General features: G+C 40.5%; 3 protein-coding genes, 1 long non-coding RNA gene and 11 other non-coding genes across 15 annotated transcripts; 6 read left to right on the forward strand and 9 right to left on the reverse strand.

The window, feature by feature from the left end:
- Positions 1-3,661: 3,661 nt before the first annotated feature.
- trnak-uuu (transfer RNA lysine (anticodon UUU)) lies at positions 3,662-3,734 on the forward strand. The gene has a single exon. It is a non-coding gene; the product is annotated as a tRNA-Lys (tRNA).
- Positions 3,735-5,405: 1,671 nt separating this feature from the next.
- trnaa-agc (transfer RNA alanine (anticodon AGC)) lies at positions 5,406-5,478 on the forward strand. The gene has a single exon. It is a non-coding gene; the product is annotated as a tRNA-Ala (tRNA).
- Positions 5,479-5,754: 276 nt separating this feature from the next.
- LOC134305991 (aurora kinase-like) lies at positions 5,755-11,524 on the forward strand. The gene is made up of 18 exons (XM_062990256.1): positions 5,755-5,760; positions 5,857-5,991; positions 6,664-6,878; positions 7,166-7,217; positions 7,423-7,520; positions 7,753-7,988; positions 8,187-8,267; positions 8,423-8,521; positions 8,648-8,710; positions 8,846-8,940; positions 9,134-9,184; positions 9,363-9,735; positions 9,833-10,009; positions 10,120-10,232; positions 10,473-10,506; positions 10,985-11,082; positions 11,188-11,307; positions 11,415-11,524. Exons 1-14 carry the CDS (start codon positions 5,755-5,757, stop codon positions 10,224-10,226), a joined length of 1,788 nt encoding a protein of 595 aa, XP_062846326.1. The 3' UTR covers positions 10,227-10,232; positions 10,473-10,506; positions 10,985-11,082; positions 11,188-11,307; positions 11,415-11,524.
- A 6,003-nt stretch (positions 11,525-17,527) lies between these two features.
- trnal-cag (transfer RNA leucine (anticodon CAG)) lies at positions 17,528-17,610 on the forward strand. Its single transcript has one exon. It is a non-coding gene; the product is annotated as a tRNA-Leu (tRNA).
- An 8,651-nt stretch (positions 17,611-26,261) lies between these two features.
- On the reverse strand, positions 26,262-26,334 carry trnaa-agc (transfer RNA alanine (anticodon AGC)). Its single transcript has one exon. It is a non-coding gene; the product is annotated as a tRNA-Ala (tRNA).
- A 3,938-nt stretch (positions 26,335-30,272) lies between these two features.
- trnaa-agc (transfer RNA alanine (anticodon AGC)) lies at positions 30,273-30,345 on the forward strand. Its single transcript has one exon. It is a non-coding gene; the product is annotated as a tRNA-Ala (tRNA).
- Positions 30,346-35,336: 4,991 nt separating this feature from the next.
- Positions 35,337-35,418, forward strand: trnaf-aaa (transfer RNA phenylalanine (anticodon AAA)). The gene has a single exon. It is a non-coding gene; the product is annotated as a tRNA-Phe (tRNA).
- A 1,614-nt stretch (positions 35,419-37,032) lies between these two features.
- On the reverse strand, positions 37,033-37,105 carry trnar-acg (transfer RNA arginine (anticodon ACG)). The gene has a single exon. It is a non-coding gene; the product is annotated as a tRNA-Arg (tRNA).
- An 11,196-nt stretch (positions 37,106-48,301) lies between these two features.
- Positions 48,302-48,374, reverse strand: trnaa-agc (transfer RNA alanine (anticodon AGC)). Its single transcript has one exon. It is a non-coding gene; the product is annotated as a tRNA-Ala (tRNA).
- An 8,835-nt stretch (positions 48,375-57,209) lies between these two features.
- Positions 57,210-57,281, reverse strand: trnah-gug (transfer RNA histidin (anticodon GUG)). The gene has a single exon. It is a non-coding gene; the product is annotated as a tRNA-His (tRNA).
- A 193-nt stretch (positions 57,282-57,474) lies between these two features.
- trnar-acg (transfer RNA arginine (anticodon ACG)) lies at positions 57,475-57,547 on the reverse strand. The gene has a single exon. It is a non-coding gene; the product is annotated as a tRNA-Arg (tRNA).
- Positions 57,548-62,968: 5,421 nt separating this feature from the next.
- Positions 62,969-63,040, reverse strand: trnah-gug (transfer RNA histidin (anticodon GUG)). The gene has a single exon. It is a non-coding gene; the product is annotated as a tRNA-His (tRNA).
- Positions 63,041-63,261: 221 nt separating this feature from the next.
- LOC134305988 (aurora kinase C-like) lies at positions 63,262-66,734 on the reverse strand. The gene is made up of 5 exons (XM_062990254.1): positions 66,401-66,734; positions 66,265-66,303; positions 65,686-65,701; positions 64,849-65,206; positions 63,262-63,345 (listed from the first exon to the last, which is right to left on the reverse strand). The coding sequence occupies exons 1-5, from the start codon at positions 66,732-66,734 to the stop codon at positions 63,262-63,264; spliced, it is 831 nt and encodes a 276-aa protein (XP_062846324.1).
- An 18,428-nt stretch (positions 66,735-85,162) lies between these two features.
- On the reverse strand, positions 85,163-91,109 carry LOC134305989 (protein NYNRIN-like). Its single transcript, XM_062990255.1, has 4 exons — positions 87,449-91,109; positions 86,931-86,946; positions 86,070-86,261; positions 85,163-85,277 (listed from the first exon to the last, which is right to left on the reverse strand). The coding sequence occupies exons 1-4, from the start codon at positions 91,107-91,109 to the stop codon at positions 85,163-85,165; spliced, it is 3,984 nt and encodes a 1,327-aa protein (XP_062846325.1).
- An 11,759-nt stretch (positions 91,110-102,868) lies between these two features.
- LOC134305990 (uncharacterized) lies at positions 102,869-103,380 on the reverse strand. Its single transcript, XR_010008879.1, has 3 exons — positions 103,342-103,380; positions 103,069-103,177; positions 102,869-102,954 (listed from the first exon to the last, which is right to left on the reverse strand). It is a non-coding gene; the product is annotated as an uncharacterized LOC134305990 (long non-coding RNA).
- Positions 103,381-103,402: the final 22 nt, after the last annotated feature.

Raw genomic sequence — 103,402 nt, forward strand, 5'->3', positions numbered from 1 at the left:
ACATTATTTTTTTGCTAGTTACAACTTTCAGTTCAATTTTATTTTGTGTTTGTATGATTTGTGTAAATCCTATTTATTTAAAATATCCTCCAGGCCACCCAAGAAGGACGGGTCCCTGCTGAGTCTGGTTCCTATCAAGGTTTCTTCCTGAGTTTTTCCCTGCCACAGTCGCCCTCGGCTTGCTCAATAGGGGTTTTTGGTCTGTTGGTCCTGGATTTTGTAAAGTTGCTTTGAGACAATGTTCATTGTAAAAAGCGCTATATAAATAAATTTGACTTTACATGTGTCTGAGATCTCTAACTCAAGCACCGTTTATGCAATCCATTTGAGTACTACTGTACTTCATAGAGTACATCCTGAGCTTTTTATTAATGTCACATTTGTGGGTGTGTGGCAAGCAGCTCATGAACTTTCTTTTAAAAATGGCTGCCATGTCATATTTCACGTTTTATGGAAATAAGCAAAGTAAGAGATCAGTTTTGTTCAATATGAGTCGTAACTTCAGTTTATAAAGATTACAGAAATGTACAGCAATTTTAACCCTTTCTAAACAAAACACTTATCCAATGTCCCTTGTTGTGGCCAGCAGGACTAACTGCCCCCTGTTTTAGCCTATTTCTATACAAGGAAGCAGAGAGCTGAGTGAGTAAGGCAGAAAATATTTTATTACAAATTTATGCAGGAAATTCAGGTGGTGGTGTGTTAGTGTGTGTTGTGCTGGAATGACTGGATAAGACACAGCAGCGCTGCTGGACTGAGAATAGTCCACCAACCAAAAACATCCAGCCATCAGCACCCAGTGGGAAGCGTCCTATGACCACTGATGAAGGTCTAGAAGATGATCAACTCAAACAGCAGCGATAGATGAGTGATCGTTTCGGACTTTACATCTACAAGGTGGACCAACTAGGTAGGAGTGTCTAATAGAGTGGACAGTGAGTGGACACGGTATTTAAAAACTCCAGCAACGCTGCTGTGTCAGATCCACTCATGCCAGCACAACACACACTAACACACCACCACCATGTCAGTGTCACTGCAGTGCTGAGAATGATCCACCATCCAAATAATACCTGCTCTGTGGTGGTCCTGTCAATAATTGTAGAACTACAAAGTGCTTCTATATGGTAAGTGGAGCTGATAAAATAGACAGTGAGTGTAGAAACAAGGAGGTGGTTTTAATGTTATGGTTGATTAGTGTAAACTCACACACTGCTGTTTGTGCTTGCATGACTGTAGGACGCGTTTTCAGTGCATTACCGTAATATCCATAAAATGTGTTCTTGAGTTTTCAGTGCAGAAAAGTTTGTGTAGAGACTGCAGCAGCGGATACTGTGTTTGTTTAGATTTTATAGTCATACTTTATTAACAAGTTTAAGGTAAGTTTATTAAAATAAACGTTTTTTGTATATTAGCTTCTGGATATTTTCGGATGCTACGGACAAAACTGTGTTGTACTGCTATGATGATACGACTATGTTCCAAACCCTTTTAGACTCTTCCACCACCGTTAGCGCTTCTCTCAGTTAGTTCAGCTCATTAAATATATTATCCACAGTATCGCTTACTTTTACAAACCCAATTGCAAAAATGTTTAGACAGAAGAGAAAATGTCAATGTAAATAGACAGTAGTTTGTAAAAGATGTTATTTATATTCTAGCATACAAACATACATCGCTCCAAAATATGAATGAACGCTTCAGCCAGGGTTGCCAGATTGCGCATTTTAAAGGCCGTCAAAATGCATGGAAAACCGCCCAAACATACTCACGAAAAACAGCCGATAATCAGCGCTTAAACAATATTAAACCAGTTAAACATGATCTACTACTGCTGATATCTCACAAATCAGTGATTATAAATTATGAATGGCATTTGAAATAATGAATGGCATTTGAAATAATAAAAAACTAAGACTAAGAAGTCTTAAGAAGTGTTTCAGGGTTTTTTGTGTTCTTGCTAGAACTGTTTCTACTTGAAGAACTCTTTAGTATAATTCAAGGTTCTTTGCTAACTCAATTTGATTTTTATGGATTTTTTTCTCTTGCCACATATAAATGCACATAACATTTAAGGACTGGAAAACAATCGTGCAATTGATACAGTAAAAAAGGTGAAAGAAAGGAATCTGTTCGTAATCTACCTGCAAAATTCTCCTCCTGAGATGTTTTTTTTTGTGTGTGTAAGCAGCAACATACTTCACCTAAAACTTGATATAATCGCCTTCAAGAGTGCCGAAACAGAAATAAAAATATTTTATATTAATTGAAGTTCTACAGGACAACGTATGTTAAAGTTTGTAATTTAAGTCACATTCTTGTGAGGATTAAAGCAGGTTGCAGAGCCCGAATAGCTCAGTCGGTAGAGCATCAGACTTTTAATATGAGGATCCAGGGTTCAAGTCCCTGTTCGAGTGAGTTGCTTCTTACTGCATTAGGTAAGCGGTAATTTCCAGCATTTAACCAGCCACAGCGAAGAACTGTTGGAGTAGCGACTAATCTTAACACATCAGATACACGACCATTCTTTTGTTACAGTAAGCTTGCAAGCAGAGCAACAAGTCAGTATTTAAGGGCTTCCTTTCTTACAACATTTCTTCTGCTAAACCAGACTTCTACTACATGCTTTGTTTAGAATGATGAAGAATGGAATGTTTACAATAGAAGCACTTCTGTAAGTCGCTCTGGACGAGAGCGTCTGCTAAATGCAGAAAATGTTAGAAGTGGAAATTGAACCCACGCCTCCAGGGGAGACTGCAAACTAAACACAGCACCTTAGATCACTCAACCATCCTGACCTGCTTGCAAAGGTCTAATACCAATCCCACAACACCCCCACGTGGACTAAGCTTTGGATGAACTGTTGTATCTTTTCATATTATTATGTATGGTAGAGGGTTAAAGATGTAAATTTGTATAAAGCATGAGCTGTCAGAAGTGAGATTCAAACCCACGCCTCAATGAGAGACTGTGACCTGAACGCAGCACCTTAGACCGCATCCTGACTAGCTTGGGTACCGTTGACACCACATCATATATCAATAGAAAGGGAGCCCCATATGAGCACTCCAACTGACCAAATAATGTTTTTGGGTGGACCATTCTTAGCACTGTAACGGCACTAGCATGTTAGGGTGTGTTTTTTTTCTGGTATGAATGTATTAGGTACAGCCTTCTTGTTGGGTTTTTAACTGACTGGATTATGTGTTAATAACTCAAACCCTGTTTGTGCTGGTTGTAGGCTATTCAATCGACCACTAGATGTAGTGTAGTGTGTATTCATGTTTCCTTAATTTCGTTGTGTTCTCCCTTAATGTAATTGCGTTCCACCTTAAAGAATTTGTGTTGTCTCTTAATATATTCGCGTTTTTCCTTATTGTTGTTGTGTTGTCAGCTTTTGTTTGTTTTGTAAATGTTATTGTGTTTTAACTCAGCGGGCCACCGTAATATAGATGGCATAATATGAATACAGTTAGAAAGTAAAACGATGTCGCATGCTGACCTGTGTGGAATACAACTAATGTATGTAGTACTAAGAAGTGTTTCTTAAGGGTTTTTTTGGTGTTCTTGCTGGAACTGTTCTACAGGACAACGTATGTTAAAGTTTGTTTAGTTAGTTAATTCAAGTCACATCCTTGTGAGGGTTAAAGCAACTTGCAGAGCCCGGGTAGCTCAGTCGGTAGAGCATCAGACTTTTAATCTGAGGGTCCAGGGTTCAAGTCCCTGTTTGGGCGAGTTGTTTATTACTGCATTAGGTGAGCGGTAATGTCCCGTACTACATGGTTTAATTAGAAAGTTGAAGAATTTGTACTTTGTGAGATGTTATTAAGTGAAATACCATGTACTTGATAAGCTTGAAATAATAGCACTCTGTGTGTGTAACATGTTCTCCACACCAACTAGTTGTTTCAAACAGACTGTAGTAAATAGAGGACAGTTTAAATCTATATTTATGTGTAGCGTAATAATGCACTGTTTTAGATATTAATACCCACATATATTTTTTTGCCTTAAAGACTCACTTAAATCCTGATCATAATTTTTGAAGCTGCGATTCATTAAGCGATGCCGCAACGAGTTTCATATTACATGATACCCTTAAATAATCATAATGTATCTGCACTGGAGAATGCAGGCATCGATCCCGCTACCTCTCACATGCTAAGCGAGCGCTCTACCATTTGAGCTAATTCCCCTTACGATGCACCTTTGTTCTCATTTTGAAGGTTGTGATATTACTTTAAACTTACCTTTTCTTTTTCATGTAATTACTGATATTTTACTGGATCTCTGCTGATATCTTGTGGGCCATATTGACTAATCAGTGAAAATTTATGTTTCCTTGTATAATAAAACCATTATGCTTATTTAGCTTTAATTAGCTTTAATTATTAAACAGTTAATAAGATAGTGATGGTGAAACTAAAAACCTGTTATTACCATCACTAAGTGTCTTTACCATCACAAGAAGTTATGTGTTGGTAATGACATGTTGAGGTAATGACAGTTTTTACTTAGTGAAAAAAGTAAACAGCTAGCATACAATGTACTTTACATACATTTAAATAATGTGAACATTTCAATTGTAAAATACTGCTGTAACAATGTAAATAGACGCTGAATAAACATACTTCATGATCAGAATGAATACATGTTTAAATTTCTCACATTTTCAGATATCAAAGCCTGGGTCCTGGCATCCATGTGGATGTTACTTTGACACATACCACCTACCTCAGCATTGTTGCAGACCATATACACCCTTTCATGAAAACTGTATTCCCTGATGGCTGTGTCCTTTAATGAAGTAAATTTGTATAAAGTATGACCTGTCAGAAGTGGTATTCAAACCCACGTCTCCAGGGTAGACTGCGACCTGAACGCAGCGCCTTAGACCGCTCGGCCATCCTGACCTGCTCGCAAGGGTCTAATGCCAATTTCTCACAACACCCCACGTGCATCAGGGTTCAAGTCCCTGTTTGGGCGAGTTGTTTCTTACTGCATTAGATAAGCGGTAATGTCCTGTACTACATGGTTTATTTAGAAAGTTAAAGAATTTGTACTTTGTGAGATGTTTCTAAGTGAAATAGCATGTACCTGATCAGCTTGAAATAATAGCACACTGTATGTGTAACATGTTCTCCACACCAACTAGTTGTAAGCCCAGCTGTTTCAAACAGACTGTAGTAAATAGAGGACAGTTTAAATCTATATTTATGTGCAGCCTAATAATGCCTAATTAATACCCACATATTTTATGTTGAATTACATGCATCATAATTTTAGTTCTTGCTTCACAGAGCCGCTTTGTTATTGCACTGCACTATTTTGGCCCTTACATAATGCAGCATCAACGCTCTGTAGTACATTACAATTTACAAAGGGTAAAGGGGGGTCCTTCATCAGGGGAATTAGCTCAAATGGTAGAGTGCTCGCTTAGCATGCGAGAGGTAGTGGGATCGATGCCCACATTCTCCAGGTTTTAAAATTATGTAGAGAAACAGATGGACTACAGTCAGTAATTGTAGAACTACAAAGTGCTTCAATATGGTAAGCGGAGCTGATAAAATGGACAGTGAGTCTAGAAACAAAGAGGTTGTTTTAATGTTATGTTCTAACCTGACACTTTAAAATTAATATAAAAAATGGTTTGTAGTAGGTGAGAAACATTGATGTGTTTGTATAAAAATGGTTTGATATAAATTTATCAAAAGACAATGAAGACTTCAGGGCAGCTATCTATATGTATCCAAGATGGCGGTGAGTGCACAGCGCGAGGCTCAGCGTCTCGCCAGGCTTTGCTCTTTAGTTGTTATTAATCTAGTGTTGTTCAGTTTTTGCCCTCTGTACTGCCAGGCAAAAACGGGGTCTCTCTTCCATCTCTCACTGAAACCTCTTCAACAAACGCTGCATCCACAAAGCTCTCAGCGCTGTGGAGGATCCGTCACATCCATCGTGTGGATGCTTTACTTTCCTGCCGTCTGGGAGAAGGTACCGCAGCATCCGCACGAACACGACTAGCAGCAGCTTCATACCACAAGCCGAGTCCTGAACTCAGGTCTACAGACTCAACTGTAACAAAAAGTCATTGATCTGCCAATCTAGAGTATCTGATGATTAGGTGTAGACCGTCTGATCACCTTTCATTGTTCCAGGTGTGTGTGCCACTCAGCAAACGTGTGAAAACAAAGAGAGTTAAAGTGTGGCCAGACGGAGCCATCTCCTCTCTACCGCTTTCATAACATTGATTGGGGCATTTAAAAAAGTTAAAAAGTGTTTCTTCAGCAGCTGTTTTCTACCATTCATTATTTATTCTTTGACTAAAAATGATTCATGTAAATGTATTTGATACACATGTTGTGTAAGGTTACAGTAATTATCACTAACAGCACAAATAAAAGAAATAATTAACACAGTAAAATCAAAGAGAGACATTTTTCATAAATTAGGTGTGTGTGTGTGTGGGGGGGGGGGTTAAAAATCATTTGAGTAAAATAATTAAAAATAAACAAATGGTGAAATTTAAATGTACACCATCACCTGCAGCACTGAGACCTTCTGCCTTTGTGACATCATTGTGATGACACTGAGTGTTCTGTTAGAGCTCAGTTCAGTTGAACCTTCAGTGTTTGTACATCATTTCTCATGATGGCTGCTGAACAGGAGAGACGTGCTACCGACCGTCCTTCTCTAATGCGACGCTTTTTGTGTAGTCTATGTCTGTGCTGGCCGTTCGGTCGAGTTCGTTCTCAGACGTCTTTTCAGGATGTCTGTGGTGGCGAGACCGAACCGGAGGGCAGCGTGGACGCAGAGAACCAGATAGTTATGGAGGGATACTTGTTCAGGAGGGCCAGTAATGTCTTTAAAACATGGAACAGGTCTGTAGAGAGCTAGAACACACGATGAGCAATCATTTAGGTAGAAATGAATGGCAAATTAAACACCTCTAATCATCATAGCAATCGTTTCCTAAATATTGTACATTTAACTGACTCTGACTGATCAACGGCGTGTTAAATCAGAATACACAACGATTCAACACGATGATTTAATATGAAGCTCATTTATATCACTGTATTAGTTACAAGTGAAACCCTGCAGAATTTCAGTACTATGCAGTTGTTTTATTTCTATGATTCCTTTTGTTTCTGTTTCTTTCCTTCAGGCGCTGGTTCCTGATTCAGAACAACCACCTTATGTACAAGAAGAAATCCGGGGTTAGTCACGTGTCCTTTGTCTAAAGTAAAATCAGTAGCAATAGTGGCTTACATCAAAATCAACATAAAAAGGAGAAACTGTTCCTGAACAATCAGTTTTAAAGACTCGTTTGCTAAAGTTTGAGTTGCTTTGCTTGTGCTTTGATTTAAAACTGAAATATTAGAGGTAAAGAAATGTTTGAGAAACCTTTTGTGCCCCCAGCAGAATATCATGGTGGTCATAGCTGATTTACGCCTGTGCACGGCCAAACACTACAAGAGCATTGGACGCCGTTGCTGCTTCCAGGTGGTTTCACCTACAAAGTAAGTCCAGTGTACCATCAGGCATGAAAATTAATTTGATTTCTTTATTCATGACACGCTGAAGGGCGTGGCTGTGCAACTGTTCTGCTAAAGAAAGATGAGGAATATAAAAAGGAACATTTTACTCTCTTTATAATAGAAATGACATGAAAACCGGAGTGGAATAAGCACTCTGTTGTGCTGTAGATTCGTGCCATGTTCAGGGTGTGTGTGTGTGTGTGTGTGTGTGTAGGATCTGGGTATTGCAGGCCGATTCAGAGGAGAATAGAGAGGCTTGGATCATAACCATTCAGAACATGGTTGCTAACACCGATGGTGACAGAACAGACGACTCCATCACTTCCCAATCAAATGAGGTGGTGGATTTGAGCCCAAAACAGGAAGGATCCAGTAGCTCCTCTGAATCACGAGGATCCCAACACACAGAGAGAGACTCGCTACGTCCACGATCCGCTTCTGGAACCTCAGGTGGGTTTGAAACACCAGTCTAACAAGAACACTCGATTCCATCAAGTATAAAGCAAACCAGTTTAAAATGGCCAAAATCAACATTTGAATGGATGCAGACACATTCCATTTCCACTCTCCTACTCTTTCTGATTGATATCTGCTCCATTCCAAACCTCGTACCTTTGACCATCCACTTCTGACCTTGCCTCTGTACAGCTGAGCTTAGTCTTGGTGAAATTGTGCTGGAATCGGCTGCTGTGTTGGATTCCCTCTCTGATGCTTCTCTAGCGAGCAGTGGTAAGTACACACTACAGCAAGTCGACTAGAAAACCATTTTTTTATTCAGAGCTAAATTTACTAGGTGAAAGGTTTTGAGTGAATGAGTGCAGTGATTTAGAAAAGAATCCAGTTGATGTAAAACGCTGATACTAACACAAAACACGTCTTTTAAGTCGAGAGCATTGACGGTACAGTTGGAGGGACCTCACACATCGAAGATAGCCCGGAGGAACTGAGCACCAGCACTTCCTGCAGCAACTTCATCCACACAGGTCAGCCAGAACTTTACTGAACCATTCAGTGATATTGTAAACTGGTAAGATTTAATGATAAAACATTTGTAACGTATGACTCTGTAAAGCTCTGTACACTTATTGTACTTCTGATGTGTTAAACAGCTGGTGAGAAGAGCACGACTACAGGAAAGCACTCTGTCCAGAGAGGCAGCGCTCCTTCCAAAGGTCTGTCCAGCCTCACACCTTTCATAGAACAAATATTTTCTAGAGCTTAAATCATGCTGCTCGTGAGTTTTGTATTGAGTTTTTTACTTTTACTGAGGAGTTTCTATCAGATTAACAACACGTCCTGTTTTACAGAGTGCTTCGATAGCCTGTACGGAGTCGGAAAGCTTCTGGGCAAAGGAGGCTGCGGTTCTGTGTTTGCAGGACTTCGTAAGGCCGATGGAAAACAGGTGAGATATTTACTCGGCTCTGCTCAGTGACACGAGAATTGTCGATCATTACAAAGCTGCTTTGATCTTAAGATCCACATTGACTACGCATGTCATCAAACTTGTAGTTAAAACGCGAACGGCTCTTTTGGTTACTGTTGGCCCGTAATATTCGTTCCTGATTTTAATGGTTTTGTTTTGCATGTTTTAATAGGTTGCTATTAAGATTGTGCTGAAGAGTGGCTGTGACAGATTCATCACCATTGTAAGTAACATTTGTTTCACTTGTGAAATATTGCAAAGATGCAACAGCCATATATAAAAAAAACCTTATCTTATAAACATGATGCATTAAAATGCAAAATAGCATCAAATGTAACCGCCACTCTGCCTACTGACTACCGATTCCAACCCCATGCTAACCATGTCTGCTCAAATGTAAGCCTGGTGAGAAGAACGGTCTCCCTGTAGAGGTGGCGTTGATGCTGATGGTGTCCGAGCCACCTTGCTGCGAACACGTCCTGGAGCTCCTGGAATGGTTCGACATGCCCGAGTGCTACGTCTTGATCCTGGAGCGACCCGCCCGCTGCATGGACCTCTTCGAATACCGCAGGAACGGCTCACTTCCCGAACGTCTGGCTCAGGTCATCATGTGGCAGGTGGTTCTCGCCGCCCGTCATTGCCGTGATCGCGGGGTTCTCCATCGGGATATCAAGGAGCAGAACCTTCTGGTCAGTTTCGACACGTTAGAGGTCAAGCTCATAGACTTTGGCTGTGGGGACTTGCTCAAGTCGACCCCCTACAGACGTTTTGCAGGTAATTGTACCTCGGAGGTCAGTAGCTATGAAACACAGATGACAGCGATCGCATAGGAAAGCCGTGTGTGTGAACCGTTTCTCGCACTTTTATTCAGGCACCATACTATACGCCCCACCTGAATGGATCGAGGAAGGTAGGTATCATGGTTGCGCTGCAACGGTGTGGAGCCTGGGCGTCCTTTTGTTTGTTTTAGTGTGTGGAGAGCTGCCATTCTGGAATGAGAGGGAGATTGCTGCTGGACATCTGATCTTCAAAGCTGGTGTGTCTAAGGGTAAGAAAATGCAGAAGCATAAGAAGCATGTCTCTTATAGTTTTTTTTTTAAAGTGATGTTAAATAGTTTCTATTACAATATTGTAACGACCCGATCACTGCACGCACAGCCTGCCGTCATCTGATAAGACGCTGCCTGGCCAAGGATCCGAATGAGCGACCCAGCCTCGAGATGATGCTGGAGCACAACTGGTTTTCAGAGATCCTTAGGAACTAAGTCCAGGTCAGTCAGAACACATAAGGATAGACCTAAATGGATTTAGCTAAGAGTCTGTGTTAGCATATAGGCCAGATCACATGTTGCAATGAATCATCGTTGCATTTTGCTAATAACATCAAAGACACTAGGTTAGTAATTGGTGTGTAAAGAACTTTTAACCAAATACAATCATACATTTTTTTATAGCTATAACAACAATTCCTCATGTCAAACTGTTTTTTTTCCCTTTTCTTTACTCTACAGGCACCTGTATGGGTTTGTAGCAGACGGATCATGGGTGAGCATATCGGAGACTAAGCAATGACTAAATGTGTATGAACAAAACCGTCCACTGTTTGCTTTCATGTAATGTCAGGGACAGTGATAGCTCAGTGGTTAAGGTACTGGACTAGTAAACAGAAGGTTGCCGGTTCAAGCCCCGCCACCACCAAGTTGCCACTGTTGGGTCCCTGAGCAAGGCCCTTAACCCTCAATTGCTCATTGTGTAAGTCGCTTTGGATAAAAGCGTCTGCTAAATGCTGAAAATGTAAATGTAATGTCAAAGTAATCTGAGAGCATGAACACCAGAAAACACAACAGGAGTGATTTGGAGATCAGAAACATTTTGTGGATCAGCTTGACGAGTCAGTCGACTGAATAATACTGAAGTTTTTCAAGCTGCTTTTCATCTGTTTCCCCCCTCAGATAATTATTAGCTTAACATCCCCTTAACACATGATGGAAATCAATCTCACATTATGTTTTCACCACCACAGCACAGGTCTGCTACAAGAACACATCCAGAGGTTTTTAGCTGAGGTTCAGATCACCTCCATTCCTCAACACTGTGTACATACCACGCCAGATCAGAAAGGTGAGTGCTGGGAGAAAGTGGTTTAGGCAGTTAGGACTTTAACATAATTTAAACATCAATGATTGATATGGGTGTGTGTGTGTGTTCTGGGTAATTGCCTTATAGAAAGCCCCATCAATGAACAAGTCTAACCTACTGGAAGAAGCAACCAGATCAGATTTGGGCCTAAGCACCTTGATACCTGGCAGAAGATGAAATGACTTTGAGTCACCACAACAATCTATGGTGGGTGTCTGGGAATGGATCCTGCAGACTTTTAACACATGTGTATTGTGCCTTGATTGAAGTTGATGGTAATTTAACGGTCAGTACATTGTTTTGCGTCTTTACAGATCAACGACCACGTCTGTCGTCCAGAAAGCACTTTGACCTTCTCTGTGGTGGTGTATGAGACGAGAGATGAAACAAAACCAATAAAATATTGAATAAAACTGTGTTTGTACTGGTGTGTGTATTTTCTTTACCTACTTTATGACTTGCACAACACAGGAGAGCACATTTTATAAAGAATTGATGCAGAAATGTAGATGAATCCTAAACAAGTTTGGAATGACCTTTTCCTGCAGCTGTAGTTTTGTACAGCTGAGAACGTATGGATATAAAAAATGATCAAAATGACCCTTTACAATTAGACACATTTTGCCCAGCAACATTCCAGAAAACCAGACTTCACTCACTAAATCACTAAAGTACTTTATTTAAACCAGAGGGTCTAATGTCATGTAACAAAAAGCTTTTTCAAAACTGATTTCGTTCAGTAAAACATGTTACATATGACATGTTCTGACATTTCAACAACAAATGTTTAAAACACAACATAAAGGCACTGATCCCATAAACTGTAGTCCAGTGGTCATCAACAGGAACACTTCCATGTTTTTAATAGAAGACTGTGCAACTCCCCAGCACATCACTGTTGTTTAGAACTGGCACTACTTATGTCTGTCCAAAGATCTCTCATGGTTCTGTACAGGCTAAACAACAGAAACAGAAATGAACAAGCAACTCATCACATAAGTGATAAAATATTATAAACTGAAATCTTTATCAATGAATAATGAAAATATTGAAAAAAAAATAATTCAAGTTAAATCAAGGAAAGTAAGGTGTGACTCATTTGAGAGTCGTTGCCCCACCCTGCCAGGTGTGAATTGGGGTTAAACTGACTAGGAGGGACATGCTTTATAGGTGGCTGACCAATTGGTGTGAAGTCCCTGGGATAAAGCAGGTTGTGTCTAAAGGTGTTGCTGGGTCTGAAAAAGTCATTTTGACACTCGCTCTGGCTGCACGCTTTCTGTCTGCTCTCCGCTTGCTTTTAGTTTTTAGTTATTTTAGTCATTTTTTATCTTTTATTTCTAAAATATAGAGCTCAATCAGCAGACACCGACAATTGATCGGCTGGAATGGCACAGAATTACAGAAATACATTACAGAAATACATTAAACTAGACATTTAGTTAACGGAGTTTTCCACTAGCCGTCAGACTAAACTCGGGCACAGTTATCAGGACTACCATGGCTCCTATCACTACAGCGGGTTTTTCGTGCTGCTCCAACTGCTACAGACTCCTACAGAAAATTGCTGTGCTGGAGACAAAAATGCTCACAATCCTACCTGGAACGGATAGGAGAAATAGTTTCAGATCACTCGAGGGTGAGTCAAAATCTAACACAGAACAACCAGCTAAACTAAGGCTAGACAGCTTAACAGACTTCCCGAAGCTTGACAGAAGTCAATCAAAACAGGGGAACAGAAACGAGCCATGTGAGAGAATAAGTCGGTGGCACAAACTTGGAGCGAAACCAAAAGCACAAAAGCAGCAGGTGGCTGTCTTAATGTCTTCCACGCCAGACTGTTCATCATGGGCTCGGAAAGCTAAAACTATTCCAAAAGCTAGCACAATTGCACCCCGTGGGAAAATAGCAGGGTCGCAACAAAAACCGATCCCTTTGCTGAATTGTTTTGAACCGCTCAGCTGACTGCTCAGAAGTTCATCAGTGGGCCTCTCCCAGCCCGAGGATCTAATATTATTTTCACGGCTACTCAACCTCAACACGTGGCTAAGCAGAACCTGCAGTTTGAAAGGTATGGATTATATTGACAATTTTAATCTATTCTGGGGGCGCAGAGAATTTTTTTACCCAGATGGCACCCACCTAAGCAAGACTGGAGTGAAGGCACTAAAGGACAACCTCCATTTTGCTCTTCGCCACCCATCTGCTTCTTGGACTGACTCGACACAATACGTGCATCCTCAACCTCCCTCACCTGCCTTCAACCATGAAGGATCATCAACACATACAATCCCCATCACTGGAGAACACAGCTCAGGCTGAGTTTCTGACTCTTGACGAAAGCTATTACGACCTTCATCATCAGGCAGTGACACAGCAGTCAACAGCAGAGACATCACAGTCATCCTCCAACTTCTCTCTCTCAACAACATCACCTCCACATATGGATTTCACAGAGAAAATGGAGAAACTGGTGTGTGTTGGGACTAAATTCTCACACTCCATCTCAGCCAGTCCACAGGTTTCACCCAAAAAGCCCAGGGCACCAACCAGTCTAACCTCTTACCTGTACCACGACAACCTCGGGCTGCCCCAGGGGCTCCTGTGGTTCCTTTAAAGCTAGCTCTGCTTAATATTAGATCTCTAGCCAACAAATCATTTTTAGTGAATGACATAATTCTATCTTACAGTTTAGATTTTCTGTTTCTAACTGAAACATGGTTAGCAGAAGGCAGCAGTGCCACTGTTCTTAATGAAACAGCACCAGCAAACTTCAGTTCTATGAATGTGTGTCGAAGTGGTAGGAAAGGTGATAAGGCCTTATTTAAAGATGTATTCCAGTGCAAAGAGACTGTGCTTGGTAATTTTATGTCTTTTGAATACCTCTGTTTTATTTTGAAGGGTACTCCCAAAATTTTATTTTTAACCATTTATAAAACTCCAAGGTACTCTGCACATTTTATAGATGAATTTACTGAACTACTGTCAGTTATCTCCACTGAGTACAGCTTTTTCATCATAACTGGGGATTGTAACATCCACTTAGATAATAACAAGGACAATAACACCAAAGAACTTCTTGGACTTTTTGACACGTTTGGTCTATTGCAACATGTGAAAGGGCCTACACATACTCGAGGGCACACTCTGGATCTAGTTATTACTAAAGGTCTTATCATTTCTTCTGTTATGGTCAATGACTTAGCCCTCTCTGATCATTTTTGTGTCTTCTTTGAAATGCTGATCACTTCAGATGCTCAAACTAGCACTGTTTCTGTTAAGAAAAGGTGCATAAATGAAAGTACTAGTTCTCAGTTTATGGAGGCCATAGCTATATCACCAACTTTAATTGCAGAGTCAGTTGATGAACTCCTGGATAACTTTAACGTGAAAATATTGACTGTCATGGATGTGGTTGCCCCGGTAAAAGTCATGAAAACGTTGAGCAAACAGAAAGCACCATGGCGTAACACAATGATGGTAATAGCTCTGAAAAGAGAATGCAGGAGAGCTGAACGTAAGTGGAGGAAAACTAAACTTCAAATCCACTATGATCTCTATAAGCAAAGCCTTTGTAGTTTTAACTCGGAGTTAGGCAGGGCTAGACAGCTGCACTTCTCTAAGATCATCAACAGGAACATCAACAACACCCGCACTCTATTCAACGTGGTCGACAAGCTTACAAATCCTCCAAAACAGATCACACCAGAACTTCTGTCCACAGAGAAATGTAATGAATTTGCTCATTTCTTCTGTGAAAAAATAAAAACTATTAGACTGACCATCAACGCCACTCAGTCAAACGATGAAACCATGCCGCCCCTACAGACACCTAGAAATAACATGACTATTATGTCACAATTTAATACAATAGACCAAAAAACTCTGGAGAAAATAGTTCAGCTGTTCGGTTACCTTATGCCTTTTTTTTTGTCTCTCTAACTCCTTACTTACGTTGCACATTCTCTGTACCCCAGATCCAACAATGCAGGTCTTGTCAAGGTGACAAAGACTTGTCAGAGCGGAAAGAAGTGGCTGATGCTGGCACCAGCCGACACTGAGCCTTGCAGTTTCCCATATGGTCTATCAGTCAGTATTCCTGTTTTTTACCCAGGCGGCCTGGGTTCGACTTCCGGTATGGGAATTGGACTTGAGCAAAACTTTGCCTATTACTTCTTCGGCGCCTTGTTGCTGTAGCTCAAGCACATTGTTCTGTTGGAACTATGACTGCAGTCTATCGGGGGCAGCCGATGTGAGCCACCAGTGGCAGACTGCTGGTAAGCCGTGATCGTATAGTGGTTAGTACTCCGCGTTGTGGCCGCAGCAACCCCGGTTCGGATCCGAATCACGGCACTGTCCTTTTGTATGCCGTGCTTCGAAGGTTTCTATTCTCTCCTCAGTCAAGAGACAGAAATGGGGCTGGAGCTTCAGGAAAGTCCTGTTGGAAGTATGACTGCAGTCTATCAGGAAGCAATCGACGTGAGCCACCAGTGGCAGACCGCTGGGAAGCCGTGATCGTATAGTGGTTAGTACTCTGTGTTGTGGCCGCAGCAACCCCGGTTCGAATACGGGTCACGGCACTGTCTTTTTGTATGCCGTCCTTCGAAGGTTTCTATTCTCTCTCTTTTTTTGTCTCTCTAACTCCTTGTGTATGGTTCTCTGTACCCCAGATCCAACAATGCAGGTGACAAAGACTTGGCAGAGCGGAATGAAGTGGCTGATTCTGGTTCCCATATGGTCTAGCGGTCAGTATTAGTTCCTCGGCGCCTTGTTGCTGTAGCTCAAGCAGCTTGCAGTTCAAATCTTAGGCCATGTGGGGGTGTTGAGGAAAATTGGCATTGGTAATGTGCAAGCAAGTCAGGATGGCCAAGCAGTCGTTCAGCTCGCAGTCTCCCCTGGAGCCGTGGGTTAGAATCCCCCTTCTGACAGCTCATGCTTTATACCTTCAAAATGGGATCAAAAATGCTAATGCACATAAGGTATTACAGTTACATATAATCACAAACACCCCCTCCCCCCACCACCACCACCATCAAAAAGAAAATCCTTCAGCAGCACTGCAACAAGAACAGGACAATCTCCTACAAGTTCAACAAAATCAAAGAGAATGCACTTCATAAAAGACCTCATCCCAGAATATGGCTGCATGTTGGCGCTGTTGGCTGACTGAGACTTTTTGAACTGCACTAAACAGTTGGTATATCCTGCACTATTTTGGCACTTACATAAAGCAGCATCAACCCTTAAATCCGTCTGTCAGTGGTACAAAGACAGTTATTATTTTTTTCAGTACGTCCTAAATGCTGGGATGAACGTTTTAAATAAACGTCTCTGATGGTTTAAAAGCAACGCATGATATACCGTACTTGTACTCGGTTGGGAAAAAATGGTATCGATGCATCCCTAATCTCAAGTACAAATTCTTCAACTCTCTAAATAAACCATGTAGTACGGGACATTACCGCTTACCTAATGCAGTAAGGAAGAACTCGCCCGAACAGGGACTTGAACTCTTGAACCTCAGATTAAAAGTCTGATGCTCTACCGAATTAGCTATCTGGGCCCTACAATCTGTTCTTTTCCTCACAAGGATGTGAGATCAATTACAAACTTTAACATACGTTGTCCTGTAAAACTTTAATTAATATAAAACGTTTTTATTTCTGTTTCGGCTCTCTTGAACGCGATTGTATAAAGTTTTAGGTGAAGTATGTTGCTGCTTACACACACAAAGAAAAACATCTCTGGAGGAGAATTTTGCAGGTAGATTACAAACAGATTCCTTTCTTCCACCTTTCTACCTTTTTTCCTGTATCAATTGCACGATGGTTTTAAAGTCATTAAAATGTTATGTGCATTTATATGTGGCAAAATAAAAAAATCCATAAAAATCAAATTGAGTTAGCAAAGAATCTTAAATTATACTAAATGGTTCTTCAAGTAGAAACAGTTCTACCAAGAACACCTAAAAGAACCCTTAAGAAACACTTCTTAGCGCTACATACATCAGTTGTATTCCACACAGGTCAGCATGCGATGAAACTTTGCTCGAAACAGACATCGTTTTACTTTCTAACTGTATTCATATTATTCACAAACAGGGTTTGAGTTCTTAATGAATAATTATTAATCTTAATAAATAATCCAGTCAGTTAAAAACCCAACAAGAAGGCTGTACCTAATACACTCAGACTAGAGAAAACACACCCTAACATGCTAGTGCTGTTACAGTGCTAAGAATGGTCCACCCAAAAACATTATTTGGTCAGTTGGAGATCTCATATGGGGCTCCCTTTCTATTGATATATGGTTTACAGCCTAGTGACAAAGTGTACAGTGCAGCGGATGGGTTACAGTCAGTACATTTACAAAACATAATAATGTGAAAAGATTAAGTAGTTCATGCAAATATTATTCCATGTGTGGCGAGGTCAGGATGGCCGAGTGGTCTAAGGCGCTGCGTTCAGGTCGCAGTCTCCCCTGGAGGCGTGGGTTCGAATCCCACTTCTGACAGTTCATGATTTATACAAATCTACTTCTTTAGAGGACACAGCCATCAGGGAATACAGTTTTCATCAAAGGGTGTACATGGTCTGCAACAATGCTGAGGTAGGTGGTACGTGTCAAAGTAACATCCACATGGATGCCAGGACCCAGGCTTTTGATCACTGAAAATGTGAGAAATTGAATCATGTATTCTTCCTGATCTTGTTCTGTTTATTGTTGCAGCTCTGCTGGAGGGTTATTTTTTTGGTGTTTGTGGTGGTGGTGGTGGTGGTGGTGGGGTCTTTGTTCCTATTTTGGTTTATTTAGTATATGATGTACTTTACATCCATTTAAATATGTACTTAAATACTTAAATATCCATTTAATCCACAAGTATGGATATTCAGCGTCCATTTACATTGTTACAGCAGTATTTTACGACAAAAATTGAAATGTTCACATTATTTAAATGGATGTAAAGTACATCATATACTAAACAAACCAAAATGGGAACAAAGACCCCACCACCACCACCACAAACACCAAGAAAAATAACCCTCCAGCAGAGCTGCAACAAGAACAGGACAATCTCCTACAGGTCCAACAAAATCAAAGAAAAAATGCACTTCATGTGATGGTTTAAAAACAACGCATAATACAGAAAACAGTACGTGAGCTTAAACACGTTGCACCCTCACTTTATAATGCAGCATCAACACTCTGTTAGTACATTACAATTTACAAATTCTAAAGGAAGGTTCTGTGTAAGGGGAATTAGCTCAAATGGTAGAGCATGCTTAGCATGCGAGAGGTAGTGGGATCGCTGCCCACATTCTCCAATGCCGAAACATTATGATCATTTAAAGGCAACACATAATATAAAAGTCGTTGCTCACTGAAACGCTGCATCAAACATTAGGTCAGTCTGTAAGTTTTACAGTGACCTTTTTTGACATGTTTAAATTGACAAATGTAGCGCCCCCTAGCACCCCTGGCTGTATTTGGAAAGCGCTCCCCGACTTCTTTTATTTGTTTAAGAAATCTCTTTCTTTGTGGTAATGTAAGGATTTAAAAGGGCCACTACTTATCAGTACTTACGATTATTTTATATTTAAGCTATACTCTTATTTAAACCGAAAAAACTACTTCACTTCACTTGTATACGTTAATAATACTTAAACAAATTAACTATTTACTCATTTACACAATCATTAATATGCATTTCAAACCCCAATATATTTTACAAAAATGTTATAATACAATAAAAAAAGGGTACCCAAAATTACCGTTGGAGGCCTGATCCAACCTAATAGTCCCAATCAGCACAGATCACGAAGTATATTTGGTCGGTTGTGGTGGAGCTGTCCACGTTCTTTGTTTACATGGATGAAACAGAAAAAATCCACCAGTCTTTTTCCTTTTGATCTTGGATGAAACAATCAGAGTTTATCCGATGCTTTTAATCCACTGTAATCATCACAGTTGCTGAGGAAGCGTACTGCCTTCAATGTCCATGCGCGTAAACTCAAGAGACGAAGTTCACGGCTGATACAGCATAAACAATGTCACTAATTGACTGCAAGATGTTAATATAAGACTCACTGTCCGTTTGTCTTTACGCATCAAGAGAGATAAATCCTAAACAGGTGTTTTACCCGCTTACATGACACTTGTTTCACATCACGCTATTTTCTCCACTTTTTTCTTCTTTTCCACCCACTTTCTCCCGCTCTTTTCCCGACCTGTGAAAGTTCCTGCTGATTGGCTTAAAAATAAATCAAGGGAGGGCTATACATACACTTTACTTTAAACAGCATAAAACAACCAGAACATTATTTACAGAACAAATAAGAACAACTTATTTACGAGTTAAAAATTAACATAAACAAAAATATTAGTAATCCCCAAATTTTATTTGGGTTACACAAACACACAATAATTTATAATTCTCCAATTTTGAAATGTCTCGGAGTTTTATCTGAAACGACTTTTTGTTAAAGTAGCGGTACGTGACTTTTGAATGGTTTTTCATCTGGTGAAACTGCTTCATAAAAGATGAACAGCTGAAACTCACGACATCCCCTTTAAAATGCTGAAAAATGACATCCCCTTTAAAAAGCACGAATGCTGTTTTTTTACTTCAGCTCAGCATTTAATACTGTAATCCCTTCCAAGTTAGTCACTAAACTTGGAGATCTGGGTATTAACACCTCCCTTTGTCACTGGATTATGGACTTTCTTACCAACAGACCTCAGCATGTTAGGTCAGGCCACACCTACTCCATCACCATCTCACTCAATACAGGCGTACCACAGGGCTGTGTGCTGAGCCCATTCCTCTACTCCCTTTTCACCCACGACTGCAGGCCTGTGCATGGATACAACTCCATCATTAAGTTTGCTGACGACACCACGGTGATTGGACTCATCAGTAACAACGATGAGACAGCCTACAGGGAGGAGGTACAGCATCTGGCCACATGGTGTGAGGACAACAATCTGCTCCTCAACAACAACAAAACTAAAGAGCTCATCGTGGACTTCAGGAGGGAAGGAGGAGGCACGCATGACCCCATCCACATAGACGGAATAGCTGTTGAACGTGTCTCCAGCTTCAAGTTTTTGGGGACCCACATTTCGGAGGACCTGTCCTGGACCACCAACACCTCCAGCTTGGCCAAGAAGGCTCACCAGTGCCTCTTCTTCCTGAGGACACTCAGGAAACACCATCTGTCTTCGGCCATCCTGGTGAACTTTTACCAGTGTGCAATAGAAAGTATCCTGACCAGCAGTATCACAGTCTGGTATGGAAACTGCACTGTTGCAAACCGCAAGGCACTGCAACGAGTGGTGAAAACGGCCCAGCGCATCACAGGGACTTCACTTCCACCCATTGAGGACGTCCAGAGGAAACGCTGTCTGCGTCGAGCTCGCAGCATTCTTAAGGACTCCTCCCACCCTGCACACAGACTATTTGCCCTTCTGCCCTCTGGCAGGCGCTTTAGGAGCCTCCGGACAAGGACTACTAGACTGAGGAACAGCTCCCCCCCCCCCCCCCCCCTCCCCACACACACACTACAAACATGATAATTTTTATCCTTTTTCCGCTTTGTATTTCACTGGTACATACCTCATTTGTACATAAATCTCATAAATGCTGTATATATCTGTTTATTATGTTTTTACGTACTCATTCCTTGATCGTGTCCATAGCACCTTAATCACTTTAACCTGCATAGCACCTTAATATTAATATGCACCTTAATATATATATTGTTTTCAGCTACATATCTTGTTTATAGTATAGTTTATAGATCCTGTTAATACCACTGCTATTTACCCACTGTAAATAATGTATATCATAAATACTGTTTATTCTGCACTTTCTGCTTATTGCACTTCTGGTTAGATGCTAAACTGCATTTCGTTGCATTGTACTTGTACATGTGTAATGACAATAAAGTTGAGTCTATCAGTGGTACAAAGACAGTTTTGATTGGGTTTCGATCGTCCTAAAGGCTGCGATAAACAGAGTCTGTGATGGTTTAAAAGCAAGGCATAATACAGAAAAGAGTATGTGAGCTTAAACACGTTGCACCCTCACTTTATAATGCAGCATCAACGCTCTGTTAGTACATTACAATTTACAAAAGGCTAAAGGGGGTTCATCGTAAGGGGAATTAGCTCGAATGGTAGAGTGCTCGCATAGCATGCGAGAGGTAGCTGGATCGATGCTCGCATTCTCCAATGCAGAAGCATTGCAAACTTTTAAGCACATTTTCCCGTGAGCTAAGTAGGGACTTGTAAATAACATTTAGACTTGTAACGCACTGTAGTTAAAAACATGGTCTTCATACTATTTATTTTGTTCTTCTGTCTGTGTAGGGTTTTTACCATGAAGTAAAATCGAGGGAATCTAAATGCATTTATCCATCCAACAATCCATTCATTAGCTTTTAACTATTCATGCAAACGAATGACTTTTTATATTTATATATTGCTCATTGTAGTACTTGTGTCTGCATGGACTTGAACATCACATGACTAAACATTAGGTAGAACTATAGAGACTTATTTACTGTCTTGCCCAAAAACAAACTGGCATAAAGTACTCGACGAGTACAACACACTGAACAATAAAATATAGATGACATACTATAGGCCAGTGAGGTGGCTGCTGCTTCTGGGTGTGTAGTTTCTAAATGATCAAGTCAGCACAGGCACAAGCACTACAAGTATTTATAATAAAGTTTATGTTTAATATTGTGTATATACTGTATACTTTCCCTCCGCCCAGAAATTCCCAGTAAAAAATGACCCACCACAACCCCGTCCAAGATAAAAATGTTTGATGAAAATTAAATTAAATAAAAGAATATGCTGCACTTACACGCACCTGAGATAAATCTACTTTTGGTTTAAAATAGACTGTGCTGGTGTTATGTTGGGTTAGTCTGTAACTGAGCAACAGTGTATGCTACAATGACAACTATAACAATGGTTATCACTGCACACTAAGCTATTCAGTTTTTTGTGATTGTCATTTTAAGATAATACTGAATCAGTCATCAATAAGGTCAGTCAGAACACAGAAAGAACTCATTATGTAAGGGCCAAAATAGTGCAGGATATACCTACTGTTTAGTGCAGTAACAAAACGGCTTTGTAAGGCAAGAACTGAACAAAAAAAAAAAAGCATTTAATTTGACATAAAATATGTGGGTATTAATATGTACAACTCAGTGCATTATTAGGCTGCACATAATTATAGTTTCAAACGGTCCTCTTTTTACTACAGTGTGTTTGAAACGGCTGGGGGTACAATTTGTTGCTGTTGCTGTTTACACACACAAAGAAAAACATCTCAGGAGGAGAATTTTGCAGGTAGATTACAAACAGATTCCTTTCTTTCACCTTTTTCCATTTTTTTTTATATCAACTGCACGATTGTTTTCCAGTCCTTAAATGTTATGTGCATTTATATGTGGCAAGAGAAAAACAAAACCAAAAAAATCAAATTGAGTTAGCAAAGAACCTTGAATTATACTAAAGGGTTCTTCAAGTAAAAACAGTTCTACCAAGAACACAAAAAGAACCCTTTCAAAAAAACATGATTTGGTCAGTTGGAGATCTCATATGGGGCTCCCTTTCGATTGACATATGGTTTACAGCCTAGTGACAAAGTGTACAGTGCAGCAAATGGGTTACAGTCAGTAAATTTATCATACATAATAATGTGAAAAGATTAAGCAGTTTGTACAAATCTTAGTCCGTGTAGGGTGAGGGTGGTGTTGATAATAACTCAGGTAGTTAGGATGGCCGAGCGGTCTAAGGCACTACGATCAGGTCGCAGTCTCCCCTGGAGGCGTGGGTTTAAATACCACTTCTGACAGCTCATGCTTAATACAAATTTACATCTTTAACCCAATAAGATACATAACAAACTGAAAATATATAGTTTCAGTGAGCAATGACGCATTGACTTTGGTATTACGTGATGCCATTAAATGATCACAATGTTTGTACACTGGAGAATGTGGGAATTAATCCCGCTACCTCTCGCATGCTAAGCAAACGCGATACCATTTGAGCTAATTCCCCTTACAAAGGACGCTTTGTAAATTGTAATGTACTAACAGAGTGTTGATGCTGCATTATGTAAGGTCCAAAATAGTGCAGGATACACCAACTGTTTAATGTAGTGCAATTACTACAATTTGTTTGAAACAGTTGGGCATACAACTAGTTGGTGTGGAGAACATGTTACACATGCAGTGTGCTATTATTTCAAGCTGATCAAGTACATGCTATTTCACTTAGAAACATCTCACAAAGTACAAATTCTTTAACTTTCTAAATAAACCATGTAGTACGGGACATTACTGCTCTACCGACTGAGCTATTCGGGCTCTGCAACCTGCTTTAATCCCACAAGGATGTAACATAAATTACAAACTTTAACATACGTTGTCCTGTAAAACTTTCAAGAATTTTAACAATTAATATAAAAAGGTTTTATTGCCAAAAGTATTCACTCGTCTGCCTTCACACGCATATGAACTTGAGTTCACCCTAACACGCTAGTGACGTTACAGTGCTAAGAATGGTCCACCCAAAAAACATGATTTGGTCAGTTGGAGTGCTTATATGGGGCTTTCTTTCCATTGATATATGATTTACAGCCTAGTGACAAAGTGTAGAGTGCAGCAGATGGGTTACAGTCAGTAAATTTACCATACATAATAATGTGAAAAGATTCAGGAGTTTGTACAAATAGTAGTCCGTGTGGGGTGAGGGTGGTATCCGGGGTACTCCAGATAGTCAGGATGGCCGAGCGGTCTAAGGTGCTGCGTTCAGGTCGCAGTCTCTCCTGGAGGCGTGGGTTCGAATCCCACTTCTGACAGCTCATGCTTTATACAAATTTACATCTTTAACCCTCTACCATACATAATAATGTGAAAAGATATAACAGTTAGTACAAATCTTAGTACTAGTTAGTCTTAGTTTTTTATTATTTCAAATGCCATTAATAATTTATAATCACTGATTTGTGAGATATCAGCAGTAGTAGGTCATGTTTAACTGGTTTAATATTGTTTAAGCGCTGATTATCGGCTGTTTTTCGTGAGTATGTTTGGGCGGTTTTCCAAGCATTTTGGCGGACTTTGAGATGCGCAATCTGGCAACTCTGACTGAAGCGTTCATTCATATTTTGGAGCGATGTATGTTTGTATGCTAGAATATAAATAACATCTTTTACAAACTGCTGTCTATTTACATTGACATTTTCTCTTCTGTCTAAACATTTTTGGAATTGGGTTTGTAAAGATAAGGGATACAGTAGATAATATATTTAATGAGCTGAACTAACCGAGAGAAGCGCTAACGGTGTTGGAAGAGTCTAAAAGGGTTTGGAACATAGTCGTATCATCATAGCAGTACAACACAGTTTTGTCCGTAGCATCCGAAAATATCCAGAAGCTAATATACAAAAAACGTTTATTTTAATAAACTTACCTTGTTGAAAAAAGTATGACCTCAATTTCTAAACAAACACAGTATCCGCTGCTGCAGTCTCAACACAAACTTTTCTGCACTGAAATCGCAAGAACACATTTTATGGATATTACGGTAATGCACTGAAAACTCGTCCTACAGTCATGCAAGCACATACAGCAGTGTGTGAGTTTACACTAATCAACCATAACATTAAAACCACCTCCTTGTTTCTACACTCACTGTCTATTTTATCAGCTCCACTTACCATATAGAAGCACTTTGTAGTTCTACAATTATTGACATGACCACTACAGAGCAGGTATTATTTAGGTGGTGGATCATTCTCAGCACTGCAGTGACACTGACATGGTGTTGGTGTGTTAGTGTGTGTTGTGCTGGTATGAGTGGATCAGACACAGCAGCGCTGCTGGAGTTTTTAAATACCGTGCCCACTCACTGTCCACTCTATTAGACACTCCTACCTAGTTGGTCCACCTTGTAGAGATAGTCAGAGACGATCGTTCATCTATTGCTGCTGTTTGAGTTGGTCATCTTCTAGACCTTCATCAGTGGTCATAGGACACTGCCCACAGGGTGCTGTTGGCTGGATGTTTTTGGTTGGTGGACTGTTCTCAGTCCAGCAGTGACAGTGAGGTGTTTAAAAACCTGCAGCGCTGCTATGTCTTATCCACTCATACCAGCACAACACACTAAGACACCACCACCATGTCAGTGTCACTGCAGTGCTGAGAATGATCCACCACCCAAATAATAGCTGCTCTGTAGTGGTCCTGGGAGAGTCCTGACCATTAAAGAACAGCATAAAAGGGGGATAAAAAAGCATGTAGAGAAACAGGTGGATTACAGTCAGTAATTGTAGAACTACAAAGTGCTTCTATATGGTGGAGCTGATAAAATGGACAGTGAGTGTAGAAACAAGGAGGTGGTTTTAATGTTATGGCTGATCGGTGTATACTCACCATGTATGCGTGGCTTTCCTCCGGGTATGAAAACGTGCCAGTAGGTGTAATTGCTGCTCTAAATTGCACCTGTATGTGTGAGTGAGTGGATAAATTAGTGTGTGATGCTTTGCGATGGTTTGACGCGCCCTGTCCAGGGTGTATTTTTGTCTCGAGCCCAGTGTTCGTGACACTGGACCCACGCTTGCCCTGTAATGCTGAATATCAATACAGGCAAATGAAGCGCATTTAAAAAAGCTTTAAAGCATTCTTGAAAAATGATGAGACCAACCTTTTTAAAAAGTAGATCCCGATGACCTGTTGACTGAAATAGTAGATCCCAAGCCACATAAGTGTGGGCACCAGTTTTCCATTGGCTACGTTTTAACAAGACGTACCAAGAATGGCCTGTAGATGGCGCACTGTAGTCGTTTTTAAAAGCAAGCTATGGCCAATTATGCCACCGAACTTAAATATGTACAATACTTTATATTGTATCAATTGTAACAGTATCAAATAATAAAACATTATAAAAAATTATAAGTTTATGCGTTTCTGTCAAAACAAAACAAAAAAGGTATGTAAACAAAACTGTTTGAGCGTAAATAGGGCGTTACTGACATTGTAACATGGACAGACTAGCCTTATGGTTAATGCTGCAACGAATTTTACCGTAATTTCATCTTTTCAGATTGCAAAATGATCATAATGTTTGTGTACTGGAGAATGTGGGCATCGATCCCACAACCTCTCGCATGCTAAGCGAGCACTCTACCATTGGAGCTAATTCCCCTTACACAAAACTTTCCTTTACCCTTTGTAAATTGTAATGTACTAACAGAGTGTTAATGCTGCATTATAAAGTGAGAGTGCAACATGTTTAAGCTCACGTACTCTTTTCTATATTATGCGTTGCTTTTCATTAAAATGTTATGTGCATTTATATATATAAAATAAAAAAATCCATAAAAATCAAATTGAGTTAGCAAAGAACCTTAAATTATACTAAATGGTTCTTCAAGTAGAAACAGTTCTACCAAGAACACCTAAAAGAACCCTTAAGAAACACTTCTTAGTGCTACATACATCAGTTGTATTCCACACAGGTCAGCATGCGATGAAACTTTGCTCGAAACAGACATCGTTTTACTTTCTAACTGTATTCATATTATGTCATCTAGTGGACAATTGAATAGCCTACAACGAGCACAAACAGGGTTTGAGTTCTTAATGAATAATTATTAATCTTAATAAATAATCCAGTCAGTTAAAAACCCAACAAGAAGGCTGTACCTAATACACTCATAGTAGAGAAAACACACCCTAACATGCTAGTGCCGTTACAGTGCTAAGAATGATCCACCCAAAATCATTATTTGGTCAGTTGGAGATCTCATATGGGGCTCCCTTTCTATTGATTTTTGGTTTACAGCCTAGTGACAAAGTGTACAGTGCAGCAGATGGGTTACAGTCAGTACATTTACAATACATGATAATGTGAAAAGATTAAGCAGTTTATGGGTTCGAATCCCACTTCTGACAGCTCATGATTTAAACAAATCTACTTCTTTAGAGGACACAGCCATCAGGGAATACAGCTTTCATCAAAGGGTGAACATGGTCTGCAACAATGCTGAGGTAGGTGGTACGTGTCAAAGTAAATTCCACATGGATGCCAGGACCCAGGCTTTTGATCACTGAGAAACTGAATCATGTATTCATCCTGATCTTGCTCTGTTTATTGTTGCAGCTCTGCTGGAGGGTTATTTTTTTGGTGTTTGTGGTGGTGGTGGTGGTGGGGTCTTTGTTCCCATTTTGGTTTATTTGATGTACTTTACATCCATTTAAATATGTACTTAAATACTTAAATATCCATTTAAGTATGTTTATTCAGCGTCCATTTACATTGTTACAGCAGTATTTTACGACAAAAATGGAAATGTTCACATTAATGAAATTAGGGCTGCACGATATTTCGTTTCAGCATCGTCATCGCGATGTGTGCATGCGCGATAGTCACATCGCAGGACGTGCGATGTTTCTTAATGCAAATGATATCAAATACGTCATGCTACAACTTTTTTGCTGCTTGACACAAAACAAAAATTCACACCGTTCTCATTTTCAATGACGGCTCACACCCGCCTTGTGTACTGAGCAGCAGCCAGTCAGAGGACTCATAAGATCCGGGTTCATTGAGATTTCGGACTCGTGATTCCTGATTCAGTACAAAGATTCGAATCATTAACCCGGTTGATTCAGGAACCGCCCAGCTCTAGTATTGAACAGTCTAAGCTGCAGCATTTCTCTCCCATTGATAAAAATACGGAACAAAGCGCATCCCGTATCAGTTCAATACGGAACGCGACATTCAGTTTTCAAATACGGAACGATTCCGTATTTTACGGGACGGTTGGCAACCCTAGCGCTAACATGTCAATATAACATCTCGATTCGTGTACAGAAAACGGTTACATTTGCTGACAAGCCCATACTTGCTAATAAAAACACTTGTTTAAAATCAATAATTATTTATTTACGTTTGAAAATAACTTTGTCCGCTCCGTCAGCCATGTTTATTTTTCTGTGAGAGAAGAGATATTGAAGCTTTCTTAGTTTAATGCTCAGTTTCAACCAAGTACAAAGATGTAGCTGGTCATAATCTTTTGTAACCCTTGTAGGCACCACCCTTTTTCACAGATGAGCCCCTTATTTAGAGTAAGATACATGCATTATTAATATTATTAGCAATGTGGTGAAAATTCCTGCATTTTTTTAATATCGCAATATACAGTATATCGCAGGGGGAAAAAAAATCGCAATGTCAGTTTTTTCCAATATCGTGCAGCCCTAATTGAAATGGATGTAAAGTACATCATTTACTAAATAAACCAAAATGGGAACAAAGACCCCACCACCACCACCACCACCACCACAAACACCAAGAAAATAACCCTCCAGCAGAGCTGCAACAAGAACAGGACAATCTCCTACAGGTCCAACGAAATAAAATAGAAAAATGCACTTCAAAAAAGACCTCACATTGTTCGTCCTAAAGGCTAAGATTAACGTTTTAAATAAACTGAGTCTGTGATGGTTTAAAAACAACGCATAATATAGAAAAGAGTACGTGAGTTTAAACACGTTGCACCCTCACTTTATAATGCAGCATCAACACTCTGTTAGTCAGTGGTGTATAGTAACGAAGTAATAATACTTCGTTACAGTACTTAAGTAGTTTTTTGAAGTACTTGTACTTTACTGGAGTATAAAAACTTTCACTTTTACTCCACTACATCTTCTAAAGAAATTGTGTACTTTTACTCCGTTACATTCGCTGTATGTAAATTCGTTACTCGTTACTACAAAATGAAAGTTAAATGATGTGAGATGTGTGACAGACTGCACGCTGGTTTGGTGAATCTGCGCTTGTGAGTTAAACACATTAATGCGCATGTGCAAACGTTCTCTAAAAGCTATCAGAGTTTTCTAGATGTGCGTCGTTCACCCAAAGACCCGCAAATATGGAGATTTCAGAAGCTCCAACACACTGATGTAAGTTAACAATGATTAACAAAGTAAAGCTGAAGCATCAGCGTTTTTTTTTTCATATTATTAGCATTAACATTGTTCAGATATCTACCTACCACTTTCACCGATTACATTCGAACCACAAATAAAACGTTTCATAAATCATTACATTTGTTTGGAATTCATTGACTGCAAAACTCATGAAGACACGTCCATTATTTTTAAAAACTCACCTACGGACAAATATTTCCTCAGATAATTTCTGTATTAGACAGGCGGAGGAGAGATTCATGGTGCTGAGGAACATGCAGCACGTCTTTAACCTTTAATGCTCTCAACAAGAACTCAACTTATCCAACTTATTATTCATGATTTTTCAGCTGTTGGCTTCAAGTTAGAAATGGTGTTTTCTTAAAGTAAGAATACCAATATTTTTTTTGTTCAACACATGCCATTCAGTGAGTAGATACAGCCCAAAAAAGATGATTTAAATACAGCTTATTTTACTCAAATATTTTGATTTAAAATAATGGTTGAACAGATCATTAAAGGGATAAAAGTGCCACACGTTGTTAAACTCTCTTGAGTTTTGCTTTAAATTAATTATGCCAAAATTATTTTTTTGTTATTGAAATATACTACCCAAATAAAAAAATGGGACAGTATAGAAAATGCAAATAAAATAGATGCAGTGTTTCTTATATTTACATCGACTCACATTCTAAAAACGTTGGAACAGGAACATTTAGGGCTAGTAATAAGTTAAAAAACAACTAAATAATGTCATGATTTCAAACAGGTGATGTCAACAGTTGATTATGATCATGAATTGGCACAAATCATGTTCAGATGAAAGGAAGAAAACAGGTTAATTGTTAAGGTGGTTTACAGGCTTAAAAGAACAATCTTTATATTTAAAATGAGCGCTTCAGTTTATACTAACAGCATTTACTTTTACTTCTACTTTTAATACTTAAGTACATTTAATATCAAATTACTTTTGATACTTAAGTACATTAAACATCAGATACTTTTAGACTTTTACTTAAGTAATATTCTAAAAGGTGACTTTTACTTCTATCAAAGTAAATTTCTGGTAAGATACTTGAACTTTTACTCAAGTATGGCCTTCTAGTACTTTATACACCACTGCTGTTAGTACATTACAATTTACAAATCATGAAGGAAGGTTCTGTGTAAGGGGAATTAGCTCCAATGGTAGAGCGCTCGCTTAGCATGCGAGAGGTAGTGGGATCGATGCCCACATTCTCCAATGCTGAAACATTATGATCACTTAAAGGCAACACATAATATGAAAGTCGTTGCTCACTGAAACGCTGCATCAAACATTAGGTCAGTCTGTAAGTTTTACAGTGACAGTTATGCTCTATTTTTACTCAAATCGTTTGGTTTAAAGACCTTTTTTGACTTGTTTAAATTGACAAATATAGCGCCCCCTAGCACACCTGGCTGTATTTGGAAAGCGCTCCCCGACTTCTTTTATTTAAGAAATCTCTTTCTTTGTGGTAATGTAAGGATTTAAAAGGGCCACTACTTATCAGTACTTACGATTATTTTATATTTAAGCTATACTCTTATTTAAACCGAAAAAACTACTTCAATTACCCTATATATATGTGGTACTAACCTGTCACAAAAAAACCTGCGACTAACACCATTTACAGTAGCTGTATTAACATTATCCCTGACTCACATACCAAACTTGTATACGTTAATAATACTTAAACAAATTAACTATTTACTCATTTACACAATCATTAATATGCATTTCAAACCCCAATATATTTTACAAAAATGTCATAATACAGATTCACTCAAATTACCATCAGTAATATTCAAAATATCATCAATCTCTCTTAAGTTAGGTAAATAACTAACTAAAAAATTTTTTAATTACCATTGCAGGCCTGATCCAACCTAATAGTCCCAATCAGCACAGATCACGAAGTATATTTAGTCGGTTGTGGTGGAGCTGTCCACGTTCTTTGTTTACATGGATGAAACAGAAAAAATCCACCAGTCTTTTTCCTTTTGATCTTGGATGAAACAATCAGAGTTAATCCGATGCTTTTAATCCACTGTAATCATCACAGTTGCTGAGGAAGCGTACTGCCTTCAATGTCCATGCGCGTAAACTCAAGAGACGAAGTTCACGGCTGATACAGCATAAACAATGTCACTAATCGACTGCAAGATGTTAATATAAGACTCACTGTCCGTTTGTCTTGACGCATCAAGAGAGATAAATCCTAAACAGGTGTTTTACCTGCTTACATGACACTTGTTTCACATCACGCTATTTTCTCCACTTTTTTCTTCTTTTCCACCCACTTTCTCCCGCTCTTTTCCCGACCTGTGACAGTTCATGCTGATTGGCTTAAAAATAAATCAAGGGAGGGCTATACATACACTTTACTTTAAACAGCATAAAACAACCAGAACATTATTTACAGAACAAATAAGAACAACTTATTTACTAGTTATAAATTAACATAAAATATTAGTAATCCCCAAATTTTAATTGGGCTACACAAACACACAATAACTTATAATTCTCCAATTTTGAAATGTCTCGGAGTTTTATCTAAAACGACTTTTTGTTAAAGTAGCGGTACGTGACTTTTTAATGATTTTTCATCTGGTTAACTGTTTTGTAAAAGATGAAAAGCTTAAACTCACGACATTCCCTTTAAAATGCAGCATCAACCCTTAAGTCAGTCTATCAGTGGTACAAAGACAGTTTTGATTGGGTTTCGATCGTCCTAAAGTCTGCGATAAACGGAGTCTGTGATGGTTTAAAAGCAAGGTATAATACAGAAAAGAGTATGTGAGCTTAAACACGTTGCACCCTCACTTTTTAATGCAGCATCAACGCTCTGATAGTACATTACAATTTACAAAAGGCTAAAGGGGGTTCATCGTAAGGGGAATTAGCTCGAATGGTAGAGCGCTCGTTTAGCATGCGAGAGGTAGCTGGATCGATGCTCGCATTCTCCAATGCAGAATCGTTGCAAACTTTTAAGCACATTTTCCCATGAGCTAAGTAGGGACTTGTAAATAACATTTAGACTTGTAACGCACTGTAGTTAAAAACATGGTCTTCATAATATTTATTTTGTTCTTCTGTCTGTGTAGGGTTTTTACCATAAAGTAAAATCGAGGGAATCTAAATGCATTTATCCATCCAACAATCCATTCATTAGCTTTTAACTATTCATGCAAATGAATGACTTTTTATATTTATATATTGCTCATTGTAGTACTTGTGTCTACATGGACTTGAACATCACATGACTAAACATTAGGTAGAACTATAGAGACTTATTTACTGTCTTTACAAATTGGCATAAAGTACTCGACGAGTACAACACACTGAACAATAAAATATAGATGACATACTATAGGCCAGTGAGGTGGCTGCTGCTTCTGGGTGTGTAGTTTCTAAATGATCAAGTCAGCACAGGCACAAACACTACAAGTATTTATAATAAAGATCATTTTATGTTCAATATTGTGTATATACTGTATCCTTTCCCTCCGCCCAGTAAAAAATGACCCACCACGACCCCGTCCAAGATAAAATGTTTGATGAAAATAAAATAAAATAAAAGAATATGCTGCACTTACAAGCACCTGAGATAAATCTACTTTTGGTTTAAACTAGACTGTGCTGGTGTTATGTTGGGTTAGTCTGTAACTGAGCAACAGTGTATGCTACAATGACAACTATAACAATGGTTATCACTGCACACTAAGCTATTCAGTTTTTTGTGATTGTCATTTTAAGATAATACTGAATCAGTCATCAATAAGAGGTCAGTCAGGACACAGAAAGAACTCATTATGTAAGGGCCAAAATAGTGCAGGATATACCTACTGTTTAGTGCAGTGCAGTAACAAAACAGCTTTGTAAGGCAAGAACTGAACAATTAAAAAAAGCATGTAATTCGACATAGAATATGTGGGTATTAATATGTACAACTCATTGCATTATTAGGCTGCACATAATTATAGTTTAAACGGTCCTCTTTTTACTATAGTGTGTTTGAAACGGCTGGGGGTACAATTAGTTGGTGTGGAGAACATGTTACACATTCACTATGCAATTGTTTCAAGCTGATCACTTAGAAATATCTCACCAAGTATAAATTCTTTAACTTTCTTAACAAACCATGTAGTACGGGACAATGCCGCTTACCCAACACAGTAAGAAACAACTCACCCGAACAGGGACTTGAACCCTGGACACAAAGAAAAACATCTCTGGAGGAGAATTTTGCAGGTAGATTACAAACAGATTCCTTTCTTTCACCTTTTTCCTTTTTTCCTGTATCAATTGCACGATTGTTTTCCAGTCATTAAAATGTTATGTGCATTTATATGTGGCAAGAGAAAAAAAATCCATAAAAATCAAATTGAGTTAGCAAAGAACCTTGAATTATACTAAAGAGTTCTTCAAGTAGAAACAGTTCTACCAAGAACACAAAAAGAACCCTTTCAAAAAACATTATTTGGTCAGTTGGAGTGCTCATATGGGGCTCCCTTTCGATTGATATATGGTTTACAGCCTAGTGACAAAGTGTACAGTGCAGCAAATGGGTTACAGTCAGTAAATTTACCATACATAATAATGTGAAAAGATTAAGCAGTTCATACAAATGGTGGTGTCGATGGTACCCAAGCTAGTCAGGATGAGGTCTAAAACGCTAAGTTCAGGTCACAGTGTCCCATGAGGCGTGGGTTTGAATCCCACTTCTGACTGCTAGTGCTTTATACACATTTATGTCTTTAACCCTCTAACATACAGTACATAATAATGTGAAAAGATTCAGCACTTTGTACAAATCTTTGGCCATGTGGGGGTGTTGTTGGTAATTGGCATTAGGACCTTGCAAGCATGTCAGGATGGCCGAGCAGTCTAAGGTCTAAGGTCTAAGTTCAGGTCGCAGTGTCCCCTGGAGGCGTGGGTTCAAATCCCACTTCTGACATCTCATGCTTTATGCAAGTTTACTTCTTCAGAGGACACAGCCATCAGGGAATACAGTTTGCATGAACTGGGTGTACATGGTCTGCAACAATGCTGAGGTAGGTGGTACGTGTCAAAGTAACATCCACATGGATACCAGGACCCAGGCTTTTGATCTCTAAAAGTGTGAGAAATTTAAACATGTATTCATCCTGATCATAAAGTATGTTTACTCAGCGTCTATTTACATTGTTACAGCAGTATTTTACAACTGAAATGTTCACATTATTTAAATGTATGTAAAGTACATTGTATACTAGCTGTTTACTTTTTTCCTAAGTAAAAACTGTCATTACCTCAACATGTCATTACCAACACATATCTTGTTGTGATGGTAAAAACACTTAGTGATGGTAATTACAGGTTTTTAGTTTCACCATCACTATCTTATTAACTATTTAATAATTAAAGCTAATTAAGGCTAAATAAGCATAATGGTTTTATTATACAAGGAAACATTAATTTTCACTGATTAGTCAATATGGCCCACAATTCTCCTTTACCCTTTGTAAATTGTAATGTACTAACAGATCATTGATGCTGCATTATAAAGTGGGGGTTCAACGTGTTTAAGCTCACGTACTCGCGTTTATCGCAGCCTTTAGGACGAACTGAACCAAATCGTAACTTTGTACCACTGACAGACTGTCTTAAGGGTTGATGCTGCATTATGTAGGGGCCAAAATAGTGCAGGATATACCAACTGTTTAGTGCAGTGCAATAACAAAGCAGCTCTGTGAAGCAAGAACTAAAATTATGATGCATGTAATTCAACATAAAATATGTGGGTATTAATATCTAAAACTCAGTGCATTATTAGGCTGCACATAAATATAGATTTAAATGGTCCTCTATTTACTACAGTCTGTTTAAAACAACTAGATGGTATGGAGAACATGTTACACACACAGAGTGCTATTATTTCAAGCTTATCAAGTACATGCTATTTTACTTAGAAATATCTCACAAAGTACAAATTCTTCATCATTCTAAACAAAGCACGTAGTACGGGACATTACCGCTCACCTAATGCAGTAAGAAACAACTCTCCCGAACGGGGACTTGAACCCTGGACCCTCAGATTAAAAGTCTGATGCTCTACCGACTGAGCTATCACAAGTGTGGCAACAGCACTTGCAACCTCTTTAACTTCTATTGGAAAACGCAGGTAGAAATTGCATACGTAGTTGCTCGTTTCGATCGGCACCTTAACCAGTGGTAGTGTGGCCGAGTGGTCTAAGGTGCTGGATTAAATTTCCAGTCTTTTCGGGGGCGTGGGTTCGAGTCCCACCGCTGCCAACTCATGCTTTTCGTTTTTAAAAGAAAGTTCATGAGCTGCAATCAAATGGATTGCATAAACGGTGCTTGAGTTAGAGATCTCAGACACATGTCAAGTCTTAATTTATTTATATAGCGCTTTTTACAATGAACATTGTCTCAAAGCAACTTCACAAAATCCAGGACCAACAGACTGTGGCAGGGAAAAACTCAGGAAGAAACCTTGAGAGAAACCAGACTCAGCAGGGACCCGTCCTTCTTGGGTGGCTTGAAGGATACTTTAAATTAATAGGATTTACACAAATCATACAAACACAAAATTAAATTGAACTGAAAGTTGTAACTAGCAAAAAAATAATGTAAGTTCTTCATTGTTCAGTCCAGTCTGTGATAAAGTCCGTTTTAAGTTCTGGACATTTTTGGTGCAAACACGCCAGGTGTCCGTCACATCTAGTAGGAGCAGCATTGTTGGCACTGCAGTCTCGACTTGCAGTCTTTAACCTCGAGAGGGTGAACAGGTTTCTGTCAGAGCCACCTCGGGTTAAAACAACAGAAGATGTTGTTACAATGTGAAATCGTTAAGAGTAAAATATCAGAGAGTTTTACAGGTTTAGACTCCAGCACTCTAACAGGTCAACGTGATTGACATGAAATGTGGCCACTGTTTTTGTAAATTTGCAGATTGCCTCCACCTAGCGGAAATTTTAAGAAATGCAATATATTACAGGTTAGAACAGGGGTGGGGAACCTCCGGCCCGTGGGCCGTATACGGCCCCCCCGCTCAATCAAATGTGGCCCGCCATATATTTCCTAGATTTTATTGTCTGGGCTTTATGCAATTAATTAAACTTTAGACGATACAACAGACATAACAAATACGAGTTATGTTGCCACATACCGGTTGCGTGTTGCCACGACATCATTGCCCCCAGATATTCCACAGCTGGTCAAGACCAAACATTCACAACCGTCACATGATAAGGTAAGTCTGAAATCAAATATAAACACTACATACCATCAGCATCATGTATTTATAAAGCCTATATTAATTTGGCTCTATGTTGCGTCATTGTAGTCTGTGGCCCGTGACCAGATATGTAATTATTAATCTGGCCCTCAGTGGGTAGAAGGTTCCCCACCCCTGGGTTAGAACATGACATTAAAACAACCTCTTTGTTTCTAAACTCACTGTCCATTTTATCAGCTCCACTTACCATATTGAAGCACTTTGTAGTTCTACAATTACTGACTGTAGTCCATCTGTTTCTCTACATAATTTTAAAACCTGGAGAACGCAGGCATTGATCTCACTACCTCTCGCATGCTAAGCGAGCACTCTACCATTTGAGCTAATTCCCCGTACAAAGAGCCGAGTAGGCAAATTTTTGCTCAAGTCCAATCATAAAGACCAATTCCAATACCAGGAGTCGAACTCCGCCGCCTGGGTGAAAACCAGGAATCCTGACCGCTAGACCATATGGGAAACTGCAAGGCTCTGCACCGGCTGACACCAGCATCAGCCACTTCTTTTCGCTCTGCCAAGCCTTTGTCACCTTAACAAGACCTGCATTGTTGGATCTGGGGTACAGAGAACCATACACAAGGAGTTAGAGAGAAAAAAAGGCATAAGGTAACCGAGCCAGCCAGGAGTCGAACCTAGAATCTTCTGATCCGTAGTCAGACGCGTTATCCATTGCGCCACTGGCCCCTGCATGAGTGTGGTCATGACCTCCCTGAAGCTCCAGCCCCATTTCTGTCTCTTGACCGAGGAGAGAAGCACGGCATACAAAAAGACAGTGCCATGACCTGGATTCGAAACGGGGTTGCTGCGGCCACAACGCAGAGTACTAACCACTATACAATCAAGCTTCCCAGTGGTCAGCCACTGGTGGCTCATGTTGACTGCTCCTTGATAGACTCCCTCATATACCGGGAGTCGAATGCAGGCCACCTGGCTAAAAGCAGTTTAGAGCCAAGTGTATTATGCTAGCAGGGGCCCCCAAGGGGGATAGGTCTCAACTGAGGTGCCAGACTAAACGTACAGCCCAATGTCGGCAGCAGGACGTTGCGTGATGGAAGCAAATTATCAATCTCTTATCAATCTCGTATTGACAATGGCTACAACACTGATCCAGTGTGGCTCCTCACAGGTACCACATTACTGCGCAGGAGAAAGGCCTGGCAATCTACTTCCGTACTATGCCAAGAAAACTTGATGTAGCGTACAACTAAAGGAATGCGATATAGTGCTGGAAGATGCGCCCCTAGGTCGAAAGGCACTCAACAAGCTACTGGGGAAGAGCCGATGGTCGTCTTGAGTAGGATCAATGCTTATGATGCGCCAGGATCAAAGCCGCAAGGTCGTCTTGGTGCTGATGTCGCTTGGTCGAAAGGGAAGATCAAATTAGATATATCATCAGACTAGGAACTTGGAATGTACGAACCATGAACCAAGGCAAACTCGACATTGTCAAAGCCAAAATGGACAGAACAGGACTTGATTTACTCAGAATTAGTGAACTAAAGTGGACTCAATCCGGACATTTCCAGTCAAACGAACATTGGGTCTACTATTCTGGAAATGATAACCAAAGACGAAATGGCGTTGCCTTTATTCTTAATCGAAGACTGGCCAATACTGTCCTGAAGTACAACACAGTCAGCGATAGAGTCATCTCGATACGACTACAAGGAGCACCAATCCATGTCACAGTCATACAAGTCTACTCACCAACAACAGATGCCAAGGAGGAGGACGTTGAACTATTCTATGAACAAGTTCAAGAGGAAATTGACAGGACGCCAAATCAAGACTTACTCATTATCATGGGAGATTTTAATGCCAAAGTGGGCCATGGCAAACAAGGAACTGTTGTTGGAAAGTTTGGACTTAGCAAACGAAATGAAGCTGGAGAAAGATTAATTGACTTTTGTACAAAAAATCAACTGTCCATCATGAACACTTTCTTTCAACATCACAAAAGGAGACTCTACACATGGACATCACCAAATGGGGCCTATAAGAATCAGATTGACTACATATGTGTTTGCCAAAGATGGAGGTCGTCTATCATTACCGTGAAAACACAGCCAGGAGCTGACTGTGGAACTGACCATGAACTTTTAACATCAAAAATTAGAGTCAAGCTGCACAAACGGACTAGACAACAGGCTGTTCCTAACTTTGACTTGACCAAAATACCTGAAGTTTTCTGGAATAGTCTGCACAACCGGTTCACATATAAAGACTATTGTTACCGAAGAAGCTAGCAAGTCAATAAACAAGAGACAGAAAAGACCCCAGCAGCCGTGGATAACAGAAGAGACTCTAAAGATCATTGAAGAAAGACGAAGGGCAAAGGCAAAAGGTAACAAGCAGGCCAGGGACAACATCAGTAAAAGACTAAAGAGAGCCATTCGAACAGACAAAGAGCTTTATTACCAAAAGATATGTACAGAGACAGAAAGTGAACATCTGAAGGGAAAGACCAGGAAGGTATACCTAAAGATCAAAGAGATACGACGAAAGTTTCAACCAAGAGTGGGCATGCTAAAAGACGCCAATGAGAACTGAGCCAGAACAGATCAAGAAAAGATGGAAAGAGTACACGGAGCACCTCTATAAGAACGACTCAGTGATATGGGAAGAAATGGAGACTGGCAATGATAGAGAGCCAAACATTCTGAAAGATGAAGTCATCGCTGCGATTACACTTCTGTCAAACAACAAAGCGCCTGGATGTGACAATATTCCACTAGAGCTAATAAAGTCTTCTGAAGCAGCAGTTGATGTAATCACATGCCTGTGTCAACAGATATGGACAACTGGTAAATGGCCCAAGGACTGGACAAGATCAGTGTTTATTCCTATTCCGAAGAAGGGAGATGTTACTGACTGTGGAAACTATCGTACTATTGCGCTCATACATCATGCCAGCAAAATACTACTGAAGATCTTACAAAGACGGTTGAAGCCTTTTCCTTTGACAGAGAGCTGCCGGAGGAACAAGCAGGATTCAGGAGGGGCAGAGGTACAAGAGATGTGATTGCTAACATTAGGTGGATAATGGAAAAGGCCAAAGAATACAACAAGGAGATTTATTTTTGCTTCATTGATTACAGTAAAGCCTTTGACTGTGTTGATCACCAGAAACTTTGGATTACCATGAAGGATATGGGTGTGCCGAGCCATCTGATCAGCCTCATTAGGAACCTTTATACCGACCAAGAAGCAACAGTCTGAACAGAACACGGCGACACGGCATGGTTCAAAGTAGACAAGGATGCATCCTGTCGCCATTTCTCTTCAATTTGTACGCAGAAGCCATTTTCAGGAAGGCTGGACTAACTGAAAAAGAAGAAGGAATTAAAATTGCTGGACGAATCATCAACAATCTTAGATATGCAGATGATACAACTCCGATAACAACAAGTGCAGATGGAATGAAGGACTTATTACGGAGCATCAAGCTGGAAAGCTCGAACATGGGGCTGTTACTCAACACAAAGAAGACAAAGACATTGACTACTGCCAGATACGACCGGGACACATTTGAGATGGATGGCGACGAACTGGAAGTTGTAAAGGACTACAACCTACTCGGAGCGTTGATCACTCAAGATGCGGAAATGACACCGGAAATCAGACGGAGAATAGGTATGGGGAAATCAACAATGAAGTCACTGGACAAGGTCTTCAAATCGAGGAACATTTCACAATTGACGAAAATACGCCTTGTACATAGTTTAGTCTTCTCTGTGGTAACGTACGGATGTGAAACCTGGACGATAAAGAAACAAGACAGAAGAAGAATCAACGCCTTCGAAATGTGGTGTTGGAGAAGGATGTTATCAATACCTTGGATCAGAAGAACAAACAAATCAATTTTGGAACAAATCAAGCCAGACATGTCACTTGAATCAAGGATCCCTAAGCTACGACTTGCCTACTTTGGACACATCATACGAAGAGAGCGATCACTGGAGAAGGACATCATGGTCGGAAAAATAGAAGGAACAAGGCGAAGAGGAAGACCAGCAACTCGATGGCTCGACACAATCACAGTAACAGATTCCTACAGATCGTTCATCCATCAAGTCGCCATGGATCGAGATCGAGCCGTAGGCCAATAAAAAAAAAAAAGACCATATGGGAAACAGCAAGGCTCAGCACCAGCTGACGCCATCATCAGCCACTTCTTTCCACTCTGACAAGCCTTTGTCACCTTGACCAGAGCTGCATTGTTGGATCTGGGGTACAGAGAACCATACACAAGGAGTTAGAGAGACAAAAAGGAGGAGAGCATAGAAACCTTCCAAGCATGGCATACAAAAGGACAGTGCCGTGACCCGGATTCGAACCGTGGTTGCTGCGGCCACAACGCAGAGTACTAACCACTATACGATCACGGCTTCCCAGCGGTCAGTCACTGGTGGCTCATGTCGGCTGCTCCCTGATAGACTGCAGTCATAGTTCCAACAGAACAAGACGCTTGAGCAACAGCAACAAGGCGCAGAGGAACTATTAGGCAAAAAATAGTCAAACCCGGGCTGCCTGGGTGAAAACCAGGAATCCTGACCGCTGGACCGTATGGGAAACTGCAAGCACAGCACTGGCAAAGACAAAGAAAGGGAAGCGATTCAGTCCGATTTGAACAACTTTAAACCAACGGTTGCTGTGTCGCGGAGCCTGGGATTAGTTCTGCTGGCAGACAAAGCCATTTGTTCATGAATCAGGGCCTGAACAGAGAAACCGACCGACGTTGAGGTGATTCGGCTCCGGACCCTCCCCTGCAGTTTTCCTTCAGCGGACAGGTACACGTTTTTCAGGTGCTCACAGTGAATTGTTGGCTTCGCTACCCTGTTTAATTTGTTTCTACTAATAATTGATAGTGTAGCACCTACACTTGCTAATAACAGTAACAAAAAGGCACTAACATTTAACTAGGTTCGAACAGCGGTATACTTTGAAATCAAGAGAGGAGTTAAGGTGAAGTTAAACAGCTAACACATTTATTGCCACACAAGCAATGAAATATCACATATAGCGCTGCAAAAAAAACCTTAGAAATAAAGAAATAAATAAGCTCTTACAAATAAGAATTATGTTAAGAGATCTTCAATTCAATACCACTCCTTATATTTAAAGAGGTATAGATTCAAAAATTAAGTTCTAGTCCTTGAATGTGTGTATTAAAGGTATTTTCCTATGGCTGTTTTACCCAGGTAGAGTAAATAGTGTGAGTAGGTTCTTATCTGGTCCTGGGCAAAAACTCTGATATATCCGGAGTCTTCTGTAAACGGTAGGCCACACCGCTTCTACGACCATCAACAGTTTCACAGGGCTGGGCTCGCCATCACAATTCTCCAAGTCTTTCTGTGCGTCTAAGAAAAACCAATCAACACAGATAGTGCAGAACAATGAATGCTCCTATTATTTTATGTTCCCTAAAATTAGATCTCATTAAGTTCTTTTCTTCATTTCAGAACATCTTATAACTGTACAAAAACTAAGGATGCACCTTGACTACAAATGATTAATTAACATTCATACATCACAGCAACATTGACATTTAACATGTAAGGAATTACCATACATCACTTCAGTATTGGTATTTTAGCACTGACTAATGAATTACTACTCTTTTCCAACTTTTTAGCTGTAACATGTGCAATTATCCCTTTAACATGAATTTGAATTGAACCATCACTAAACTCCATTAATATGTACATTATGATAACCAAAATATATTCAATCATAGCACAGTTGTGCTGTAAATAATTAAGATGTATCAATCTAACCAAACTGAATGACTTAACAGAATATGTGCACTGTGCCTTTAAGGCTCCACCACGCTATTAGTAATTCTACTTGCTAACTAGCCATTAGCGATTAGCATAGCTTTACTTTTAAATCATTTCGACAAGCATTAAAGAACATTCTCATAACTCCAATTGGTTTTTTATTCCTTCCATTTCTAATGAAAAGCGTATGAACTCAAAAGAAAGGTGTACTCTTCCTTTACAGTGGCTAGCTAGGCTATCAGAACAAACTCACGGAAGTTTCAAACATTTATTACTTGACAGAAAACCGCCTCCCTCACGTTCATAGCTGGAACTCTGAAAAAAAAACAAAAAAAAAACAGTTTATTAGCTCTAATATATGCTAAAAGTCAATATTTTAAACCATTATGTAGTATTTTGTACCGAATATTGCTCAGCTGGTCTGCAGCAATCTCTCAAGATCTATCAAGCCAAAAAGAGAAAAACTAACGAAGGTAAAGTCTTTTTCTACCACTGCGCCCTATTTTGGGGACGACAAGTAATTACACCTCTTAAATGACTTTTGAGGTTTTAGTAGCTCCATATTTCATATGGGTTACAATAGCATACGCTTCAATCAGGCTCTAAATCTCTTGAATCATACACTAATTTCATGTTATAGTTCGCCTACAGATTTATACTTCTATCATTACCACTTAGTTATGCCACTTACTTATTAACTGTCATTATATGTGTTATGTTTTGTTAATTTAATAAACATTACAACGATTCAAAACTTAGCGCTGTGGTTTTAATTACTTCGGTGAGAAAAATAATCGGCTTTATGTACTTACCCCAACAGAAGGGGACTGATATGTTATGAATTAGGTTTTTTGAAACAATTTAGCCTAACCAAACAACTAAATGTTGGTGGTGCCTCGTGAAGCTATTAATTATAAAACAATAATTAAATGCAAATCTCTCTTTTACGCTACAATAATGACCACTTCCCATACCCATAAAGAGACCAAAAAGCCATGAGGTAACCAAGTCAGCCAGTAGTCGAACCTAGACTGACCTGATTTTTGATGCTGCATTTCAGTGAGCAATGACGCAACGAGTTCATATTCCGTTTTGCCTTCAAGTGTTTCAGCTCATGTACTCTTTTCTATATTATGTGTTGCTTTTAAACCATCACAGACTCAGTTTATTTAAAACGTTCATCTCAGCCTTTAGGACGAACTTTAAAAAACTGTCTTTGTAACACTGACAGACTTAAGTGTTGATGCTGCATTTTAAAAGGGAATGTTGTGAATATCAGCGGTTCATCTTTTACCAAGCAGTTCACTTAATAAACAATCAAAAGGTCACGTAACGATACAAAAAAGTGGTGTTAAAAATACGAGACATTACAAATTTCGAAAATTAAAAGTTATTGCATGTTTGTCAATTTAAAAAAGTCAAACAAAACGATTAATTACAGAGCCTAAATGTCTTTGTAACACGTACAGACTGACCTGATTTTTGATGCTGCGTTTCAGTAAGCAATGATGCAACGAGTTTCATATTACGTGATGCCCTTAAATGATCATAATGTTTCTGCCCTGGAGAATGTGGGCATCGATCCCGCTACCTCTCGCATGCTAAGCGAGCGCCCTACCATTTGAGCTAATTCCCCTGACGAAGAAACCACCTTTACCCTTTGTAATGTACTAACAGAGCAGAGCGTTGATGCTGCATTATGTAAGAGCCAAAATAGTGCAGGATATACCAACTGTTTAGTGCGGTGCAATAACAAAGCAGCTCTGTGAAGCAAGGACTGAAATAATAATGCATGTAATTCAACATAAAATATGTGGGTATTAATATCTAAAACTCTTAGATATTGCATTATTAGCATTATTAGGCTGCACATGAATATAGATTTAAACTGTCCTCTATTTACTACAGTCTGTTTGCAACAGCTGGGCGTACAACTACTTGGGGTGGAGAACATGTTACACATATAGCGTGCTATTATTTCAAGCTGATCAAGTACATGCTATTTCACTTGAAAATATCTCACAAAGTACAAATTCTTCAACTTTCTAAATAAACCATGTAGTACAGAACATCCCTGTTTGGGCAAGTCATTTATTAATGCGTTGTGTAAGCGGTTACACAACGCATTAATAAATGACTTGCCCAAACAGGGACTTGAACCCTGGACCCTGATGCTCTACCGACTGAGCTATCCAGACTCTGCAACCTGCTTTAATCCTCACAAGGATGTGACATAAATTACAAACTTTAACATACGTTGTCCTGTAAAACTTCAATTAATATAAAAATATTTTATTGCCAAAAGTATTTACTCATCTGCCTTCACATGCATATGAACTTGAGTGACTCCCATTCTTAATCCAAAGGGTTTAATATGATGTCGGCCCACCCTTTGCAGCTATAACAGCTTCAACTCTTCTGAAAAGGCGTTCCACTTCTTAGTGCTACATACAGTACATCAGTTGTATTCCACACCGATCAGCATGCAATGAAACTTTCCAACGCAATATTAACTGGATTCATATTATGCCATCTAGTGGACGATTGAATAGCCTACAACAAGCACAAACAGGGTTTGAGTTCTTAATAAATAATGCAGTCAGTTTAAAACCCAACAAGGAGGCTGTACCTAATACACTCATACCAGAGAAAACACACCCTAACATGCTAGTGCTGTTACAGTGCTAAGAATGGTCCACCCAAAAAACATAATTTGATCAGTTGGATCTTAGTCGGTGTGGGCGAAAGTGGTATCTCTGACATCCCAGGAAGAGTCTAAAAGGGTTTGGAACATAGTCGTATCATCATAGCAGTACAACACAGTTTTGTCCGTAGCATCCGAAAATATCCAGAAGCTAATATACAAAAAACGTTTATTTTAATAAACTTACCTTGTTGAAAAAAGTATGACCACAATTTCTAAACAAACACAGTATCCGCTGCTGCAGTCTCTACACAAACTATTCTGCACTGAAATCGCAAGGACACATTTTATGGATATTACGGTAATGCACTGAAAACGCGTCCTACAGTCATGCAAGCACATACAACAGTGTGTGAGTTTACACTAATCAACCATAACATTAAAACCACCTTCTTGTTTCTACACTCACTGTCTATTTTATCAGCTCCACTTACCATATAGGAGCACTTTGTAGTTCTACAATTATTGACATGAGCACCACAGAGCAGGTATTATTTAGGTGGTGGATGATTCTCAGCACTGCAGTGACATGGTAGATATAAAGATATAGACATACTTTATTTGTTATAGACATAGTACAATAAAATTATTTCTTTGCATATCCCAGCTTGTTTGGAAGCTGGGGTCAGAGTGCAGGGTCAGCCATCGTACAGCACCCCTGGAGCAGACAGGGTTAAGGGCAAGGACCCAACAGTGGCTGCATAGCAGAGCCTGGATTTAAACCGCCAATTCTGGGTAATAGCCCAAAGCTCCACCCACTAGGCTACCACTGTGGTGGTGTGTTAGTGTGTGCTGTGCTGGTATAAGTGGATCAGACACAGCAGCGCTGCTGGAGTTTTTAAATACCGTGTCCACTCACTGTCCACTCTATTAGACACTCCTACCTAGTTGGTCCACCTTGTAGATGTAAATTCAGAAACGATCGCTCATCTATTGCTGCTGTTTGAGTTGGTCATCTTCTAGACGTTCATCAGTGGTCATAGGACGCTTCCCACAGGGCACTGTTGGCTGGATGTTTTTGGTTGGTGGACTATTGTCAGTCCAGCAGTAACAGTGTTTAAAAACTCCAGAAGCGCTGCTGTGTGTGTCTTATTGCAGGGGAGACACACACACACCCCACCCATTCACCTATAGGGCAATTCAGTGTCTCCAATTAACCCCAGGAAACCCACGCAGACACTGGAAAAACATGCAAACTCCACACAGAAAGGACACAGAGCGCCCCGCTTGGGGCTTGAACCCAGGACCTTCTTGCTGTGAGGTGACAGTGCGACCCACCAAGCCTCCCCTTAAATCTGACTCTCCTGCATAAATTTGTAATAAAATCTTCTCTGTCTTACTTAGCCTTCTGCTTCCTTGTATAGAAATAGGCTAAATACAGGGGGTAGAAAGTCCTGCTGTCCACTACAAAGGACATTGAATAAAATTGCTGTACATTTTTTAAATCTTTTAAAACTATTTGATTATTAGGAAAAGATTACAAGAAAGATCATGAGCTGCCACACACCCACAAATGTGACATTACTAAAAAGCCCAGGGTGTACTCTATAAAGTACAGTAGTACTCAAATGGATTGCATCAATGGTGCTTGTGTTAGAGATCTCGGACACATGTTCCCACAGGGGACAAAAATGAATTGCTCTGTCTCAGGAGGATATGTTAATTAAAACTCATAATGTCACTCATTACAGTTTAATTTAGAAATACAAGATCTGATAACTGACCTTACAAATTTTGAAGCAGATCTGTGATGGAAATGTTGTGTTTCAATAAACAATAAAAGTTATCAGTAGTGCTGGACAATAATTCGATATCGATATATATCGCGATAGAAAATGTTTCAATAACGGTGATATGATTTTTAAACAAATTCGATCGATATGCATAACGTCAGCGCGCTTTGCCCGTGTTACTTTTTTGCGGAAGCATTTCTGCTCGCAGGTGTTCCCACAGGGACGCAATTCAACAGCGCACCGCAAGCGAGTAGTTCTCCATCAAAACAGTGCAGTAATACACTCAACATAAATGTCAACCACCAACACAATTACAGAAGAAGTAGTACTACTGAGTACTAATAGTACTGAGTACTAATACTACTGAGTACTAATACCAGTTATTACTACTACTTCTTATTAGTTGTGGCGCGCTACGAATAAAAGCACCAACGGGATATTTGCGTTCCACTGTTGCCAGATTGGGCTGTTTTCCTCCTAATTGGGCGGTTTTTTTTCCCAAAAACTATTTAATAGCATTTAAATAACACTTCTATTGAAAAGAGAATATTCAGTTTTAAGAAGCCCCAGCATTGTAGAAGGCTACTAAAAGTAAAGTTAATTTTCAATGCTGATTTGGCTTAATAGTGTTGGTCAGAATGTATCATGTTCTTGAAAGAAAGAACATGATACATGTTTTCCATGCATTCACACTGGCCTGTTCTGGGGTTCAAATAAGTCTCATCAGTACACACAAGTTTGCAATCAAATGAAGTATTGCAAAGGAATATCTTTGAAATTCTGTTAAGGTTATAGGCTATATTTTAGTTTTTCACAGGGAAAATGAGAAAAAATTAAAAGCTTATTATGCTAGGCTTGATGTAATTCTACATGGTACTCACTGCCATAGGTAAACGAGTGAGTGACCAAAACACTACTAGATCAACAGCTACTAGCCACATACAAAAATAAGGTATCAGACAGTTTCTGTGCCACCCCTGTGTGAGCAATGGTCTCAGTTTGGCCACCCCTATGGAAATTGTCCGGCTCCGCCACTGTCCACAGTTGAAAAAGAAGCAGACGAAATAGCTGATAAGAGATGAAGGACTAATTCAGTGGTGTATTCAGCTTGTATTTCTTGCCAGAAACCAGAAAAGAGGTTTGCAGGTACCGCCATCCAATTTTGGTGTTTTTTGCAGTTTTTCTGACATTTGTGTTATTCATATCGATATCGGAATTATATCGTATCGACCGAAATTAGGAGTTATATCGTGATATAAATTTTAGCCATATCGTCCAGCCCTAGTTATCAGGAGCAATTCCTTAGAAGGACACCAAAGGGGTTACCAAAAGTACAGTTGTTATACATCAGGTGTGCCCAATACGTCGATCGCGATCTACCAGTTGTTCGCACAGTGCATACTGGTACATCTCCCCTCATTCTAACAGGTCAGCGTGATTTACATGAAATGTGGCCACTGTTTCTGTAATTTGCGGTTTGCCTCCACCTAGTGGACATTTTGAGAAATGCAATTTATTACAGGTTAGAACATAACATTAAAAAAACCTCTTTGTTTCTAAACTCACTGTTCATTTTATCAGCTCCACTTACCATATAGAAGCACTTTGTAGTTCTACAATTACTGACTGTAGTCCATCTGTTTCTCTACATAAATTTAAAACCTGGAGAATGCGGGCATCGATCCCGCTACCTCTCGCATGCTAAGCGAGCGCTCTACCATTTGAGCTAATTCCCCTGATGAAAGACCCTCCTTTAACCTTTGTAAATTGTAATGTACTAACAGAGCGTTGATGCTGCATTATGAAAGGGCCAAAATAGTGCAGGATATACCAACTGTTTAGTGCAGTGCAATAACAAAGCGGCTCCAAGAAGCAAAAACTAAAATTATGATGCATGTCATTCAACATAAAATATGTGGGTATTAATATCTAAAACTCAGTGCATTATTAGGCTGCACATAAATATAGATTTAAACTGTCTTCTATTTACTACAGTCTGTTTGAAACAGCTGGGCATACAACTATTTGGTGTGGAGAACATGTTACACATACAGTGTGCTATTATTTCAAGCTGATCAAGTACATGCTATTTGACTTACAAACATCTCACAAAGTACAAATTCTTCATCATTCTAAATAAACCATGTAGTACGGGACATTACCGCTTACCTAATGCAGTAAGAAGCAACTCGCCCAAACAGGGACTTGAACCCTGGACCCTCAGATTAAAAGTCTGATGCTCTACCGACTGAGCTATCCAGGATCTGGAACCTGCTTTAATCCTCACAAGAATGTGACTTAAATTACAAACTTTAACATACGTTGTCCTGTAAAACTTAAATTTATATAAAATGTTTTTATTTCTGTTTCGGCTCTCTTGAAAGCGATTATATCAAGTTTTAGGTGAAGTATGTTGCTGCTTACACGCACAACGAAAAACATCTCTGGAGTAAAATTTTATGTTATGTGCATTTATATGTCTTCTTCTTCTTACGCCTTACCACCCAACTTTGGGCATAGGCCACGAACAAGTGCTCTCCAGTCATCGCGATTCTGGGCCATCTTTTCCAGTTGTCCCCATGTGTACCCCGACCTCTTCACATCCGCATCTAGGTCACGGCGCCAGCTGTTTCTTGGCCTGCCCCTCTTCCTTTTCCCTTGTGGATTCTGTAGTGTTTTGTATTACTGCAATAAATATCCACACCACTGTAGCTATTTAGCCGACAGGCATCTTTACTCAGACTGAACTCTTTCCTCATGTACACACCGGGACACCCCCAATCCCCTGTATGGAACGCCAAAGGGACCATACTACATCTCCCCTTCCCCAAAGTAGAACTATAACAAAGTGGCATGAAATACAGTTATCAACTGAACAAGATAACATTTATAACCGTTCCCTATTCTTCTAGGTTATATAGTCTTTAAGCCACCCTGGGGCTTTAACTTCCCTCTTTAGGTGAGCTCTTTGACTCCTCTCCCCCGTCCTCTCTTCTGGTTCCGCTGTCTGCTGTTCCGTGTCCTCCACAACCTGTGGAGGGGTTTGTAAATCTGGTAAAAGTCTGAGGTGTGCTTTGTTTCTCCTCACTTCCTCTGAATCTGTCTCCACTACATAGGACCGAGGAGTGTCAGCTTCTCTCAGTACTGTAGCAGGCTCCTGCGTGTTTGTAATCCAGACTCTCTGACCTGCTTTTAGTTCTGGTCTGGCAGAAGCTCTATGTCTGTAGTTATAGGTAACTGTCTGAGCATGTTTCAAACGTTTGTCCTTCTCTGCAAAAGCTTTCCTGTTTGGCCACCGTGGTTTGAGTTGACCAGGTGAAACGGGCAAAGGTGAGCGCAGCCTCCTGCCCATTAGGAGTTCTGCAGGTGAAGGTCCTTGATGCAGCGGTGTAACCCGGTACGCCAGCAAGGCCCTGTATGGGTCTGCCTTCTTTTTCAAGATGCCTTTGACTGTTTTCACAGCCCTCTCTGCCTCCCCATTGCTCTGTGCAAAGTATGGGCTGCTGGTCACATGTCCGAAATCGTAATCTGTGGCAAAAGAGGAGAAGGAACTTGCAGAAAACTGAGGTCCATTATCAGTTATAAGTATTTCAGGCACACCATGCCTAGCAAAAATTGATTTCAGGGCATTGATGACCCCCGCTGATGTGGTTATTGGGGTCTTTATTATTTCAATGTATCGAGAATAGTAGTCTACTACCAGTAAATAAGAGTCATTGTCCCAGTAAAACATTTCTGCTCCAACTTTCTGCCAAGGCCGCTTAGGCAGCTCTGAAGGTATCATTGGTTCTGGTTGTAGGCGTTGATACTTAGCACAAATCTCACACTGGGCCACAATTTTAGTGATTTCAGCACTCAGTCCCAACCACCACACAGACTGTTGAGCCCTCAATCTGCATTTTGTTATGCCCATATGTCCTTCATGTATTCGGGCAAGCATTTCGCTTTGCAATGTCTCTGGTATGACAATGCGTTGCCCTTTCATCAAGATATTACCATTCATGTGTAACTCACTTTGGTGGACCCAATAGGGTTTTAGTAGCTGGGGCAGCTCCTCTTGTCGTGGCCACCCTCTCTTGCACTGTAGTATTAGTTGGCTGCAGATGACATCCTGCTGCTGGTGTTCTGCTATCTGTTGAAGCTTAGACGGGGATGCAGGTAAACTTTCACGTACTGTGTTAATGAAGACCTGCACCTCCCCCTCCAGCTGTGCTTCTTCCGATGTCAGTGGGCGCCTTATTGGAGCCCTGGACAGTGTGTCTGCTGTAATGAGGGCCTTTCCTGGTACGTGTACTATGCTGTATGTAAACCTGAGCAGTCTAAGGCGGAATCGCTGAATTCTGGGAGGCAAGTCATCCAATGCTTTTGTCCCTAACAGGACAATGAGGGGTTTATGGTCTGTCTCTATTGTGAATTGTAGTCCAATTAGGTATGAGCTCAACCTTTCACAGGCCCAGGTGACAGCCAGTGCCTCCTTTTCAACCTGGGCATAACGCTGCTCCGTTTCAGATAGGCTCCGGGAAATGTAGGCGACTGGACGCCACTCTATGTTATCCTGCCTCTGTACAAGGACAGCCCCGAGGCCAAAGGATGATGCATCAGCGGACACTTTTGTCTTGGCTTGTGGTCTGTATTGAGCCAACACTGTTGGTGATGCTAGCTCCTTTCTGAGTCTGTCGAAGGCTGTGTGCTGCATATGACCCCATGTCCAGTCATTGTCCTTTACCAGCAGATCCCGGAGTGGTTTGGTAGAATCGGCAAACTGAGGAATAAATTTTGCCACATAAGTGACCATCCTTAAGAAACGTCTAACATCTGCCGTGTTCTGTGGAATGGGCATGTCTGTGATGGCTCTGATTTTCTCGGGGTCAGGCTCAATGCCTGCTGCACTAACTTTATGTCCCACAAACAAAACCTCAGGCTGTGCAAAGGTGCATTTTTCGTTTAGCGTTAGACCTGCCTCCTGAAGTCGTGACAAAACAGCTGTGAGTCGCTTATCATGTTCTGCCCTATTCTCTCCGCACACCAGGACATCATCTGCATGACATATAACCCCTTGTAGTCCGTCTAAGAGCTGGGACATGCGTCTCTGAAAATGCTCTGGACCTGAGTTGATCCCAAAAGGTAAGACATTGAAACAGAAACGGCCAACAGGGGTGATAAATGTTGTGAGCTCTCTACTCTGTTGTGCTAAGGGTATCTGCCAAAACCCACTACGTGCATCAAGTTTTGTAAAAACTTGTGAGCCATCCAGCTGTGCTAATGACTGGTCCACTGATGGTAGTATATGCCTTTCTCTGCATACGCCCTCATTGAGCTTGGTGAGGTCAACACAAATTCTAATTGTACCATTGGGTTTTGGGACAACAACCATACCGGCACACCACTCAGTAGGTTTTTCTATCTTTGAGATTACCCACATTTCTTCCATTCTTTTCAGTTCCTCTTTTACTTTTTTTGTTAAGGGGATTGGCACACGACGAGGAGTGGTCAGAGCATAGGGGACAGCATTCTCTTTCAGGCGGATGTGATAATTACCCTTGAGTCTCCCTAATCCAGTAAACACCTTTGGGAATGTATTTTTGAAGATCATTCCTGAGTCCTCTTTCTCACCCAGCGTGTTAATTTCCTCAATTCGTTCGACAAGGTGTAATGCTGTGAGTGCTGGTAAGCCCAGTAGTGGCCTGGCCAAGTTATCAATGACAAATACCGGTTGAGTGGAATTTTTATCCTTACATTCAAGTCTGCTCTGAATCTGTCCTACCACGGGTATCCTGTTGTTATTGGGGCCAAACAGTCTTTTAGGGGTGTGCAGTAGAGGGCCGTCTCTGTTGTAACTATACAGTGTGGTGGGAATGGCTGTCACTGCTGCACCTGTGTCAAGTTTAAAATACACCACATCCCCATTCATTTTAATATCTGAGTACCAGCCTGTATTGTCTGACTTCACCTCACCCAGAAAAAGGCTGTCCTGAAAGAGTTCCTCTTCCTCTGCCATCTCGTGCACAGGCTGCTTAGATCTGCATACAGCCGCAAAGTGTCCTCTTCTGTGACATTTCCTGCATTCAGACTCCTTGGCAGGACAGTTCTTCCAAGTGTGTGGTGGCGATCTCCCACATTTATAGCACACAGACGAATTTCCAGGCGTGATCTGTTTAGATCTTTGTGGTGCGCGTCCTTCGTTCTTACGTGCAGGTGAAAGCGCGTGCACATCCTCACTAGGCTCTTTGTGTGCGTGGACGCTAGCGCAGCGCAGCAGCATTTGCTGCTGTTTCACAGTCTCACTTTGTCTTACTAAGTTTATAGCTTTAGTCAAGGTCAGTTTTGCATCCAACTGTAGCTTTTCGGAAAGGGAGACGTCTCTTATGCCTACTACGATGCGATCGCGGATCAGTTCATCTCTAAGAGTCCCGAACTTGCAGTATTCTGCCAATTTGTGGACTGCTGTGATAAAGCTTTCAGCTGTTTCCCCTGGCTCTTGTTTCCGCATGTTAAATCTGGCCCTTTCGAATATAACATTATGTTCGCCTATGAAATGTTTGTCAAAACACTCTTTAACTTTACTGTAGATTAATCGTTCGCCCTCCTGTAACTCTGACGCATTTAATATATCCTCCGCTTCATCTCCCATAGAATATATCAATGTGTTCACTTGGAACGCCTCATCCCTTTTATCCAAACTAGATGCAACTCTGTACCTTTCAAATCGTCTGATCCATTTGGTCCAGTTCTGAATATCTCTGCAGTCAAACTTTTCTGGCGGGCATATGCGAAATGTATCTCCAACGTGACTCGCAGCTGCGGAGCCTCCCGTGCTTATGTCCTCTGTGTCAGACATGACGGCTCACTGCTTTATTTTCTTTTAGAGATCCCACTTCTGACACCATGTAGTGTTTTGTATTACTGCAATAAATATCCACACCAATGTAGCTATTTAGCCGACAGGCATCTTTACTCAGACTGAACTCTTTCCTCATGTACACACCGGGACACCCCCAATCCCCTGTATGGAACGCAAAAGGGACCATACTACAGATTCCAGAAGAGGGCCAGCATTTATATGTGGCAAAATAAAAAAATCTATAAAAATCAAATTGAGTTAGCAAAGAACCTTGAATTATACTAAACGGTTCTTCAAGTAGAAACAGTTCTAGCAAGAACACAAAAAACCCTAAAGAAACACTTCTTAAGACTTCTTAGTCTTAGTTTTTTATTATTTCAAATGCCATTCATTGTTTCAAATGCCATTCATTATTTCAAATGCCATTAATAATTTATAATCACTGATTTGTGAGATATCAGCAGTAGTAGGTCATGTTTAACTGGTTTAATATTGTTTAAGCGCTGATTATCGGCTGTTTTTCGTGAGTATGTTGGGCGGTTTTCCAAGCATTTTGGCTTAATTTGAAATGCGCAATCTGGCAACCCTGGCTGAAGCGTTCATTCATATTTTGGAGCGATGTATGTTTGTATGCTAGAATATAAATAACATCTTTTACAAACTGCTGTCTATTTACATTGACATTTTCCCTTCTGTCTAAACCTTGAAATTGGGTTTGTAAAAGTAAGCGATACAGTAGATAATATATTTAATGAGCTGAACTAACTGAGAGAAGCGCTAACGGTGGTGGAAGAGTCTAAAAGAGTTTGGAACATAGTCGTATCATCATAGCAGTACAACACAGTTTTGTCCGTAGTATCCGAAAATATCCAGAAGCTAATATACAAAAAACTTTAATTTTAATAAACTTACCTTGTTGAAAAAAGTATGACCACATTTTCTAAACAAACACAGTATCCGCTGCTGCAGTCTTTACACAAACTTTTCTGCACTGAAATCGCAAGGACACATTTTATGGATATTACGGTAATGCACTGAAAACGCGTCCTACAGTCATGCAAGCACATACAACAGTGTGTGAGTTTACACTAATCAGCCATAACATTAAAACCACCTCCTTGTTTCTACACTCACTGTCCATTTTATCAGCTCCACTTACCATATAGAAGCACAAAAGTTCTACAATTACTGACTCTAGACTGCTCACTCTGTTCTTCAATGGTCAGGACCCCCACAGGACCACCACAGAGCAGGTATTATTTAGATAGTGGATGATTCTCAGCACTGAGAATCAAGGCAGTGATTAATTTTTCCTGGTTCAATCGATTAAGACTCCCATGAAGTCACCCAAATGTCAAAGCATCCCCACACAATCACACTTCCACCACCTGGTGGTATGATGGATGTTCTTATTGTTTCTTATTATGGAATACATTCATTCATTCACTGCCTGTTTTATCCTGGTAATGATCACCGTGAGTCTTTTTTTCAAAAAAACTTCAAAAACTAAATAAAAAAAGATAACAATAATATCATTTCAGTTATATCAATAGCAGTGATCAAACTAAGAAATAAAACTCTGATGCATTTTAATATTGTAGCATTATAAGTTCATGTGTTTCTGTCAAAACAAAACAAAAAAGGTATGTAAATAAAACTGTTTAAGAGTAAATAGGGCGTTAATGACATGGTAACACTGACAGACTGGCCTAAAGATTGATGCTGCAACGAATTTCGCCTTAATTTGATCATTTCAGATTCCGAGTTGCTGCCAAATGATCATAATGTTTCTGCACTGGAGAATGCGGGCATCGATCCCACTACCTCTCGCATGCTAAGCGAGCGCTCTACAATTTGAGTTAATTCCCCTTACGAAGACCCCACCTTTACTAATGTACTAACAGAGCGTTATAAAGTCAGGGTGCAAGTGTTTAAGCTCAGACTCAGCTTTATAGTCATTCTATTATATAATACAATATTAACTGTATTCATATTATTCAATCTTGTGGACGATTGAATAGCCTACAAGAAGCACAAACCGGGTTTGAGTTCGTAACAAATAATCCAGTCAGTTAAAAAGCCAACAAGAAGGCTGTACCTAATATACTCATACCAGAGAAAACACACCCTAACACGCTAGTGCCGTTACAGTGCTAAGAATGGTCCACCCAAAACATTATTTGGTCAGTTGAAGTGCTCATATGGGGCTCCCTTTCTATTGATATATGATTTACAGCGTAGTGACGAAGTGTACAGTGCAGCAAATGTGTTACAGATTATTACAGACAAATCTTAGTCCAAGTGGGGTGAGGGTGGTATTAATCATATCCTGGCTTGTCAGGATGGCCGAGCGGTCTAAGGCGCTGCGTTCAGCTTGCTGTCTTCCCTGGAGGCGTGGGTTCGAATCCCACTTCTGACAGCACATACTTGATATAAATTTATGTCATTAACCCACTACCATACATAATAATATGAAAAGATATAACAGTTCATACAAATCTTAGTCCTAGTTAGTCTTAGTTTTCTATTACAAAAACTATCCTTTACCCTTTGTAAATTTTAATGGATTAACAGAGCATTGATGCTGCATTAAGTAGGAGTGCAACGTGTTTAATCTCACATACTCTTTTCTATATTATGTGGTGCTTTTATATCATCACAGACTCAGTTTATTTAAAATGTTCATCCCAGCTTTTAGGACGAACTGAAAAAAATAATAACTGTCTTTGTACCACTGACAGACTGACTTAAGGGTTGATGCTGCATTTAAACAGGATGTCGTGAGTTTCAGCTGTTCATCTTTTACAAAACAGTTCACCAGATGAAAAACCAACAAAATGTCACGTACCGCTGCTTTAACCAAAAACATTCATCAAAATTGAAAAATTACAAGTTATTGCGTTTGGCAATTTAAAAATCAAAAATGATTTGAGTGAAAACAGAGCATCATTGTAAGATGGTAAATTTTGATGCTGCGTTTCAGTGAGCATTGACGCTACAAGTTTCATATTACGTGATGCCTTAAATGATCACAATGTTTCTGCACTGGAGAATGCGGGCATCGATACCGCTACCTCTCACATGCTAAGCGAGCGCTCTACCATTTGAGCTAATTCCCCCTACTTTGAACCGCCTTTACCCTTTGCAAATTGTAATGTACTGACAGAGCAGAGTGTTAATGCTGCATAACTGTCTTTGTACCACTGACAGACGGACTTAAGGGTTGATGCTGCATCTTTGTTCCCGATTTGAAGGTATAAAGCATGAGCTGTCAGAAGGGGAATTTGAACCCACGGCTCCAGGGGAGACTGCGAGCTGAACGATTGCTTGGCCATCCTGACTTGCTTGCACGTTAACAATGCCAATTTTCCTCAACACCCCCACATGGCCTAAGATTTGAACTGCAAGCTGCTTGAGCTACAGCAACAAGGCGCCGAGGAACGAATATAGAGTTTTGCTCGAGTCCAAACATTAAGGCCAATTCCCAAACCGGAAGTCAAAAACCTGGGTAAAAATCAGGAATCCTGACCGCTAGACCATATGGGAAACTGCAAGGCTCAGTACCGGCTGACGCCAGAATCAGCCACTTCATTCCGCTCTGCCAAGTCTTTGTCACCTTGACAAGACCTGCATTGTTTGATCTGGGGTACAGAGAGCCATACACAAGGAGTTAAAGAGACAAAAAAGAGAGAGAATAGAAACCTTCGAAGTACGGCATACAAAAAGACAGTGCCGTGACCCGGATTCGAACCGGGGTTGCTGCGGCCACAACGCAGAGTACTAACCACTATACGATCACGACTTCCCAGCAGTCTGCCACTGGTGGCTCATGTCGGCTGCTCCCTGATAGACTGCAGTCATAGTTCCAACAGCATCAGCCACTTCTTTCCGCTCTGACAAGTCTTTTTCACTTTGACAAGACCTCCATTGTTGGATGCATTGTTGGTGCTCCATACACAAGTAGTTAGAGAGACAAAAAAAAGGCATGAGGTAACCGAGCCAGCCAGGAGTCGAACCTAGAATCTTCTGATCCGTAGTCAGACGCGTTATCCATTGCGCCACTGGCCCATTTGACTACAGTTCGACTTTCCTGAAGCTCCAGCCTCATTTCGGTCTCTTGTCCGAGGAGAGAATAGAAACCTTCGAAGCACAGCATAGAAAAAGACAGTGCCGTGACTTGGATTCGAAACTGGGTTGCTGCGGCCACAATGCAGAGTACTAACCACTACTGTATATGAGCATTGCTTTCCAGCAGTCAGCCACTGCTCCCTGATAGACTGCAGTCACAGTTCCAACAGAACAAGCTGCTTGAGCTACAGCAACAAGGCAACGAGGAACTAATAGGCAAACAACGAGCACAACAGGGTTTGAGTTCTTAAAAAATAATAATAATCTTAATAAATAATCCAGTCAGTTAAAAACCCAACAAGAAGGCTGTACCTAATACACTCATACCAGAGAAAACACATGCTAACATGCAAGTGCCGTTACAGTGCTAACAATGGTCCACCCAAAAAACATTATTTGGTCAGTTGGAGATCTCATATGGGGCTCCCTTTCTATTGATATATGGTTTACAGCCTAGTGACAAAGTGTACAGTGCAGCAAATGGGTTACAGTCAGTACATTTACTATACATAATAATGTGAAAAGTTCGTACAAATATTAGTCTGTGTGGGGCGAGGGTGGTGTCGATGGTACCCAAGCTAGTCAGGATGCGGTCTAACGTGATGCATTCAGGTCACAGTCTCTCATTGAGGCGTGGGTTTAAATCCCACTTCTGACTGCTAATGCTTTATACAAATTTATGTCTTTAACCCTCTAACATACATAATAATGTGAAAAGATTCAGCAGTTCGTACAAACTGACTTAAGGGTTGATGCTGCATTAGGGGCCAAAATAGTGCAGGATATACCAACTGTTTAGTGCAGTGCAATAACAAAGCGGCTCTGTGAAGCAACAACTGAAATTATAATGCATGTAATTCAGCATAAAATATGTGGGTATTAATATCTAAAACTCAGTGCATTATTAGGCTGCACATAAATATAGATTTAAACTGTCCTCTAATTACTACAGTCTGTTTAAAATAACTAGTTGGTGTGGAGAACATGTTGCATGCAGTGTGCTATTATTTCAAGCTTATCAAGTACATGCTATTTTACTCAGAAATATCTCACAAAGTACAAATTCTTCATCATTCTAAATAAACCATGTAGTACGGGACATTACCGCTTACTTAATGCAGTAAGAAGCAACTCGCCCGAACAGGGACTTGAACCCTGGACCCTCAGATTAAAAGTCTGACGTTCAACCGACTGAGCTATCCGAGCTCTGCAACCAGCTTTAATCCTCACAAACATGTGACTTAAATTACAAACTTTAACATACGTTGTCCTGTAAAACTTCAATTAATATAAAATGTTTTTATTTCTGTTTCGGCTCTCTTGAAGGCGATTATATAAAGTTTTAGGTGAAGTATGTTGCTGCTTACACACACAAAGAAAAACATCTCAGGAGGAGAATTTTATGTTATGTGCATTTATATGTGGCAAAAATCCATAAAAATCTAATTGAGTTAGCAAAGAACCTTGAATTATACTAAATAGTTCTTCAAGTAGAAACAGTTCTAGCAAGAACACAAAAAACCCTAAAGAAACACTTCTTAAGACTTCTTAGTCTTAGTTTTTTATTATTTCAAATGCCATTCATCATTTATAATCACTGATTTGTGAGATATCAGCAGTAATAGATCATGTTTAACTGGTTTAATATTGTTTAAGCGCTGATTATCGGCTGTTTTTCCTGAGTATGTTGGGCGGTTTTCCATGCATTTTGGCGGACTTTGAGATGCGAAATCTGGCAACCCTGGTTGAAGCGTTCATTCATATTTTGGAGCGATGTATGTTTGTATGCTACAATATAAATAACATCTTTTACAAACTGCTGTCTATTTACATTGACATTTTCCCTTCTGTCTAAACCTTGAAATTGGGTTTGTAAAAGTAAGCGATACTGTGGATAATATATTTAAAGTGCTAAACTAACTGAAAGAAGCGCTAACGGTGGTGGAAGAGTCTAAAAGGGTTTGGAACATAGTCGTATCATCATAGCAGTACAACACAGTTTCGTCCGTAGTATCCGAAGATATCCAGAAGCTAATATACAAAAAACGTTTATTTTAATAAACTTACCTTGTTGAAAAAAGTATGACCACAATTTCTAAACAAACACAGTATCCGCTGCTGCAGTCTCTACACAAACTTTTCTGCACTAAAATCGCAAGGACACATTTTATGGATATTACGGTAATGCACTGAGAACTCGTCCTACAGTCATGCAAGCACATACAGCAGTGTGAGTTTACACTAATCAACCATAACATTAAAACCACCTCCTTGTTTCTACACTCACTGTCCATTTTATCAGCTCCACTCACCATATAGAAGCACTTTGTAGTTCTACAATTACTGACTCTAGACTGCTCACTCTGTTCTTCAATGGTCAGGACCCCCACAGGACCACCACAGAGCAGGTATTATTTAGATAGTGGATGATTCTCAGCACTGAGAATCAAGGCAGTGGTTCATTATTCCTGGTTCCACAAAGTTGAATCAGTTCATCTGGACACAAGTTTGTTGTAGAGATACGTTTCGCCACTTAATCCGAGTGACTTCTTCAGTCTGAGCTGGTGGTGAATACCCCAACCTTATATGCAGCCGATTTGCATAACGACCGATCACCGCCCATTGCATAACAATGGAACCGGTGATCAGGTCCATATGCAAATCACAATGACCATTAATTACAATGGTCATGTGTGTCTTTCACTATGATTGGGGTATAGCTCCTATTACGGCGTTGTAAGATGGTCAGAGATGTACTCTCAGGCCCCCTCCCCGGTTCAGAGATGGTCGTTCCCTCTTCACATAGATGGCCTCTTTGACTCCCCGTTCAAACCAGCGTTCCTCCTTGTCAAGGATCTGCACATCGTCATCATTAAATGAGTGGCCGCTGGCTTGCAGGTGGGTGTAAATCGCGGAGTCCTGGCCAGAAGAGGTTGATCTTCTATGTTGGGCCATCCGTGTAGCCAGTGGCTGTTTAGTTTCCCCGATGTACAGTTCCCGGCAACAACAGTTCCTAACAGCATACACTACTTTACTCTGTTTGTGTCAAGGAACCCGGTCCTTAGGGTGAACTAATTTCTGGCGTACCGTGTTCTGGGGTTTGAAAGCAACTGAAACACGGTGTTTGGAGAATATCCGTCTCAATTGTTCCGATACTCCCGCCACATACGGAATCACCACTGGTTTGCGCTTAGACCCCGGTTGTCCTTCTCCTCCCTTCGATCCACTGGAGCTGTGTTTGGGCATTTTTCCCGCTTTTACGAATGCCCAGTTGGGATAAACACATTCACCCAGGGCCTTCTTGACATGAGATTTCTCTCTATCCTTGGCCGTAGTGTCTGTGGGGATGCTGTTCGTTCGCTGGTGCAGCGTCCTGATGACTCCTAGTTTGTGCTCCAATGGATCATGGGAGTCAAACCTTAAGTACTGGTCCGTGTGTGTTGGTTTGCGATACACATCTACTTTCAAACATCCCCCATCTTGAATAGCAATTTCACAGTCTAAGAAGGCTAAACTGTTGTTGCTTGCATCCTCCCTTGTGAACTTGATGTGTTTGTCCACCAAGTTGATGTGGTCCGTGAAATTTGGTACTTCCTCGGATTTTATTTTAACCCAGGTGTCGTCCACATATCTGAACCAGTGACTCAGTGGTGTCCCTTAGTAGGACCTTAGTGCCTTCTTTTCCACTTCCTCCATGTACAGGTTTGCAACAATAGGTGAGACGAGGGACCCCATAGCACATCCATGTTTCTGTTTGTAGAACTGTCCTCTGTACGAGAAGTAGGTGGACTGAAGACACAGTTCTAAAAGTGTGCACACCTGGTCCGTGGTAAGGGTGGTCCTCTTGCTCAGGGTGGGGTCGACTTGTAGTTTCCTACGGACCACCTCCACTGCCTCAGCAACCGGAATGCACGTGAAAATGGATGTAACATCATACTTTCAGACAATCTATCACCTTTTTCTTGTAGCTACTACCTGGATCTCGTTTTAGCAGTTCATAAGTGTTAGTGTCACTAAGTAACAACATCACTTTCTCATGATAGTCTATCTGGTTTAACAGAACAGTACATCTACCCTTGTCAGCAGGAAGTATGATGATGTTATTGTCCTTACTATGTGTAGTAAGTGCATACCTCTCGTCTCTGCTGATGTTGGATGGAGGTGGCTTTGCATTACTAAGGCAAGCTGACACTTTCATCCGAAACTGTTCCGCTTCCAGATCGGAGATGTTGTTGTTGCGGATTGCTGATTCTGTGGCTGTGATCAGTTCCGCTAGTGGGACTTGCTTCAGTGTAACAGCGAAATTCAACCCCTTAGCCAAGATGTCTTTTTTCGCTTGTGTGAGTTGTCTGTCTGACAAGTTCTTCACCCGCTTGTCCACATCACCAGTGTGTGTTTGCCCTTCATTCCTCTTTCGGCCATCCATGGTCTGTTGGTGTTTCTGTCCTGCAGCAAGCAAGTCAAACTTTTTTCGCTGCCTGGTTTTTGACTTTTCATGTTGTTCTAGACGAGCCTTCTGCGTGAAGTTAATCACCTGTTGGAGAGTGGGCTCATCTAGACCTGATGTAAGTCTTTGTACGATCTGCTCCTCTCTAGTTTTCAAGACATCGATTGTGAAGTTAGTTTGTCTCACCCGTTCATTCAGTAGCTGGTTCTGTGCCTTCTGAATGATCTTGCTAGCTCGGTGACCCTTGACAGAAGATCTGAGTTGCAGGCTCTTAGGTGTGATCCTGCTCTGTCTGCATCTGATGTTAAATCACCAGCTCAGACTGAAGAAGTCACTCGGATTGAGTGGCGAAACGTATCTCTACAACAAACTTGTGTCCAGATGAACTGATTCAACTTTGTGGATTTGTGTACCTGGATTATTGAGCATGCATCAACAGATTATTCCTGGTTCAGTCCATTAAGACTCCCATGAAGTCATTCAAATATCAAATCACAATATCAATATCACAATCACACTGCCACCACTGGTGGTATGATGTTCTTATTGTTTCTTATTATGAAATACATTCATTCATTCACTGCCTGTTTTATCCTGGTAATGATCACTGTGAGCCTTTTTTTTTTTTTAAACTTCAAAAAGTAAATAAAAAAGATAACAATAATATCATTTCAGTTATATCAATAGCAGCCATCAAACTAGGAATCCTGACCGCTAGACCATATGGGAAACTGCAAGGCTCAGCACTGGCTGACGCCAGAATCAGCCACTTCATTCCGCTCTGCCAAGTCTTTGTCACCTTGACAAGACCTGCATTGTTGGATCTGGGGTACAGAGAACCATACACAAGGAGTTAGAGAGACAAAAAAAGAGAGAGAATAGAAACCTTCGAAGCACGGCATACAAAAAGACAGTGCCGTGACCCGGATTCGAACCGGGGTTGCTGCGGCCACAACGCAGAGTACTAACCACTATACGATCACGGCTTACCAGCAGTCTGCCACTGGTGGCTCACGTCGGCTGCCCCCTGATAGACTGCAGTCATAGTTCCAACAGAACAATGTGCTTGAGCTACAGCAACAAGGCGCCGAAGAAGTAATAGGCAAAGTTTTGCTCAAGTCCAATTCCCATACCAGGAGTCGAACCCAGGCCGCCTGGGTAAAAACCAGGAATACTGACCGATAGACCATATGGGAAACTGCAAGGCTCAGTGTCGGCTGGTGCCAGCATCAGCCACTTCTTTCCGCTCTGACAAGTCTTTGTCACCTTGACATAACCTGCATTGTTGGATCTGGGGTACAGAGAACTATACACAAGGAGTTAGAGAGACAAAAAAAAAGGCATAAGGTAACCGAACAGCTGAACTGTTTTCTCCAGAGTTTTTGGTCTATTGTATTAAATTGTGACATAATAGTCATGTTATTTCTAGGTGTCTGTAGGGGCGGCATGGTTTCATCGTTTGACTGAGTGGCGTTGATGGTCAGTCTAATAGTTTTGATTTTTTCACAGAAGAAATGAGCAAATTCATTACATTTCTCTGTGGACAGAAGTTCTGGTGTGATCTGTTTTGGAGGATTTGTAAGCTTGTCGACCACGTTGAATAGAGTGCGGGTGTTGTTGATGTTCCTGTTAATGATCTTAGAGAAGTGCAGCTGTCTAGCCCTGCCTAACTCCGAGTTAAAACTACAAAGGCTTTGCTTATAGAGATCATAGTGGATTTGAAGTTTAGTTTTCCTCCACTTACGTTCAGCTCTCCTGCATTCTCTTTTCAGAGCTATTACCATCATTGTGTTACGCCATGGTGCTTTCTGTTTGCTCAACGTTTTCATGACTTTTACCGGGGCAACCACATCCATGACAGTCAATATTTTCACGTTAAAGTTATCCAGGAGTTCATCAACTGACTCTGCAATTAAAGTTGGTGATATAGCTATGGCCTCCATAAACTGAGAACTAGTACTTTCATTTATGCACCTTTTCTTAACAGAAACAGAGCTAGTTTGAGCATCTGGAGTGATCAGCATTTCAAAGAAGACACAAAAATGATCAGAGAGGGCTAAGTCATTGACCATAACAGAAGAAATGTTAAGACCTTTAGTAATAACTAGATCCAGAGTGTGCCCTCGAGTATGTGTAGGCCCTTTCACATGTTGCAATAGACCAAACGTGTCAAAAAGTCCAAAAAGTTCTTTGGTGTTATTGTCCTTGTTATTATCTAAGTGGATGTTAAAATCCCCAGTTATGATGAAAAAGCTGTACTCAGTGGAGATAACTGACAGTAATTCAGTAAATTCATCTATAAAATGTGCAGAGTACCTTGGAGTTTTATAAATGGTTAAAAATAAAATTTTGGGAGTACCCTTCAAAATAAAACAGAGGTATTCAAAAGACATAAAATTGCCAAGCACAGTCTCTTTGCACTGGAATACATCTTTAAATAAGGCAGCTACTCCTTCACCTTTCCTAACACTTCGACACACATTCATAGAACTGAAGTTTGCTGGTGCTGTTTCGTTAAGAACAGTGGCACTGCTGCCTTCTGCTAACCATGTTTCAGTTAGAAACAGAAAATCTAAACTGTAGTATAGAATTATGTCATTCACTAAAAATGATTTGTTGGCTAGAGATCTAATATTAAGCAGAGCTAGCTTTAAAGGAACCACAGGAGCCCCTGGGGCAGCCCGAGGTTGTCGTGGTACAGGTAAGAGGTTAGACTGGTTGGTGCCCTGGGCTTTTTGGGTGAAACCTGTGGACTGGCTGAGATGGAGTGTGAGAATTTAGTCCCAACACACACCAGTTTCTCCATTTTCTCTGTGAAATCCATATGTGGAGGTGATGTTGTTGAGAGAGAGAAGTTGGAGGATGACTGTGATGTCTCTGCTGTTGACTGCTGTGTCACTGCCTGATGATGAAGGTCGTAATAGCTTTCATCAAGAGTCAGAAACTCAGCCTGAGCTGTGTTCTCCAGTGATGGGGATTGTATGTTTGATGGTCCTTCTTGGTTGAAGGCAGGTGAGGGAGGTTGAGGATGCACGTATTGTGTCGAGTCAGTCCAAGAAGCAGATGGGTGGCGAAGAGCAAAATGGAGGTTGTCCTTTAGTGCCTTCACTCCAGTCTTGCTTAGGTGGGTGCCATCTGGGTAAAAAAATTCTCTGCGCCCCCAGAATAGATTAAAATGGTCAATATAATCCATACCTTTCAAACTGCAGGTTCTGCTTAGCCACGTGTTGAGGTTGAATAGCCGTGAAAACATATTAGATCCTCGGGCTGGGAGAGGCCCACTGATGAACTTCTGAGCAGTCAGCTTCTAAAGTGTATTAAACAGTTCAGTGAAGTTGTTCTTTAAGATTTCTGACTCCTCTCTGCGGATGTCACTTCTGCCCACGTGCAGAATAATTCGGTCGATCGCTCCATGCTGGGAAGCAGCTTGAAAAACTTCAGTATTATTCAGTCGACTGACTCGTCAAGCTGATCTACAAAATGTTGCTGATCTCCAAATCACTCCTGTTTGTTTTCTGGTGTTCATGCTCTCAGATTACTTTGACATTACATGAAAGCGTGGACGGTTTTGTTCATACACATTTAGTCATTGCTTAGTCTCCGATATGCTCACCCATGATTTATCTGCTACAAACCCATACAGGTGCCTGTAGAGTAAAGAAAAGAGAAAAAAACAGTTTGACATGAGGAATTGTTGTTATAGCTATAAAAAATGTATGATTGTATTTGGTTAAAAGTTCTTTACACACCAATTACTAACCTAGTGTCTTTAATGTTATTAGCAAAATGCAACGATGATTCATTGCAACATGTGATCTGGCCTATATGCTAACACAGACTCTTAGCTAAATCCATTTAGGTCTATCCTTATGTGTTCTGACTGACCTGGACTTAGTTCCTAAGAATCTCTGAAAACCAGTTGTGCTCCTTGGCCAGGCAGCGTCTTATCAGATGACGGCAGGCTGTGCGTGCAGTGATCGGGTCGTTACAACATTGTAATAGAAACTATATAATATCACTTTAAAAAAAAAACGATAAGAGACATGCTTCTTATGTTTCTGCATTTTCTTACTTTTAGACACACCAGCTTTGAAGATCAGATGTCCAGCAGCGATCTCCCTCTCATTCCAGAATGGCAGCTCTCCACACACTAGAACAAACAAAAGGACGCCCAGGCTCCACAACGTTGCAGCGCAACCATGATACTTACCTTCCTCGATCCATTCAGGTGGGGCGTATAGTATGGTGCCTGAATAAAAGTGCGAGAAACGGTTCACACACACGGCTTTCCTATGCGATCGCTGTCATCTGTGTTTCATAGCTACTGACCTCCGAGGTACAATTACCTGCAAAACGTCTGTAGGGGGTCGACTTCAGCAAGTCCCCACAGCCAAAGTCTATGAGCTTGACCTCTAACGTGTCGAAACTGACCAGAAGGTTCTGCTCCTTGATATCCCGATGGAGAACGCCGCGATCACGGCAATGACGGGCGGCGAGAACCACCTGCCACATGATGACCTGAGCCAGACGTTCGGGAAGTGAGCCGTTCCTGCGGTATTCGAAGAGGTCCATGCAGCGGGCGGGTCGCTCCAGGATCAAGACGTAGCACTCGGGCATGTCGAACCATTCCAGGAGCTCCAGGACGTGTTCGCAGCGAGATGGCTCGGACACCATCAGCATCAATGCCACCTCTACAGGGAGACCGTTCTTCTCACCAGGCTAACATTTGATCAGACATGGTTAGCATGGGGTTGGAATCGATAGTCAATAGGCAGAGTGGCGGTTACATTCGATGCTATTTTGCATTTTAATGCATCATGTCATTTATAAGATAAGGTTTTTTTTTTTATATGGCTGTTGCATCTTTGCAATATTTCACAAGTGAAACAAATGTTACTTACAATGGTGATGAATCTGTCACAGCCACTCTTCAGCACAATCTTAATAGCAACCTATTAAAACATGCAAAACAAAACGATTAAAATCAGGAACGAATATTACGGGAACGTACTTTTGGCCAACAGTAACCAAAAGGGCCATTCGCTTTTTAACTACAAGTTTGATGACATGCGTAGTCATTGTGGATCTTAAGATCAAAGCAGCTTTGTAATGATCGGCAATTCTCGTGTCACTCTGAGCAGAGCCGAGTAAATATCTCACCTGTTTTCCATCTGTCTTACGAAGTCCTGCAAACACAGAACCGCAGCCTCCTTTCCCCAGAAGCTTTCCGACTCCGTACAGGCTATCGAAGCACTCTGTAAAACAGGACGTGTTGTTAATCTGATAGAAACTTCTCAGTAAAAGTAAAAAACTCAATAAAAAACTCACGAGCAGCATGATTTAAGCTCTAGAAAATATTTGTTCTATGAAAGGTGTGAGGCTGGACAGACCTTTGGAAGGAGCGCTGCCTCTCTGGACCGAGTGCTTTCCTGTAGTCGTGCTCTTCTCACCAGCTGTTGTTCACACAAATGTCATTTAATCACTGTTAGTAAATGATCTCTAACACATCAGATGTACAACAAGTGTACAGAGCTTTACAGAGTCATACGTTACAAATGTTTTATCATGAAATCATACCAGTTCACAATATCATTGAATGGTTCAGTAAAGCTCTGGCTGACCTGTGTGTATGGAGTCGCTGCAGGAAGTGCTGGTGCTCAGTTCCACCGGGCTCTCTTCGATGTGTGAGGTCCCTCCAACTGTACCTTCAACGCTCTCGACTTAAAAGACGTGTTTTGTGTTAGTATCAGCGTTTTACATCGACTTTCAAACAGTCACAGAGGGAATCTTTCCTAGAAAATTGTTCTAAATCAAACCTGAACTGGATTATTTTCTAAACCACTGCACTCATTCACTCAAAACCTTTCACCTAGTAAATTTAGCTCTGACTAAAAAAATAGTTCTTTAGTCGACTTGCTGTAGTGTGTACTTACCACTGCTCGCTAGAGAAGCATCAGAGAGGGAATCCAACACAGCAGCTGATTCCAGCACAATTTCACCAAGACTCAGCTCAGCTGTACAGAGGCAAGGTCAGAAGTGGATGGTCAAGGGTACGAGTTTGGGACGGAGCAGTTATCAATCAGAAAGAGTAGGAAAGTTGAAATGGAATGTGTCTGCATCCATTCAAATGTTAATTTTGGCCATTTGAAACTGGTTTGCTTTATACTTGATGGAATCGAGTGTTCTTGTTAGACTGGAGTTTCAAACCCACCTGAGGTTCCAGAAGTGGATGGTGGACGTAGCGAGTCTCTCTCTGTGTGTTGGGATCCTCGTGATTCAGAGGAGCTACTGGATCCTTCCTGTTTTGGGCTCAAATCCACCACCTCATCTGATTGGGAAGTGATGGAGTCGTCTGTTCTGTCACCATCGGTGTTAGCAACCATGTTCTGAATGGTTCTTATCCAAGCCTCTCTATTCTCCTCTGAATCGGCCTGCAATACCCAGATCCTACACACACACAAACACACATACACACACACACACACACACACACACACACCCTGAACATGGCACGAATCTACAGCACAACAAAGTGCTTATTCCACTCCGGTTTTCATGTCATTTCTATTAGAAAGAGAGTAAAATGTTCCTTTTTTAATTCTTCATCTTTGTATAGCAGAACTGTTGCACATCCACGCCCTTCAGAGTGTCATAAATAAAGAAATCAAATGAATTTTCATGCCTGATGGTACACTGGACTTACTTTGTAGGTGAAACCACCTGGAAGCAGCAACGGCGTCCGATGCTCTTGTAGTGTTTGGCCGTGCACAGGCGTAAATCAGCTATGACCACCATGATATTCTGCTGGGGGAACAAAAGGTTTCTCAAACATTTCTTTACCTCTAATGTTCCAGCAAAAACAACTCAAACTTTAGCAAACAAGTCCTTAAAAGTGATTGTTCAGGAACAGTTGCTCCTTTTTATGTTGATTTTGCAGTAGGCCACTATTGCTACTGATTTTACTTTAGACAAAGGACACGTGACTAACCCCGGATTTCTTCTTGTACATAAGGTGGTTGTTCTGAATCAGGAACCAGCGCCTGAAGGAAAGAAACAGAAACAAAAGGAATCATAGAAATAAAACAACTGCATAGCACTGAAATTCTGCAGGGTTTCACTTGTAAATGAGCTTTATATTAAATCATTCAGTTGAATCGTCGTGTATTCTGATTTAACACGCCGTTGATCAGTCAGAGTCAGTAAAATGTACAATATTTAGGAAACGATTGCTATGATGATTAGAGGTGTTTAATTTGCCATTCATTTCTACCTAAATGATTGCTCATCGTGTGTTCTAGCTCTCTACAAAGGTGTTCCATGTTTTAAAGACATTACTGGCCCTCTTGAACAAGTATCCCTCCATAACTGTCTGGTTCTCTGCGTCCACGCTGCCCTCCGGTTCAGTCTCGCCACCACAGACGTCCTGAAAAGACGTCTGAGAACGAACTCGACCGAATGGCCAGCACAGACATAGACTACGCCAAAAGCGTTGCATTAGAGAAGGACGGTCAGTAGCACGTCTCTCCTGTTCAGCAGCCATCATGAGAAATGATGTACAAACACTGAAGGTTCAAATAAACTGAGCTCTAATAGAACACTCAGTGTCATCACAATGATGTCACAAAGGCAGAAGGTCTCAGTGCTGCAGCGCTGCAGGTGATGGTGTACATTTAAATTTCACCATTTGTTTATTTTTCATTATTTTACTCAAATGATTTTTATACACCCCCCCCCCCCCACACACACACACCTAATTTATGAAAAATGTCTCTCTTTGATTTTACTGTATTTATTATTTCTTTTATTTGTGCTGTTAGTGATAATTACTGTAACCTTACACAACATGTGTATCAAATACATTTACATGAATCATTTTTAGTCAAAGAATAAGTAATGAATGGTAGAAAACAGCTGCTGAAGAAACACTTTTTAACTTTTTTAAATGCCCCAATCAATAACGAAAGCGGTAGAGAGGAGATGGCTCCGTCTGGCCACACTTTAACTCTCTTTGTTTTCACACGTTTCCTTGATTTTTTTTACATGAATGCACAGACCTCCTCCTCGATTCCTACCGGAGTTTACTGCTTCTCTGTCCGCTCTGAACATGCTTCGTCCATCCAGCTCCATGTTACAGTTCAGCCACGTCTCCGCCTGAATCATGATGTTACACTCCGCCATCCACCCACGTGTTGTGGTCCACAGTCGCAGCTCATCCATTTTGTTTGCCAGAGGTTGTACTAAAAAGTAATTAGGGGAGACGAGACTAGACACAAGTATTGGTCACTACATGGTACTAAGTAAGTAAGTGGTAGGTGAGGAAGATGACATCTTCTGATATGCAGTTAGCAGCATAGGGTTTGTTAGAGTAGCAGAGCTATAACAGGAGTAAGATGCAAACATGCACAAACTTGTGCAAATTGCAATATTGTGCGAAGATGCAGGTAATACAGTCACAGTAGTACAATACAGTAGTTGTATGTAATTAAGTTGTCAGAGTCCAGCGAACAAACTGTGTTGATCGTGTGTGTGTGTGTGGTTGTGTGTTGTGCATGTGCAAGTGCGTGTGTGAGCGAGTGTCTGTGCATGTGTACAAGCGTGTGTATTCTGTGTGCATGTGGGTGTGAGTGAGTGTATGTGCATGTGAGTGTGTGTGTGTGTATATATATATATATATATATAATGTGAGTAATTTTATGCCAGTGTAAGTATGTGTGCAGTTAAGTGTGTGAGTGTATGTGTGTCTATGTTCAAGTGTTTGTGGATTTATGTGTGTGTGTGTGTGTTTGTGAGTGGGCGTATGTTAGTGTATGTGCATGTAAGTTAGTGTATAAGTGTGTGTGTGTGTGTATGCAAGTAGTTACGTGTCACAGTCTAAGTGTGTGTGTATGTATGTATGTATGCTTGTGAGAGTTGAGTATTAGTTTGTGTATATGTCCATCAGTCCATCAGTTTAGACCTGAGTTCAGGACTCGGCTTGTGGTATGAAGCTGCTGCTAGTCGTGTTTGTGTGGATGCTGCGGTACCTTCTCCCAGACGGCAGGAAAGTAAAGCATCCACACGATGGATGTGACGGATCCTCCACAGTGCTGAGAGCTTTGTGGATGCAGCGTTTGTTGAAGAGGTTTCAGTGAGAGATGGAAGAGAGACCCCTTTTTCGCATGGCAGTACAGAGGGCAAAAACTGAACAACACTAGATTAATAACCACTAAAGAGCAAAGTCTGGCGAGACGCTGAGCCTCACGCTGTGCACTCACCGCCATCTTGGATACATATAGATAGCTGCCCTGAAGTCTTCATTGTCTTGGGGGTAAAGCTGGGATTAATTTTCAGTCATGGGACAGCTCTAGTTTTAATGTTTATACTGTAACCTGAGAGTAAACGTTGCTGCTTATTTCACTCTAACTGCACAGAGCTGATTTATACCATTTTCATGTGGTACAGAAGATAAAGCCTGACAGAGGACATTGAGATTGTATTTGTAAATGACAACAAATTAAAAAGAGTTTGTACTAAAAATGGCCTTGTTGTGTAAATATGATTTAGTTTTTAATCTGACAGTGACCAGTAACACAACATATTTTAACAGAAAATACTTTATACTGATATATACACTTATAATGATATATAATTACATAAACTGTGATTAATGGGGAATGGGATCTTTGTATTGAATGTTAAAAGCACTGTTATTGAAGTTACTCATGAGGGAACTAATGAAATAAAAGTATCTGATAATAATTGTGATCTCTCATGTAGAACTGAGTAATAAAGCTAAAATTCTCTATGAGCTATGAAGAATAAACTTATTTGTACAGATAATTTATAAAATATACAAAACCAAAATATTACTCAATTATTTTAAGAGTATTGCAGAACTGTTACAGTTAAATACTTGTATAACATACAGCTGTGTTATACAACAACAAAAAAATGATTATCACAACATACACGATGTAACAAAAGAAAGGAAACGAAAATGAAATGGTTCGTCAGACTGATTCAATTTTAGAGACAAACTGTGAATGCCATTTTGAATTCTGCCATCTTGGATTAAACTTCTGGTTTTTTTTATTGGATGACCAGGAATTCTAGAAAATGTAAATGAAATATTTTGTCTTGTTTTAATTGAATACAGGTCAAAAAACCTTTGCAAAGCATTGCTTTCTGTTTTTATTTAAATGTTTTCTGCTGTCCCAGCTTTTTCTGAGATCTGGTACAGTTTAACTTCATGTGTATAAAATAATACAAAAATCAATATTATAATGTTTTATCCTGTGTAATCATGAGAATTATTTATGTAAAAATGTTCTTAACCGGCAAAATGTTCAATTTTTATTGATCTGCCTGGTTAAACTGTTTCTCCTGTTAAAAAAATACTACACTATTTAAATCTATAAAACAATTAACACAAGAATTCAAAACATAAAAGTTATTTTAAACATTGTCTTATTGGCTCTTTCATAGTAGAGACATTTGTTGAAGGTCAACAATTTTCATTAAAATTTTTAATGAAATGAAAATAAACCTTTTTTAATATTTTTGTTCTTACTGTCACCAGAGAGACCCAGACCAGGTAGTGGAGTCCAGTGCAGGTTTATTACTTCACAAGACTAGTCACAAACAAACAGCGTCAGTACCAGGTAGTCAGGCCAAAATTCAAAGTAAACAAAACCAAAACAGAAAACCAATCGATAAACCATGAAACAGAAAGCAGAAGTCATAACCAGAAAGACTGAAGATGGAGACGCTGGTTTGAGCAAAGACACATGAAATGTGGGAGAGATTCCGTCGAAAAGTGGTAGGTCTAGTCTATAAGAAACAGGTGTCATTTGTCTTAAGATCTTGAATGGGCCTATGAATTTGGGACTAAACTTTCTACTGGGTAATTTTAACATTAAATCTCGGGTGGATAGCCATACCAATTGTCCAGGTCTGAATGATGGATTTTGTCGGTGATGACAATTGGCTTGTATGGTACAGTAGACCCTTGACTTATGAACTTAATTGGTTCCAAAGGGCTGTTCTTAAGTCAAAATGTTCGTATGTTAAACCTATTTTTTCCATAAGAAATAATGTAAATAGAATTTATCTGTGCCAGACCTCCCAAACTACCCCCTTACCTAACCTTTCTAATTTATTAAAAGGTCTTTTTTTGTTATATATACAAGTATATTTCCCTTAAATTTTAAATTATAAAATAGACATTGCTGTAATAAACAATAATAAACAACAATACACAGTAGTACTGTACATAAAACACATACATCACATTTCATACACCATAATACATTTACTTTTTTTTTATAAAATGTATCCACCAGAAACAACAATAGCTCTCATATTTCTCTATTATTTCCTTCTTTATTTCAATAGTGTTGTATTTTGTAGGTGTAATTGCACAAAAGAAAGAATACTTTACTCAGCGATTTTCTTCTTCTCTCTCACTCACTGTCCCCTCTGTTTGATACACAGTGACAGCTACTGGCAGGAATAATTATACAACAACAAATGTAATAGATTTTTTTTTTCATTTTCTCAGCTCCACGCTTTAATATTGAAAACACCGGAAAAACACCGTCCGCTGTGCGAATGTTCACTCACTGTATATATACAGAGAGAGAGAGACGTCATGTGTTTCGCGAATTTCGATTCGTAATCCGAAATTTGTTTGTACATTAAGTTTAAAAAGATCGTTCGTATCCCAAAATGTTTGTATGGTAAACCGTTTGTAACTCAAGGGTTGACTGTATACTACTCCTCTGCATCCAATCATTAACAGAGCACACCGATGATGGCTCACCTGACCAAGGAAACAAGGGAGGTTGTAAACCTAGAATGAACTGGAAGGGAGTTAGACCCGTGGCCGAGCTGACCAGTGAGTTCTGCGCATATTCGGCCCATGGTAGAAAACGTGCCCATTCACATTGAGAGCGGCTACAATAAGACCTTAGAAACCTCCCTATTTCTTGGTTGAGCCTCTCCACTCGCCCATTGGATTGAGGGTGGTAACCTGACATGATACTTACATTGATGTTAAGCATAGAGAATAAAGCCTTCCAAACATGGGATGTAAACTGGTGACCCCGATCAGAAACTATGTCTTTAGGCAGACCATAATACCAAAAGACATGATGAAATAACGCTTCTGCGGTTTCCATCGATGTCGGTAATTTCATCATTGGGATCAGTTTACAACTCTTGGAAAATCTGTCAATAATTACTTAATTACTAAAATAACCTGGGACCTTGGCAGATTGGTAATAAAACCAACACAAATGTGTGTCCAGGGCCTCTCAGGTGTAGAACCTGAGAATTTATTACAGAACGTATTACTTATTAACTGGCAAGTCCTTGTGGAACTAATAGACACGATAAAGCAAAGAGAAATTGCTATTCGTCCACAGTTACCTGTAAGCGGAATTTTGCTTATTCTCTGCAATGTTCTTGCCGGTGATAAACTTTGCAAATGTACTTTGCCGAAACCGTTCACGTACATTTGGTGTGGTCCCAGTTTATTAAAAGCAGTATTTCTTCATTTTCATTATAGTGCCTTCCCCCCTAGACTGAGTCGTAACATTTATATGGGGGCTCGTCCTAAAGCAAGTTATATATTTTTTTACCCATAACATCGATACAGGTGCTCGTCTCAATGCATTTATTTCTAACCACACATTTTCAACTAGCCTTCTGGCTTGTCTACGTGATCTGTAGCAAACTGCAGACGAGCAGCAATGTTCTTTTTGGAGAGCAGTGGCTTTCTCCTTGCAACCCTGCCATGCACACCATTGTTGTTCAGTGTTCTCCTGATGGTGGACTCATGAACATTAACATTAGCCAATGTGAGAGAGGCCTTCAGTTGCTTAGAAGTTACCCTGGGGTCCTTTGTGACCTCGCCGACTATTACACGCCTTGCTCTTGGAGTGATCTTTGTTGGTCGACCACACCTGGGGAGGGTAACAATGGTCTTGAATTTCCTCCATTTGTACACAATCTGTCTGACTGTGGATTGGTGGAGTCCAAACTCTTTAAAGATGGTTTTGTAACCTTTTCCAGCCTGAAGAGCATCAAAAACTCTTTTTCTGAGGTCCTCAGAAATCTCCTTTGTTCGTGCCATGATACACTACCACAAACATGTGTTGTGAAGAGCAGACTTTGCTAGATCCCTGTTCTTTAAATAAAACAGGGTGCCCACTCACACCTGATTGTCATCCCATTGATTGAAAACACCTGACTCTAATTTCACCTTCAAATTAACTGCGAATCCTAGAGGTTCACATACTTTTGCCACTCACAAATATGTAATATTGGATCATTTTCCTCAATAAATATATGACCAAGTATAATATATTTGTCTTATTTGTTTAACTGGGTTCTCTTTATCTACTTTTAGGACTTGTGTGAAAATCTGATGATGTTTTAGGTCATATTTATGCAGAAATATAGAAAATTCTAAAGGGTTCACAAACTTTCAAGCACCACTGTATGTGTTCCAGATTGTCATGCCTCAGCCATTAAGGTTGCAAGTTCTCTTGCTAGCTCATAATCATCCCTGCATGTTGACAATAATGTGTTTCGTTTCTGTTATTTGCCGTTCTTGAAGCAGTGCAAGAATTGCATGGTTTTAGCGCATCAGAATTCGTTTTGGGTCATGTTATTAGAGGTCCACTTTGTGCGCTTTAGGAACAGTGGTTGTCCCATTTTCATTACAAATAAGTGTTATGACCTTCCCCCCCTAGACCGGGTCGTAACAACTGTTTTATTTGTTCTAAATTCACAATTGAGAGGGAAGGGTTTTTTTCCTGGTCTTTCATGTAGAAAACATATGTTTGTTTTTTAATCTCATCACTCACATGTTTATTAAAGGACTGGTTTAGAAGTTCAGTGAACTGCTTTTCAAAATTAGATTTAATCTCATTACATAAATCATAATCAGATTTCATCTTATTATATAAACCTTTAGAAGCAGAAAGTGAAAGTTTTTTATTTATTTCAGTTTGAAGTGATTCTGCTTTACTGGCTCTAATATCATCAAATTCTTTATAAGTGTGAGCAGTGTTTGGTAGAACTACTGTTATATCGTCTTGTAAAGGCCATTTTTTCCTGAGGATGATAGAACCTGAGGAGAATGTCAATTTTGAATGAGGTTGAAAATACGCTTTCACCTCGTTTAATTCCTGATTGTTTGATTCAGATCTTTAAAAAAAAATTTCGATGGGTCCTGTGCACTCATAATGATTTGTGAAACCGATGTGCAGTTCAATTTTATACGCTGAATGTAATATATGTGACAGAATCTCCAAGAGGTATGTGCAGGGTACATGCAGATTTTCTCTCCCCATACAAGGAGAGTTCGTAGTGTAAATATAAATTTGTTTGTAATATTTTATTTCCTTAGTTTGGGCTAATTGTAGAATAACGTCAGTGATATTTTCTTCACTGTGGATCATTTGTCCTGACTCATCTTTCTCTGGATAAAATGGACCGATTATCTCAAAAGATGAATCATTCTTTAGAAGAAATAAAACCCCAAATTGTTTCTTTTTATCTTTAATTTTTACTAATCTGTCAAAAATGTTCATGAAATCTTCAATTTTTTTCTTAATTTTGCTGTTACTTTTTGTATTAGAGCTGATTAGGGGCTCATTTCTGATTCGATATAAAATTAACTGAGTAGAATTTTTGCGACTGGACAGACTCGGGTATTTTAAACTCTGTGTGTCAGAACAATAATAAGAAGTCAATTTTGATCCTTGTGTTGATTTCCACGGTTCTATATCAACCTTGTTAAAAGGTGCAAATCCTGATTTTTTCAATCGAATATAGAGCACATTGTCTTTCTGATATGGACTAGTGAAGTCATTCAACATATTTTGAACATCCTCAGATAATCTGCAGTGTTGTGCTTTAAGTAATTCAGCAGTATTTGTTATTTTGGACAGACTGTAATAATCAGGACAATCAGAATCAGTTATATAGAATTTCCATTCCTTTTCCATTCTAAATTCCCTCCCTTTTTTAAACAGGTTGAGAAATTCTGAATTACTGCAGTTTAAATCATTATAAATTACTGACACAGGGACTCTATTTTTGCTAAAGTTATAAATCTGATTGTCTTGATTAGGCGTAATCAGAGATTTTTTAGATGTTTCACTGTCATACACAGCTGAACTTGTAATGGCAAGATAATACATTGAATGATTGACCTTTTTATCCTTTTTAACTGTTTTCAGTTCTAATTCTGTTTTGAAATATTTTAAAAATACATCTTTTTGATGTTCTAGGATTTGAAATATATTACTAGAATTCATCTCACTGGATTGATCAGCATAATCCATAGTTTCTTTTGTGTTTCTGTACTGGGAGTCATCATCTGTTTCTTCCTTTCTGAATGTCTGGCAGGTATCATGACTGTGTGTACAGATCTGTAACGCAAACACAACTCACAATCAATAAAATCCTGAAAAACTAATCTAATCTAATCTAATCATCTTCTAATGTTCACTTTACTTTAAATTGCTTTTTTTAATTATATTGTTAATTGTTCTAATGTTTCTAGATTCTTACTTTTAAAAACATTCTATATTTTTGGTATAATATATTCTTTAACTATTTTGTAGTTTTTGTAATTACTGTGGCGGAACAGTCACTAAAGCATTTCACTGCCAGTTGTACTGTGTATGACCATGTATGTGACAAATAAACCTTGATTTGATTTGATTTAAATGATCTCTACATGCCCTGACAGGAAGACGCAGTACTGTGCAGCCATTTTAATTAATGCTATTGAACTGTCTTTGCTATTTGCACATTAAATTGATCATTTCATAATCAGTCACCTACACCTTACTGTTATGTTACATTACATTTATATATTTTCACATTTATTACTACTCTTTATTCTTCTGGTTACATGATAAACTGCACTTTGTACTTGTATTATGTACAACAAAAAACACCAAAGGACGAGAGAAATATTGCACATTATTGAAGTATTACACACGGCTTTAAACTGATCTTGTATACAATTCAAGCAATTAAAGGATAAGGGCCTTTCCTAGAGGCTTAACAATAGCAGTTTGTTGCCGGTGTGGCTAAGCTAGCTGCTAACAGTAAATAGTGTAACCCTGGGCTACATTTTTTCCTGCTTTTTTGATATTTACTTTGGATAATGTTACAGCTGTGTTTACTCTTATGTTTAATGTTTACTTTTATGTTACCACTTAAAATACATTATGAGTTCTTACCATGGCAAAGGTGAGGTCCTGACTGGCGGTGAGCCTCAGCGTCATTATAACGGAAGTGCCACGTAGGACGGATTGAAAAATCTGTCTGGTTTTATAAAGAGATACAGGTGTACAAATCCAGATAAAGCTGTTTTTACTGTCTTCCTATCCTAAAGCTTTATTACAACTAATGATGCTCAACCAACAAAGTAATCAGTTAAGTTCGTACAAGTTTCCGTGTTGTACAGATGGGTGTGTGCGTAGACAGGGCGGTTTCAGGGTCAATGGGCAGGTACCAAAAAATAAATATACACATGTACTGTATATAAATGACTGTCCTAGGCTACTGCAACAAAAAGCTTTAGTAACCACCACCCCTTCCAATTGTAATGGACTCTTCCATATTAATGAAGCTAACTGCATAATTCTGCCTCCGTCCCACATTTTTTCGAGTGTTATAGGCATCAAAATTAAAACTTTATATTTAAAAATACAATTTGATTATTGAATTTTGATCAGTTTGATCATTGAAAACATTGGACATCTTTTCTTTGTACTTTGTACTTTTGAAAATTAACCCTCTTAGTTAATGTTGAGTCATTCAATAATAGGAGTGTTGATGTGAGGAGTAACATGTTTCCTAAGCTGCAGCAGTTCATAACTACAGCAACAGTAATGGAAACCCTTCACCAACAGTTTGTGTAATGAAAGTCTCTGTAACCTGTCCTGGTAAGGAGCAGGTTCATGCATTGAAAATGATAAAAAAAGATGCATTCAAAGATGAAAAACAGCAGGATGTTCATTCTGACAGGTCCAGGGAAGATTGTGGATGAACAGCAGGTGAATGGATCATGTTTTTTTCAGCGCACAAACATCAGCATCCACTTTTCTCAAATGTTGGATAAATTTATTTGTAAACTTTTACTGGTTTGCCTGCTTTTAACATATTACATTAATGCTTTTTAGATGTAGCTAATATTAGGGACATGGGACTGGAAAGTTGATGGAATGATAAAATTACTGTTTTGCAGTGATGTATATAAAAAAGAGCATTAAGTGGCTGCTTCTACTCCCTTTTACTCCTGAACCATCTTTACTTCAGAACAAGCACCAGCTTTCAGACAGAAAAGCAGATTAATAGTACAGCAAATTAAACCCACCCTACTAACCCTGCCAACCCACAAACAAAGGAAAGACAAAGTTGATCAAGTTCCACCAAAATAAATGTGTGTTTTGATGTAGAGCTGCCAGGCTGATTAATCACATTTTTCTATAATACTGAAGCTTTTAATAATTTTCATGCTTCAGATGCTTCAGATCCTTAAACCTGGGATCAAGTGCAGTAGCCATGCAAGGTTGGCTGCATCCTTTTTGCTCTCCACCTAAGCAGTTCAGTCTAGTGGTGTGCGACACTGCAAAATTTGGTATTGATCCGATACCAAGTAAATACAGGGTCAGTATCACCGATATTGATCCAATACCGATACTTTTTAATAATTAAGGTAAATGCATCATCAAATTGCTAAATCTGAATACATTTTCATGACCTTTAAGTGTATTATTGTAGTACATTTTTTGTAAGTAGCTGCTCTCAGTAGGGTTGTAAATAACTTCTGTTGTTTAAAGTGGTCTTTTTTGTCTTGTTTCTTGTGCTTTACTTTCTCACAACGTTACCAACCCAATCAAAAGCTTTTTCCTGGTGTGTCAATCAAATGAACAATTTTAAGGTGCAAGAAACAGATGAGTGTTCTTCAAAATTTAAGCCGTGGTAAAAGTTAATTTCATATACACCACAGATGGATCATCTTTGCAGAGAAAGTCAGGGACAAGGATCACACTGACATGTAAGTTTAATTAACTGATTAATTGGTTAATGTCACATACATAGCAACAGTTTGTGTTATATGACTGATGTATTCCATGGCACATATCTTTAATTTACTTTTTTTAATCGGCACAGTACAAAAAAGGTTGCCGACCCCTGATTTAAAAGCTCAGTGTTAAAATGCTAATATGCCTCACATTAACCTTAGTGACTATACACTGAACCATGCAGTGATCTGTAAACCCAACTGGGGAAATCAAACAATGTGTAAAAGCAGACAGTATACTGTCTCTGTTTATCATAAAGTTTTCTCCAGATATCACACAAGTCATGAGCCTTCAGTATTTCACGTAAACACTTACATGAGGCAGCGTGTGATTCTATATGGTTTCTATCCATGCTGTCTGCTGTGAAGTTAAAATCCCCACCCAGTATTAAAAGATCTGTGGAGCTAATCGCATTACTCAGTGTGTCTAAGAAGATTATCCTAACTGCTCCCCAGTCAGAGCATAGACACAAATGAAAACAAATACATGATTTTCAATGAAAGCTCTTACTTTTAAAAGCCTCTCTCTTAATATTTTATCTACGGTATATGAATAAGGGATAAAACTTTGTCAAAAAAGAAGAGCAACCACACCGCTAAGAGACATACTGTGACTTAAAATTGCTAGTCCCTTCCATTTTTTCACCCAGTCAGCAGCATCACTGGCATCACTGTGTGTAACAGCTTAGGAGGATATTTAATGTGAGGTGAAGTAAACACTGTGGGGTGTTTGATAAAATCACAAGACACAGAAGAATTTGCAAGGTTTCCTTCTTTTACTAAGGATTGCAGCCTCTACTTGAAATGGTTCAATGTCCACAAAGCTTGATTACATAGACAGTTTCACACATTATACTCACAAATCTCATAATGTGGATGATTTACATGCAATCACGCATCCACACAGATATCATGCTGCCATGCTGCTAAACAGAACAAAAAGCTCTTTCATGGGGTTACATAAGGACAAAATCAAGGGAATGGGTGGGACCAGGTGATAACAATTAGGCAAGTGAACAGAAAAAATCAGTTCAGTGAAAATTTAAACCATTAAATAACTTGGAGTTTTTTACAGCCACCCCCAAATACGGTTCTGTATTTGTAACTATGAATCAAAAGTCCTTTAACACTCAGCATCTTCATCAGCATCTTCAATTGGTGGGAGTGAAATAAGTCGTGCAACAGGCCTAATATAGCTTTTACCATTCACTGTCACTTCCGCTGTCCTGACACGACCATCTTGGCTAGGAATTAGACCAGTTACTCTCGATCTACCCTGATCGGCCGTGATGCTCAAGGTAGTTGTGGGCCTATGATCATGACCACTGCCGACTTGTCCAACCCACCTTGGTCCTTACACCTCTGTAAATTAGGTAGATAATGTCGAATAAATTATTTCCCAAAATGATCTGTCAGTATTTATGCTGTTGATTTAAGAGATCAGAATGGGCATAAATGACTTGAGACAGGTCTCGTCGTCTCATTAAAAGTAGGTTGGGTGTCACAGGATCTGAAATATCTAAAGAAACATAACCAAGAGTTTTAGAGTTAAGGATTCCCTCCACTTTCACCAACACCGTTCTCAATACATCCTCAGTTACAGTTTCATTGCCCAGAGTGACTTGTAAAGCTGATTTGACTGAACAAATTTCCCTCTCCCAAGAGCCACCAACATGTGGAGCAGTGGTGATTTCTCTAAGACTGCAAGGGAAGCTCAGCTTCCCCTTAAATGTCAAAAATTAAATGGTCAAATATGTACAGTGGTGTTAACATTTCATTGACTACAAATGCATTAGAACACGTTCATCTCGAAGACGAGTTCGTTCAGAATCAGCTACTTATCACAAATCGACTGACTCGATTTTGTTAACTTCTCATACATTGCTGTAGCGTCAATGCATTTGCCCGTAGAAGCTGAGCGTCTATTCACTTCAACAGGACTGCATGGAACATTTTTTTTCATTGCTTCGAAACTCGCCGGTCATTGGATAAATGCCACAATTTTGTTCCGCCCCAGGACGCTGAGCGTCTCTGGGGGTAAATGGAGCTGTAGGCGGGTCCGGACGCAGAGCTTCTGCAAGATGATTGGAGGATCAGTTGAAAGGCTGAATCCCATTTTGATTGACAGCTATTTTGAGATCTACACGTCACTTAATCACTGGGAGCTTCAGTCCAATCGCAGATTTTGCGAGTGAAGTCGAAAGACAAACTGCAACCCATTTCTTGGTATTTGCTTGGTGAAATTACTTTTTACTTACAGTTTAACATAATTTCAACATTTCCTTGTTCGAGTTTAATATCGTTTCGTTAGTTCGTTCAATCAATCATTCATACTGTTGGCTAGGTCGGAGTGAACTAGCCAGCTAGCAAGGTGCACACGATGGCAGACAATGCTAATATTGTCGACCTGATTTTGGCAAAGCCATTTGATAGTCTTCATTACGAGGAGAAAGTTAGAATTAAACAGCAGGGCAGATCAACATCTAAGATTGACTTGGTGCAAAAAGTAGGGAAAGGTAACAGGTCTTTTCAGCTCTCCTGGTATGACTGGTCAAGTCCCTGGAAAAGATGCCTACTTGGAACGATAGGATCACAGGCCATTTTCTTGAAAAGGAACGGAGGGCAGAATTTATGTATAAATAAATTGACAAATTTTATGATGTAATCCGACAATGAGCTTCCCCTCTTTGAAAGACCAGCAGCCGCCACTGATGTGGAGCATTAGGGGGATTGAACCAAAAATGTATTTGTTTCTTCTGCGACATCACTTGCAACTCAGAAATTACGTTACAAAATGCCTCTTGTAATTGTCTCTCAGCTCCACAGAAATTTGTCCCTTGATCTGAGAGCAATTCAAAAGGACAGCCACGTCGTGCAATGACGCCATAAGAAAACTGTCCATATTTAAACTAGTCAACAAATCTAAATTAATACAACGTGTGGTTTGACATTTAAATATGATTCCCCATCTTTTCTCCAACCTTCTCCCCAGTTTCACTGTAAAAGGACTGAAACAGTCTTTTGGTCCACAAACTGTGGACCAAAACAGGGGCTTGAATAACCTTAATTTGGATGATGGTAAATCTTTGGCACACATGGTTTTGATCACCACTTTCTACATTTCAGACAAGACCATTAATGCTTGTGCACTGCTTGCCTTTCACGTAATATCAAAAAGTGTCGACGCAACTCTGCAAACACTTTCAGATCCTGGATGGAACAAACGTTTATCATAATCCTTAATAAGTAGTTGGGTTATAGGATGTTTGGGATCCAAATCTACTGGATGAACGGACTCAGGATCCACATCCAGAACCTCTCTAAGTCTCCCACAAACTGTGATGAGATTCGTCTCATGGTCAAATTGAGAATAAAGAGTAAGACGACTTTCAGCAGGAATGTCTTTACCTGTCTTTAATTTATAAAACTCCTGAGGAAAACATTCCTGTTGAACTTGTCGAAAAAGAACTTTCTGAACTTCAGATGAATCTGGCATCTTATCAGAGCTTTGCAAAGGTACCACAGTAGCATCAACAAAATCTGTCCATTCTTTAAAGAGAGAAGGAATAGGAACAGGAGCAACACATTTCATCTGTGAAAACCCACAAAATAAAGGTTTATGGAGCTCTGGATCTTCAGAAACTTGTAGGCCACTGATCTGGAGAAAAACAAAGAAAAGCTGCATCCATCTATACTGAGAATTTGCAAGTTCAATTAAGGATTTACCTCGCCTTATATCATCAGCAGGATTTTGTGCAGAATCCACATATTGTCATAAACGCACATCAGTCAATTCTGCAATTTTTGTTACCCGGTTAGCCACAAAGGCTTTGTACCTACAAGATGATTATTGAAGCCACTTCAAAATTGTGGTCAAATCAGACCATAAGACTGTGTTATCCAGGGGTAAATTTAACTCTGTGTTCAACAACTTACTCCGCTGTGCTCCTGTCAAGGCAGCACACAACTCTAATCTGGGAATGGATAATTGTCGTTTCGGTGTGCTGTGTTCTATTCTTTTATCCAGGAAAGAAGGACAAATACTGATTAGTTAAGAGAAAAGATTTATTAAGCATCAAATATACAGATTGGTAAAAGTAATTCTGGGCCCAGGGCACTTCACACACATGACAGCTGTATGTAGAAGTCCCGTCCTCTGTGGGTTTGTGGTTCCTTCTTAAAGGGCTGACTCCTCCCTCTCTAACACTAGTCAACCAAAGCTTTCCCACGATTTCGCTGAGCAAGGGTATTTTCTTTGCACACGCAGCAGAAGTACAAGACTTGTGGTGTTTTCCTGTTCAGTCAGCTCTCACACTGTCTGTGTAGCTAGGACAGGAAACATCTGTACACATTGTTCCATTGTGAACCTTATTTTGCAGCTTACTTCTCAAAAGATAAGATCACTTTAAGTTTGTCTTTCCTTGGTATAGAACGTACAGAACAATAGACTATTGTATTTCGGTTTCCTCTTTGAAAAACACATACATTCACATTTTAAATGTAAACTCAGCATTTACAAGGCCTCTTACAAAACAGATGAAACATTTGTAATCTGATACAATTAATACAGAACATTAATACTCAATTATACCCAACCTTCCCCCCTTAATTGTCCTTCAGGACAATTACAAATCAAACAAATAAACAGAATCACACATTTCCTGATACAAAATGAAAATTAAAAGATTAAGCTAAATAAAAGTGCTATCAGCTCCCCGTTATGCGGAGATCGGGCTGAAAAACACCTAATGACTATGAAACAAAAACCCGAATAAGAACAACCTATGCTAGAATAGTATTTGTGAACAATCATAAGAATAAAGCATAAAAATTAGAACGGGAGAAAGATGAGCAGTAGATGATTTGGATTTGTCAGGTCCTGCAACTTGGGCTTCCTGTTGAGACAGAACTGCTATTCTCACCATTCTGGACATAGTGAGAAGAATTAACAAAAACAACAAAACAGTATAATAGAATATACAATAAGAAAGAAAAACTGAATTTTTCCTCCACTTCAAACTTCCTCCAATTCAACTTCTTCTATCTCCTGTAGTCCTAATAGGGGAGTATGCTGCTGAAAGAACTGGGACTTCAGGTCACTCCCGTTGGAGAGAGTAGTCTCAATAAGTCTAGTAAGAAGGGTTCGTATACACGGGATACAACAACAGCCACATACCACGAGCAGAGTCATAGCACAGCAAATTGAGGTCATTATACTTAAAATTAAGGCTTTGTACTGACCAAACATTTTGGTCATCCAAGTGTTAAAGGGGTTCTCAATACCACTATTTTCAGCTAATTCATTACTTAAGGAGGTCAGACCCTCAAGAGCCCTGGTTATTGTCCCATCAGGGGCTGTATTGTTAGGAATAAATGTACAACACTGTTCCCCAAACATCTTACATACACCGCCCTTTTCAGCTAATAAGAAATCCAATGCTATCCTATTTTGCCACGCCATTAAACTAGTCTTGTCAAGTTGCTCGTGTATTCCTTTAACGGCATCTCTTGTGTAATTTACAAATCGCTGCTGATTATAGTATATGTAATTTATCCAATCTACATTTTTATTAACAGTGGACCACCAAAATAACAAACTTTCAAATCCAGCTGCAATTTGGTCTCTAGCTTTAAACTCGTCAGGGACCCCCCTGGGCACTCCAATATTATCAATATATACATGTGGGTCAAAAGAGCCCGATGGGCCTGCGACTGCTCGCTTAACACGGCCACGTGTATCCGTCTCCCTTCCCACCGGCTCTCCACCCAATGGAAGCACATATAGTGGCATCACCAACTGCACCAGGGCACAGGTTCCCTTCCAATTCTTAGGAAGCTTGGACCTTAAGACCTTAGGATCACACATCCACCAAACATCAGCCCTGGAAACGCTCTGATCGCTAAACCACCCGGAATTGAACCCGTCTGAGGTGTTTTCTGCGTCCACGGTGTCTCCACACCACTTCAGCTGACCCACCTCAACGGTCCCCGTGTTCCTAGCGAAACAGGTATAGTTCCCTCTGTAGGGCATGTATGCTGGGGGTACCACCTTCTGCTTCACTTCTGGGAACAGGTAGTGCACAGTGGTGCAGTTCCCACAGCCTGGAGAGCCACTGAACAAGGAGACCACACATTTTAGACCTTCTAGATCATTATATCGATTTAGAGGAAAAGGTACAGTACCCAGGTGTGGCCTTGCTGAGGAGCAAGCATAACAGTTGGATTTGTTGGCAGCGCGCGCAGTATACATGATCCAATTTAACCACTGATTTTCATCCTCGAATCCAGTTTCTAATGCAAACGTGTCCTTTATAGTAGTTATATTTATGGTCTTTATCAATACTGGCGTTTCCGTGGGAGGCCCAGTCACAACAATACTGTTGTCTGGAATGACAGTGGTTAGCTTAGGTGTTGGCTTCGGGATCACTGTCAGTTTAAACAACCCCAGGTTATCCGAACCCGACTGATAGGAGCCTAGCATTAAATACCTGCTGTCCCCTTTCTTTGGATTTTTCAGGGTCAGCGTTAAAGGGTTACATGCACCCTTACTGCAGGGATGCGGGGTGCTGCCTTTTATTAAGGACAACCTAGAGCTAAGTTCTTTTCCGCCTGTTCGATCCCCTGACTTTTCCTGCATATCTACCCAACCTTTGTATCCCCAATCTTTACCTGTGTTTGTCAACACTGCAGACCAACTACTGCACGACAATACATTTACTTCCACATTCCCTTTCTTCCTCAAACACTTAGTGTTACATATGTACTTTTCTGGCCATCCTAACTGATTCTCAACATAACCTGAACAATCCGAGATCGCACACAAATCAAACTGAGCAACACAATCAACACCCTCGGTACATGTAATGGTTGGGAGACCTTTGTTCACACTGCGATAGGTTCTATGAGTAGTCTGGTTTCTGTGGGACTCTGCTGTGGCTATGAAGATGATAGACAGAACAACAACAATTATTATGGAGAGTACACATATTGTTATTTTCATAGATGCACATCCCAGTCTCTTAAAAGCTTGGACGGTCACATCAGAAGGAGGGTTAAAAGGCATTTTTTTTTTTTTTAAAGAAGTTGTACCTTCGGCAGGTTTGAAGTGTATATTACTGGGTAGGTATCAGTCTTCTACCCTCTAATGGACAGTGGGAATACACTTATATGGTTTATGAATCAGATTCTACAGTTTTAATCCCACTGTCTGCCAAATCTTTTCTAACTTCCTGCAATGAGCGGGAAGGTGCTGTAGCGGGTACACAATGTGTTAGGTGGTGCCAAACTGCCCCTTTTTTACCTTTCACTTTGACGGTGTGGGTTGTTACCTCAGTGACTTCCCACGGACCCGACCACCTGGGCTCAGACCACTTTCTCTTGTGGACTTTCACCCGTACCCAGTCGCCAGGCTTGACAGTTTTAAACTCCAGCCACTCGCTGTCATCTGCTGGTGGTTTCGGAGGGGGCTCACTCCGCTGGACCTGTGTAGACAAAACTCGAGTAAGATTAGTTAGAGCCCGCATGTACTCATCTTCCTCTGTTTGCCAAAGGTCCAAAACTGGACCTGTAACATTATCCCTAGAGGGCCCTGGCATCCGTCTCCCCGTTAACAACTCATGTGGAGACAAATGCGTTTTTTCCCGTTCGACTGATCTCATGGACATAAGGGCAAGCGGTAGTGCATCTACCCATGTAAGTTTTCCCCCATGACAGATCTTTGCGATCTTGCTTTTCAATGTCTGGTTTGCCCTTTCTACTAGTCCCTGGGAGCTGGGGTGATAGACAGCTCCAAATTTGTGCACTATTCCCAAGTGTTCCTCCACTTCCCTCAAGTGCTTGCTTGTGAAATGTGTGCCATTATCAGACCTGATCAGTTTAGGTACTCCATAGCGTGGAATGAGCTCATTCTTGAGCCATTTCACCACTGTTTTAGCATCCTCTCGTCTAGAGGGTATTGCTTCCACCCATCTGGTGTATCTGTCAACCATTACCAGAATGTACCTAAATCCCCTTACCACATTATCAGGTCCCATGTCTGTAAAATCAATGCAAATCTCCTTGAAAGGTGCATCTGGAACTGGAAAATGTCCCATGGGTCTCTTAAGGGGACGCTTGATGTTAAACTCTGAACAAGTAGGGCATTCTTCCACATAATTTTCCACCATTGCCATCAGATATGGGTGCCACCAGTGTAATGCCACTTCTTTCATGGTTCGTCTGGCTCCCACATGGGTGGGTCCATGAGCTTGTCTAATTAGCAGGGTGCATAGCTCTGCTGGAGCCACAAGCCTCCCATCTACTGATCTCCAGATTCCATCCCTCTCTACTGCTCCCCTTGCTAACCACTGATTTTTCTCATAGGCACCACTTTTCTGTTGCATCTCACGCACATTGTCAAGTGATAAGTCAGGTATTCTTACGTCAGCCTTTACAGTCATTTGTACAGTGTAACCTCCTGCCTTTTTAGCTGCAGCATCTGCTGCATTGTTTCCCAGTCCCTCCAAGTCACTTGTCTTGGAGTGCCCTTTGCACTTAATTACAGCTACTAGTTTGGGCAACAAAGTAGCACTTAATAAGGCTTTTAGGGCTTCTGCATGTTTCACAGGAGTGTTTTGAGAGGTCACAAATCCTCTCCTCATCCACTGCGGTCCATCCACATGGACTGCGCAGTGGGCATAAGCAGAGTCTGTGTAAACATTTAGGACCTTGTCCTTTCCTAATTCTAAAGCTTTTGTAAGTGCTACTATTTCGGCAAGTTGGGCTGACGCTGGCTGGGGTATGATTTCTGCTACTCTAGTGACAAAGCCTTTCCCCTGTTGTTCAATTACAGCAAATGAGGCCACATTTCCCTCTTCTCCTCTATAACAACAACCATCACAAAAAAATACCACTTCAGGATTTTCTAAAGGGTCACTACCGAGGTCTTCCCTGAGTCTCAGGTCCCTCTGGGCCACAAACTCACAGTCATGTGGTTCCAAATCAGTGTGCGGTAATTGTTTTGCCATATTCACCGTATCTTTGTGTGTGAATGTGATGTGTGGTTGTGTCAGCGTATCGCTGATCCTCATCTTCCTAGTGGGTGAAAGAGTGAATGCTGTAGAAGTAAGAAAGGCAACAACACCATGGTTCGTGTTGATCACTAGAGGGTGACACATGACTAAATGAGCAGTTTTGTTAACAGCCTTGGCTAGAGCTGCAATTTGTCTAGTGCAATGTGTTTGGCCCTGTTCCATTACATCTAGTTTTGAGCTATAGTACATGAGAATCTGTCTATTACTTTCCCTCCCCCCTTTCTGAAAGAGAACGGCATTTACAATACCGTTCCTTTCAGAAACATCTAGGAAAAAGGGTTTTTCATAATCTGGGGCCTGTAAATGTTCAGCATGCGCCAAGGCTTGCTTTAAGTCAATGAAAGCTTTTTCGGCGTCAATGGTCCAGATTAGTTTTGCTTTAAGGTTCCTGTGTCCCACCATAGCCAAACAATCCCTAAGAGGTTGCGTCAAACCCACATAATCAAAAATGAAATTACGGCTGTAGCCCGTTAACCCCAGGAACGCTAGTAGATCCTGAACTGTACTGGGTTTACCATGTTGCAGGATGGATTGACGTTGTGTAGCAGTCAAAGTGTGACCAATGGCCGAAATTTGGCGTCCCAAAAAAGTCACCACTGGTCTAGCAACTTGCAATTTGTCCTGTTTCACCTTGTATCCAAGGTTAGCCAGCAACGTGAGCAAGGAGACAGTGGCTGCTAGACAGGTGTCTGCATCAGGGGCTGCTATCAGTAGGTCATCAACATACTGGACTAACACCGTATTGTCAGGTAAGGTTAGGCTGGACAAATCAGCTTTAAGGGCTCTATTGAACAGACCTGGGCTGTCCTTGTAACCTTGTGGCAATCTGTTATATGTATACTTCTGTCCCTCATATGTGAAAGAAAAAATTTGTTGACAGTAGCTGGCCAGTGGGAGGCAGAAAAATGCATTTGCCAAATCGATAACAGTGAAATAACAATGGTCAGGGGTCAGATTTTGCAAAGCTAAGTATGGGTCTGGGACAGGGATATTTTCAGTAACAGTAGCTTTATTAATTTCCCTTAAGTCGTGCACCATACGCCATCCCTTTCCCTCTCCTTTGGAGACAGGTAGGATCGGGGTGTTCCAGTCAGAATTGGATTTTCTGAGAACACCAGCTGTCAGTAGTCCAGCTATGGTGTCTTTTATACCTAGAGATTGTTCTGGTTTCAAAGGATACTGAGGTTTCCATACTGGGAACACACCAGGCTTCAAACCGACCATAATGGAGTGGTGTGTCACCAGACCTACATCAAATGGGTCAATGGTCCAAATGTGAGCTGGAACTTTAATTAGGTAGTTTTCAGTCAGTTCGTGGTTAGTGTGTTCTCTACCATGGTGTCTGGACAGCAATTGTTCCTCCAACACCGCTTTGTCAATGGATTGATTGTCAATTTTCCAGTAAAAGCCGTCTAATGACCTACTTAGACAGGGAATTTCAGTGGGAACATATGTATTGGTCATGGCTTCCTTGACCATTGGGCCCAAAGACCTAGCCTCATATCCTTTTCCTATGGCTAGTGTGACGTGGGGAACAGTTGGGTGGCCAGTAGCTTCCACAAACCAGGCTAGCTGATCTGGGCTAAGCGAGACAGATGCGGCCACTCCAGCCGCACCAACATATAGGTCAGTTATTTCCAATAGTTCAACATGACCCTCCTTTTCCTCCTCCCATGCTTGTTGGTACTGTTCATCAGGTGTGCGCAAATAATTATAGGTACAATGTAATGGATCAATGGGAGGGGAGTAGGCCCCAATGGACAGGATCCAAGGCTTCCAGGACTGATAAGTACGCAAAAGACGTGGTGTGTCTGGCCCGTCGATCAACAGTCTAGACCAATAGACAGTAGCATTAAGTGTCGGGTTGTCTGGTGTCGGGGCATTGGACATGAACAAAATCTGAGCAGTATTTGGCGGACGATGTCCTGCTAAGCATAATTTCAGGCCTTGATCTGTACAGTAAATAGTAGCACCTAATTTAGTCAACAAATCACGGCCCAACAAATTGACAGGGCATTTTGGAGCAAATAGGAAAGAGTGAGTTAGGGTCTGATTTCCAACAGCAGTAACCAATGGCTTTGTGTATTTTTGAGTTTCAATTTTCCCTGAATATCCAATTGTGTTAAGGGTCCTGTCTGTCATTGGTGGCTGCCAGCCCCCTGCACCCATCAAACAGGATGCAGTGGCACCAGTGTCCACCAACAACTGAACAAGGCGACCCTCCACATGGCAGGTGACCAATGGTTCTTTTTCAAAAGCTTTCACACCTGCTGTTGGATACCCTGGGCCCCATCAGTATGAGTCACTATAGACCCCATCCTGTCCTAGCAGGACTGGGGCCTGGTATGCTACGCCAGGTGCTAAACCAGAATTTGGGACATGACCAGGAGCAATAGGCTGTGTTACGGCATATCTTGGGGCACCCTGCAACTGAGCAGGAGGAAACCCCGCAGCTTGCTGACGTCCCATAGGTGGCTGAGGAACTGCCATCATTCCAGGTTGTGGTGGGATATGTTGGTTTGGGCAACTTCTGGAGATATGTCCTGGTTGACCGCAGGCATAACAATAATTCTCCCTTCTTAGCTGTCTGCCATTGAATCTCCCTCGCCCACGGTTGGGTTGGGCCCTATACCCATAGTTTTGATCACTTGGGTAAGTGGGCTGGTACGCACCTGTCAGATATGCTGTTGGATAAGCTGCTGCAGGCGGAGGTAGGGGCTGTACTGGAACGATTGCCTGTAGCTGTGTTTGAGGGGCATACTGATGAAGTGAATTTTGGGATTCCAGGGCCACCAACTGTTTTTTATCTCGTTTATCCTGGGTGGCAAGTTTATCTTTTTCAGCGACTTCAAGTTTAAGCAGACGTCTTGCGAGGACGTCCAGCTCATCCTTCTGTTGCTGTTGGGCTTCCCTATAGCGACGCACATAATGGGCCAGAGTAGCTGTCCATTTTCCATCCTCCATGTCAGCCAAATCAATGACATCCTCTAATTTGGACTGTAATTCTTTAGGTAACCCCCTTAATACTTGTGCCCTGTATAACAACATGGTAGCGTCAGTCCTGTCATGTCTTTCACCTGTGTTCTCTAACCACTGCTCTGCACTCCTTTTCAGGTACACATGTATGTCTTCAGAGTCCTCTAGTTTCAGGGATGATAAATTTGTCAGATTTCGAGTGGTTGGAAACAAGGAACGTATGGAATCCCACAGGGAGTTCCTAATGCCATTAAGGGACTGGTCAGATGTCAGTTTATTGGTATCGGACAAATGTTCAACTTGAGCCAGCTTATGTTTTCCTTCAATACGTACCAAAAGAGCTCTGATGTCACCCAAGCACAGAGCATCGCCAGCTGTAAACTTTTCAAGTTGTGTAATCCAATTTTGCCCACCCTTATGTAATGGGGGCAATTTGTTCACTAGCCCCTCCATATCCCTGTGACTCCAGGGGACATATTCGACCCCGGAGTGAGTGGTAACCAGCGGGAACTGCCCAATTTTTGACTGAGCCTTAGACCGAGTGTTCGCAGCTGGAGGGTCAAATTCCAGCTCAATCAGTGGTCCAGTGGCACGGTCAGAATTAGAAACTGGTCCTTTAACTACAAGGTCCATTCCTGTTATTGTTACACTTTGAGAGTGCTCATGAATACCGGGATGGGAGGCCAGAGCTTCTGGTCTGTTAGATACTTTACTACAACCACTTAGCACACTACTTTCGTCATCAGTGTCACTGGCGCAACTTTTAAGCTGTTCTCTATCCTTATTTTGGTGTTCGGGCACACCTGTAAGGCTGTGACGCATGTCTTGGGGAAAAGGCCTAGTGCCATGGATGGCAGATATTGGGGTAGATTTTGCATTTGGTGATTGGTAATTGCATTCAGGGTAGCCTGGTCTCCCGGACCTGTCTATTTCAGTCAAAACTATGTGTTTTAGACGGTCTATGTTTGCAACTTGTTCTGTAACTAACAAGGTCAGTCCATCAATTTGGCGTTGTTGATCAGTCTCTCCCTGAAATGTTACATCCAATTCGCCCATTTCTATGCCCAATACACCACTATTTACTTGCAAAACTGGGGCTTGTACGCTTAGCTCAGGAGCAGTTACAATAGGAGAGATCGGGGCAGGTAAGCCTGGTACTAGTTGATCAATACAGTGAACTGCTTCGTTATAAGCGGGAGGTCTTGCTTGTTCAGCCAATATTGGATAGATTTTATGAATTATTGGGAGTAAGGAATCAAAAACGTGATTTCCAGGGCAATTTTCTTCCTTTGTTTTTTCAAGAGTAGGAATATCCTCTGCCCTGACAGTGGGTGTGATCGATGGGACTTTTGAAGATTTAATGTCTACGTTTTTCTCTAGAGGGTCATTCATGTTTACAGTGACGGCCTTCATGTGTAGGAGTAAATCAGTGGCATTAGCCAAACGATCATTGGCTTTGTCCAAAGCAATTTTTAATGGACCAAATCTATGTTCTCCTCCCCTTTGCCACTGAGCTAAAGCGAGGCTTTGATTCCCTTTTTCTACAGAAAGTATACGCTTTCTGTCCTCCCCAGTAGGGGCAAGATTTGAATCTGCCGGATACAAATTCTTATCCTGCCACTCGAGGAGCAATTTTTCAGCCTTTTTGATTTTAGATTTTCTCATTTTTGCAATACTAGTAGTTTCAATTCTACTGAGAATACGCGCCTTCAGTTTTCCAGCTGTGTCTACTTCCTCTTTACTTGATTCAGCCATTATTATAATTTTTAATAAATCTGATTATTACAAAACAAAATACAATACAATAGAATACAACCCCGTCCACAAAAAGAGAACCCAAGTTCCTCCTTGTTAGACCTTAATTTGTTTTCCAAACGATCAAGCTTCTACCACTAGGTGGCGGACAGTCATTGGACTCCAAATGGTCAGAACAAGAAGATCCTTCTGTTAGGTTCACAATACTATACCACCCTTATATTCCTAATTTTCTGGCCAGTTATATTAACCCTTCTGTATCATTAGACACAGAGACACCAGAAAATACACATATATTCTAAATACATTCACAACAAATTCCCACTTGAAAAACAATCAATGCAATAATAGTAATTACAATAATCCACATTTTAACTAGTAAATCAATATACCAGAAAAACTAAAACAAACTTTTTTTTTCTTTCCCTGGCAGGAGTCAATACTCTACTGCCACCTGGAGGAGTCAATCCTCAACTCCTTTACATAAAAAATAACAAATACATACAAATGACAAACCAGGAGTCAATCCTCTACCGGCACTTGGGAAGAGTCAATCCTCGATTCCCTTACTTACAAACAACACGAAATAATAAGGCACGAGTCAATCCTCTAGTGCCACTTGGGAAGAGTCAATCCTCAATTCCCTTACACAAATAACAAGGCAAGAGTCAATCCTCTATTGCCACTTGGGAAGAGTCAATCCTCAATTCCCTTATAATACTTTTACCAATTTCTATAGGACAATTTTGTACTTAAAATGATACGCAATAATTTAAAGACACTTACTGAATCAGAAGAATTCACACACTCACAACTACTTTATCCTATATAATCCTATGCAGAAATTCAATTTTAATAGGTTTTCTGCTTACCTTTTGACCGGCCTTGTAAGTGTGCAATTTCCTCCAACTCAAGGTCTGAGAACTCTTCTTGGTTCCTTTCTTCCCAGATCACGTCGAGGGTCACCAAAATTGCTGTGTTCTATTCTTTTATCCAGGAAAGAAGGACAAATACTGATTAGTTAAGAGAAAAGATTTATTAAGCATCAAATATACAGATTGGTAAAAGTAATTCTGGGCCCAGGGCACTTCACACACATGACAGCTGTATGTAGAAGTCCCGTCCTCTGTGGGTTTGTGGTTCCTTCTTAAAGGGCTGACTCCTCCCTCTCTAACACTAGTCAACCAAAGCTTTCCCACGATTTCGCTGAGCAAGGGTATTTTCTTTGCACACGCAGCAGAAGTACAAGACTTGTGGTGTTTTCCTGTTCAGTCAGCTCTCACACTGTCTGTGTAGCTAGGACAGGAAACATCTGTACACATTGTTCCATTGTGAACCTTATTTTGCAGCTTACTTCTCAAAAGATAAGATCACTTTAAGTTTGTCTTTCCTTGGTATAGAACGTACAGAACAATAGACTATTGTATTTCGGTTTCCTCTTTGAAAAACACATACATTCACATTTTAAATGTAAACTCAGCATTTACAAGGCCTCTTACAAAACAGATGAAACATTTGTAATCTGATACAATTAATACAGAACATTAATACTCAATTATACCCAACAGGTGCTACACGAGAACGTGCCATAACAAATGAAACATGGATCATCCCCTGACTTTCCATGCTTAAGTAAGCCACAGAACCATGTGCACATTCTGATGCATCACAAAAGACATGCAGTTCTCTAGTAGCTGTATGAGACATAGCAGGTGGAGAATAACTAGTCTAGACTAGTTCCTAGACTAGTTCCTAGACTAATCTAGGAAACTGAATCAAGGACCGGTTTAGAAGCTAATTTCCCCATGTATTCCATGCTGCTTTGATTGTCAGGAATAGGAGGGCCATCCCAGCCACGATTTTTCATCCAAAGTTGTTGTAGAATGATCTTTGCTCGTGTGGTAAATGGAATTATGAAACCAAGTGGATCGTATTGACTAGCCAGCACTTTGTATATGTTTCTCAAAGTGGGCTCCTCATATTTCACAGCTCTATGTTTATAACCCAAAGTATCAGATGGACAGTGCCAACTTAATCCCAAAGCACCTTCCTTAGAATCAATGCAGTCTTGATGCAGCCAAAGCTTAGTGCTCTCAGATTTTGCCTCCACTAGTAAGTGATCAACAACAGCAGGCACTGTTGCCCATTGACAGATGTTAAAACCTCCTTCTGCCAGTAGGGAACGCATTTTGTCCAAGAGCTGTTTAGCTCCCTCCTTTGTAGGAAAGCTCTCCAAACAATTATCTACATAAAAAGACTTAAGAATGGAAGTCAAGACATCAGCACCCTCCTTATGTTCTTGGACATGTTTCTGTAAGGCATACGTAGCACAACACGGACTACAAGTTGCCCCAAAGGGCAGAACCTGCCACTCATAGATATCTGGGGGTTCAGTCTTTCTCTTGTCACACCAAAGAAAACGCAACAAAGGTTTATCTTCTGGAAGCAACCTAATTTGATGGAACATGGATTTTATATCGCCACTAATAGCAAAAGGATATTGGCGGAATCGAAGAAGGACACCTAGTAAAGATGATCCTAAAGGAGGACCTGGCAAAAGCTGACTATTTAGAGAGACACCCTGATACGGATGGGAACAATTAAAGACAACCCTATATTTTCCATTATGTTCTACTAAATGGTGTGGAATATACCAACATTCTGGAGAGGAGGACACTTGCTGAAAAGTGAGCTTAGATATGTAGCCTGAAGAAACCAATTTCTGTATTTCTCCATTATACACAGCAGCTAACTTTGGATTGTGTTGCAATTTTCGCTCTGTACTGCGAAGGATTGACATCACAGAATTCAAGTTTCAAGTTTATTTGTCATTTGTACAAATGTTAGCAGCAGTTGTACATTGAAATGTGTGTTGGGAGGCTCGGAAACTCTACAAGTGTGCTATAAATAAAGTACAAATAAGTCTTTAAAGTATATAAAAAGTAAACAAGTGTGCTATAATATAAAGTACAAATAAGTCTTTTAAAGTATATAAAAGTAAACAAGAAAGAAAAATATAGAAAAATATAAGTACAAACAATTGCAGTTAAGGTGCAGATTTGCATTGTAAACAAAGTGGAAAATTGAAGTAAATGTAAACATTGAACCATAGTAGACATTGCAGGCGTTATGGATATATTACAGACGAAATAATAATGACTGTTAATAATGCTAATAATCGTAATAATAGAAATACTGATGATAATAAGAAAATAGTAATAATACTGCAGGATAGATTGAAGTCCAGATTGCCACATCATGTTTTGAAGTGATGTGGTATTAATATTAATATTGCACATGCCCAAAATGTGAGTGTTATGAGATGTGAGTGTTGATGAGTAACTGAAAAAGGGGGTGAGTTATTATTATGCATTGTTTAGCATTCTGACGGCCTGTAGGAAAAAGCTGTTCTTTAGCCTGCTGGTCCTGGCTTTTATGCTGCGGTACCGTCTGCCTGATGGCAGTTTTGTGAACAGTCCGTGTGCAGGGTGGGTGTGGTCTGAGGTAATTTTTAAAGCCTTCTTTAGACAACTGGTTCGGTAGATGTCCTGTAAGGCTGGAAGCTTGTGACCAATGATGATCTCGGCTGCTCTCACAACTCTCTGAAGGGCCTTGCGGTCATGGAGAGAGCAGTTTCCATACCAGACAGATATGCAGCCTGTTAATAAACTTTCAATGGTGCATTTGTAAAAGTTTTTCAGAATCTTGGGTGGGAGACCAAACTTCCTGAGCCTGCGGAGAAAGTACAGTCTTTGACGAGCAGACTTAATCACTGACTTAGTGTGTAGGGACCAAGTCAGGTCATCAGCGAGGTGTACTCCAAGGAACTTGGTTGACCTGACTCGTTCCACAGCAGCTCCTCTGATGTACAAGGGTGCGTGTTCATCCTCTTGCCGCTTCCTGTAGTCTACAATCATCTCTTTTGTTTTGCTGATGTTGAGATGAAGGTTGCTGTGGCTGCACCATTCAGCCAGCTCTCTGACCTCTTCTCTGTAGGCCGACTCGTCACCCTTCGTGATGAGGCCCAGGACAGTGGTGTCGTCAGCAAACTTAAGTATGATGTTGGAGCTGTGTTTAGCAACACAGTCATGAGTGAAGAGAGAGTACAGGATTGGGCTGAGAACACATCCCTGTGGAACTCCTGTGTTAAGAGTCAGGGTGGATGAAATGTGGTCACCAATCCTTACCACTTGAGGTCTGTTTGATAAAAAGTCCAAGATCCAATTGCAAAGATTGGTGTTGAGTCCAAGGTCGTTCAGTTTATTGGCAAGTTTCATTGGGATTATGGTATTGAATGCTGAGCTGTAGTCAATGAATAGCATCCGCACGTAGGAGTTTTTGTTGTCAAGGTGAGTTAGTGCATTGTGTATAGCCAAAGCAATGGCATCCTCGGTGGACTTGTTCGGTCGGTACGCGAACTGAAGGGGATCAATTGATGATGGAAGAGATGAACAGATGTGGTTTTTGATAATCCGCTCAAAGCACTTCATGACAGAGGAGGTCAGAGCAACAGGTCTATAGTTGTTCATGGACACAACTGTCGACCTCTTAGGTACTGGGACAATGGTGGTCCTCTTTAAGCAGGTAGGGATGACAGACTGGCTGAGAGAGAGGTTAAGAATGTCTGTAAAAACTTCTGCTAGCTGGTAGGCGCATTCTTTGAGGACACGACCATGGATGCCGTCAGAACCAGGTGCTTTCCTTTAATGGTATAGCTTGTTTAATTTGAAGTAAAGGAGTAGCATATCGTTCAATACCATCAATATTAACTTTGGTTGTCTTGGAATCAAGGAGAGCAATGGCTTCATGATCTTGTTTCGATCTTGTAATAAGCTTCTCATTGCGGAAAGGAAGAACGTACACTTGCCAGAGCTTTTCAACATCTTGACGCAGATCATCCATGGAACTGCAAGTGGCAGTAAAAAGACACTGTTGATCTCTAAAGACTGGAAAAGGAGTGGGTCCCTGCAGTACCCAACCTAATCTAGTATGGATAGCAGCTGGAGCACCAGCTGTACCAAGGCGAACTGGCTCTATGGGATTAATCAAATGTGGGTTATCAGCCCCAATAAGGACTAAGGGCTGAACTTGAAAAAAGGTCTGAAATGGTAGACCCTGAAGATGACAGAAACGTTGCTTTAATCCTTCAACTTGATAGGTCTGATCTGATAACCTTAATTTACTTGCAGTAAAAGCACTATGTATGGTATATCTCTTCTTGGGTTCAGGAACAGAAGAAATCTGAAAGGTAACAGAGCAACCCTCCAGCACCACAGTATCTTGAACTGTTTAAAGAGATAAGGATTCGGCCACCCCATTAAGGCCAAGGTGTTGTGTAGCTTGTGCCAACAACATTGTGCGCTTTGAACCATCAGGTTCTAAGGACAAGGTTTCTAAGGACTTGCCCCATGACTGAGCAGAACTTTCACTACTTTAAGTAAGACTTTCCCAGAATGACTAGGACGGTTAAGATAATAGGCACCGCCATCATGATTTCTGTTGTTAACATCATGCAGCACACCTAAATGTTTACCTTTGCATTGAAGACAAGGCTTCTTCACAATTAATAGCATGGTGCTGTTTTGTCGGATCCATTTCTCCTTGCTGCTTTTATCAAGGCTCATAAAACTGGGACATAGGCCTATAAAGTGGTCATTACTGAAACAATACACACAAGAATGCTTTGACCTTTCTCCTTTATCCTGTCTCAGTAAAACCTGAGACATATTGCCTTTGGACACAGATGGATTGTTCACTTCATGCAGAATTGTAGCAGTACTAGAGTTGCTCTTTAACTGACGGCGGTCTATTGCTTGTTGCCTTGATGGATCACTGACTTGAATAGCTAATGCTTGGCATTCAGCTTCCTCCTGTAACCAGGATGAAAAGTCAATGAGATTGTAACTTTGGTTAGGATGGTTAGCACGGGCATAACGAGCATAACTAGTAACATGTTCTGAAGGAAGTTTGGAAAGCAATTGTTGTACATGTGATGCACAAGAAAGTTCAGCTTTGCCTTGATCTCGGCCTAAGAATTAAAGCATACCTACTAAAGCTCTCACACGTAAAGCAAAATTACTAAAAGCCTGAGAATCACCAGAACGAATTTGAGGTAAAGAAAGAATTGTTTTAATTTCTCTAAGAACAAGCTGACAAGGTTGTCCATATTTCTGCTGCAAGGCCAACAAGGCCCTAGAGTATGGACAAGGATCATTAGCATAAGCTAAGGCTAAAGATCGTGCTGGTGGAAACTGCAAATGATCTAAGAGAGAATATGATATTTATAATGCTCAGATTCAAACTGAGGCATCGGGTTATTCAAAGCCAGTTGCAAAATTGCAAATTCTTGCGGATCACCTTTACTAAAGGAGAAAAAAGAAGGACCTTCCACTCAAGCAGTGGCATGCACAGAACTGAAGGTGGGGACATATGGATTACAATAAAGTCTAGGCTGAGGATTAAAATAAAAACTAGGAGGTTGTACAGAATTAGGTAAAGCTGATGCTGTTGGTTGAAACTGGTTGCCATTCTGTTGGAATTGAGCATGAGCACCACTCTGCCCAAATTAGATTGGACCAAGAGGCTGTTGAACTTGAGGCTGAAAAGAATGCTGGGACTGATACTGAACAGGAGGTATTTGAGGCTGAATAGTAGACTGTTGAAACTGAGATTGAACAGGAGGTAGTTGGAACTGAAACTGATTATTAGACGACTGGAACTGAGGAGGTTGGGCCTGAGAAAAAGGTGGTTGTAACTGAGAATGAGCAGCTGGCTGAGACTGAACTTGGGAAGAAGTTTTTAAAAACTTAGAAGCAGGCAGCAGAGATTTAGACTGAAGCTGTTGGGAATCAGAGTGTCCAAACGGGACAACTGAGCAGCATTTGATACTGAGGAGTTATGGGTAGGAAGCAAAAGAATTGGAATCATTGAAGGTGGAGGTGGAGGTAAGGATTCAACTAGTTGGAGGTGGTAATGGAGATAAAATTCTTTCTCTGCATATCCCAGCTTGTTTGGAAGCAGGGGTCAGAGTGCCAGGTCAGCCATCGTACGTCCCTGGAGCACTGTCCCCACTGTCCCCAACAAAAATGTCAATTCAGATAAAACTCCGAGACATTTCAAAATTGGATAATAATAAGTTATTGTGTGTTTGCCAATTAAAAACAAATGAAAAATGTATTTAAACAAAACGACTTGAGTGAATATAGAGTGTAAATGTCATTGTAACACTTACAGACTGAACTAATTTTTGATGCTGCGTTTCACTGAGCAATGACGCATCGACTTTCGTATTACGTGTTGTCTGTGAATGATCATAATGCTTCTGCACTGGAGAATGCGGGCATCGATCCTGTTACCTCTTGCATTTTAAAGGTGCTGTTGTGAGTTTCAGCTGTTGATCTTTTACAAAGAAGGCACCAGATAAATAACCATCAAAAAAGTCATTTAAGATAAAACTCTGAGACATTTAAAAATTGGAGAATTATAAGTTATTGTGTGTTTGTGTAATCCAATTAAAATTTGGGCGTAACTAATGTTTTGTTTATGTTAATTCATAACTAGTAAATAAGTTGTTCTTATTTGTTTTGTATATAATGTTCTGGTGGTTTTATGCTGTTTAAAGTAAAGTGTATGTATAGCCCACACTTGATTTATGTTTAAGCCAATCAGCATGAAGGGTCACAGGTCAGGAAAAGACCGAGAGAAAGTGGGTGGAAAAAGAAGAAAATAGCGTGATGTGAAACAAGTGTCATGTAAGCGGGTAAAACACCTGTTTAGGATTCATTTCTGTTGATGCGTAAAGACAAACGGACAGTGAGTCTTACATTAACATGTTGCAGTCGATTAGTGACATTGTTTATGCTGTATCAGCCGTGAAACTTCGTCTCTTGAGTTTTCACGCATGGACATTGAGGGCAGTGCGCTTCCTCAGCAACTGTGAAGATTACAGTGGATTTAAAGCATCGGATAAACTCTGGTTGTTTCATCCAAGATCAAAAGGGAGAAGACTGGTGGATTTGTTTCTGTTTCATCTGTGTGAACAAAGAACGTGGACAGCTCCACCACAACCGACCAAATATACACTATATTGCCAAAAGTATTCGCTCGTCTGCCTTCACATGCATATGAACTTGAGTGACTCCCATTCTTAATCCATAGGGTTTAATATGATGTCGGCCCCCCTTTGCAGCTATAACAGCTTCAACTCTTCTGGGAAGGCTTTCCACAAGGTTTAGGAGTGTGTTTATGGGAATTTTTGACCATTCTTCCAGAAGCGCATTTGTGAAGTCAGACACTGATGTTGGACGAGAAGGCCTGGCTCACAGTCTCCACTCTAATTCATCCCAAAGGTGTTCTATCGGATTGAGGTCAGGACTCTGTGCAGGTCAGTCAAGTTCTTCCACACCAAACTGGCTCATCCATGTCTTTATGGAGCTTGTGCTTTGTGCACTGGTGCGCAGTCATGTTGGAACAGGAAGGGGCCATCCCCAAACTGTTCCCACAAAGTTGGGAGCATGAAATTGTCCAAAATCTCTTGGTGTGCTGAAGCATTAAGAGTTCCTTTCACTGGAACTAAGGGGCCGAGCCCAACTCCTGAGAGACAACCCCACACCATAATCCCCCCTCCACCACACTTTACACTCGGCACAATGCAGTCAGACAGGCACCGTTCTCCTGGCAACCGCCAAACCCAGACTCGTCCATCGGATCGCCAGACGGAGAAGCGTGATTCGTCACTCACGTCTGTATTAAGGTTCAGGTGATGGAGCGCTGCAGTCACATCAGCTTATAAAACGTCTTGATTTAAAGTAGAAGAATTTAGATTCATTCTGATCTCAGTTTTTAGGTCCTAGAGAAAAATAGCAACTTAAAACATAATGATTCCTTCACTGCGCTTCACAGTTTTAAAGACATTTTATTGGTTTTGTTCAGCTCTTGTCTCACAAACCAGACGGAGAAGGTCGAAGTGTCTTTAGGACTGGACAGGACAGACAAGGTTGTTGACCTGTAAATAGCAGGAACACAAAATAATAAACTGACAGTTAAATAACAATTCAGCACAAGCAAGGTCCAATAAAAATGTGTTAAACGTGAGCAGAATTCATTTCCAGACACTCACTGTAGATCGTTGTGGCGACTCAGTGACGTTTTAGGGCTGTGTTCCGTTTCCTGCCAGGTATCAAGGTGCCCCAAATCTGGTTACTTCTGCCAGTAGGTTAGACTCGTTTCTATAAGACAATAACCCAAAACATACACCCAAATCCATCATTAGTGGTAAATCCATGTTTAAGGAAGAAGAGTTTAGTCTCCAGATTGGAAGCATGTTTGAAATGAGGTGATGTTTATCACTGTGAGATTAATTCTTTATTAAGCTACTTTCTCCAGCGCTCACCTTTCTCATCTGATGTGGTGGTACACTGATGGTACTGTGATGGTGCACTGATGGTACTCTG

This window comes from Trichomycterus rosablanca, unplaced genomic scaffold (genome assembly GCF_030014385.1).
Source record: "Trichomycterus rosablanca isolate fTriRos1 unplaced genomic scaffold, fTriRos1.hap1 scaffold_178, whole genome shotgun sequence".
Taxonomy (NCBI): domain Eukaryota; kingdom Metazoa; phylum Chordata; class Actinopteri; order Siluriformes; family Trichomycteridae; genus Trichomycterus; species Trichomycterus rosablanca.

What these genes read in the sequence shown, in the direction of transcription:
- LOC134305991 (XM_062990256.1), top strand. An exon ending in ATCCGCTTCTGGAACCTCAG is followed by an intron (nt 7,989 to 8,186) that starts GTGGGTTTGAAA and finishes GCCTCTGTACAG; the next exon opens with CTGAGCTTAGTCTTGGTGAA. An exon ending in AGGCAGCGCTCCTTCCAAAG is followed by an intron (nt 8,711 to 8,845) that starts GTCTGTCCAGCC and finishes CCTGTTTTACAG; the next exon opens with AGTGCTTCGATAGCCTGTAC.
- LOC134305988 (XM_062990254.1), bottom strand. Translation starts at nt 66,734, where the DNA reads ATGCTGATGGTGTCCGAGCCATCTCGCTGCGAACACGTCCTGGAGCTC. An exon ending in CCCCTACAGACGTTTTGCAG is followed by an intron (nt 66,304 to 66,400) that starts GTAATTGTACCT and finishes ACTTTTATTCAG; the next exon opens with GCACCATACTATACGCCCCA. An exon ending in CAGAGAAAATGGAGAAACTG is followed by an intron (nt 63,346 to 64,848) that starts GTGTGTGTTGGG and finishes TCTGTACCCCAG; the next exon opens with ATCCAACAATGCAGGTTATG.
- LOC134305989 (XM_062990255.1), bottom strand. Translation starts at nt 91,109, where the DNA reads ATGTCCAATGCCCCGACACCAGACAACCCGACACTTAATGCTACTGTC. An exon ending in GCAGAAAACACCTCAGACGG is followed by an intron (nt 85,278 to 86,069) that starts GTTCAATTCCGG and finishes CCTTCTTACTAG; the next exon opens with ACTTATTGAGACTACTCTCT.